We start from the raw sequence: 127,213 nt of genomic DNA on the forward strand, positions 1-127,213 counted from the left end.
TTTACTTTGTAATATTTTCAATTATTTTGAGTTGTAATTTCTCAAAATAAATATTTTGTAATATCTCGATCGTGTATCCGGTTATAACAGCAAGTTTTGTGTATAGATTGGCGATCTGTTCAACTTTCTCAGCGCCATATTCTTCGGCATTCACACGCTCCGAACAGAGCAAATATCGAGGACAACTGGAAACGAGAAGATAGCGGCGCTTCTTGGATACGAGGTGTCTGTGGTGGCTGCTCTCTCGACGGTTTGGTGTTTGGTGGGATCCAAAGATGGGATATCTTTGTCGTCCGATTGGATGTTTGCATTTCCGTGGATTCCGGCTCTCTACACCGGTGTCTTCTCCACCGGCTTGTGCTTGTGGGGAGAGGTAAAATAGGATCCCGCATTGTTATAGTGGTTAATGTCTGAGGCCAAATATGCTTTAATTAAACAAGATGTTTGATTTGATGCAGATTGCTGCGTTGCGCGACGTCTCAGCGACGGAAACAGCTGTGATTTATGGTCTGGAGCCGCTGTGGGGAGCTGGCTTTGCGTGGTTCATGCTAGGTGAAAGGTGGGGTGTTGCTGGATGGATCGGCGCTGCTCTCATTTTGGGTATCTTTTTCTATGCTTTCTCATTATACATAAACATCATATAAATTGGATATCAGATCAACATATCTAATTAATCAGGTTACGAAGTTTGAGAAAAATGTTAATTCATGTACATTTTTATTGATCATCTTATATCCGTAAAAAATAAATATACACAAAAATGAGTGTCATAAAAAAACTCATGGGGTGGTTTATGGATTTGCAGGTGGAAGTGTAACCGTGCAGATATTTGGAAGTTCGGGCGGCGAGAGTGTGAAGGAGAAGAATAAGATGAAGACGAAGAAGACGACGTTGTCTGCTTCACCGGTGATGGTCAGATCTTCGTCACTAGATAATGTGATGGATGTATATAAGAAGAAATAACATCAAATGCTAGTTTTGGTACATATATATATTTTTTCACTTTATAGGATCTCAAGCTGTTGCATGTATATAGTTAGAAATAAAAAATATACGACAATGAGATTATGCCTGAGTTGTGAAATTATAGTCCATATATTTTGATATTGGAATATTAGATGTAGTTCTTGACACTTGCCAGACGCATCCACTTCGCCAATGTCCAAGGAAATGGACACTTTTACTTATTCCATCCTAATTATTGCATAAAAAGCTGAGAAGAAAAGCAAAGAATTACACTCTCACTGTCCCAGTAGTAATGTCCTAATTACTATATTGGGACGTCTCACTAATAATGTTTTATATTATTTTTATTAAAAAATAATCATTTAAAATATTATTAAGAAAGTCAAACTCATTTTATATACTAACTCACTTAAAATAATCCTTAAATATCTTCCATCAATTTACTTTATACACTAATTATATTTTTCTTAATACCTGCTCAAAAGTAATGAGACTTTATTAATAAGACAAAAAGAGTATTATAATGTGATTGTGGGTGGACGAATGCAACGACGCGAGTATGAAAAATATCCATAATTGACAAAACTCGTATACCAAGAAAGTAAATAATTTCATACTTACCTTGATTATTATATGAAAACTTATTAAAGTAAAGAATCTTCATTGACAATATGGGTGCGTTCTCCTTGGTGCAAAATGATGAAAAACATATATTTTCATTATTGTTTTTACTATTTTCATATGTTATGTAGGAAAGATAATTTTCTTTGGACAGGATGGGAAAAAAAAAATTCAAGTAGCCCCTTTTTTCTCCTTTTTCATTCCAATTAATTATAATATTATCATGCCAGATTGATGTGATAATATTTTACTTGAAGTATTGATGTGATAAATTATGTTTTCCACCTTAAAGAACATAAGATGATAAAGATGAGATGGATAAAATTTTCTCATATTTTATTATCCATCTTTTTTTCATGATAAATTTACAATTAAAGAGAACACACAACCTAATAGAAATTAAAAATTTAGCATTATTTTACTATAAAATTTTGAAATAAAATACTTATTCATGGTCAATAGTCATTTGTAAATAGAACACTTATTCAAAGGCTGTTTCAAAAAAAAGAAGTGTGCGCAATTTATGTCATACAACTACTCAGACAACGAGGCACCTTAGCTGCATACTACTTCCTCATGAGCCTGTCGTGGGTTCTTGATTACATGCAAAACTAGTGTTTAGCTTGCTTCATGTTACAAGGCATTATATGAAAATATTTCAAAAGCAACAGAAACAAAGTAAATATCTAGAAACTGTCGGATTAAATAGCTGTTGGCATCAACATAAACAGATACAACACACTAAAAGGCATCTCCTACCACAACACTATTTTATTGAAGACCATGCCTATTATTGAACTAAAACACCCAAACAGATAGGTGGTACGAGGGAGGCATGGCAAAACATGCAGGGTTTTCACTCTTTCTTGCCAATAAACAGACCCCACCTCTGCTCACCCGACGAGCTTCTCATCAGCTTAGCATTCCAACCTCCGACTATGTCGTTGTAGTCCTCCTACATAGACGTAACATGGAGTGCAGCATTATTCAGTCATGAGTAGTTTTGAGTATAACAAATGGTTAATCATAGTTTGTCTCCCCAACTCTCTACGTTTTCTAAAAAATGTCTCCAACTTATGTTTTCACTTTAAAAACCCCTCAATTTTGGGAAAAGTTTGATTTACGTCTTATCTTATAGACTCCGGTCACTGAAGGATGAGTGACCTCACCGGATTCTTAAGGTAGGGTTTCTTTCTGAAATTTCACATTATCCAATGAAGATTTTGGCAAGGTGACTCATTATTCCGTTGCCAGATTGTTTAAGGTGGGTTATAAATCAAATTATTTCCAAAGTTGAGATTTTTTGAAGTGAAAATGAAAGTTGGAGACATGTTTTGGAAAACGCTTAAAGTTTGTGACAAACTATAATTAACTATAATTAACTCTTAACCCAAATGAAGTCTTACCTCAGAGAAGTCTCTTATAAATGTTTCCTTATCCTTCTCCACTGCATCCAATTCCTTCTTGAGAACTTTCATGAACTGAGCAAGAAACCACAAGCCATTAGCTATGCCCTTTGGGGGAGTTTACTATTAAGGATTAGCCTAGATAGATAAAAATAGTATTGAAATGATAGGAATGGAGAAATCCTAGTATTTAAGATAAAAAATACTCAATCATGTACATTATAAAACAAAAAAAGTAAACGCCCGCTTAGTGTAATTTGGTAGGACGGTAGTTTAGGGCAAAAAGTACCTGATCAGTACGATCCTCAGCAATGACATCAACGAAGCCAGCATCACGAAGCATCTGTAAGCACGAAGATGGGGAGAAAAACTCAGTAAGGATAGGGGTTCAGCTGCAGCGGTGGTGTAATATTGACTGTGATTGCAGATGTTACCTGGCCATAAGCCTTAACATCATGTAGATCGTATCCCCTTTGCTTGATGTACTCTGCAAATTCAGCAGACGGGGTCCCAGAGTTTCTGCAGTAATCACTGATGAGGACTTTGCCTCCCGGCTTCAGCCACTTGTAGAACGATCTGAACAATGCGGGCTTGTCCTGAAAATAATACCACGGTTTGCAAATTAGACAACGTTGAATGACTAAATGAATTAACAATTCCCGTGATGCCTTTCACATATGTTGGAGAGAAAGACATTAAGATCAGTACTTACTTGAATGTGAAGGATTGTGTCGCGACTGTAGATCACATCAAATGCGCCATCAGGATATTCTTTCTTGGTACAATCGGCAACTTCAAATTCAACAGCACAATTGAGGCCAATGGCGCGCTCAAGAGCAAAAGAGATCATATTGATGGAGAGGTCTATGCCAACAACATGGACGTCGTACTTTTCTGCCATGTAGAAATCACCTCCACCAATGCCGCACCCCACATCTAGGACCTTCTGGCCGGGCTGAAGGTCCAGTTTGGCCACAAATTCTTTAGTGGTATCTGTCCATAATCAGAAGATGAGTGCATAAAAGATATTACCTTCTAAATTCTTATGAAAAGAAAGCTTCACGGAAAGTTTAGAATAACAGCTGATACAAGTTTAGCAAGAGCTTCCCATTCTCCATGATTAAATGGTTAATTTCAACTCGAATTCCAAGCAAAGTTTGCCGACAACATTTTCTCAATGTTAGATGAGTCATGGTAATTCAGTGCTCGAGATATACTTTTCCGGTAACCTGAAAAGCTTAGAAGACATACCTAGTCCTCCGGTGCTAACATATCCCTGTCCAAAGACGCGCTCATAGCGCAATATTCCACTACATTTATATTGGACAGTGTCCAAGAACTTCTGGAATTTCCTGTCATCATCTGAAGTAACCTTTTGCCAAAGCCAGCAAATCTGCACCAATACAACAGATATGAAGAAAATATTACAGTATGTTTCTACTAATATTTCGACAAATTGAGGATAAAGATGATAAAAGTAAAAAAGACAAGATATCAAATGCCAAACCTCTCCATTATTTTGCAAATGGATCAATCCATTTATACCGTTTTCTTCTGGGATTAGCTATGAGAGGCTTGGGTTTTACATACAAGGGATTATAGTCTAAATTCAACAACTAAAAACTTCAATCCTTATCAAAAAAAAAAAAAAAAATTGTTCCGCCGTGCTTCTAACTAAAATTACACTCCAAGAAACATCTTCATGAGTTGTTTGATATCTTAAGGTTTCATATCTTTTTGCTTCTAGTAAGCTAGATGACAAATTTATGACAGGTAGAACATATTGATCGAAGTCAAACAACGTTACCTGATTCTGATTCTTCTTGTTTTTCACATAAGCTCCAATGCACTTGCAGCCAATAAGAGCAAGTTCAAATGAATTTCCAGAATTATCGGCAGCATGGCATTCTTTAAATATCTGCAACAGACGAAGTAGTTGTTAACCGAGTCAAAGTCCAAAAAGGTTCAGAATTCAGCACATAACATTCCCCGATTTTCATTAATTAGTTTTTGGTCCAGAGGCAAATTGAATTATGAAATGATATAAATTGGTTTCCTGGTCCCTTATCTCAATATTAGGTTGAGTTAATGATATAATCCCCGTAGAGACAAAGTCTCTTTCCATCTTTGCAAGCTCTTATCAGTTCCAGAAACAACAACTAGAAAAGGACATAAAAAGGCTCAAACCTTGGTATAGAAACTTGGTTCACGGTAATGAGTGGGATTAGACTTTCGCTTGTGATCGCCGGACTGATGGAAACATGATTCTCTGAAGAATATATAGCCACCAACTTTCAACCATTTGACCATTCTCTTCACGAGGTCCTGAACCTGAAACAAAATAGACAAGTGGTCATCATGTAGTAATGAGCAGAATCGAGAGAAAACACGAAGAATTAAGGATCTAAAGTATATTCACAGGAACAAGAAAGGGAGGCTAGGAACTTTACCTCTTTGTCCGAGAGATACATCAATAGCCAGTTTGAGAATATGACATCCAGAGACCCTTCAGAGAAGTTCAAATCTGGGGATGTCACATCAGCGCAAATAAATTTGACGTTTTGATGGTGCCCGTTGAGAGTTTCATTCTGCAAAAAAATGAATTTTGGGTTTTGGATTCTGGAGTTCCAGGCAAAGTACGCACTCAAACAATAGATGATGTCTCAGATAACTTTGATCTACCTTCTTTATCACACTTTCAATAAAGTCGAGAGCTATGACTTGACCAGCCTTTTTAGCCAATTCACCGGTGAAGCGGCCAATGCCAGCTCCAAGTTCCAGAACTGACTTTCCATCAAAGGGTGGGAGCAGGGATATCACCTAAGAAGATTTAGTAGAAGACATTAATTAAACTAAATACTATTAAAAAACAAAATGAAATAAATATGGCACATTAATATGTATAAGGTAATGAGTATAATACATTCACAGAAACTAAACAACACAATAAAGGCTCAAAGCATATATGCCAAAACTACGCAAAGAAATAAGAAAAATTATATTTTCTAGCAGTTAGTTTGAAAAAAGCATAGCAATGAACTCCAATAATAGCTACCTCCAGAAAATACAAAGTTCAGCTGTAAGCTATAAAATTGCACGAATCTCTTTTTCATATATTAGATAGTTAGCCATAGTGAAATATTAAGTCACACACAAAATGGCCTCGAAGTGAAGATTATTCAAGAGCCACTTTTTAGCAAATTAGAAGTCTGACATATATGCTAAGATAATTAAGGAGACCTGATATTTCTCAAACTCTCCATAAAAGGTTGTTCCGGTCTTCACCTTAATCAATTACACTGGTGTTTAGGTCCAAAAACCAAATCAATAGAGTTAAAGGCTATTCTTTTGATGTTGGGCAAAAAAAGCTCCAAATCATGATTTTAGAATCATCAAAGCTGAATGTTCTTCAGTTCAGTTGTTCACAGTTCACACGTACACACCGGATTACCATTTCTCAGGATACAATACAATCAAACATCATTTCACATCATAGGTATGACATAACAAATAGTTGGAACAAATTTTATTTTATTCTTGTAACAAGAATCGTCATGAAGTAATAATGAGATGATAGGAGCTTGCATAATCACCAATTATTGGGTCACTTAAGCGCAGAATTTCAAATTAAACACATCCACTAGATGCAAAGAAAATGACAGAGAAGCCAAAATATGCAAAGCATAACCAAATTAATCCTATTTCACACATCCCCTCTCTTTATTCGTGCATAAGTGAAATAGCTATCACCAATAACTCTATGCTGAAAGCAAAAAACCACATCAAGATCCCCCCCCCCCCCAAAAAAAAAAAAAAAAAAAAACTTCAAAATCAAGAACAACCCATCTTAATGCATTAAATACAAAATATATACCCAAATTTATTTTTAACCAACACTATTTTCTCAGTCAGAAAATAAATTAACTTTTAGTTTTTCGGAATTTGGCCCACGCTTAATCCAACATGGAAGCCAGAACTTCCTTTAAAGAACTGATATGTTCGTAAGAACTGATCTCACAGAAAAGAAATGATCTACTCGACAAAACTGATGTCACGAAATAATTAATTTCCTCCTTGCAATTAGGATTACGTGCTCAGAATTTTAAATAGAACGATTCCAAAAAAATAAAAATTATAATAATGCCATACGTATTCCCAAAAAAATACTCAAAGAGAGAGAGAGAGAGAGAGAGATTATACCTCAGGCCTCTCTTCTTTGTCAAGATCAGCCGCCTTGGAATCAAGCATCATGGCTTCCAACGTCAGGCCCGCAGAATGCTCCATCCAGTAACTCTTCTGAATCTCACGCTCTTGCTCTGCAAATTAGAATTACATCAAACGCAATAAGACAATGCTCAGATAAATTTATTCAGAAAAGACACGAGGATCATGAATTCACTCAACCATGAAGGGCAGCCATGGTGAGAAGCGAGAAGCAGCTGATTTCGGCTGTGTGGGCTGGTGAGAGATAAAAAGGGGTTTTAGAGAGAAAATGGGGGCTAAATTCCAGAAAATCTAACAACCCTCAATGGCAATGCGAGATCTTGAAAATGTCCTGGATCTTCGATCGCAAGATTTACCCTTTTGCTGCATTAGCTGTGGGTTAGGAGGTGAAGATGGTTGGGTATTTATAGCGGAAAATCGGAGATATTGAGGAAATGGTGTTAAAAAAGTGAATTGGGTGGTGGTGGGCTTGCCAATTTTGCCATGTACGAAGAAGAAGGCGCTGGTAATAAGGTGAGGGATGCGGGGAGGCGAGGCGGAGAGTAGGTGGAAGGGGGAGGGGAGGGTGGGGGGTGGGGTACTGAATCACGAGTATGATTGCACGGCCAAATGGACCACTCCCACGTGAACGTACCCAAGATTCTCTGCCGTTCCACAAATAATCATTATATAAATGTGATTAAAGATTCCTACGCTCACACTAATTTTCTCTTCCACATCGAATTATTTGAAAAAAAAAATTCAAATTTTTTCACCCAATCTCATTTCTATTCTATTCTTATTTTTCTCACATCTCTTAATTAACACCACTTTCATAATTATTTTTGTACTATTAATTTAATTTAGATAATTAATTAATTAAATATGTTTTGATTGAGAAGTTTAATCTAATTAATATTAGTTTTTCCAATTATTAAGTTTGTCAAATAATGATGAATTCATATTCTTGTAACCACCTTTTTGTCTTATTTTCATCACATGTCATACCTCATAACTCATCTATACAATATATAAAAAGGCAGTTTAACGATTATTTTTTTCCACCAAGTTTTAAAAATCAATTTTTTTAACTGCTTCCTATTTTTCAGCAAGTATGCAAAAATTACGTGTTCCACTCATTTTTCTTTCTACTCCACCTTTTTCTTTTATGTTTTGATCTATTTTATTTTCTACATCTTTCTAATCTTTCGCTTTTATTTAATTAGCTTTATTTTAATTTTATTTTTGATTTTAATTTCTTTTGTTCATAGCAAATATATGACATCAATTTATATCTATATTTATATAATATACAAAATGATAATTTTAACGGATACTTTTTAGTGTAATTTTTTTAAAATAATTTTTTTAATACTCCATAATACCTATTTTTTTCACAATTCACACTCAATCCTGCATGTTTTTTTTTTCTTTTTCTCTTTTTTCGTTTCAATTGTAATATAATTTGATTAATGTTAAATATTTAATATACATATCAAATTAAAGATTATGAAAATAGCTTTAATTTGATATTTAAAAAATGGCTTTTTCCCTCCATTTATTCCCTCTCTTATTTTTCTCTCTTCTCCCACCATTTTTTCACTATTTTTTTATATTTTAATTCTTTTCTAAACATGATCACATTATTTTATTTTAAAAAAAAATATGCACATTTTAAATTTAATATAGTAAAAAAAATCATGAAAAATGAAGTTAAAACGATTAATTTATGAAATAAATTAAAAGTTAAAATATTTTATTTAAAATAAATTATTTTATCTCTTTGTTAAAATTTTATAATTTTATATATATGTTTGTGTATGAAAATACTTATTTATTTATTATGACGTATATACTACTCGATGATAATAATGCCTAATGCTAATTGTTATTATTGATTTTTTTTCATTTATTTTAATAACTTTAACTATCATTACGCTTTATACAAAGTTGAAATTTTATATTTTTAAATTTAGGATTTTATTAAATAATTAACGGGTGTGGATTGTTTTAGTTTATTTATATTAAAAATATATTTTATATTTATATATTTTAATTTTATTTAATATTTATATTTATTTATTTAAATATGTTGTTTAGTTTCAATGTTCATCGTGCATCGCACGAATGATAATACTAGTTTTTTATTTAAAAGTCACTCGCTGAACAATCTATATATACTTGAAATCAATGTATATTTTTTCATCTCGCAATTATTTTGCTTCACCAATTTAATTTGATTAATTAATTAATTTGTTAATTAAATAAGTAATTCTTTCGATCAATATAAGCAGGCTAATACTACTTATAAGTTATTTCAATAATTAAGTTTGTCAAATAATATTGTAAAAAAAAATTACTTTTTTATATTTGTTTCTAAAAACGATGTCGACATATAATAAGTAAAAGATTCAACAATCCACTTAAAAAATTATATTTATGTCCCCACTGTATATATCATAATAAGAGGACAAAAATGAATAATTCGGACCAATAGCATATCGCGACATAAAAGGCACTGAACCCCACGAAAGTATTGAGGGTTTTGTAAATAATTTTAGAACTCACTCTTGTATAAATAATCATAATTTTTTTCTGGGTGTCCAAAAAAATAGTCCTAATTTATTTATAAACATTATTCTACAATTGATTATTCTTTATATATTAACTTATTTATTTATTCTACCACATGATGGATCCTCTCTTCACTCACAATATAATTAATTATTATTAACACTATTTTTATAGTAGAACCATCTCTCCACTAATAATATACTTAATTACTTTTATTAAAACTTGTATCGCTCCATTCTATAACTATTTTTACGGGATTAAGGAAGTATATAAGTAAATACAAACACAAATCACGATAAAAAGAATTAAATTATCCACAACATAATCTCAATAAAAAAACATGAATATGAAAATATTCGAATTTTCAATTTTTGAAATAGAAATTAATTGATTTAATTGATAATATGTATAAATATATAAATCATCAAATATCAAAAGCAAGTATAAATGATAATGAGTGTTATTGTAGATCATATAATATTCTAAGATGTACTACAAAACTATTTATTTACATATAATTTTTGAATACATATTTACGCAATCATTTTGTTTAAATAAAAATTTTAAAGTAAAGTTCTTATCAACGTCCAAAATTTGATTTTCCAGAAAATACATGATCTGTTTTGATAAATAAAATTGGCCAATTTATTAAGTTTAATTTTATAATATAGACAATGATATTCCATTATTTTAGGTGGGCTTCGATTTTAATTAAAAAAAATAAAAAAAATGGTTCTATCGGTGAGTCATAAGTGTATACATGTCGTGCAGTAACAAATCTAGGAATTTAATCATGGCCGGGGCGAGATTTCATCAAAATTTTATGATCGGACGAATTTATATATATATATTTTTAAAAATCATCACATAAATATATATGTTGGGAACCTTGTGGAATATCATAATCCTTGTTTTGATGATACCAAAATTCATAGGTCTTAATTGTAATATACTAGAACAGTTTTGAACTCAAGTGTTAGAGTTCGTTTCTAGTTTAGTATGCGGTTCTGAAGACTGAAGACTGAAGACTGAAGACTGAAGGACGAAGGACTGAAGACTGAAGATACCAATTGAAGTATCAGTTGAAGAATCAGTTCGGAACTGATTACTTAATGCGTGCCACGTGGACTCAGCGGACTGATACTAAAGTCAAGTATCAGTTGAACATTCTTCCTCGGACTGATCTTCCAACGTTCAAAGGAAGCCACGTACTGACAAAAGTACAGCCGCATTAAATGCAGAGATCTCAGGATCTTATCTCTACAGAGGTCATTCCTATTTGGTGGTTACTTTATCAGAGACGTTACATCTCCTGTCCCTCAAGAGAGTCGTTTCCACCTAACAAAGAACCTCGAAGATTGAAGCCTCAGCCTAAATTCGAATTGCTCTCCAACGGAAGAAATCTTGAGGACGTTCTACGCCAACGGATCAATTCAAGAGTTCTCCTACAAATAGCGCTCGAGGATCACTTCAACCTTCACCGATTCAACGACATAAGCTAAAGCTCTGCCAAAATCGCTACTCAGCCTAAAGCTTAACCTCCCCAAAGCTTGAATCGAAGAAGAGAATTCCAAAGCCAAAATCAGTCACTGCTGATTACATACATTATCTTAGACCTTAGGCAAACCTCTGTTTACCCAGAAGCCAAGGTCAAACTTGCTACAAAGAACTTGTTCTTTGCAGTATAGTTGGCACTCGTTCAAACCTCCTTTCCGAAAGAAAGATTTGAGTGTTTGAGTGATTCGAAGTTCAGAAAGGTACTCTGACTCTGAGAGTCTTAGCGCGGGTTGTGCTAAGCAAGAGAAATCCGACACGAGTGAAGTGTGGGTACTGAAGAAGGGTTCTTCAGTGGTATGGTTGTGTGCACCCGGCAAGCACACGGTTTGGTTTGCAGTGCACCTGTTAAGCACTTGCGGAGTGGATTGTTGGTCTGATCAACCGACCGTGGATGTAGGAAAGGGTTTTTCTGAACCACGTAAAAGTCTCTGTGTTGTTTACAGCTTTCAGTTTTACTTTCCTACTTGTGTTATTTCAATTGATAAACTGAATACTGAATAACTATAAAGAGAAACCTAAGACCAACAACGTGCTCAACCAAGGCTATTGCGAAACTACGTTTAATTTCCGCTGCGTATGATATCAGTCTGACTGATCTATCTTTTGATAGTCAGGAAGAGTGTTATCATCTCTGTTTTAGCAAACTCGACTGAAGCCCATAAGTGCATCAGTTAAGTTCCAGCAACTTAACTGATAACTCCTTACTGAAAGCTTTCAGTATCAGTCGTCAACCCTGTTTGGTCAAAACTGTTTTCAGTCAACAGACGTCACTGTTTGCATGTAAAGTTTCGTTTAGATCTCTATCTTGAGATCCCTCACTTCGAGGAAAAGAAAAATAGCCCATAGGTGTATTCCCCCCCCATACACCTATTCGAGACCCCCGGGACCTAACAATTGGTATCAGAGCAGGTTGTTCGCAAGAACATTTTGTATCTGATTAGGTTCTAATTGATCTAGATCCTTTTTCTCAAAGGTCTCGAAAAAGTTTTCTCTTTCTTTTTGTGCTTGCTGTTTGCTCTATCTGCTGTTATATGTTTTTTTTATGGAGACTAACCACAGCAGATTATCTTCTCTACCTATGTTTAGTATTGAAAAATACGACATTTTAAGTGGGCTCGATCGATGTGTCCTATAAGACAATTTAGTTATTTGACATCAAATGTTGTTGAAGTTTTTAATGCCCGATTGTTGTGGCAAGACATCTTCATATTTTGCTCGATGATAGAGGTAATCAAGCTTGTTATTGAGAAATAGTTTAACGAGCGACTTGCAGCTGCACAATAAAGTGAGGAACATTTGATTGATGAGGCTACATTGAAAAAAATATAATAAAATAAATAGCTACATTGAAGAAAATATAATAAAATAACATTTTACTTTACCAAATCTTAAAATAAACGGTTGACTTCATTTTAAATAACAAACGAATAAATAAAATTATTCTATCAAATCTTAAGAAAAAACGGATGACTTCATCTTGAAAAAATGTGGACAATTTTTAATTTATATCAATTAAAAGTACTGTTTTTTTTTTATCAAGCGGGGTCGTGGCCGTCCAAAGGGCACGGGAAAAGGCATGGGAAGGGAGCCTGTACAAGCAGCTCTGGAAGACAACATAAAAAGTCGCCTCAGGAATGCAGAGGAAATGGGTTACAAGCCGAGGGACTTTGTGGTTGATCTTAGCAATAGTGCTAGTATGCGTGCAATGAATAATATAGTCCATGGACGTTGGTCGGATGAAATGGACGACTATCCTATTTGGTAGATGCGTAGATGTCCTCTGCGTTTGCTAGAGCCTTTGATTAGGTTTCTTTCTGCTTAACATTTTTTTTCGTGTTTCGTGCCCTTAGTCTGCGTTCATGTGCTTTCAAGGGATACTATCTTTTCTTTTTCTTTTATATTAAGCCTCAATTTCATCAGTACTGTTTTTTTATTGGAATGCACAAAAAGGTGTAAGATGTGTAAGAAATTATAATGAATTAAATTTGACAGTGACATTTTAAGGGTAATTTTGTAATTTATGGCATAAATGTATATATTTAAAAATTATGGTACTTTTTATATTTAACTTAAAGAATAAGACATTTTAAATTTTCTTCGTCATTCATCAGTGTTCATTGGTGGCCTCCTTGTGCCCCATGGATCAAAGTCAACATAGATGGATTTGCTCGGGGTGCTCCGGGTGTAATTGCGGCTGGCGGTATGTTTAGAGTCAATTGGGCTTGGGCGAGAGGATGTTTTCATTACAAGGGAAGCATCGGTTACGCTTTCGAGGCAGAATTGTTGGCTCTTATTCAAATCTCTCATGCTCGCGATTAGTTTCATCTTTGGGTGGAATCTGATTCCACTTATATCGTCAATCTCCTGGAAATACATTCTATGTTGGTCCCTTGGCGCTTCTATACTTCTTGGCAGCGGGTTTTAACTCTTCTTTCGGATTTCATTTTGCAGGTTTCGTATATCTTTCGTGAGGGTAACCACGTTGTTGATATTATGGCTAGTCCGTCTATGGAGGAGGGTTGGTGGCCTTATGAAGTAGAAGCTATTAAAAAGGCTATCAGACTTGATATAGCTTCTCATAGCCATATCCGTGTTTGATAGTAAGTATGAGTCGTTTTCTCTTTTGGGCCAGGTTGTGGCTGCTTGTGGCATATGTCGCTCTGATCGACCACCATATACAATGGGTCGCTGTCGGATTTGGAATTACAAATCTGATGCTTGATCTCCATAAGTGGTAAATCGAGATCACTTCTTTTGACAACCTCTTATACATTTAATCGAACACTTGGCGTGGGTGTCGCACTACAACAAAAAACATATATTGAGACACTTATTTAGAGGCATTTTTTATTAAGTGCCTCTAAATTATTTTTTGAGGCAATTGTTAAATAGTAATTATATATAGGGACATATAATATTTCAATTTCCCTAATTAATTAAAATCTTTTTGGAGGACGTGCCTATTTTGATGGATTTTCTTCCTCCCTTAACCCAAACACTTCCAATTTTCCTATCATTCATTCTTCTCTTTCGTGAATTCACTCAAACTCTTCTCAATTTCGATACTCCCAGTTCTGGCGAGGGATCGTTGCCCCGTCCTTCTCCCTGGATCAGCCGTCTCACTCTCTCTCTCTCTCGTTCTCACTTTATCTTCCAAATTCTCCTTTCAATTTCCTGATTTGGGTTGAATGCTCACGCACAAGGTCGAGACCTAGCTCTTACTCTCAGAGAGTCGCGCCGCCGCTACCGAGACAAGTTCTGGTGAACGGTTGCTACTCCCTTCTCCTCCGGCGACTTTGGGCCCACGCTCTTGTCTCTCTGTTTTCTCTCGTTTCAGTATGTGCCGCCTACTGGTAGTCCCCTCTCTGATTCACTTTTCTCCAACAACTAATTCAAGCCCTAGCTTTTTTTTCATCAGAAAATTCCGCCGCCTTCATTGGGGATTTCGGCGAGCCCTAGTCTCTCCCAAAAGAAAGATGCTGGCTGTCTATCTCTTCGCCTGGGTTCGCGATTTCCATCTCCTAGCCTTCACCCGCCGTCGACTTCTCCCACTGCTGGACGGAGCGGAGCAGCCCGCTATTGCCAGCGCCGTCTCCTGAAGCTGCGTCGCTATTTGCCACACACCCGGCTCCAACATCGCAGTCGCTCCACCGCCTCACTTCCAAGGGAGTCACCACCGTTGCCATGGGCGGCATCCTCCGATTAAACGTCGTTCCTCTTCCTCCGGTCATCTGTGGCTGGACGTTGGAGCAGGACAGCGTCACCCATTTGCGGTTCTCACAAGCTCAAGGGGAGTCTCTCACAAACAGGTAAGCTGTCTAAGTAGAATGTTAATCTACAGCCCTTAGCTAAACTCTTCTTTCCCTAATCGAAGAATCCTAGATTTTTATTGAAGTAGGTGAACAAGGGAATCAAAATTCTAAACAAGATTCATCTCGTTGCTATGCAATTCTAGGTATATATCCATATAAATTATTTCTTAATTTTCGATTTTCAGTAGCTTATTATGTTTTTGGTATTTTAAATTACTTGTGGCAGTGTTTTCTTGTTTGTATTATTGTTTAGCAGCTCCTTGATTTGATATCTTTATTTGTTGAATACTTTTCAGGGGAGATCGGGTCAATTTGGTTAGAGCTGGTAAACACCAGGTTAATGTCTCCCTTAGAAGAGGACTTCATGAAGTTGCATTGATTTATTTATTGTGTCTTCCAAGAAACATTTTAGAAACGCAGTTTGATAGCTTATCTGAACTAGAGGAATAAGCTGGTAATGTAGATTGAATCTCTTCTTTCATAAATTCATATCAACTGATGGGAGATTTTATATATCAGGTTGTTTTTCTTGTGAAATGACCAAATTTACTTGGTCTGCATAAGTTGCACAGAAGAACCTTATGAATCATTGAAGGGTCAGCTGGAGTTACTGTATGGTCAGGTACCTTGCCCCATATACACAGAAACTCTTGATGTTTCTTGAACGAAATGGATTTCCAATGTTAGTCAATTACTTCTATGTTGGTCCCTTTTCTCATATATTAATTTGTGCATGCAGATGATACTAATTCTGCCACTTTTCATGCCTACTCGTGTCTTTCCCTTGCTTATGCTACTTGTCAAGCTGTGGCTTCCATCTTACAAGATGTTGCTGGCTCAGGAGTCTTATTTGCACTATTGAATCATTGATGTGCAAACACAAGGTTACTGTTATATCTTTGCCTTTCTTTAGGGTGGTCTTGTTGCACAAAATAGGGCAACTGCATATGGGATATTTTAGATGATGGTGTTGATGATTTGTTTCCCTGAACCTCACTTGCATATTACCTAACAGATATCAGGCTTCAGTATGTTGTCTCTATTTGTTCAATTACTTGTCCTAAGACAAGACCCGTGGCATAACTTCGTAGTCTTTTATAAGTAGTGTTTTTTTCCCTAGGCAGTGAAGACGTGCAATATAAGTTGTGTATTCTTTTGGCTGTAACGTTACAGAAATACTGCCATCACAGATTGAAATGCAATGCAGGTCATTAGTCTTGTTAACGCCCAAAAAGCATCTCTTCATCCTGATGATATACTGTTGCTCTCAACTTTATCATGTCCTCTGAATCTTTCAGGTATGTTTGCTTCTGTAATCCATGAATCTAGATGTAGAAATGTGATTGATTAGGTTTATTTAATTATATCACAAGTACACACATGTGCACTTGGGAAACTGTTTATTGAGTCTGCATGAAAGGCATGGGCTGTAATGGTTGAAAGTCTGCTTGTGTTTACAGACTCAACGTGATGAGTTGGAGGCAAAAAATTTTGAGGAGAGAGCAGCACTTGAAGACAAATACCAGAAGGCAATTTTTTTTGAGGAGAAAGCAGCACTTGAAGCCAAATACCAGAAATTGTATCAGCCTCTTGTAGAGTGACATTATTTCTCTTATGTACACGTTGGTTGGTTGATTTATTCACTTGTTGGAATAGAGGAGTGGTTTTGTATGCGACATATTCTTCGTTTTTGGATGCTTTGTTTTCTCGTTACATCAACTGTGTACTTGTTTCAGTATTTTCATTGTAACCTTTAATTTATTTTGAATGTTAGAATAAGTGTTCCATATGTTCATTTTAAGACACACATAAGTGTCCCATAATATTAATCTCGAGACATAAAAATGAATTTTGAGCGTACATGTTTTATGTCCCGATATTTAAGCAAAAGACACAAATAAGTGCCCCATAATATTAATTTGGGGACATAAAATAAATTTTGAAGGCACAAATAAGTGCCCCATAACATTAATTTGGGGACATAAAACGAATTTTAAGATACACATTTTTTGTCCCAATATTTAAGTAAAGGACACAAATAAGTGCCCCAATATACAAATAAGTGCCCCAATATTTCTTTTGAAGGCACAAATAAATATCCCTATAAACTTAACAATAGGATTCGAAATATTTTATAGGGCACTTTTATGTGCCTCTAGATATCAATTTCGGGGCATAAAAAATTGTCTTGTAATCTATTGATATCGAGGCACATAAAAAGTGTCCCCAACCCTATTGGGACACGATACCTGGAGGCACATGTACTAAGTGCCCCGAAAATAAAAAGTGCCCCAATAAAGCATATATTGGGGCACTTTTTGGTGTCTGGAAATCCATTTTTTGTTGTAGTATCGGTCTTGGCGTATGGTTGGCTTCTACAGAGTAGGTAGGTTGTTCGAGCGTCGACAAGATCTTTTTTACAACCTTTGGGTGTGCTCGGGGCTAGGGTCTTAGCGGTCGGGCCTAAGTGGTTGCTCCGTGATGAGGCGCTTCGACGCTCATTGGCGTCGAGATATTTCTTGTAGCTCAACTGTCCATGTCGTTGTTGAGTTGAGCTGTGCCTTTTTGGGGCCGTTTTGCGTACAAGGCTGCTTGTTCCTTGCTTCTTGATTGTCGCGTTCCTGGTTTGGCTCTTTTGATTATTTTCTTGATTGTTTGGCTCAGCACGGGTGGGCTGGGGATGGTTGCTCCGGCGTTTTTTGGGCGTCGCCTCGACCTTTTTCACAGTCCTTGGGTGTGCTTGGGACTGGAGTCTTAGCGGTCGGGCTTGAATGGGTGCTCCGCGATGTGGTACTCTGGCGCTCATCGGCGTCAAGATATATCTTCTAGCTCGACTGTTCATGTCGTTGTTGGGTTGAGCTGTGGCCCTTTGTGGTCTTATTTTGCGTACCAGGATGCTTGGAACCTATCATCGCCTTTAGATGGCCGGGTTCCAGGATGGCTTCTTTTTGTTTCATTTTCGACCGGTTTGCTCAAGCTTATTCATTTGCTCTATTTTGGTTGTGAGTTTTGGTTCGCTGGTAGGGGGTTGCATAGTTGTGTTGTGGGGCGGTGGTCAGGCTGGAGCTCTGCGTACAATTATGTATATCCTATGCCGTTGACTGGAGCTTTACTCTCTGGGCGATGGTTAGTCCGAAGTTCAGGGTTTTCAGCGTCATTTTCTTGTCTTATTTTTGGTCTGTTTGTTTGTTTGTTGTAGACGAGCACTCTTTTTCTCTTCAAAGGTTTTTTCCTTGCAAGTTTTTTCTTTGAGGAGGTTTTAATGAGGTTCGCCCCTTAGTTTGCTCCTTTGTGCTCTTAATGATTCTTTTAGGTTTTTCTTTTCATTTTTTAATAAAATTCCCATTTAATGAATACAAAAATTGTAGTGCATTTAATTGTTTTCAAATATTTTGTCGTATGTGTTAGACTGTCTAATAATTTATTTCATATTAATTGTATTTGAAATATGAAATTGTAATAATATACAATTGAGTTTATATGTTTCAAATTCAACTAATGTGTAGGAAATTGTATCAGTTTATTTTAGAATATATGTAATATCCAACTAATTGTAATACTCCCTCCCTCCCCAAAATAAGTTTCTCTTTGGGGACGGCACGAATTTTAAGGAAAAATGATAAAGTGTATTGATAGTGGAGTATTGGGAGTGGTGAAAAGGTGAAAAAGTGTTATAATTAGTATTGTGAGTGGTGAAAAAGTGAAAAGTAAGAATAAATAAAGTATTATTAGTGGTGGGGTAGTTGTCCAAAAATGGAAAGAAAGAAAGATGAACTTATTTGAGGGACGTCCCAAAAAGGAAAAAGAGGAACTTATTTCATGGACGGAGGAAGTATTTTTTATACACGTAATTTTTATAAATAATGATATTTTGATAATTTTATAAGAGTAAAATTTTGAAGTAGCCAAAATGAATCATAAAACACAATTTATGGTCACACATTGAAAAAATATAAAATTTGGCCATTTTTATTGATTTGGACGTTTTTACCCTTAATGAGGCGGACTAAGTAGGATCAAGCACGCGGGTCGCGTGCCGGGTCGGGTTAGGCACTTATGGCACTATTAGTGCCATAAGTGCCAAGATTTTGCTTTGGTTTTATTTTGAATTTCTGTTGGCACTTATGGCACTAATAGTGTCAAAAGTGCCAACGGAAATCCAAAATAAAACCAAGTAAAATGGTCCTTTTGGCACTAATAGTGTCATACGTGCAACAGAAACAACAATAATATAATCAAGAAATCATAAATGAATAATCTAAACCCTAAATGGATAATTTAAATCCTAAATGAAACATCTAAACCCTAAATGGAACATCTAAACCCTACGAGGAAGTGTTTAAAATGGTCCTTTTGGCACTTATGGCACTAATAGTGCCGTAAGTGCCAACGAAAATTCAAAATAAAACCAAGTAATAAAATGATGCGTATGACACTTATGGCATTATTAGTGCCATACGCGCAGCGGGCGCTGGCTTTTCCCTGCGAGCGTGCAACTCACTCATAAGCTTCCAGCGACCGTGCAATCATCCCAACGGCCGAGCAATCACCCCAGCGGCTGAGTAAAAAGGGCAAATTAGGCATACCACCTAATTAATGGCCATATTTTAATGTTTTAAGATTATGGGCCAAAAAATAATTTTCAATCTTCATTATGACCATTTGATTACATTATTTCATTTTATAAGTATAATTTAATTTTTAAAATTTTAAATTTATTATAGCCCCTCGAACGGGAGTGCGTATTAATTTATGTTAACAAAGTATAGGTCGTGGGACTGCGGAATCCTGATTGATCACATGATTGGCTTTAAATTATTCAATTTTGTCGGGTTGATGGCCGTGGATTCAGTGAGGGAAATATATAGTATAATACTCCCTCCGTCCCCAAAATAAGTTCCTCTTTGGGGACGGCCCGGGTTTTAAAGAAAAATGGTAAAGTGTATTGATAGTGAAAAAAATATGTTATAATTAGTATTGGGAATGGTGAAAAGGTGAAAAAGTATTATAATTAGTATTGAGAGTGGTGAAAAAGTGAAAAGTAAGAATAAATAAAGTATTATTAGTGGTGGGGTAGTTGTCCAAAAATGAAAAGAAAGAAAGAGGAACTTATTTGAGGGACGTCCCAAAAAGAAAAAAGAAAAACTTATTTCAGGGACGGAGGGAGTATTAATAGATTTTTATTGTACTACTACTAGTACTATCTTTCACAACAAACCACAATCGCCAAAAAATTTATATCTCTAATTTGAATTGTGGTTCATTTTCATGGGACCCTCGGACTTTACCAAATTGAAAGGAAGGAGTATATTATTTTGGAAACGTTTTCAAGGTATTACTTTTATTTGGTAAAGTTTTGATAGTATTTCTATAAATAAATTCATCATTTTTTTAGAATTAAATTCATCATTTTGACATAACCTAATTTAATGTTTTTTTATATAATATAAACCAAACTTTAAAAAATATCAACTTAATATCGTGCTTCTATAACTTGTAAGTTTCACATCCAACATCGGAGATCAAAATCAAGTAAGGTGAAAAATTAAAAGGAGAAATTCATATATAGGCAAAAAGATTAGATATAATTCTTATATAACCTCACTTATAAAAGTTTTACATAAGTAACCATTTTTAAGTAAAATGACATAAATGTCCCATTGATGGGGTTAAAGCAAAGAAAAAAGAAAATGGAGAGGAGAGAGAAAGCTTTTTGGCTGCCACATAAGATAGGAGAGAAAATGTTTTTATTTTATTTTATTTAAATTGATTGTTAATTAACAAAAGGGGAAAAATTGCTTTAATTTCATTTTTCGATTTCTTTCATTAAATTTCTTATTTCATTTATTCTTTTAAAGTTTGGTTTATAAACATTAATTAAAATTTGATATATCTCCAATTAAGATATGTACACATTCATTCATGATTTTAAATTAAAAAAAAAATATTGGGAGTTAGAATTTCATGTCCAAAGAACTTCGTGTCCTACTATAACTGAAATAAATGTGTGATTCCTATTTCCTATGCTTGCATCTAGTAACAAGAAATCTACCAAAAAATTAGTATATGGCATAAAAACCGCATTCATGTACAATATCATGTATATATAATATTGTGTACTAAAAAAATATACATTTTTTAAATTTAATTTGCATACCTTAACCAAAATGAAGTTGATTCTTTCAAAATAAAAAATATTGGGTTAAGTATCAGATTGCCCCTTATCGATGGTGTCCTTATGACTTTTAGCCTCCTAAAGTTAGATGGGAGAGCTGCCCACTACCTTTACGTGAATTTTTGGCACCAATTTGCCCCCCTCCCCTCCAGCCTTTCGATGGAGGCAGTTCTCCCCCCTGACTTTAGGGGGCTAAACGCGAGGGGGACCCCTATCGATAGGGGGAAATTGGTGCCAAAAAGCCACGTTGAGGTAGTGGGCAGCTCTACCCCCTGACTTTAGGGGGCTAAAAGCCATAGGGATGCCATCGATAGGGGGCAATTTGATACTTAACCCAAAAATATTCTCAAACTCTAGCTCCCAATTTTCTTTTCAAAAAATTTCTCCCTTCATTTTTTTTTAAATAATAAATTACAAATGAACATATACATATTTTAATCCAAGTAATATACCAGATTTTAATTTAATTTTGCATGCCAACTTTTAAAAGAATAAATAAAAAAGGGAATTTAATACAATTTTTTTAGAAGAGAAAAAACTAAAATGTTGATGGTAACATTAATATCAGCCATTTATTATTGTTCCAAAATAAACAATAAAAAAATATGAAAAAATAATAACATAACTTTAATATCAGCAAAAGTACAAGAAAATGAGGTTTATTTTGTTTTTATATTTTCTTTTAATAAGAGATTACTATATGTCAACATCATAAGGGTACATTGGTATTTTCATGCAAAATTGGCTACTTTTATTATAGTTTTATGGATGAAGCTTTATAAGTTTTGGTAGTTATTTTTTTGGCTATACATGTATATTAATACAAAATTATACTCTATTCGACTCACAAAAGCGTGCATCACTTTTGGTGGCACGAACTTTAATAAAATGTTAGATGAGTGTATTGGGAGTTGAAAAAATGATTCACTCTATTATAAAATAAGAGTAAGAAATAAAGAGTTAATGGTGAGATAATGTCCAAAAAATAACAAATACACACTCTCGTGGGACATCCCAAAATAGAAATAAGGGCACACTCTTGTGGGGACGGAGGGAGTATTATATTTTCTTTTTTGAGCCCCTAAACAAATTGTATTATATTTTTTGTCGTAATCTGATATGAGAATTTTTTTTAGACTAATCTTATGTGAGATTTTAAACACTATAATTCTGAACAACGTCATTTCTATAATTAACAACGTTCTAGTTTTGATTTTGAAATTTATTTTATTTTAATTTTCCAATGTCATGCAAGTTTTCTGTGATTAATAATTTCGTCACTGCGTATTATTTTTTCAATTGTCGATTTTTGAAAATTTGTATTAGTTAGATTAATAAATTTCTATTTTAGAAAGTGAGTGTATATTTTTACAGCAAAGTATAAATCATAGAAGTTATTGACGCTCATTCATAAGAATATAAGTTTTTTATACCAAAATAAATAAAAAGACTAAAATACCCCTAAAGGTATATGTTGAGTTATTCTTTCTTATTTTCTTTAATTTTTTCTCCATAATTAACATCAAAATTAAAAAAACAAATAAAAAATCAGTTGCTTTCAATTTTGGAGGCAGCTACGTTCTTCATTGATTTGGTGTAAAAGAGGTTGTTGCATCTCATTAACCACTCATCAATAAAAACATGTCAAACAAATTCAGAGATAATACATTAGAGAGATAGTGGATAGAAAGACGAGAGACGGAAATGAGTCTCTCTATATCCTTGTAAAAATTACGTGATTATTTGATAAGAGCCGTTGAAGTGCAAATAAGACGGTTGTGTCATGTTTCTTGGTTCATAAAGAAGGTATGATCCTCCGGCCCAAAAGAAATACTCGGCTCTCTTGCAGCGTTGCAGACACTCATGACTTGATTAGGAAAAGTTCCAGCCCTGCATGAACGAATGTTCTGCTTCCGCGCCCTGTTAGATATGGGCCCATTTTCCTCACCAATAATCATGTGTACTTGCCTCTTTTCCTCGCAGGGCGGAGGGGCAGCCCTGCGGTCCTCTCCTGGGTTCCCTTGCTCTCTCCCAACTCTAGGATTATAGTTATTGTCTTGCAAATGTGGGGGTGGTGTTTATTTTACGAAGTGATCCAGTCGTCCCTGCCTAACCAAAATTTCTAACTGATGGCGAAGGTGCCCACAATACTCTCTGGGATGTCCGTAATGATTGTGATAATGGTAGAGCAGACCATTCGGCCCAGGCTTAGGGGCCCCCGCAACAAAGTCTCGCGGAGCCCTGAACCATGGTTCATTTTTAATCAAATGAAAGATCTCTTCTTGAGGTTTGTTCAGAGGGGTCTGATCGGTAAGCCGGTTAACATTATGCACTCCTTTAAATGTTTGCTCATTTCGGGCGGGCTGGTATGTTGGTTGCGCTTCTCCTGGCAGCACTCGGGGTGGCAGTCCTCTATACGGTGCCTTCCATTGATAACGGGTTTCTGAAGATTCAGTTATGTTCTCCACTTTTTTGGGTTTGTTACCACTGTATTATGTCTTCTGAGCAGTTCTGGCTTCCTCCAGCTGTATATACCCTGGAAGTCGGGCTAAAATGTCATCAAAGTCTCATATCTGTTTTACTTGTAAATTATCAAAGAAAGCCCCGGGTCGTAAACCACGCACAAAGGCATAACCCTTAATCTGAGATTCAGCCTTGGGCACCTCCAGCGATGCCTTGGTGAAACGCACGGAAAACTTCTTTAGAGTCTTGGTAGGTTCTTGTTTTAAGTCCATCAATGACATAGCAGTCTTCGCAGTGCGCTTAGAGCTCGCGAACTGGCACATGAAAGCTTCATGTAATTGCTCAAAAGAATGAATGGAATCGGGCTCCAGAGCTCGGAACCACTGCTGAGCCATCCCAGTCAACGTAGTAGAGAAGATAGAGAAGATTCTACACTTAATCCCTTCTGTGTACTGATGTAACGTAATCATGGTCTCAAATCTAGCCATATGTACCTCCGGGTCATCGGATCCATCATACTCCATGCTAATGGGTTTATAGTGATAGGGTAACGGATCTGCCAAGATGTACTCTGAAAATGGACTTGACCCCATCCTAGAAGCAGTTTTAGGATAGTACTGATGACGACGACTTTCTCCATTTCCTTCACCCAGGAAGCACTGACGGGTATGTTTGCGCTTACTTTTTCCAGCTCTGCTTGCATGCTTATTTTTCTCCTTCAAGTTTTCATGTCGATCCCGATGACTCTCAACCCTGGAATGGGTAGAGTCTTCATATCGTCCCATTTTCTGTGAGACAGCTTTGCTTCTTTCTTTCTATTTTTCCTCAATTACTTCCTCCAATTCCTGGAGGTGTCGCTGCATAGCAGAAACCCTCTCCTGCAGCTGGGCAGGGTCTTCCAGCGCTGCCGCTTTCTCTCGATGTTCTATAATAGGTCTAGTGTGACTAGAGGTGTCCTCGACATCCTCGATACCCTCCATATCTCCAGGGAACAAAGGTCCCTGCTGACGCATGTCCCTAACTTTCTCAGCCCTAGGCTCCCCAGCTCCTTTCGAATGAACGACGATACTACTTTTCATCAAGGGTGGTGGATTTTCAGTTGGTAATACACCTGGAGCAGTCTGGGTTGGCAGCCCTGCAATTGCTGGCAACCCCAAGTTTAGTGATGGAGCTGATGTTCTCAACACCTGTCTCATGCAGGCCTAGCTCAGAAAAGGTAGCATTTGTTTCGTGATGGTGACATTAACCAATCCCGTTCTTTGTGCCGTAGATCCATGTTCAGTTGGTGTCACTTGCAGCCCTGAAAGTACAGGCCTAAGGGGGCCAGTAGGTGTGAAGTCCTCAACGCGAACTCCCTCGTTAGTTACGGTAGCAGCTGTAGTAGGAACATGAGCCCTGCCCTCTCCCGCAAAATCTCCCATCAGATTTTTGATGACGTTTGTGTCCTCCATGACCTGTAGAAACAATCAAACAAAGTTAGAAATCCCCCAAAAAATAATACTCCCTCCGTCCCTGAAATGGCTTCCTCTTTGGGGACGGCACGGGTTTTAATGAAAAGTTGTAAAGTGTATTGATAGTGGAGAAAAAATGATATAATTATTATTGGAAGTTGTGAAAAGTGTTATAATTAGTATTGGGAGTGGTGAAAAGTGAAAAGTAAGAATAAATAAAATATTATTAGTGGTGGGGTAGGTGTCCAAAAATGGAAAGAAAAAAAGAGGAAGTTATTTGGGGGACGTCCCAAAATGGAAAAAGAGGAAGTTATTTTAGGGACGAAGGGAGTATAAGGTAAATTCCCCAAATGATACGTGTTTTTATCCGCAGAGATAGTAGTTCATAATTCCCATGAAGAACTCCCACAAGAAGACCAATTCCCACTCGATACAAAGATCATGCAGGAAATTCCCAAGAAATTCGACGGATCTGGTGGATCCCTGCCGCAAATAAAGTGACAGAAAACCAATTCCCAAAAATTCCATAGATCTGCGAACAAGAAACTTCCAACACCACAAGAAACATGAATCCAAACGAAAATCAGCGGAAGAAACAACATAAAAACACGACAGATACGTCAAATCTAAAATCATCTAAGATGCATGTAAAATTGGGAAGACCCAGGCAAATACCCCACCACGAAACCGATCAAAACACCAGAGAACACCAGCAAACAAACGTATACGCCGCTCAAACCCGAATTCCCGACAAAGATATACGACTTTTGCCAAGAAATTCAGGCGAGCATAGTTCATGCACAGATTTCTTCACGTCTTAAACTCGATCCGCGTTTCCCACAGACGCCGCCAGTTGATGAGTCCGATAATTTCACCCTTTAATTATAGAGAGAATGATTCACCTGTAGTGCGTAGCGAATTGAGAAAGAGTGATGAAAACTGCTAAAAAGAAGAGAAAAGTATTGTATTGAGTGTTTAGAATAGCATGTCTTTATAATGACAGGCACGTCTCATATTTATAGGCATTTAAAGTAGGGGTAAATTGGTAATTACACGTTTGATAGCGACCCCGGTAGTTAGGAAGAATCTTCGAGTTTGATAGCAACCCTGATAGCCAGCTCTGAAGCTTTCTTCCTGGATACGCCAGCCCTGCCCGAGTCCTCGAGTTACTTCTTTGTCGCTTTATTTCAGATCTGACTCTCTGGTTCGCTTTCCTCTTCTCTGACCACGTCAGCCCTGACACCCTTAGTGTTAGAAGCCTCTCGAAATGACCCAGAAGCTTTTGCCCTTCATGCTTTCCCCTAAAAACATTATTCCAGCCCTTTGCTTCCTTTCTGTTTCCAGCGTTGATTCCTCCGATGCTGCCAGGTTTACCTTACACATATTTTACTCCTCATCAAAATGAAATCATACAACTAACGTATATAAGAATAGTGAAAAATACCAAAATAATAGTATAAAATTAGCGTATACAAGAATGAAAAATACCCCTTTAAAAAAATGAAAAATACCTGCGAAATTCATCTTGTTCAATAAAATTATAATAGTGACGTGCGTCGAAATAAAAAGGAGTTAGTATATAAAAGTGTCCACTTTTATATTGTAAAATTAAAATATAGCCTATAAAATAAATATATTAAAAAATAGCAGTTTTTGCGCAAAAGTACAAAATTACCCTTCACATTAAAATATAAAAATTTAGCCACTCATCCTAAAGCTAAAAAAAAAAATACTGCCCCCTACCCTGCCCCCCCCCCCCACATCTGACCCCACCACCCACGCCTAAGCCATTTTTTTTTACTTACCCCCAAGCCATTTTTTTTATTACTTCCTCACCCCTATGAAATTATTAATGTTTTTTTTAATTCACAATTTTATCTATGAATTCATAATTTAATGTTCTTGAATTCACAATCAGATCTATGAATTCACAACTTAATGTTCTTGAATTCACAACCAGATCTATGAATTCACAACCAAAATACATTCTAGTTTTAGTTGTGAATTCGAACTTTAAAAACTCAAATTCACAACTACTTGAATTCACAACTAAAATAAATTATGATTGTGAATTCGACTGGTTGTGAATTCATAACCAAAAAATTCTGGTTGTGAATTTGACTGGTTGTGAATTCACAACAAAAAAATTTGAATTAAATTCTGGTTGTGAATTCACGACCAAAAAAATTTAGTTGTGAATTCACAACAAAAAAATTTTGGTTGTGAATTCGATTGGTTGTGAAATGCGCGAATTTTTAAAGGGGTGATGTTTAAAGGGTAAAATGGTAACAATGGCCATTTTTTATTTATCTTAGTGGACAATTTTAAATTTTTACTAAAGAAAATAGGCTATTTTCAAAATCCACTCAGTAAAAAGAATGAACGTAAACTAAAACGGTTTAATGAATTAACCTTCTTTAATTTAATGTCTTTTCCTAAAAATTGTTCTTCTATCATTATCAGAGATGGAATAGTTCAGTCTAACTCATCTTATTAGGGCTGATAACTTTTGACAAGTAAACACATACTTCTGTCGTCCCAATTTAATAAGCCTCATTTTTTTATTTGGACGTCTCATAATTAATAGATCACTTTGTAAAATGAAAAGTCAATACTTACTAAGTACTCCCTCCGTCCCAGCTGAAATGTCTTGTTTCTTTTCGACACAGAGATTAAGAAATGTGTATAAAGTAGATAAAGTGGGTTGGTGGAAATTATTTAAATATTAAGTACAGAGAGAGAGTGTATTGCCAAAAAAGGAAACATGACATTTCAAGTGGGACAACCCAAAAAGAAAAACAGGACATTTCAGCTGGGATGGAGGGAGTAATAAATAACTCCACATAACTCGTTATTTACAACATATATCATTGTTGTTCACATACATAATTATCTCTCTTCTTATTTAAAGAAGAATATCTCCATTTATCTCTCCTACTTTTTTGATAAAATATCCTTTAAAAAATTACTTTATCTTTCTTGTTTTATTATAAATGATTCGTTTATTAATATTTGTGCCCAGACCTATTTTTTTTTTTTGAGAAAGGGACATTCATTGATTAAGAAAGCTCAAAAGAGTTCAGAACATGAGGAAATACATCAGTGGAACAAGGTAAAACACAAGAAAATAAGGCAAACTTTGCAAGACAGTCGGCAATGGCATTCCCTTCCCTCGGCGTCCAGCTGAAAGCACACCATCTGAAGCTCTTAGAGAGAGATAAAATCTGTTCCGTGGTATCACCAATGTAAGAGAGATCAGATTGTCGATTATGTAAACGCCAAAACAAAGACTGGCAATCCGTCTCTACAATAATATCAGAGACACCACGTTCCTTGATAAGCTGAATACCCTCCAGGATAGCTACCGCTTCACCTTTCTCTGCCGAGACGTCCCCAGGAAAGAAACCGTAGCGACATCCCAGAAAAACTCCATCCCGATCAGTTAGAACCACACCAAAACCCATTCCGGACCCCGCCTTTACCGCTGCATCACAGGACACTTTAACTTGATCAGCTCGGCTGCACTGAATCCTAACCGGAGAAGTCTGGCTTTGTGTATGTAACCGTGGCTTACTCCAGATCGCACGTTGGGCAGTGGAAAAAACATCAAGGTGGGTTAGCTCTCTTTGCTGAAACAGAAATTGGTTTCTCGTATACCAAATTGCCCACGCAATTGAAGCAAAAGTCTGGTGAACTTCATGACAAGGATTCTGGCGAATTCTATCAAACCACTCGGCTAAGGAGCAAACTTCATTAACAGAGACAGGTTGTAACCAAAGAGGAGAAACTGCCCAACAAAAGGAAGCCCAGTGGCAGTCCCGAAGAACATGCTCAACGGTTTCGATCTTATCACCACATCTTGGACACAAAGCGTCAATATTCATGGACCTTCCCACCAAAGCTTCACCCGTCGGAAGCGCTCCTGCCAAGCACCTCCACATAAAGAGCTTGACTTTTGGCAGAACCTCTAAGCCCCAAACCCATTTCCACAGTAGATCCGAGGATGAGGAAGAGGACGCCTCATGCCTCGTCTTAATAGAAGCAGCCAACAGATACCCCGACTTCACCGTATAAGAGTTGAACTTACCAGCAGGCCATAAGGGGCGATCCGCTTCACCGCAAGGGCGCATCTGAGCTAAAACTTTCCATCTGTCTCTTGCAGGTAAAATGGTTTCCAACTTCTCCACATCCCAAGCCCACGTATCGTCCATCACCACTTCCTGCAGTTTAGTACCCTTCCACTCATTCGACACACCTGCCACACTAAACTTTCCATCACCATTAGGTAACCACGGATCCAGGCCCATACGTGTTCTACTCCCGTTACCCAGTTTCCACGCTACACCTTCCAAGAGAAGATTTCGCCCCACTAATAAACTTTTCCAAGCAAAGGATGGGTTATGAGGTTTATTAGCTAGGAGGAGATCATCTCGTGGGAAGTAATGAGCTTTCAGAGAACGAGCCAGCAGAGACTCACTATTATTCAAGATTCGCCAAGCTTGTTTAGTGAGCATCGCTTGGTTGAACAAACTAATATCTCTAAAGCCAAGTCCACCCACCTGCTTTGGTTGGCAAAGAGAAGACCACCGTTTCCAATGAATTCGTTTCTCATCTTTTTTCTGACCCCAAAAGAAACTCGCTGCAACACTGTTTAGTCTTTGGCATATTTGATTAGGTAATTCAAAGCAACTCATAAGGTAAGTCGGTATGGATTGGATGACAGATTTGATAAGAACCATTTTGCCCGCCCCCGAGAGAAACCGCCACTTCCAGTCCTTAGACTTCTTCCTAGTTCTATCAACTAACATCTGGAAGATCTCTGTCTTGGATCTACCCACAATGCTAGGAATACCGAGATAATTCCCATGCTGCGTAACACAAGGAACACCAAGCCGACTAGCAAGAGCATTCTTTAAATCCACCGAAATGCCACCACTGAAATTAATAGCAGATTTCTCAAGATTCACTTTTTGCCCGGACACCCCTTCATAACGCCACAGAATATCCCTCACCATATCGATTTCTCCAGGATTAGCTCTCCCAAAAATAATGCAGTCATCAGCAAATAATAAGTGGCTGATCCTTGGCGCAGATCGGCATAAACGAGCCCCATGAATCAACCCCCTGGTCTCAGCTTGGCAAAGTAGACTAGAGAGCGCCTCAGCACAGAAAAAGAATAAGAACGGAGACAAAGGATCACCTTGTCTTAAACCACGACTGGGAGTAAAAGTATCACCTGGAAAACCATTCACAAGAACACGAAAGGAGACAGTAGTAACACATCTCATGATAAGGTTAACCACTGACAAGTTAAAACCAAGCTTGCACAACATAGTCTCAAGAAAACACCATTCCACTCTATCATACGCTTTGGCCATATCTGACTTAAAAGCAAAAGTACCATGAGCACACGCTTTATTTAACTTCATCATATGAAAATTTTCAAAAGCGAGTTAAGCGTTATCGATAATTTGACGACCAGGGACTGATCACTAGTTTCTTAGCAACAAATATCGCAACTAACACGATGCAATTGTAGCAAATAATTAGTAACCGAGTATCGTATCCACAGGGACTATTATAACGAATCACTCTAAGTAATCCTAATTAAACTCTAGTAATGTTCAGGCAAACGAAAGTAGGAAGGTTTAATTAACACTAAACTCAAATAGTAGTAAATAAAAGCACGTAGAAGAATCAACTATAAAAGACAACTGATCCTAGGGTAGTAAATTCATTAACTAAATCTATGCAATAAATCTATTAATCCTATGTACCAATTTAATCCAACCCTGATGAGAGATCACAAAACTATTCACAAGCTTCTCTAACGAACACCTATGAAAGTAGATTAATTTACCCCACTTCACATTCAAGATTCCAAGGAATAAATTAACTCCCAAGCGTACACAAAGAATAGCTCCCTATAGTTTCACCTATCCCATTCAAGTGTCAAGGCTACTACTATAACATGCATTCCTGAATCGGCTGAACAATTATCGCATTCAAGACTCAAACTGAACAGCTAGACATGTAAATTATTGGCCAAATAATTCACAAGAAATTAAGCACCAGGAATCATGAATCACAAGTTGGAAGGCACAAAGGTATTAACAAATAAATCACATAAATTCAATCAACTATTTACAAACCCTAGAATCAGCTAAAGGAAACTAGCCAGACATAGCAAAATAAAACTTAAACATAATTAAAAAGAACGCAATTGTAAAAACTGAATTGTATAAAATCCGAATGAAAAAACTGAAGTAGCGACTTGAATCTTCAATCTTGATCCAAGCCTTGAAAACTAGAAAGCTATAAAATTCTAATGCTATAAAACTAAAAATATGAATGCTAAGGTTCTGGGGTTCCTTTAATAGGTCAAAGGAAGGCATATTTATAAGCTTCAGATTTCCTTCGGATCACCATGAAAGTTGCCATGCAAAGTAAAATTCTAATGGTAATAGAATCGTGTGAATTAAGGCAACTCTCCAGCTAGATGCGCACTCCGAAGAAAATACTCCCACTCTTGCCAATTTCGCAGCTCTCGCCAGAGGAACGGCTGTCTCAGGAAACGGGTCGCGTCAGAGAAATGATGATTTCTCTGCTATCGCCAGAGGAATGGTATCGCCAGAGGAATGGGTGATATCTCTGGTACTTCGTCAGCGGAATGGCGACTCCTCTGGAATTGAGGACTTGACTTCTCTGGCAGCGGGGACTCGATCCCGCTGCGCTGGACTCCGCTCTGATGCTTTCTCCACTCTGATGCTGGCGCTTCTTGGCAGATGAATAGGTGATTCCTCTACTCTGGCTTTTGACTTCGTTGATCTGGGCTTTGATTTCTCTGGCGCTGGCGCTTTGATTACGCTGATTCCAGAGGAATGGTGATTCCTCTGCTCTGAAGACCAAAACACCTAAAAATCGTGAAAATCATCCAAAATTGCATTCTTTCATCTCGAAAGCCTAAATCTCCTGCAAAGCATAAAATACACCATAAACGCACCAATTTCCAGAAGATTAACTTAAGATATGCACAAACAAACCCCTTAAAAATCGTGTAAATTAAGCATAAATCAACTCCCCCACACTTAGCCTTTTGCTTGTCCTCAAGCAAAATCTATATGAATCCTAGGAAAAGATTGATTTCAACAATGTAAATTTCCATCCATACATTCACAAAGTCAATTCAAAATTTTACCTTCAACACACATCTCTCGATCATGCAAGTAACTCAAAGTTTTAGAAGCAACAAAATAGTAATGCAAGTAATTCGATCAGACCCAATTCTCCGCTAGAAGTGAATTCCCTAATGTGATCGCCTTTATAATCAATATCACCAATTTTCACACTTTGTGTGCTTTGAGATTTCGACAGTTGAGCCATAATTCATGAAATAAAACCATTTGGATGTAATCCAAAGTCTTTTCACGTGGTTTCCCATGCTCATAGTTAGACTAGAGGAGCAGAGACTCAGAGCTATCGCATTTCAGAACAGGCCAGATGTTTCAGAGCTGGCAATTTTGAAGTTGGCAATTCGTCCAACATTTTTCACATTTCTCAGATAAGATACGATCGTAGGCAGTCACAATGACAACACTCCTTCTAGCATCTACCGGACAAATCACGTTTTACTTACTTACAAAAGTGTTGCAACAAAACTCATAATTCTTTGCACAAACAAGAAACATATATCAAAAGTAAAACAAGAATATCCTCCATTCATTCCTAAACCCGAAATTCACATCGAAAACCATCTTCTCTTCCACAAATTCATAAAAATTAGCCAGATTCGAGACCAAAAACTAAGCATAGGAAAATAAATTTCGGCCAATTTTGAAAAATATAAGTAACAAAACACCCCCCCACACTTAAAGCATGCCATGTCCTCAGGGCATAAAAGAAATACAAAGAGTACAGAAAACATCCCTGATTATCGGCAATGAAACACTGAACCATCGTGGGTGGCGGTGAAAAGGTGGGTTTTGCGGCCTTGGTCAGAGTAGAGAGTGGCTGCACTGGACAGAGCAGCGAAGTGAGTGTATCGCTGGCAGAGCAGCGCGGATAAGTATATCGCTGGCAGAGCAGCGCTTAACGGGGCAACGAATTGAGTGGCTCCGCTGGATATGTGCAGCGTGGAAAAGTGCAGTGAGGAAAAAGGCCGTGCTGAAACATGAAAACCACCAGAAATCTGGCAGAGAACACCTGCCCCCAAACTAAACAAAGAAACAAAAGGAGACAAAAAGAAACAAAACTAAACAGAAAGAAAGGAAAACAAAACAAAGAAAAACAATTGGGTTACCTCCCAACAAGTGCTTAATTTAACGTCTAGAGCTCGACGATACCTTAAATCACGGATCAACGAAGTTGACCACTTCCACGTTGCGGTCCAACTCTGCTTTGAAGTATGGTTTGAGGCGATGGCCATTAACAGTGAAAGTAGACCCATTCGACGCAAGCAACTCATAGGTCCCATTCCAATTGCTCTTGTGAACCACGTAAGGACCTCTCCATCTAGACTGCAGCTTGCCAGGAAAAAGTCGAAGCTTAGAATCATACAAGAGTACCTCATGTCCCGGCTTAAATTCCTTTGTGCGAATGTTCAAATCATGGAACTTCTTCGCCCTTTCCTTGTAGATCCGGGAACTCTCGTAAGCTTCATTCCTCCACTCATCTAACTCCGTCAGCATATCTCGTCTTGTATGACCGGCCTCCTTGAACTCCAAATTGATTCTCCTCGTCGCCCAATATGCCTTGTGCTCTATCTCAACAGGTAAATGACATGACTTGCCAAAGACAAGTTGGTAGGGAGACATACCAATCGGAGTTTTGTAGGCAGTGCGATATGCCCAAAGAGCATCATCTAAGTGCTTCGCCCAATCCTTCTTGTTGGCGATGCTCTTCTCCAGAATTTGCTTGATCTCTCGATTCGCTAACTCTGCTTGTCCATTAGCTTGAGGATGATATGGAGTCGTCACCTTGTGCTTTACTCCATATTTCGCCAACACACTTGCTAGTAACTTGTTGTTGAAGTGCGACCCCCCATCGCTAAGCAACGCTCTCGGTGCTCCGAACCGAGTCAAAATATTCTTTTGCAAGAATTTAATGACTACCTTGGAATCATTGGTGGTAGTTGGGATCGCCTCCACCCATCGAGACACATACTCCACAGCAAGCAATATGTAGGAAAAACCGCAAGAAGCAGGGAAAGGGCCCATGAAGTCAATTCCCCAAACATCAAACAGCTCCACCTCAACAATGATATTCTGCGGCATCTCATCCTTCTTGGTGATATTGCCCATGCGTTGACATCGATCACAAGACTTTACAAAAGCATGGCAATCTGCAAAAATTGAAGGCCAATAGAATCCACTATGATTTACCTTCATGGCAGTGCGGTTGGCAGCAAAGTGGCCTCCACTAGGTGAGCTATGGCACTCTTCAATGATCTTTGGCCATTCATGCTCTCTAACGCATCGCCGAATAAAGCCATCGGCGCACCTCCGGTATAGGTAAGGATCCTCCCAATAATAAAACTTGACATCATGGAGGAACCTCTTCTTTTGATAGTGCGACAACCCCTCGGGAAGAGCTCCAATAACCAAGTAATTACTATACTTTGCATACCAAGGATCCTTAAATAGCATCGCCCAAATCTGCTCATCTGGGAAAGACTCATTGATGGCCATCTTCGGATCATCTCCTTCGATCGGATTCTCCAATCTAGACAAGTGGTCGGCTACCACATTCTCACACCCCTTTCGATCACGAATCTCCATATCAAATTCTTGAAGCAACAAGATCCATCGAATCAATCGGGGCTTGGAGTCCTTCTTTGTGAACAAGTAGCGGATGGCGGCATGATCAGTGTAGACAATTGAATGAGTTCCAATCAAATAAGAACGGAACTTATCAAATGCATACACCACAGCTAGCAGCTCCTTCTCCATGGTTGTGTAATTCCTCTGAGCAGAATCCAAAGTTTTACTAGTGTAGTAAATTACCTTGAATAACTTGTCTCTCTTTTGCCCCAACACAGCTCCCACGGCCCAATCGCTAGCATCGCACATCAACTCAAATGGAGCACTCCAATCCGGCATGATCAACACTGGCGTAGAGATCAGCGCAGCTTTCAATTTTTCAAAAGAAGTGCGGCATTCATCGGTGAAGTCAAACTTCACATCCTTCTCTAGTAAAGCACAGAGTGGCTTGGACAGTTTGGAGAAGTCTTTGATGAAGCGCCTATAAAATCCTGCATGCCCAAGAAAGCTTCGCACTGATTTCACAGAAGTAGGCGGCGGCAACTTTTCAATGGCCACGATCTTAGCACGATCCACCTCCAATCCTTGGGCAGAGACCCTATGCCCCAAAACAATGCCCTCACGAACCATGAAGTGACACTTCTCCCAATTTAGCACGAGTGCTGTCTCCTCACAACGCTGCAACATTTGAGCAAGATTGTCCAAGCAATTATCAAAGGAGGATCCAAAGACAAAGAAATCGTCCATAAATACCTCCATGATATTTTCAATCAATCCATGGAAAATCGCCATCATGCAGCGCTGGAAAGTGGCAGGAGCATTGCAAAGACCAAAATAGATTCTCCTAAAAGCAAAAATGCCATAGGGACAAGTAAACGCGGTCTTATGCTGATCCTCCGGGCTATCATGATTTGATTGTAGCCCGAGTACCCATCCAAAAAATAGTAATACTCGTATCCTGCCAATCGGTCAAGCATCTGATCAATAAACGGCAAAGGAAAGTGATCCTTACGTGTGGCTACATTCAAAGCTCGGTAATCAATGCACACGCGCCATCCTGTGACCAGCCTCGTTGCTATGAGCTCGTTTCTCTCATCCTTAATCATAGTCATGCCTCCCTTCTTAGAGACAACTTGCGTCGGGCTCACCCACTCGCTATCAGAGATGGCATAAATAATGCCGGCATCCAACCACTTGAGCACCTCCTTCCTCACAACTTCTTGCATCGCCGGATTTAGTCGTCGCTGGGGCTGCACCTTTGGCTTGTATTCTTGCTCCAATAGAATACGATGCATGCAAATAGAAGGATTAATTCCTCTGATGTCAGAAATAGACCATCCTATAGCTGACTTGTATTTCCTTAAAACTCGCATCAACTTCTCCAACTCCAACGGAGATAGATAGGCAGATACAATAACCGGAAAAGTTTCATTCTCACCCAAGAATTGGTATCTCAAGTGCTCGGGAAGCGGTTTCAGCTCAAGTTTGGGTGCGGATGCTGCTCTGGTTGATTCCGTTGGCGTAGGTGATTTCTCTGGCTTGGCTGACTCCTCTGGCTTGGGGAATTCTTTTTCCACCAACTTCCTTCCCCCATCAACAGGTTTGTGAATATCCATGTAAGGTACAGGATCGATGGGATGTTTCTCTACAGCCTCCAGCTCAGCAATGTACTCCAAAATCTCATCACATGCATCATCAAGCTCAGAGTATGGATATAAGGACCGTGTGATGCACTCCTCCAAGGGATCGTCTACAGCTACAGGAAAATCTACCACAGATTCAATCATGTTGCACTCATTCGGCTGCGGCTCCGCTGGTTTTCTCATAGCGTTATAGATAGATAAGTCAATTTTTCATCATTGACTCTAAATGTGAGATCTCCATCCTGAACATCAATAAGAGCACGACCGGTAGCTAGGAATGGACGCCCCAAAATCAATGGAGTATTCTTGTCTTCCGGCATGTCTAAGACAACAAAATCTGCAGGGAAAATAAACTGCTCCACCTGCACCAGAACATCCTCCACCACTCCCTTGGGATATGTGATGGAACGATCTGCCATTTGCAATGCAATTGAGGTAGGTTTGATATCTCCAATCTCCAACCGGTTGAAAATAGAGAGAGGCATCAAATTGATGCTTGCCCCTAAGTCACAAAGAACGCGGGAGAAGTTCTGCCCTCCAATCACACAAGCTATTGTAAAGCTGCCGGGGTCCTTTTGCTTCAATGGTAGTTTCCTTTGTAGCACTGCACTGCATTCCTCGGAAAGATTGATCGTCTCATATTTCCCCAACTTCCGCTTGTTGGAGACTGCATCCTTGAGGAACTTGGCATAGCGTGGCATATCTCTCAAAGCATCAAGTAAAGGAATGTTGATGTGAAGCTTTGAAAACATCTCCATGAACTTGGCTAATTTCTGATCCATCTTCGGCTTTGCCAGGCTATTCGGGAAGGGTGCTACAGGTTTATACTCTGGCCTGGGAAACGAAGGAGTAAGATTAGGCTTCTTAGCATCAGAGGTTTTCGACGATGCCTTAGAAGTTGACGGTGACTCGCGCACAATCGTCTCCAAGTCATCCTCCTCAACAATCTCGACATTTGTCTCCTTTCCATTCTTGCCGTCCCGCTGCTCTGCAGAGGAATGGTGATTCCTCTGTTCTGGCTGATTCCTCTGCTCTGGCCGATCCCTCTGCTCTGGTTGATCCCGCTGCTCCGGATGATTCTGATACTGGGTCCCGCTTCTCAAGTGAATTGCATTACACTGATTTTTGGGATTAATTTCAGTGTTGCTGGGAAAGTGGCCCGGCTTGTGCTGTGCAGCTGCTTGGTTAGCCATTTGACCAACTTGATTCTCTAACATCTGCACCTGTTTAGAAAGTGCTCACACATTTTGCTCCATGCTGAACATTTTGGTTCCCAAGTTTACCGAGTTTGTCTCCATCCCGGTGACCTTCACCAATACTTGCTTCATCATTTCCTCCATTGAATCTTTCTTTGGCTCATTGATGACTCCCCCACTAGAAACAGAAAATCCAGGTGGAGGTTGCAAAGCATTGTTGGGATTTGAATAGGAAAAATTTGGATGATTCCTATTATTTGGATGATACGGTGGATTTCCGCCCTGATGTCCTTGATAGTTTGGTCTATTGAATTGGTACTGCCGCTGGACATAATTAGCATCTTCAAACTGCGACACATCAGGTAAACTCGGCTGCTGAGGAATTTTAGCTAGCAGTGCTTTTCTCTCCAACTCATACTGCTTTTGAAGAGCTTCATATTTCTCCTTAAAATCATCTCTCTCCTCATTCACAGCTGCAATTCTTCTCGTGGAATTTCTGTCATTCGGCCATTGATAACTGTTGGAGGCCATCTCTTCTATCACACGATAAGCCTCCTTTGTATTTCTATGGAGAAGACATCCACCTGCAGTAGCATCCACCATACTTTTTGTCAGACCAGTCAAACCATTATAAAAGTGAATGATTTGCTGATCCTCTGTGAAACCATGTTGTGGGCATTTCCTGAGCAGCTCACGAAATCTTTCCCAGGCATCATGAATGGTCTCATCTCCTAGCTGGGAAAAGTGAGAAATCTCTGCAATGATTTTCTGAGCTTTAGAAGCAGGGAAGTATTTTGCCAGGAAGCTCTACACAAATCCTCCCATCCAGTAATAGCACCTCTGTCCAAACTCTTGAACCACTCCTTTGCTCTGTCTCTGAGAGAGAATCCAAACATCTTCATTCTGATGGCATCCGGTGGCACTCCATTCTGCTTAATAGTGTCGCAGATATCTAGAAACTGAGTGATATGAACATGCGGATTTTCATCAGCCATTCCACTAAACTGTTCAGCTTGCACCATGTTTATCAATCCTGGCTTCAGCTCGAACGTGTTAGCCTGCACAGTTGGTCCCCATCTACCTCCTTGAAATTGATCAACCCGAGGCTGATACATGTGATTCAGTGGTGGCTCTGGTGGAGGAGCCCGGTTGCGCTCTCTCTCTTCGTCTAGCTACCTCTGAAGGTGTGTCACGGCTCGCACAAGAGTTTCAAGGTCCATGTTATTCTGTTGCTCTGCCATTGCTTGCTTCTTCTTTTCGCGGTTGTCTCTTTTGTATTGCTTTTCGATTTCCAAGTTCAAAGGTACTAGATGTTCATTTCCTTTGGATCTCGTGATCATACACGCCTGAGACAACAAACAAGAACAGAAATTTAAAAACTAAAAATAAAATAAAATAAAAACTTATAACGCCTGAAATAATGCTTAAGTCTAATCAGAAATATTAAAGTCAATTCTAAATAGATCCCCGGCAACGGCGCCAAAAAGTTTATCACTAGTTTCTTAGCAACAAATATTGCAACTAACACGATGCAATTGTAGCAAATAATTAGTAACCGAGTATCGTATCCACAGGGACTATTATAACGAATCACTCTAAGTAATCCTAATTAAACTCTAGTAATGTTCAGGCAAACGAAAGTAGGAAGGTTTAATTAACACTAAACTCAAATAGTAGTAAATAAAAGCACGTAGAAGAATCAACTATAAAAGACAACTGATCCTAAGGTAGTAAATTCATTAACTAAATCTATGCAATAAATCTATTAATCCTATGTACCAATTTAATCCAACCCTGATGAGAGATCACAAAACTATTCACAAGCTTCTCTAACGAACACCTATGAAAGTAGATTAATTTACCCCCCTTCACATTCAAGACTCCAAGGAATAAATTAACTCCCAAGCGTACACAAAGAATAGCTCCCTATAGTTTCACCTATCCCATTCAAGTGTCAAGGCTACTACTATAACATGCATTCCTGAATCGGCTGAACAATTATCGCATTCAAGATTCAAACTGAACAGCTAGACATGTAAATTATTGGCCAAATAATTCACAAGAAATTAAGCACCAGGAATCATGAATCACAAGTTGGAAGGCACAAAGGTATTAACAAATAAATCACATAAATTCAATCAACTATTTACAAACCCTAGAATCAGCTAAAGGAAACTAGCCAGACATAGCAAAATAAAACTTAAACATAATTAAAAAGAACGCAATTGTAAAAACTGAATTGTATAAAAACCGAATGAAAAAACTGAAGTAGCGACTTGAATCTTCAATCTTGATCCAAGCCTTGAAAACTAGAAAGCTATAAAATTCTAATGCTATAAAACTAAAAATATGAATGCTAAGGTTCTGGGGTTCCTTTAATAGGTCAAAGGAAGGCATATTTATAATAAGCTTCAGATTTCCTTCGGATCACCATGAAAGTTGCCATGCAAAGTAAAATTCTAATGGTAATAGAATCGTGTGAATTAAGGCAACTCTCCAGCTAGATGCGCACTCTGAAGAAAATACTCCCACTCTTGCCAATTTCGCAGCTCTCGCCAGAGGAACGGCTGTCTCAGGAAACGGGCCGCGTCAGAGAAATGATGATTTCTCTGCTATCGCCAGAGGAATGGTATCGCCAGAGGAATGGGTGATATCTCTGGTACTTCGTCAGCGGAATGGCGACTCCTCTGGAATTGAGGACTTGACTTCTCTGGCAGCGGAGACTCGATCCCGCTGCGCTGGACTCCGCTCTGATGCTTTCTCCACTCTGATGTTGGCGCTTCTTGGCAGAGGAATAGGTGATTCCTCTACTCTGGCTTTTGACTTCGCTGATCTGGGCTTTGATTTCTCTGGCGCTGGCGCTGGCGCTTTGATTACGCTGATTCCAGAGGAATGGTGATTCCTCTGCTCTGAAGACCAAAACACCTAAAAATCGTGAAAATCATCCAAAATTGCATTCTTCCATCTCGAAAGCCTAAATCTCCTGCAAAGCATAAAATACACCATAAACGCACCAATTTCCAGAAGATTAACTTAAGATATGCACAAACAAACCCCTTAAAAATCGTGTAAATTAAGCATAAATCAGGGACGAAAGCAGACTGACTCTCATGGATAATACTAGGAAGGATAGACTTCAACCTATTTGTGATAACTTTAGAGATAAGCTTATAAACCACATTGCAAAGGCTGATAGGACGGAAATCAACAGGAGCAGAACACTTCTTTTTCTTAGGAATTAAGCAAATAAAAGTGGAGTTAATGGCCGCAGGAGAGGCCCCATTGTTAAGAATACTAAGGACCAAAGGAATGACATCATGCTTGGCCGAAGCCCAACAAGAGGTATAAAAAATAACAGGCATACCGTCCGGCCCAGGGGCTTTGAGAGGGGCCATTTGTTTGAGCGCTTGAGTAACCTCTTCCTGAGTGTAAGGGTCGGTAAGAGAGTTGTTCATGTCATCCGTGACCACAGGAGTAATGGAGCTGAGAATATCTTCAGAATTCTGGGTAGCTCCAGCCGTGAAAAGCGTACTAACAAAGGATCTGAAAATCTCATCCATTTCCTTGGGATTGCGAGTAATAGAGCCATCAGCACGCTTAATCTCCTTTATAAAGTTCCTACGTTTCCTGCCCTCAGCAACTTTATGAAAGAAACCTGTATTCCGATCCCCCTCCGCCAACCAATCGGCTCGCGATCTCTGTTTCCACATGATTTCTTCTTGCTGAAGAAGACCATCGAGCTCAATTTCAACACTTCATTGCCGCTCCTTAGTAAAAGGATCCCGATGATAGTTTTGGAGGGCCGCTAGTTCCTCACGCAACTTCTCACATTTTTTCCGGACCTGCCCGAAAACACTCCTTTCCCAGATTTTCAGTTTGTGACCCATAGCCGCCATTTTCTTATTAAAATCATCTGCTATATTAGTGTTGCTCCCCGAATCCCACAGCTGTTGACAAAGCTCCTTACATCTCCCATCTTTCAACCACATGGCCTCAAAACGGAAGGGCTTTGGTCTGGGTTGTATGTTTTCCACCTCTTTGGAAAGGGTTAACAAAATAGGACAATGATCGCTGGACTTTCTCAACAAATGAATCACTTCGAATCCGGGAAAGAAATCCATCCACGCATCATTACCGAAAACCCGATCAAGCCGCTCCATGATGTTATCCGCTCCTGACTGATTGTTTGTCCAAGTATAAGGCTCCCCTGAGTATCCCAGATCGGTAATTTCACAAAAAGCAGCTACCTCCCTAAAAGCCGAAATTCTGCTGTCCACCTTGGCGTTGCCTCCTCGGTTTTCAAAATGATACATTGTTTCGTTGAAGTCCCCACCACAAACCCATTTATCAGCCACTTGAGAATGTAGAGACCGCAAGAGATCCCAAGTCTTATGATGATCTGATGTATTACTCCATCTATATATACCAGCAAAATCCCACGGAGGATTACCATTTTCATTAATCTCTGCCAAGATATGATGTGGCGAAGAAGACTTCACGTGAACATCAACATTTTCCGACCATAAGAGACATAAACCTCCTCTTCTCCCAACAGCCAAGTGATCACACTCTACCACAAACGAATTTTCCAAACCCACAGAAACTAAAATAGAATTCCATTCTTCCATAAAAAGCTTGGTTTCCATAAGGAAAACCAAGTCGGGTCTCTTTTGTTTGACAAGCCAAACAAGTTGCCGAATTGTCGATTGGTTCTCAAGCCCTCGACAATTCCACAGTAAACAATTCATTGTGCCCGGCGGGATTGCTCCTTGTGCCCAGACCTATTGAATTGGGACGAATGGAGCATAAAATTAATTTACAAGTTTATAGTCTTATCACATTCGGGTCATTATCATATTAATTTGATAAATATACAATGATTTTAGTTATGTTAATATCGGATTCATGTCGTGTTCATATAACGGATTGTGTATTATTATTATTATTATTATTATTATTATTATTATTATTATTATTATTATTATTATTATTATTATTATTATTATTATTATTATTATTATTATTATTATTATTATTATTATTATTATTATTGTATTGTCACCATAACGATTTGACATGCACGAATGTTCGTCAGCCATATATAATAACCCCTCCTCATACCCAAAAGACATTACAATTAACTATGAAATGAAATTGAATTTCGTTACCAAAAATAGCTTGTCGTCGGCTTCACAAACTAGTTCTTTTTATTCTGGCTGATTGTTAAAGTTGTATTTGTCGATTATGTTAAGAACATTTTGGCCGAGTCCGCGAGCTCCTCTTTCTACCATATTAAAAGATAGCTATCAACAAATATAAATTTTCTTTTAAATCACAATGAGATTCTAATTAATATTTTTTCTTAAAAAAGATTCTATAAACTTCCCTGTCATTATGAAATTTAACGTCTTGTTTTATATACGCAATTTGAAATTGTCTATACAGTATACGTGTATGTACACCAACTCTCGTGGTAAGGATATTTATGACTTGATAACAACATTAAATTATCAATATTCATATATATAAAAGAAGAATCGATATAATTCTTTTTTCTCCTAAATTAATCCTGTCCATATGGAAATCATTTAAGTAGGATTAAAACTTGTGTATGTACAGGTCGCATTCATTCTAATAAAATTCTAATTACTATTAATTCTAATTACAAATTAGTGAACCGTGCACAGAAGTGTGCCTTGAGAAAATGACTTAAGGAATTCACCTAATACAATACTCCATTCATCCCAAAAAAGAATCTTATAAGTTGACGACATAAGTTTTAATAAAAACGTGATTGAGTTGTGTGAGTGCAAAAAACGTTTTACCTAAAGGGCAATATTAATAATGATAATTAAGTATATTGTGAGTGAAAAAATGAATCCAACATATGATAGAATGAATAATAAGTTGATATATTGAAAATAATATATACTGTGTTGTAGACAATTAAATTTGTCGTCGAATTAAATCGTGCCACGTGTAAATTCATGAATTAAATATTCAATTATATTTTCTATTTTATTAAATGGGATTTTATTCCTAATTTAAATAGATATATAATTAATATTTAACATAAATAAATTAATGGGCTTATGGACACCTAAAGCCCTAAAGCCCATGCACGAAGGCCCAAAGCCCATAAAGCCCACGAAGCCCATCTCTAAAATCTATAAATAGAGGTGTTGGGGTGCTCATTATCACAACTCGAAGGAGTGGAAGATCGAAGAGCACAAAGAATTCTCTCTAGTATCACAAGTAGAAGAGGCGGAGAATTGGAGAGCTCAAGTATTCTTTCAAGTATTCAAGTATCTTGAAGAATTCTATCTAACGTTCAAGTCTCCTTCAAATCTTCAATCGTTTGAGTATTCAAATCTTCAAGTATCCTTCGAATCTTCAAGTATTTGAGCATTCAAATCTTCAAGTATCCTTCAAAATCTTCAAGTATTCAAGGATCTTCAAATCTTCGAGTATTTCTTCAAATGTTCAAGTATTCCTGCGAATCTTTGAAGTGATCTTCAAGAATCCAAAGAAATCAAGTTCAAAAGCTTCAAGGCATTCTTACAAATTCTAAGAATGTTCTCAAATCAAATCAAGTTCAACGTTCAATCCAAAATCATGACTTGAGTCCCTTGGATTGGCGTCATCAAATCAAGTATTTCAAGAACCTTCGAACTTGTTCAAGAATCAAATAGAAGAAAAGAATCAGAGGATTAACTAGAGATTGCAACCCGCATAAATCTATCTTCAAATCTATCAAATTATTTTTGTAACGCATTTTGTATTTTATCAAATTGAAATACAAAAATTTGTGTTTACAAATTTTGGCACGCCCAGTGGGACATCTCTACCTCTCATCTCTACTCTTCACCAAAAATCTTGAACAATGTCCATTCAACCAAATGCAACTGCTCCAGCTTCATCTAAAGGTTCTTCGGAAAGCATCGGTGTGATCACGCGAAGCAAAGCAAAATTGATGCAAGAGGTGTCAAAGTCGACCTCCCGTCTTCCATCTATCCATGAAGAAGATGACAACTTTGAGAGAAGTTTCACATTCCCCACTGAAAATTATCAACTCCATGCAAGTGTATGATGACAAACACTTCCACCATGGAGGAACAACTCTTGAACTTGACAAAGATGGTTGAATCTCTAACCAAGCACATCCAAGAGCAAGATGCCCAGATTGCAAAGCTTAAAGGAGAAAAATGAGATTCAAGCCACGCCAACAACGATAGGGAAGGCGAAGAAAGCGAAGAAGATGGAGAGAATAACGATGAAGAAATCTCCAAAGACAAATCAAAGAGTGATGGAAAAAGGCCTTCAGGAAAAGACATTCTCTTCTCGTCTGGTGGCCTCATTCCCATTGACCAACTCAAAGAGTTCATTGAAGCAACAATGAAGAATAACTCCGATGGAAGCTCCAAGTCATCGTTAACTTACTCCAAGCCATATACTCGGCGAATTGACAGTATGAGGATGCCTCTTGGCTATCAACCACCAAAATTTCAACAGTTTGATGGCAAAGGAAATCCAAGACAACATGTGGCTCATTTCATTGAAACATGCAACAACGCTGGTACTTATGGAGATCATTTGGTCAAACAGTTTGTTCGCTCATTGAAAGGTAATGCCTTTGATTGGTACACCGACTTAGAATCAAACTCAATTGATAGTTGGGAACAACTGGAGCATGAGTTCCTCAACCGCTTCTATAGCACTAGAAGAACTGTCAGCATGGTGGAGCTCACAAGTTCACGTCAATTCAAAGAAGAGCCAGTCATTGACTACATCAACCGATGGAGAAACCTTTGTCTCAACTGCAAGGACCGATTGTCTGAATCATCTGCCATCGAAATGTGTATTCAAGGGATGCATTGGGGCTTGCAATACATCTTGCGAGGAATCCAGCCAAGAACATTCGAAGAACTAGCCACTAGAGCTCATGATATGGAGTTGAGCATGATGGCAAGCGGGATCGAAGAACCACCCATCCGAGAACCTCGCAAATTCATGCCAGAATTCAAGAAAGGAAGCAAACCATCCGATGAAACACCAAAGAGAGAATCCATGGCGATTAAGGCAACTTCGGTGAAATTCTTAAAGAGAGAAGCTGGACAAGAAGGCAACCAGAACACTTCACGAGACAATCAGAACTCTTCCCGAGACGTGGGGCAAAGAAGACCTACCTTGAAAGAAATGCAACAAAAACAATATCCATTCTTAGACTCTGATGTTTCAGGAATTTTTGATGACCTGATCAAAGAAAAGCTTATCGAGTTGCCAGAAATGAAGCGACCAAATGAAGCAGGGAGGACAGACGATCCAAGTTACTGCAAATACCATCGTCTGGTTGGGCACCCCATACATGATTGCTTCATCTTCAAAGACAGGGTCATGCGGTTAGCTCGAGAAGGGAAAATATCTCTTGAAGAAGATGATACTGCTGTAAATATGGTCTCCACCGACTTGAATGACATAATAGAAGGTATTGGAGCTCTGTATGATACATCCAATCAAGTAGATGAAGAACCCGAGCTAAATACGGATGAAGACGATGATGCATTGGCAATCACATTCTCCAATGAAGACTTGCAGCTTGGATCTGAACCTCATAACAAGCCATTGTTCGTGAGTTGTTATACACAGGAGCAGAAGGTCAATCGAATTCTCATCGATGGAGGCTCGGCGGTCAATATTTTGCCACTAAGGACTTTGAAGCAATTGGGAATTCAAGTAGATGAGCTGTCAAACAGTCGATTGATGATCCAAGGTTTCAATCATGAAGGGCAAAGAGCTCTTGGAACTATAAGGTTGCGATTGCTGATGCAGGACATGGATTCGACAGCGTTGCTTCATGTTATCGATGCCAAGACATCCTATAATATGCTTCTGGGTCGACCATGGCTTCATGAAAATGGTGTTGTTCCTTCTACATTGCACCAATGCTTCAAGTACTATCAAAATGGTGCCATAAGAAAAGTGGTTGGTGATCAAAAGCCGTTTACGGAAGCAGAATCACATTTTGCTGATGCTAAGTTCTATTTGGAAAGAACCAAAGTCTCAATGGTGAAAGATGATACATCACATGACGAGTTGAGATCTTGCCAGGAGAAAAAGAAAGAAGAATCTTTTCTGAAGATGGAAGGATTCACCATGCCTTTAACGAAGATTGATGCCAAGAAGCCAATTCACCAACCATTTGAAGGGTTTGTCCGACCAAAGCAAAGTAGCATCACAGAGCATGAAGATCTCTCAAACAAAGAACTCTCAAAGCACTTTGGTCCGAAGGCATATAGACTCCTCGTGAATGCTGGATACAATCCTCAAGAAAGCTCTATGTCAAGGTCTCATTTGGAAAAGACTGATAACGCAGGCCAAAACTCCAAAGCAGGTTTGGGATATACAGTGCAAAGCCCCATTCGAATTGCCATCAAGAGAGCCACTGCTAACTATGCTAGCACCAAGCAAATCCTGGAATCTTCAAGCAATCGGAGAACCCAAAGGGTTTCTATTTTCAATAGGATGGGTAGAAGAGAAGCTCAACGAGTATCTGTCTTTAAAAGACTTGGCAAAGGCAAACTATGGAAACGAAGCAAGACAAAAGGGAGTGATGAACTGCACATAACAGAGAAATGGAGAAGTTTGATCCCTCCTCGAATGAAAAGATACACCACTTTGATTATGTCGTGTGGGAAAAAAATGAAAGCTCAAATGAAGACCACCATCTTCACACGAGATGCCATAGATCAAGAAGATAGAGAAAGTGTGGCTTCCTCTTACTACACTACTAATAGTGCTAGTAATCCAGTTCCTCTTCCTCATACTACTCAAAGTCAAGTGCATCGTGAAATTGCAAGTCTCTTTAGAAGTGGCGTTATCACAACAAGCGTTGCAGAGAATATAGCCTTCATACGCCAGAGAAATGAAAGCATAAAGACGTGTTTTGATTGCAAAGATCCTCGCCGAAAAGACGAAGACGTTGTCACAGCAAACCATATCACCTCCTGCGAGAAAATGGTCGTTGGAGAAGAGAATTCGCACTTGAGCCCCGAAGAACTGGAAACTCTGGATGAAGAGAGACTAGAAGTCCAGCAAAAATTGGAATACTATCAAGCTCTTCCTTCAAGATCCTTCAACAAAGCAGTGCGAGCGCCCTCTTTTCAAATTGGAGACATGGCCCTCGCTGCAAGGAGGCCAATTGTTATCACTCTCAACGGAAAGTTCTTGAAGTACTACTATCCTTGAAGGGTGGTAGAAGTTGAAGCATGTATATATGTATATAGTTCCAAAAAAAAAATAAATATAGAAAAGCCAAAAAAAAATGGAAAGCATAAAAAGCCAAAAAAAAATAGAAAAGCAGAAAAGCCAAAAATGAGTCAGATGAAGAAAAGCAACAAAATTGAGTGTATGAAGACAGCTCCTTGACGCACGAGCCTAAACTGCATGTTACTCCTGGCCCGCATGAGTATAAACTGTGCACGGCACCCAATCTCAAACACTTGTTGATCCTATGAACTACGTTTTGACTTGATCCCTTTCAAAAGGGTACGTAGGCAGCTTAGATAATTTCTAAGTTCAGTCATAAGTTGTGTTTGACTCTTTTCAATTTATATCATCAAGTTATGATTTAAGTTGATTATGTGAAGCCGAATATGTCTCAAATTGGGAAGAAAATCAAGCCATCAAAAGAAGCACAAGCATTTGGAGAAGATGTCAAAATATCCATCACAAACCAAATAAGAATCATCAAGAGAGAAATGATAGAAACTGCGGTTTGCACCAATACTAAGCAAATGGGTCTTGATCCTCCAAAGTTCTCTGAGCAGAGATCAAAAGTGACTCTGAAGTCTTCAAAATTCCGCAGCATTTCCTCATCAACATGTGCAACTTTATGTTTGTCAAAATCTCTTTTGAATTCTGGGATTGCACCTCGGACAATATGAAAGGAGACACTATCTTGCTTGAAGGACAACGTCATCTCTGTCTTCCACCTCTCTATCATAGCAAGCACTTCCTTGATCAAAGCAATTCGGACGATGGCTTCATTCTCCTTGGCTTAAGCATCAAGAAGAAAATACTCAATCTTCTCGAGCCGTTGTGCAGAATTCTCCCAACTACGTGAGATGCCAAACATAACAACAACCTCACTCTAACCAGATTCAAACAATCCCAGGCCTGAGCGCACCCAAGACCTGTCAAAGAATTGAGTTATCTGGCATTGAGGTCGGCTATGCATCGACAAATTCACTTCTCTCCAAGCTAAAGTTGAATGCGCTCGTGGAGTTGAAACACATGTTCGCCAAACATAATAGAACACCATTGAGTCATCTAGCCTGCTCGAATGCGCGCAAAGAGAAAATGTAACCAGCAATCTTCAAAGGTTGGACTCACAATGGCCCAGACCCGAGCGCACCCGAAATCTGATTAAAAGCCAATTGAGCCACCTGAAGTGCAAAGTAAACATCACTCAAATAAAGTCTTAGATGGGCTGCTGCCAGATTTTTGGATGAACTCTCTGAGGATGGTCTTTAATCGGGCTGATGGAGATGTCAAGACTGAAAGAAATAATGACAATAGACTCCGAACTTTGCAAATACTCAAAGCATCTCGTTTGGGGCAAAATCTTCCATGAAGTTGGTTAATTCGCCAATCTTGTACATAATATTCCGAACTTTGCAAATACTCAAAGCATCTCGTTTGGGGCAAAATTGTCACAGCCCGCAATCCCTAAGGATGGTTTAACCGGGGTTATGACTCGGGAAGGGGATTAAGAAGCGGGGAAAGAAAGGGGCATTTACTTAACAATCAAACATTTTACGAAAAGAGACATTTATTATATAACACTAGGATCATAACTGATCACTTGGGCAAATACAAGACGTTTGTTCGGGAAGGCCCGTCGAAGTGGATTACCCAACAAAAGAGTATCATACTTAAAATAAAACATTAGCATAATCAGAGTATCTTGCAGCGGAAATACGTGTGAGTTATACATATGAAGATGTATACTCAAGGTTACATTATTGTTCTATGTCAAAAGGTACATTATTATTTTATGTCAAAAGGTACATTATTATTTTATGTCAAAAGGTACATCCGCTCAACTCCACTCCATTCCATCACCCGCTCAACCTGCACATTAGGGAAAACAACATGCAGGGCTGAGTAATAATACTCAGTGAACATATGCCGGAAACATAACATTTTATATCATTTATTGTACTGCCAACAGTAACACACAGGGTTTTACTTGAAGGACCTGTGCTTACTAAACATTTTCTTTCATTTCATAAAGTTGGATGGCCATCCCATTTTCGGTCTATATGATCCATATCTGTTCCTTTTACACGCCGGGAAGGAGGCCTCCTTCCACGGACGCTAAGACCGGTCGCAAGCGACACACAGTCTCCATGAGTGTACACGTTAACCCTTACTAGCAAACCTTCGTCTAGCGTAGGGTCCGAATTCGATTTCCTTTATAGTTGGCGAACCAACACAGATAGAATACATATATAAAACATAAATATTTTTGGCAGACAATCATTCATAAACATTTCATTTCCTTTCATAAGAACCATTCATCATTTAATCATTTCCATAAACATTTCATTTCATAAAAACCATTCACCATTTGAAATAATACAGTCATATCATGTCATTCATTTCATTTCGTATAAGAGGCCTGTATGCAGGGGATCTCTATATACGTGTTTTAAGAAAGCCCACCTTATTCGTTCCCACTAGGGGCGTAGAGTTACCTCCTTCTTTAGCTTTCACTTCCCGTCTGGACCTTTATTGACGAAGAGTCGATAAGTTCGAGAAGAAAGTCGTGTAAGAAAGGAAGATAGGTCTCTAAACTAAACTATCTCCTTTAATGATTTTAGGGTTCTAGCATCCATATTAATCTTGTCTCGTTCAAAACCTTAAACTCAAAACATCTATCACATAACTAACATTTAGGTTCGAAACCGTTTATTTGAACATCATCATGCGCATCAATCATAACTCGTTCTACTCACGCCATCAAGTTAAATATTCCGTCATTTAAAAATAAATCATAGGATATCACATAGACAAATTATATCATCATAGATCATGCTTTCTCATATTTAAAATCATTTAATCATTTTCAAATAATCCATATTAATAAGTCATTTGAAAAGAATTAATTTAAATAAGAGTTTAACTCAAAATATTTTCTTTTAAAATCCATTTATAAATACTTGAAATAAAGAACTCCATTTAAATAATTAATTTAAAGGTCAATATATAATTAAATTAATCAAGCTCAATTTAAATTAATAATTAAGAGCTCAAATAATTTAAATAGATATAAGCCCAAATTAATTAGATAAATTAAGTCTATCATGTTTTTCTTTGAATAAGGCCCAAACAATTAAATTAAAGAAGCCCAAATCCTATAAATAAAAGAAGCCCATCAGATTTTTATTTAAAAGGGCCGAGCCCAACAGATATTGAAGCCCAAACATTTAAAATCTAAGCCCATCAATTAATTAAATAAGGGCCCAAACACTTAATAAAATCGGCCCAAGTCTCGGCCCAACAATTAATAAATTCGGCCCAATTCTTAACCTAAATATACACACACAATTACACACTCAAACACACACATTCAGCCTCACCCTCTCATCTCTCTCTCTCTCGGACTCCCTCTGTCCGCCTGCCGTTCAACGCGGCCGCCACCGCCGCCGCCGCCGCCGGCGAGCGGCGCGGCTGCTGCCTCTCGCTCCTCCCCTGAACTCTCGTCCTCTCTCACCCTCTCGCCTCTATCTATCTATCTGCCGTACACAGGACGCACGCCGCTGTCAAAGCGGTGCGCCGCCGCCGGTGCCTCCGTCGTCCTCGCGGCAGATCCGCTACCGCGTCAAGACCACGGCCACCGCCTTTCCTCCCCTCCCTCTATCTCTCTCTCTCTCCCGTCTCAATTCTTTCCCTGGAAACAGACGCACGGACACAGCCCCTGATGTGCCGCCGCCTCCTTTCCTTCGCCGGTGGGCTCACGGCCAGGAGCCGTCGATCGCCGACAGCCAGGTAAACCCTAACTTCTTTCATTTTCCCCTTCTTTCCTTTTTAGATTAAAACTGAAAACTCCTCTCTCTCTCTTTTGATTTGGCTGAATCGGAGCAACGGCGACGTCACGGCTGTCACGTTACCGCCGCCGCCGCCGACGACGAGCCACCATGGCTCCGCCGCTGACCGCCGTCTGAAAACAGGTAACTCTAATTTCCTTTCTCTCCTTTTCTTTTTCCTTCCCTCATCCTTTCCCTTTTCTAAATTAAAATCTGAAAACTTATCTCCCTTCCCCCTCTTTGGCAGATCGGAAGCCACCGCGGCTCCGTCGCCGTCCGTTGACCGCCGGCAACGACGAGTCACCAAGGCTGCCGCCTCCCTCTGATCTCGACTCACACACACAAGGCAGGGTCAGCCCCCCCCTTCAAAGGTTTCAAGCCTCAAATTCAGTCGAACACTTAGCACATAGGATTTGAGCAAAAATCAAATACTGTAAATTTCAGTTCATACGTTAATACATGTAAATTTTTCTTTTGGATCATTCTCGTTTGGTGGTTCTCTGATATATTGGATAAAAGGGGAATACCTTGAATAGGTGTGGTGGAAGATATTTATTTCTGCAGATTTTGTTTATCACTAAGATTAGAAACGTCAGTTGTGAAAAAAATAAATTGAAAGAGATGAATATCCTCATTCTATTACCTTAACTTGCTGTGTGAAATTGAGACTGCAGAATTTAGAAATGGTGAAGTGTTGAGGTTTGGGTGAAGAATGGTGTAGGTTATAAAAGAAAAATGGGGTGGCTTGGATGGATGAGGATCGTGGACTTCTTCAGCTGACAAGTATGAACACTTCAGCTAGCTTTGTATGACTGAAGAATTTCTTCAGCATGCGTAGTAAATTCTTCAGCATGCTTAGGATTATTCAATTTTAATCATTAAAATATCTAAGAGATTAATATATTAATTATATGGTTCCAAACTCATTTAAATACATTAAGACATATAAGCCTAATTCTTATTGAAGCATAAAATCCATTTGAGCTTGCTTCTAACATAAATTAAATTACTCATGGGCTTAAGTAAACAATCGATAAAAGATTCATATTTAACACTTCAGTGTTAAATTCTCCACAATAAATTAATGGACTTAAAATATATTTTGAGTGCATCATCTAAAAAAAATAAATCATCACATATATAAATTATCAAATTCATATAAGTTCGTATTTTATTAATGGATGCTGAACCCTAATTACCATAATCAATCCTTAAATCAGTAATTAAAAGTATATAATCCTTAATAAAAAGTCGGGTCATTACATACTATCCCCCTTAAAAGAAATTTCGTCCCGAAATTTGTACCTCAGAAAATAACTCTGAGTACTTCACTTTCCTGTTAGACCGTAGTCTATTTTTTTTTTTGACCATGATATATTCATAGGTCCCTTACTATCGGTATCGACTTAGTCCTTAGTACCTGAACTTCCCGATCTAAGATAGATTCGGATCTTCCTTCGTAACTCAAATATTGACTAATAACAATGTTGTTCTCATGGATCATATGCTTTGAATCGTAAACATACTTCCTTATTCGCGGCACATGGGATACATTACGCATATTCTCAAAGCTTAGCGCTAACGCCAAACAGTAAGTTATTGGGCTCATCCTTTCTACAATCTCGTATGAGCCTATAAAACGGGGTTTAGGTTTACTCTTCACATTGAGTCCAATGATTTCTCTTGATGGAGAAACTTTTATGGAAATTATCTCTCCACTTTCACATCATAGGTCAATTCGTCATTTGTCAACATATGACTCTGTCAATCATGGCCCTCTTTTATTCACTATCAAATTTTGACGGATGATTTCAATCGTCTAGCCATTTCATCCCAACAAAGTGGTGATCTATATTTCCTCACGTATAACGCCTCATTTGCTAACCTATTGATAGTCGATTGATAACTGGTATTATATGTCTCACAAAGAGTGGCAAAAACATGTTCTCAGCTTTCACCCCGGTTTAGCTCGGTCGTCTTCAACATACCTTATTAGTAATTTCTATGTCGTTTAAGCGGAACTATAATGACTAATATCTCTAAAGCATTCTTAAGGCAACTTAAACAGTTTGTAAGGAGACCAACCATTTCGAGCATGTAGGCAGTCAGCCTAAAACGCCGTTATAAACTTTTATTCATTCATCGATGGAATCTCGAGTCATGTGGGCATTCACTGCCCCCCCTTTCGTGACAACCTTTGCTTAAGTCTGAAGGGTTCGAAAAATCCATCTCAACAAAGAAATCCATTGGTTCGTTAAGGGCTCGGTTTGTCCCAAACACGACATTAAGCTTGACTTTATGAGCTCGAAGACTCAAAGTAACAATATGATATGTTGTAAAACCTTCACTTGCTAGCATGCAAGACATATTTCAACAAATGAGGTTACATCTCGTTTTATTCCTCCTAACTAGATTTTTTTTTTTTTTTGATCTTAATACATCTTAGTACTTCTTGGTGATAGTATAAGAGTGTCGTGGCTTTATCTTATTCTTAAGTTCATTGTTATGGAGATGCATATCTTCCCTTCAAAGAAGATAGCATTATTTGATTCCTCGTGGTAATTCTTGAAACTTCTTATCCTTATTCTTACTCTTAACTTCTCATCATTCCTTCGTGCTCCTACCACAATTTTCCTCAAGCTGGGTGGTTTAATCACTTCTATCATCATCTTATCATATCTTAGACGAAGCCTTCCGGCTCGCTGTATCATCTACTACATTGGTCTTGTCCATGTGATGGTTAATACCAAAATCATAATCCTTTACGGGTTCAACCCATCCTCTTTGTCTCATCAGCTACTACAAATTCCTTATCAGGTTTTAGAATCTCTAGCACTACAATTCAAAATCATCAAAACTCTTTATCAGTAAACTATCATTTATACTCGACACCAATTGTTCGAGTGTCAGATACCAACATTTATGTGCGTTATTCATAACTCTCACACTCACTCCATTTAGACACATAATCGATATCAAACTCAAATAATAAATTATATCTTAACAATTTATCATGCTCATAGTTCTCGATTAAATCTCGGACTTTGTAATTAAATACTAAATTCCAACTATAATTAATTAACATGCTTCTCTAATTTATTTATCTCATTTAAACTAATAAATCTAATCCATGCTAATTTATCATACTTAGCCATTTTATATGCATTTCTCATGCAATTCAAAAAGCTCAATAATTTACTAATCATGCTCATCTCATAAATACTCAAATAATTCATATAGTCTTACTAACATAGCATTAACTCATATGCACTGCTAGTTCACTTACATGACTTCACATACTCCACATATCTCAACTTAATAAATCATCGAATAGTTAGAAAATTCGTATTTAATGGAAATAAATTCCAAAAATTTAAATACAAATATTTTTAATTATTCTAAACACATTGGCATGCTCAAAATAACTCAATTAAAATCGAGCATCGCTCGTCTCTGGCCTTATGACTCACGGCCTTCATCAAATTTGAACCTTGGTGTTCAAATTAATCTAAGTAAATTATACGTGCAATATTTAATAAATATAAACACATATATAAACTCAAATCATTCAATATGTTCCAGAAAATGCCACTTCCTTGAGCAAAACTCACACCTACTGATTTGGCATAAATTCGTTCACCCAATAGTACTTGTGTACATGGTCCCTAAATGTTCCTTATGTTCATCTTCATTCTTGGAGTCACTAAGACGAACTTATCCAGGTGAAGGTAGAATACTCTATCAATGATGCCCATGAATATATCTGGGCATTTGTTAGCCTGAATGGCACAACTACAAACTTGTAGTGGTCATAACCCATTCTAAAATTTGTCTTGAGTATACTTTCTTGTATGACTTTTAGCTAATGATACTCGATTCTAAAAATCGATCTTGGAAAACACACTTGCATCCTTGAGTTGGTCGAACAATTCATCTACCCTCGGTAAAGGCTATTCATTCTTGAGTATTAGTTTGTTCATCGCTCTATTGTCTGTGCGCCTTTTCAAAGTGCCATGTTTCTTCATAACATACAAAATGTGCGCTCCCCGATGGAAATACACTAGACATGATCAAACTTACGTCTAATAGTTTCTGCAATTAGATCTTTAGGTTCTCCAATTCCTTTGGAGTCATCTTGTTCGATGCTTTTGATACATGTGTCGATCCTGGTACTAGGTCGATGGTAAATTCTACTTATCTATTGGGTGGCAGTCTTGGTAAGTTCTCCGGATAATCATAATGGAATTCACGTATAACTTTTACGTCCTCGACTGTCCTTTCTGTTCTAGCTCCTCCGTTTAGGTATACAAGGAAAACTTGGTAATGCTTCTTATCTATAACCTTCCTGGCTTGTAGGTTTGAAAAACTGGTATAATACTCTTTATACTTATCTCATGAAGTACCCTAAATTGTCTATTCTTAGGGTTTGTAGGAGGTTTCCCTTCTTTGCATAAATCGTGACATAGTTCTCAGTTAACCAGTCCATTCCTAGGATTATATCTACGTTCCATATTGATATAACATCAAGTTATTCGCTACCACCTTAAGTGATCCTGCATTCGATTACAGGTTCATATAACTACGTGTTACTATCGTCGTTCCTTCTATGGGTGAAAAGTTTTTTTTCATGTTTTGATCACTTTGTTCAGTTTGAATTTGTGACGGGTGATCCCCGGGCATAACTACCTTAGCGTCTAGAGTTTTGCTGAGCAATTCAAAGTACGTAAACTCATCGTGGTTGGCGAGTGCCATTCTTATCTCATATTTTGGGCCAAGGCGAAACTTCTTCGGGAGTTTTTTTTTTTCATTGGTGTCCACCTATTGTGGGGCATAATGGACATGCCACAACAAATGTGGTCATACTCGGTCATAGATATCCTGTTTTGCTTTAGATTGAACATTTTCGTTTCTCTCCTCCTATCGCAGATATTAAAAAAAAATATATGTAATATGTGTCCGTCTTAAAGTCTTTCTAAGACAAGTTTGCTAACCACATTCTTGAGTCATTGCTTTTCTTTTGGCCTCCCACCAAAATCTGTAGATCTAGTCAACTGGAACGCAACACATGAAGTCTTTCTTGTGCGGTACAAAGAAAATCAAAGGTTTTCTTCATCGTCTTAAGTTTACCCTCAACTGGATTCTTGGTTTCATAGCTATAACAAGCTTTACTCGAGAAAAAGTTCATCCATCTTTCGTAATGGTTTATTTTTGTCCTCATCTCGTTTCTAGCTTCTCATCTACCAGACATTCTATTTTTCAAAAAAAAAACGATCATCAATACATTCCTTTTCTCATATCACATGTGTAACATTTTTTTCCATGATTCCATCGTGAAATCAGCATAGACAAAATAACTCAAGTCCTTATTCTCAAACCTTACGGTTTGTATTATAAATTGTTAACAAAAGGAGTGGTCGATAATAATCAGAGGAGAAATACTAATCTCAACTAATTTAGACACAACTGAAGTCAATTAACCATGCTATAGTTTGGGTGACTTACTAAGTCAATATACTAACGCTTCTTAGTCGTATACATCAAAAGAATCTACTAGAACAACTCAAAAGTTGCAAAGGCTCAAATCTCGAATGATATCAAAATAAAGTGTTGCAGAAAATTTGTTCAAGAGACTCAAATAAATAACCAGAGGGTAGAAAGGAGTAACTACCAAGTCGAACAAAATGACCTAGAGTGAGAACCCATCTGATTTTTTTTTTTTAAACTGAAGTTGAAATACAGGGGTTTATAAACCCAAAAGACGTCTACTGAGATTTGGATCATGTGGACTGGCCAGGTCCAACATAATCACTTCCCAGTTACACGGGAAACATCATCCCGAACTTGGTAATTCTGGGTCTTCTAAATTCTCATCATACTATACATAACAAAACTTAAGTTCGTAACAGTAAGCTAATAGCTGAAGCATAGGGTCCTATCTCTTAGACTTATATTCCGAACGTTCAACATTCTTCCATAAGTAGATATATTAGAACATAGTAATGTAACAGTCCAACCATATTCTTTCTATAACTCATCATGAAACAAAGTTAATTCGATGTTCCGTCATGTGTGAACTATCGAACGTAGAGACTATGCTTAAAAACCTTCGTGGTGTAACGTCCATCTTGAAGTTGTCTCATGTCACCTTTCGTTGACTTACTTTCAACGTGGCACGTATCCTTTCAGTCTATCTTTGAGTTTCAAAGAAACTACAGTCTCCCGAAGGAAACCAAAACATTCGTGATGTTTAGTCATTTTCTGATTCGTCATTCTCAAGCATCTAGGTTATAGGGATACCCTATAAATCCATCAATCTATGTTCTTTTGCAAATGTGATCATAAAACTTATAACAATCTACATTCCTTGAAAACGTGTTCAGTATCATTCATTTCTCGAATCGTATCAACATAATATACACAAATTGTGCCATAAAAAGGTAAAGCATCAACATTTCATTCATAACCTGCATTTCACAATCACATCCTTGCAACTGTTTAAAACCATAACATAATTAAACATTGTAACTCCAGTTACCTTTTTCTTGATTGAGCGTGATGCAATGGAGCGTTGAGCGGTGTCATAAGATTCATTTAAGTCAAATGACTCGATCTAGACTTGGCTTTTGAAGGAAAATTCTTGGGCCAGAGCAAACGAACTGCTCTGATACCACTCTGTCACAGCCCGCAATCCCTAAGGATGGTTTTAACCGGGGTTATGACTCGGGAAGGGGATTAAGAAGCGGGGAAAGAAAGGGGCATTTACTTAACAATCAAACATTTTACGAAAAGAGACATTTATTATATAACACTAGGATCATAACTGATCACTTGGGCAAATACAAGACGTTTGTTCGGGAAGGCCCGTCGAAGTGGATTACCCAACAAAAGAGTATCATACTTAAAATAAAACATTAGCATAATCAGAGTATCTTGCAGCGGAAATACGTGTGAGTTATACATATGAAGATGTATACTCAAGGTTACATTATTGTTCTATGTCAAAAGGTACATTATTATTTATGTCAAAAGGTACATTATTATTTTATGTCAAAAGGTACATCCGCTCAACTCCACTCCATTCCATCACCCGCTCAACCTGCACATTAGGGAAAACAACATGCAGGGCTGAGTAATAATACTCAGTGAACATATGCCGGAAACATAACATTTTATATCATTTATTGTACTGCCAACAGTAACACACAGGGTTTTACTTGAAGGACCTGTGCTTACTAAACATTTCTTTCATTCATAAAGTTGGATGGCCATCCCATTTTCGGTCTATATGATCCATATCTGTTCCTTTTACACGCCGGGAAGGAGGCCTCCTTCCACGGACGCTAAGACCGGTCGCAAGCGACACACAGTCTCCATGAGTGTACACGTTAACCCTTACTAGCAAACCTTCGTCTAGCGTAGGGTCCGAATTCGATTTCCTTTATAGTTGGCGAACCAACACAGATAGAATACATATATAAAACATAAATATTTTTGGCAGACAATCATTCATAAACATTTCCTTTCCTTTCATAAGAACCATTCATCATTTAATCATTTCCATAAACATTTCATTTCATAAAAACCATTCACCATTTGAAATAATACAGTCATATCATGTCATTCATTTCATTTCGTATAAGAGGCCTGTATGCAGGGGATCTCTATATACGTGTTTTAAGAAAGCCCACCTTATTCGTTCCCACTAGGGGCGTAGAGTTACCTCCTTCTTTAGCTTTCACTTCCCGTCTGGACCTTTATTGACGAAGAGTCGATAAGTTCGAGAAGAAAGTCGTGTAAGAAAGGAAGATAGGTCTCTAAACTAAACTATCTCCTTTAATGATTTTAGGGTTCTAGCATCCATATTAATCTTGTCTCGTTCAAAACCTTAAACTCAAAACATCTATCACATAACTAACATTTAGGTTCGAAACCGTTTATTTGAACATCATCATGCGCATCAATCATAACTCGTTCTACTCACGCCATCAAGTTAAATATTCCGTCATTTAAAAATAAATCATAGGATATCACATAGACAAATTATATCATCATAGATCATGCTTTCTCATATTTAAAATCATTTAATCATTTTCAAATAATCCATATTAATAAGTCATTTGAAAAGAATTAATTTAAATAAGAGTTTAACTCAAAATATTTTCTTTTAAAATCCATTTATAAATACTTGAAATAAAGAACTCCATTTAAATAATTAATTTAAAGGTCAATATATAATTAAATTAATCAAGCTCAATTTAAATTAATAATTAAGAGCTCAAATAATTTAAATAGATATAAGCCCAAATTAATTAGATAAATTAAGTCTATCATGTTTTTCTTTGAATAAGGCCCAAACAATTAAATTAAAGAAGCCCCAAATCCTATAAATAAAAGAAGCCCATCAGATTTTTATTTAAAAGGGCCGAGCCCAACAGATATTGAAGCCCAAACATTTAAAATCTAAGCCCATCAATAATTAAATAAGGGCCCAAACACTTAATAAAATCGGCCCAAGTCTCGGCCCAACAATTAATAAATTCGGCCCAATTCTTAACCTAAATATACACACACAATTACACACTCAAACACACACATTCAGCCTCACCCTCTCATCTCTCTCTCTCTCGGACTCCCTCTGTCCGCCTGCCGTTCAACGCGGCCGCCACCGCCGCCGCCGCCGCCGGCGAGCGGCGCGGCTGCTGCCTCTCGCTCCTCCCCTGAACTCTCGTCCTCTCTCACCCTCTCGCCTCTATCTATCTATCTGCCGTACACAGGACGCACGCCGCTGTCAAAGCGGTGCGCCGCCGCCGGTGCCTCCGTCGTCCTCGCGGCAGATCCGCTACCGCGTCAAGACCACGGCCACCGCCTTTCCTCCCCTCCCTCTATCTCTCTCTCTCTCCCGTCTCAATTCTTTCCCTGGAAACAGACGCACGGACACAGCCCCTGATGTGCCGCCGCCTCCTTTCCTTCGCCGGTGGGCTCACGGCCAGGAGCCGTCGATCGCCGACAGCCAGGTAAACCCTAACTTCTTTCATTTTCCCCTTCTTTCCTTTTTAGATTAAAACTGAAAACTCCTCTCTCTCTCTTTTGATTTGGCTGAATCGGAGCAACGGCGACGTCACGGCTGTCACGTTACCGCCGCCGCCGCCGACGACGAGCCACCATGGCTCCGCCGCTGACCGCCGTCTGAAAACAGGTAACTCTAATTTCCTTTCTCTCCTTTTCTTTTTCCTTCCCTCATCCTTTCCCTTTTCTAAATTAAAATCTGAAAACTTATCTCCCTTCCCCCTCTTTGGCAGATCGGAAGCCACCGCGGCTCCGTCGCCGTCCGTTGACCGCCGGCAACGACGAGTCACCAAGGCTGCCGCCTCCCTCTGATCTCGACTCACACACACAAGGCAGGGTCAGCCCCCCCCTTCAAAGGTTTCAAGCCTCAAATTCAGTCGAACACTTAGCACATAGGATTTGAGCAAAAATCAAATACTGTAAATTTCAGTTCATACGTTAATACATGTAAATTTTTCTTTTGGATCATTCTCGTTTGGTGGTTCTCTGATATATTGGATAAAAGGGGAATACCTTGAATAGGTGTGGTGGAAGATATTTATTTCTGCAGATTTTGTTTATCACTAAGATTAGAAACGTCAGTTGTGAAAAAAATAAATTGAAAGAGATGAATATCCTCATTCTATTACCTTAACTTGCTGTGTGAAATTGAGACTGCAGAATTTAGAAATGGTGAAGTGTTGAGGTTTGGGTGAAGAATGGTGTAGGTTATAAAAGAAAAATGGGGTGGCTTGGATGGATGAGGATCGTGGACTTCTTCAGCTGACAAGTATGAACACTTCAGCTAGCTTTGTATGACTGAAGAATTTCTTCAGCATGCGTAGTAAATTCTTCAGCATGCTTAGGATTATTCAATTTTAATCATTAAAATATCTAAGAGATTAATATATTAATTATATGGTTCCAAACTCATTTAAATACATTAAGACATATAAGCCTAATTCTTATTGAAGCATAAAATCCATTTGAGCTTGCTTCTAACATAAATTAAATTACTCATGGGCTTAAGTAAACAATCGATAAAAGATTCATATTTAACACTTCAGTGTTAAATTCTCCACAATAAATTAATGGACTTAAAATATATTTTGAGTGCATCATCTAAAAAAAATAAATCATCACATATATAAATTATCAAATTCATATAAGTTCGTATTTTATTAATGGATGCTGAACCCTAATTACCATAATCAATCCTTAAATCAGTAATTAAAAGTATATAATCCTTAATAAAAAGTCGGGTCATTACATACTATCCCCCTTAAAAGAAATTTCGTCCCGAAATTTGTACCTCAGAAAATAACTCTGAGTACTTCACTTTCCTGTTAGACCGTAGTCTATTTTTTTTTTTGACCATGATATATTCATAGGTCCCTTACTATCGGTATCGACTTAGTCCTTAGTACCTGAACTTCCCGATCTAAGATAGATTCGGATCTTCCTTCGTAACTCAAATATTGACTAATAACAATGTTGTTCTCATGGATCATATGCTTTGAATCGTAAACATACTTCCTTATTCGCGGCACATGGGATACATTACGCATATTCTCAAAGCTTAGCGCTAACGCCAAACAGTAAGTTATTGGGCTCATCCTTTCTACAATCTCGTATGAGCCTATAAAACGGGGTTTAGGTTTACTCTTCACATTGAGTCCAATGATTTCTCTTGATGGAGAAACTTTTATGGAAATTATCTCTCCACTTTCACATCATAGGTCAATTCGTCATTTGTCAACATATGACTCTGTCAATCATGGCCCTCTTTTATTCACTATCAAATTTTGACGGATGATTTCAATCGTCTAGCCATTTCATCCCAACAAAGTGGTGATCTATATTTCCTCACGTATAACGCCTCATTTGCTAACCTATTGATAGTCGATTGATAACTGGTATTATATGTCTCACAAAGAGTGGCAAAAACATGTTCTCAGCTTTCACCCCGGTTTAGCTCGGTCGTCTTCAACATACCTTATTAGTAATTTCTATGTCGTTTAAGCGGAACTATAATGACTAATATCTCTAAAGCATTCTTAAGGCAACTTAAACAGTTTGTAAGGAGACCAACCATTTCGAGCATGTAGGCAGTCAGCCTAAAACGCCGTTATAAACTTTTATTCATTCATCGATGGAATCTCGAGTCATGTGGGCATTCACTGCCCCCCCTTTCGTGACAACCTTTGCTTAAGTCTGAAGGGTTCGAAAAATCCATCTCAACAAAGAAATCCATTGGTTCGTTAAGGGCTCGGTTTGTCCCAAACACGACATTAAGCTTGACTTTATGAGCTCGAAGACTCAAAGTAACAATATGATATGTTGTAAAACCTTCACTTGCTAGCATGCAAGACATATTTCAACAAATGAGGTTACATCTCGTTTTATTCCTCCTAACTAGATTTTTTTTTTTTTTTGATCTTAATACATCTTAGTACTTCTTGGTGATAGTATAAGAGTGTCGTGGCTTTATCTTATTCTTAAGTTCATTGTTATGGAGATGCATATCTTCCCTTCAAAGAAGATAGCATTATTTGATTCCTCGTGGTAATTCTTGAAACTTCTTATCCTTATTCTTACTCTTAACTTCTCATCATTCCTTCGTGCTCCTACCACAATTTTCCTCAAGCTGGGTGGTTTAATCACTTCTATCATCATCTTATCATATCTTAGACGAAGCCTTCCGGCTCGCTGTATCATCTACTACATTGGTCTTGTCCATGTGATGGTTAATACCAAAATCATAATCCTTTACGGGTTCAACCCATCCTCTTTGTCTCATCAGCTACTACAAATTCCTTATCAGGTTTTAGAATCTCTAGCACTACAATTCAAAATCATCAAAACTCTTTATCAGTAAACTATCATTTATACTCGACACCAATTGTTCGAGTGTCAGATACCAACATTTATGTGCGTTATTCATAACTCTCACACTCACTCCATTTAGACACATAATCGATATCAAACTCAAATAATAAATTATATCTTAACAATTTATCATGCTCATAGTTCTCGATTAAATCTCGGACTTTGTAATTAAATACTAAATTCCAACTATAATTAATTAACATGCTTCTCTAATTTATTTATCTCATTTAAACTAATAAATCTAATCCATGCTAATTTATCATACTTAGCCATTTTATATGCATTTCTCATGCAATTCAAAAAGCTCAATAATTTACTAATCATGCTCATCTCATAAATACTCAAATAATTCATATAGTCTTACTAACATAGCATTAACTCATATGCACTGCTAGTTCACTTACATGACTTCACATACTCCACATATCTCAACTTAATAAATCATCGAATAGTTAGAAAATTCGTATTTAATGGAAATAAATTCCAAAAATTTAAATACAAATATTTTTAATTATTCTAAACACATTGGCATGCTCAAAATAACTCAATTAAAATCGAGCATCGCTCGTCTCTGGCCTTATGACTCACGGCCTTCATCAAATTTGAACCTTGGTGTTCAAATTAATCTAAGTAAATTATACGTGCAATATTTAATAAATATAAACACATATATAAACTCAAATCATTCAATATGTTCCAGAAAATGCCACTTCCTTGAGCAAAACTCACACCTACTGATTTGGCATAAATTCGTTCACCCAATAGTACTTGTGTACATGGTCCCTAAATGTTCCTTATGTTCATCTTCATTCTTGGAGTCACTAAGACGAACTTATCCAGGTGAAGGTAGAATACTCTATCAATGATGCCCATGAATATATCTGGGCATTTGTTAGCCTGAATGGCACAACTACAAACTTGTAGTGGTCATAACCCATTCTAAAATTTGTCTTGAGTATACTTTCTTGTATGACTTTTAGCTAATGATACTCGATTCTAAAAATCGATCTTGGAAAACACACTTGCATCCTTGAGTTGGTCGAACAATTCATCTACCCTCGGTAAAGGCTATTCATTCTTGAGTATTAGTTTGTTCATCGCTCTATTGTCTGTGCGCCTTTTCAAAGTGCCATGTTTCTTCATAACATACAAAATGTGCGCTCCCGATGGAAATACACTAGACATGATCAAACTTACGTCTAATAGTTTCTGCAATTAGATCTTTAGGTTCTCCAATTCCTTTGGAGTCATCTTGTTCGATGCTTTTGATACATGTGTCGATCCTGGTACTAGGTCGATGGTAAATTCTACTTATCTATTGGGTGGCAGTCTTGGTAAGTTCTCCGGATAATCATAATGGAATTCACGTATAACTTTTACGTCCTCGACTGTCCTTTCTGTTCTAGCTCCTCCGTTTAGGTATACAAGGAAAACTTGGTAATGCTTCTTATCTATAACCTTCCTGGCTTGTAGGTTTGAAAAACTGGTATAATACTCTTTATACTTATCTCATGAAGTACCCTAAATTGTCTATTCTTAGGGTTTGTAGGAGGTTTCCCTTCTTTGCATAAATCGTGACATAGTTCTCAGTTAACCAGTCCATTCCTAGGATTATATCTACGTTCCATATTGATATAACATCAAGTTATTCGCTACCACCTTAAGTGATCCTGCATTCGATTACAGGTTCATATAACTACGTGTTACTATCGTCGTTCCTTCTATGGGTGAAAAGTTTTTTTTCATGTTTTGATCACTTTGTTCAGTTTGAATTTGTGACGGGTGATCCCCGGGCATAACTACCTTAGCGTCTAGAGTTTTGCTGAGCAATTCAAAGTACGTAAACTCATCGTGGTTGGCGAGTGCCATTCTTATCTCATATTTTGGGCCAAGGCGAAACTTCTTCGGGAGTTTTTTTTTTTTCATTGGTGTCCACCTATTGTGGGGCATAATGGACATGCCACAACAAATGTGGTCATACTCGGTCATAGATATCCTGTTTTGCTTTAGATTGAACATTTTCGTTTCTCTCCTCCTATCGCAGATATTAAAAAAAATATATGTAATATGTGTCCGTCTTAAAGTCTTTCTAAGACAAGTTTGCTAACCACATTCTTGAGTCATTGCTTTTCTTTTGGCCTCCCACCAAAATCTGTAGATCTAGTCAACTGGAACGCAACACATGAAGTCTTTCTTGTGCGGTACAAAGAAAATCAAAGGTTTTCTTCATCGTCTTAAGTTTACCCTCAACTGGATTCTTGGTTTCATAGCTATAACAAGCTTTACTCGAGAAAAAGTTCATCCATCTTTCGTAATGGTTTATTTTTGTCCTCATCTCGTTTCTAGCTTCTCATCTACCAGACATTCTATTTTTCAAAAAAAAAACGATCATCAATACATTCCTTTTCTCATATCACATGTGTAACATTTTTTTCCATGATTCCATCGTGAAATCAGCATAGACAAAATAACTCAAGTCCTTATTCTCAAACCTTACGGTTTGTATTATAAATTGTTAACAAAAGGAGTGGTCGATAATAATCAGAGGAGAAATACTAATCTCAACTAATTTAGACACAACTGAAGTCAATTAACCATGCTATAGTTTGGGTGACTTACTAAGTCAATATACTAACGCTTCTTAGTCGTATACATCAAAAGAATCTACTAGAACAACTCAAAAGTTGCAAAGGCTCAAATCTCGAATGATATCAAAATAAAGTGTTGCAGAAAATTTGTTCAAGAGACTCAAATAAATAACCAGAGGGTAGAAAGGAGTAACTACCAAGTCGAACAAAATGACCTAGAGTGAGAACCCATCTGATTTTTTTTTTTTAAACTGAAGTTGAAATACAGGGGTTTATAAACCCAAAAGACGTCTACTGAGATTTGGATCATGTGGACTGGCCAGGTCCAACATAATCACTTCCCAGTTACACGGGAAACATCATCCCGAACTTGGTAATTCTGGGTCTTCTAAATTCTCATCATACTATACATAACAAAACTTAAGTTCGTAACAGTAAGCTAATAGCTGAAGCATAGGGTCCTATCTCTTAGACTTATATTCCGAACGTTCAACATTCTTCCATAAGTAGATATATTAGAACATAGTAATGTAACAGTCCAACCATATTCTTTCTATAACTCATCATGAAACAAAGTTAATTCGATGTTCCGTCATGTGTGAACTATCGAACGTAGAGACTATGCTTAAAAACCTTCGTGGTGTAACGTCCATCTTGAAGTTGTCTCATGTCACCTTTCGTTGACTTACTTTCAACGTGGCACGTATCCTTTCAGTCTATCTTTGAGTTTCAAAGAAACTACAGTCTCCCGAAGGAAACCAAAACATTCGTGATGTTTAGTCATTTTCTGATTCGTCATTCTCAAGCATCTAGGTTATAGGGATACCCTATAAATCCATCAATCTATGTTCTTTTGCAAATGTGATCATAAAACTTATAACAATCTACATTCCTTGAAAACGTGTTCAGTATCATTCATTTCTCGAATCGTATCAACATAATATACACAAATTGTGCCATAAAAAGGTAAAGCATCAACATTTCATTCATAACCTGCATTTCACAATCACATCCTTGCAACTGTTTAAAACCATAACATAATTAAACATTGTAACTCCAGTTACCTTTTTCTTGATTGAGCGTGATGCAATGGAGCGTTGAGCGGTGTCATAAGATTCATTTAAGTCAAATGACTCGATCTAGACTTGGCTTTTGAAGGAAAATTCTTGGGCCAGAGCAAACGAACTGCTCTGATACCACTCTGTCACAGCCCGCAATCCCTAAGGATGGTTTAACCGGGGTTATGACTCGGGAAGGGGATTAAGAAGCGGGGAAAGAAAGGGGCATTTACTTAACAATCAAACATTTTACGAAAAGAGACATTTATTATATAACACTAGGATCATAACTGATCACTTGGGCAAATACAAGACGTTTGTTCGGGAAGGCCCGTCGAAGTGGATTACCCAACAAAAGAGTATCATACTTAAAATAAAACATTAGCATAATCAGAGTATCTTGCAGCGGAAATACGTGTGAGTTATACATATGAAGATGTATACTCAAGGTTACATTATTGTTCTATGTCAAAAGGTACATTATTATTTTATGTCAAAAGGTACATTATTATTTTATGTCAAAAGGTACATCCGCTCAACTCCACTCCATTCCATCACCCGCTCAACCTGCACATTAGGGAAAACAACATGCAGGGCTGAGTAATAATACTCAGTGAACATATGCCGGAAACATAACATTTTATATCATTTATTGTACTGCCAACAGTAACACACAGGGTTTTACTTGAAGGACCTGTGCTTACTAAACATTTTCTTTCATTTCATAAAGTTGGATGGCCATCCCATTTTCGGTCTATATGATCCATATCTGTTCCTTTTACACGCCGGGAAGGAGGCCTCCTTCCACGGACGCTAAGACCGGTCGCAAGCGACACACAGTCTCCATGAGTGTACACGTTAACCCTTACTAGCAAACCTTCGTCTAGCGTAGGGTCCGAATTCGATTTCCTTTATAGTTGGCGAACCAACACAGATAGAATACATATATAAAACATAAATATTTTGGCAGACAATCATTCATAAACATTTCCTTTCCTTTCATAAGAACCATTCATCATTTAATCATTTCCATAAACATTTCATTTCATAAAAACCATTCACCATTTGAAATAATACAGTCATATCATGTCATTCATTTCATTTCGTATAAGAGGCCTGTATGCAGGGGATCTCTATATACGTGTTTTAAGAAAGCCCACCTTATTCGTTCCCACTAGGGGCGTAGAGTTACCTCCTTCTTTAGCTTTCACTTCCCGTCTGGACCTTTATTGACGAAGAGTCGATAAGTTCGAGAAGAAAGTCGTGTAAGAAAGGAAGATAGGTCTCTAAACTAAACTATCTCCTTTAATGATTTTAGGGTTCTAGCATCCATATTAATCTTGTCTCGTTCAAAACCTTAAACTCAAAACATCTATCACATAACTAACATTTAGGTTCGAAACCGTTTATTTGAACATCATCATGCGCATCAATCATAACTCGTTCTACTCACGCCATCAAGTTAAATATTCCGTCATTTAAAAATAAATCATAGGATATCACATAGACAAATTATATCATCATAGATCATGCTTTCTCATATTTAAAATCATTTAATCATTTTCAAATAATCCATATTAATAAGTCATTTGAAAAGAATTAATTTAAATAAGAGTTTAACTCAAAATATTTTCTTTTAAAATCCATTTATAAATACTTGAAATAAAGAACTCCATTTAAATAATTAATTTAAAGGTCAATATATAATTAAATTAATCAAGCTCAATTTAAATTAATAATTAAGAGCTCAAATAATTTAAATAGATATAAGCCCAAATTAATTAGATAAATTAAGTCTATCATGTTTTTCTTTGAATAAGGCCCAAACAATTAAATTAAAGAAGCCCAAATCCTATAATAAAAGAAGCCCATCAGATTTTTATTTAAAAGGGCCGAGCCCAACAGATATTGAAGCCCAAACATTTAAAATCTAAGCCCATCAATTAATTAAATAAGGGCCCAAACACTTAATAAAATCGGCCCAAGTCTCGGCCCAACAATTAATAAATTCGGCCCAATTCTTAACCTAAATATACACACACAATTACACACTCAAACACACACATTCAGCCTCACCCTCTCATCTCTCTCTCTCTCGGACTCCCTCTGTCCGCCTGCCGTTCAACGCGGCCGCCACCGCCGCCGCCGCCGCCGGCGAGCGGCGCGGCTGCTGCCTCTCGCTCCTCCCCTGAACTCTCGTCCTCTCTCACCCTCTCGCCTCTATCTATCTATCTGCCGTACACAGGACGCACGCCGCTGTCAAAGCGGTGCGCCGCCGCCGGTGCCTCCGTCGTCCTCGCGGCAGATCCGCTACCGCGTCAAGACCACGGCCACCGCCTTTCCTCCCCTCCCTCTATCTCTCTCTCTCTCCCGTCTCAATTCTTTCCCTGGAAACAGACGCACGGACACAGCCCCTGATGTGCCGCCGCCTCCTTTCCTTCGCCGGTGGGCTCACGGCCAGGAGCCGTCGATCGCCGACAGCCAGGTAAACCCTAACTTCTTTCATTTTCCCCTTCTTTCCTTTTTAGATTAAAACTGAAAACTCCTCTCTCTCTCTTTTGATTTGGCTGAATCGGAGCAACGGCGACGTCACGGCTGTCACGTTACCGCCGCCGCCGCCGACGACGAGCCACCATGGCTCCGCCGCTGACCGCCGTCTGAAAACAGGTAACTCTAATTTCCTTTCTCTCCTTTTCTTTTTCCTTCCCTCATCCTTTCCCTTTTCTAAATTAAAATCTGAAAACTTATCTCCCTTCCCCCTCTTTGGCAGATCGGAAGCCACCGCGGCTCCGTCGCCGTCCGTTGACCGCCGGGCAACGACGAGTCACCAAGGCTGCCGCCTCCCTCTGATCTCGACTCACACACACAAGGCAGGGTCAGCCCCCCCCCTTCAAAGGTTTCAAGCCTCAAATTCAGTCGAACACTTAGCACATAGGATTTGAGCAAAAATCAAATACTGTAAATTTCAGTTCATACGTTAATACATGTAAATTTTTCTTTTGGATCATTCTCGTTTGGTGGTTCTCTGATATATTGGATAAAAGGGGAATACCTTGAATAGGTGTGGTGGAAGATATTTATTTCTGCAGATTTTGTTTATCACTAAGATTAGAAACGTCAGTTGTGAAAAAAATAAATTGAAAGAGATGAATATCCTCATTCTATTACCTTAACTTGCTGTGTGAAATTGAGACTGCAGAATTTAGAAATGGTGAAGTGTTGAGGTTTGGGTGAAGAATGGTGTAGGTTATAAAAGAAAAATGGGGTGGCTTGGATGGATGAGGATCGTGGACTTCTTCAGCTGACAAGTATGAACACTTCAGCTAGCTTTGTATGACTGAAGAATTTCTTCAGCATGCGTAGTAAATTCTTCAGCATGCTTAGGATTATTCAATTTTAATCATTAAAATATCTAAGAGATTAATATATTAATTATATGGTTCCAAACTCATTTAAATACATTAAGACATATAAGCCTAATTCTTATTGAAGCATAAAATCCATTTGAGCTTGCTTCTAACATAAATTAAATTACTCATGGGCTTAAGTAAACAATCGATAAAAGATTCATATTTAACACTTCAGTGTTAAATTCTCCACAATAAATTAATGGACTTAAAATATATTTTGAGTGCATCATCTAAAAAAAATAAATCATCACATATATAAATTATCAAATTCATATAAGTTCGTATTTTATTAATGGATGCTGAACCCTAATTACCATAATCAATCCTTAAATCAGTAATTAAAAGTATATAATCCTTAATAAAAAGTCGGGTCATTACATACTATCCCCCTTAAAAGAAATTTCGTCCCGAAATTTGTACCTCAGAAAATAACTCTGAGTACTTCACTTTCCTGTTAGACCGTAGTCTATTTTTTTTTTTTGACCATGATATATTCATAGGTCCCTTACTATCGGTATCGACTTAGTCCTTAGTACCTGAACTTCCCGATCTAAGATAGATTCGGATCTTCCTTCGTAACTCAAATATTGACTAATAACAATGTTGTTCTCATGGATCATATGCTTTGAATCGTAAACATACTTCCTTATTCGCGGCACATGGGATACATTACGCATATTCTCAAAGCTTAGCGCTAACGCCAAACAGTAAGTTATTGGGCTCATCCTTTCTACAATCTCGTATGAGCCTATAAAACGGGGTTTAGGTTTACTCTTCACATTGAGTCCAATGATTTCTCTTGATGGAGAAACTTTTATGGAAATTATCTCTCCACTTTCACATCATAGGTCAATTCGTCATTTGTCAACATATGACTCTGTCAATCATGGCCCTCTTTTATTCACTATCAAATTTTGACGGATGATTTCAATCGTCTAGCCATTTCATCCCAACAAAGTGGTGATCTATATTTCCTCACGTATAACGCCTCATTTGCTAACCTATTGATAGTCGATTGATAACTGGTATTATATGTCTCACAAAGAGTGGCAAAAACATGTTCTCAGCTTTCACCCCGGTTTAGCTCGGTCGTCTTCAACATACCTTATTAGTAATTTCTATGTCGTTTAAGCGGAACTATAATGACTAATATCTCTAAAGCATTCTTAAGGCAACTTAAACAGTTTGTAAGGAGACCAACCATTTCGAGCATGTAGGCAGTCAGCCTAAAACGCCGTTATAAACTTTTATTCATTCATCGATGGAATCTCGAGTCATGTGGGCATTCACTGCCCCCCCTTTCGTGACAACCTTTGCTTAAGTCTGAAGGGTTCGAAAAATCCATCTCAACAAAGAAATCCATTGGTTCGTTAAGGGCTCGGTTTGTCCCAAACACGACATTAAGCTTGACTTTATGAGCTCGAAGACTCAAGTAACAATATGATATGTTGTAAAACCTTCACTTGCTAGCACGCAAGACATATTTCAACAAATGAGGTTACATCTCGTTTTATTCCTCCTAACTAGATTTTTTTTTTTTTTGATCTTAATACATCTTAGTACTTCTTGGTGATAGTATAAGAGTGTCGTGGCTTTATCTTATTCTTAAGTTCATTGTTATGGAGATGCATATCTTCCCTTCAAAGAAGATAGCATTATTTGATTCCTCGTGGTAATTCTTGAAACTTCTTATCCTTATTCTTACTCTTAACTTCTCATCATTCCTTCGTGCTCCTACCACAATTTTCCTCAAGCTGGGTGGTTTAATCACTTCTATCATCATCTTATCATATCTTAGACGAAGCCTTCCGGCTCGCTGTATCATCTACTACATTGGTCTTGTCCATGTGATGGTTAATACCAAAATCATAATCCTTTACGGGTTCAACCCATCCTCTTTGTCTCATCAGCTACTACAAATTCCTTATCAGGTTTTAGAATCTCTAGCACTACAATTCAAAATCATCAAAACTCTTTATCAGTAAACTATCATTTATACTCGACACCAATTGTTCGAGTGTCAGATACCAACATTTATGTGCGTTATTCATAACTCTCACACTCACTCCATTTAGACACATAATCGATATCAAACTCAAATAATAAATTATATCTTAACAATTTATCATGCTCATAGTTCTCGATTAAATCTCGGACTTTGTAATTAAATACTAAATTCCAACTATAATTAATTAACATGCTTCTCTAATTTATTTATCTCATTTAAACTAATAAATCTAATCCATGCTAATTTATCATACTTAGCCATTTTATATGCATTTCTCATGCAATTCAAAAAGCTCAATAATTTACTAATCATGCTCATCTCATAAATACTCAAATAATTCATATAGTCTTACTAACATAGCATTAACTCATATGCACTGCTAGTTCACTTACATGACTTCACATACTCCACATATCTCAACTTAATAAATCATCGAATAGTTAGAAAATTCGTATTTAATGGAAATAAATTCCAAAAATTTAAATACAAATATTTTTAATTATTCTAAACACATTGGCATGCTCAAAATAACTCAATTAAAATCGAGCATCGCTCGTCTCTGGCCTTATGACTCACGGCCTTCATCAAATTTGAACCTTGGTGTTCAAATTAATCTAAGTAAATTATACGTGCAATATTTAATAAATATAAACACATATATAAACTCAAATCATTCAATATGTTCCAGAAAATGCCACTTCCTTGAGCAAAACTCACACCTACTGATTTGGCATAAATTCGTTCACCCAATAGTACTTGTGTACATGGTCCCTAAATGTTCCTTATGTTCATCTTCATTCTTGGAGTCACTAAGACGAACTTATCCAGGTGAAGGTAGAATACTCTATCAATGATGCCCATGAATATATCTGGGCATTTGTTAGCCTGAATGGCACAACTACAAACTTGTAGTGGTCATAACCCATTCTAAAATTTGTCTTGAGTATACTTTCTTGTATGACTTTTAGCTAATGATACTCGATTCTAAAATCGATCTTGGAAAACACACTTGCATCCTTGAGTTGGTCGAAACAATTCATCTACCCTCGAAGTAAAGGCTATTCATTCTTGAGTATTAGTTTGTTCATCGCTTCTATTGTCTGTGCGCCTTTTTCAAAGTGCCATGTTTCTTCATAACATACAAAATGTGCGCTCCCGATGGAAATGCACTAGACATGATCTAAACTTACGTCTAATAGTTTCGTGCAATTAGATCTTTAGGTTCTCCAATTCCTTTGGAGTCATCTTGTTCGATGCTTTTGATACATGTCGATCCTGGTACTAGGTCGATGGTAACTTCTACTTATCTATTGGGTGGCAGTCTTGGTAAGTTCTCCGGATAATCATAATGGAATTCACGTATAACTTTTACGTCCTCGACTGTCCTTTCTGTTCTAGCTCCTCCGTTTAGGTATACAAGGAAAACTTGGTAATGCTTCTTATCTATAACCTTTCCTGGCTTGTAGGTCTTGAAAAACTGAGTATAATACTCTTTATACTTATCTCATGAAGTACCCTAAATTGTCTATTCTTAGGGTTTGTAGGAGGTTTCCCTTCTTTGCATAAATCGTGACATAGTTCTCAGTTAACCAGTCCATTCCTAGGATTATATCTACGTTCCATATTGATATAACATCAAGTTATTCGCTACCACCTTAAGTGATCCTGCATTCGATTACAGGTTCATATAACTACGTGTTACTATCGTCGTTCCTTCTATGGGTGAAAAGTTTTTTTTTCATGTTTTGATCACTTTGTTCAGTTTGAATTTGTGACGGGTGATCCCCGGGCATAACTACCTTAGCGTCTAGAGTTTTGCTGAGCAATTCAAAGTACGTAAACTCATCGTGGTTGGCGAGTGCCATTCTTATCTCATATTTGGGGCCAAGGCGAAACTTCTTCGGGAGTTTTTTTTTTTCATTGGTGTCCACCTATTGTGGGGCATAATGGACATGCCACAACAAATGTGGTCATACTCGGTCATAGATATCCTGTTTTGCTTTAGATTGAACATTTTCGTTTCTCTCCTCCTATCGCAGATATTAAAAAAAAATATATGTAATATGTGTCCTGTCTTAAAGTCTTTCTAAGACAAGTTTGCTAACCACATTCTTGAGTCATTGCTTTTTCTTTTGGCCTCCCACCAAAATCTGTAGATCTAGTCAACTGGAACGCAACACATGAAGTCTTTCTTGTGCGGTACAAAGAAAAATCAAAGGTTTTCTTCATCGTCTCTTAAGTTTACCCTCAACTGGATTCTTGGTTTCATAGCTATAACAAGCTTTACTCGAGAAAAAGTTCATCCATCTTTCGTAATGGTTATTTTTGTCCTCATCTCGTTTCTAGCTTCTCATCTACCAGACATTCTATTTTCAAAAAAAAAAAACGATCATCAATACATTCCTTTTTCTCATATCACATGTGTAACATTTTTTCCATGATTCCATCGTGAAATCAGCATAGACAAAATAACTCAAGTCCTTATTCTCAACCTTACGGTTTGTATTATAAATTGTTAACAAAAGGAGTGGTCGATAATAATCAGAGGAGAAATACTAATCTCAACTAATTTAGACACAACTGAAGTCAATTAACCATGCTATAGTTTGGGTGACTTACTAAGTCAATATACTAACGCTTCTTAGTCGTATACATCAAAAGAATCTACTAGAACAACTCAAAAGTTGCAAAGGCTCAAATCTCGAATGATATCAAAATAAAGTGTTGCAGAAAATTTGTTCAAGAGACTCAAATAAATAACCAGAGGGTAGAAAGGAGTAACTACCAAGTCGAACAAAATGACCTAGAGTGAGAACCCATCTGATTTTTTTTTTTTAAACTGAAGTTGAAATACAGGGGTTTATAAACCCAAAAGACGTCTACTGAGATTTGGATCATGTGGACTGGCCAGGTCCAACATAATCACTTCCCAGTTACACGGGAAACATCATCCCGAACTTGGTAATTCTGGGTCTTCTAAATTCTCATCATACTATACATAACAAAACTTAAGTTCGTAACAGTAAGCTAATAGCTGAAGCATAGGGTCCTATCTCTTAGACTTATATTCCGAACGTTCAACATTCTTCCATAAGTAGATATATTAGAACATAGTAATGTAACAGTCCAACCATATTCTTTCTATAACTCATCATGAAACAAAGTTAATTCGATGTTCCGTCATGTGTGAACTATCGAACGTAGAGACTATGCTTAAAAACCTTCGTGGTGTAACGTCCATCTTGAAGTTGTCTCATGTCACCTTTCGTTGACTTACTTTCAACGTGGCACGTATCCTTTCAGTCTATCTTTGAGTTTCAAAGAAACTACAGTCTCCCGAAGGAAACCAAAACATTCGTGATGTTTAGTCATTTTCTGATTCGTCATTCTCAAGCATCTAGGTTATAGGGATACCCTATAAATCCATCAATCTATGTTCTTTTGCAAATGTGATCATAAAACTTATAACAATCTACATTCCTTGAAAACGTGTTCAGTATCATTCATTTCTCGAATCGTATCAACATAATATACACAAATTGTGCCATAAAAAGGTAAAGCATCAACATTTCATTCATAACCTGCATTTCACAATCACATCCTTGCAACTGTTTAAAACCATAACATAATTAAACATTGTAACTCCAGTTACCTTTTTCTTGATTGAGCGTGATGCAATGGAGCGTTGAGCGGTGTCATAAGATTCATTTAAGTCAAATGACTCGATCTAGACTTGGCTTTTGAAGGAAATTCTTGGGCCAGAGCAAACGAACTGCTCTGATACCACTCTGTCACAGCCCGCAATCCCTAAGGATGGTTTACCGGGGTTATGACTCGGGAAGGGGATTAAGAAGCGGGGAAAGAAAGGGGCATTTACTTAACAATCAAACATTTTACGAAAAGAGACATTTATTATATAACACTAGGATCATAACTGATCACTTGGGCAAATACAAGACGTTTGTTCGGGAAGGCCCGTCGAAGTGGATTACCCAACAAAAGAGTATCATACTTAAAATAAAACATTAGCATAATCAGAGTATCTTGCAGCGGAAATACGTGTGAGTTATACATATGAAGATGTATACTCAAGGTTACATTATTGTTCTATGTCAAAAGGTACATTATTATTTTATGTCAAAAGGTACATTATTATTTTATGTCAAAAGGTACATCCGCTCAACTCCACTCCATTCCATCACCCGCTCAACCTGCACATTAGGGAAAACAACATGCAGGGCTGAGTAATAATACTCAGTGAACATATGCCGGAAACATAACATTTTATATCATTTATTGTACTGCCAACAGTAACACACAGGGTTTTACTTGAAGGACCTGTGCTTACTAAACATTTTCTTTCATTTCATAAAGTTGGATGGCCATCCCATTTTCGGTCTATATGATCCATATCTGTTCCTTTTACACGCCGGGAAGGAGGCCTCCTTCCACGGACGCTAAGACCGGTCGCAAGCGACACACAGTCTCCATGAGTGTACACGTTAACCCTTACTAGCAAACCTTCGTCTAGCGTAGGGTCCGAATTCGATTTCCTTTATAGTTGGCGAACCAACACAGATAGAATACATATATAAAACATAAATATTTTTGGCAGACAATCATTCATAAACATTTCCTTTCCTTTCATAAGAACCATTCATCATTTAATCATTTCCATAAACATTTCATTTCATAAAAACCATTCACCATTTGAAATAATACAGTCATATCATGTCATTCATTTCATTTCGTATAAGAGGCCTGTATGCAGGGGATCTCTATATACGTGTTTTAAGAAAGCCCACCTTATTCGTTCCCACTAGGGGCGTAGAGTTACCTCCTTCTTTAGCTTTCACTTCCCGTCTGGACCTTTATTGACGAAGAGTCGATAAGTTCGAGAAGAAAGTCGTGTAAGAAAGGAAGATAGGTCTCTAAACTAAACTATCTCCTTTAATGATTTTAGGGTTCTAGCATCCATATTAATCTTGTCTCGTTCAAAACCTTAAACTCAAAACATCTATCACATAACTAACATTTAGGTTCGAAACCGTTTATTTGAACATCATCATGCGCATCAATCATAACTCGTTCTACTCACGCCATCAAGTTAAATATTCCGTCATTTAAAATAAATCATAGGATATCACATAGACAAATTATATCATCATAGATCATGCTTTCTCATATTTAAAATCATTTAATCATTTTCAAATAATCCATATTAATAAGTCATTTGAAAAGAATTAATTTAAATAAGAGTTTAACTCAAAATATTTTCTTTTAAAATCCATTTATAAATACTTGAAATAAAGAACTCCATTTAAATAATTAATTTAAAGGTCAATATATAATTAAATTAATCAAGCTCAATTTAAATTAATAATTAAGAGCTCAAATAATTTAAATAGATATAAGCCCAAATTAATTAGATAAATTAAGTCTATCATGTTTTTCTTTGAATAAGGCCCAAACAATTAAATTAAAGAAGCCCAAATCCTATAAATAAAAGAAGCCCATCAGATTTTTATTTAAAAGGGCCGAGCCCAACAGATATTGAAGCCCAAACATTTAAAATCTAAGCCCATCAATTAATTAAATAAGGGCCCAAACACTTAATAAAATCGGCCCAAGTCTCGGCCCAACAATTAATAAATTCGGCCCAATTCTTAACCTAAATATACACACACAATTACACACTCAAACACACACATTCAGCCTCACCCTCTCATCTCTCTCTCTCTCGGACTCCCTCTGTCCGCCTGCCGTTCAACGCGGCCGCCACCGCCGCCGCCGCCGCCGGCGAGCGGCGCGGCTGCTGCCTCTCGCTCCTCCCCTGAACTCTCGTCCTCTCTCACCCTCTCGCCTCTATCTATCTATCTGCCGTACACAGGACGCACGCCGCTGTCAAAGCGGTGCGCCGCCGCCGGTGCCTCCGTCGTCCTCGCGGCAGATCCGCTACCGCGTCAAGACCACGGCCACCGCCTTTCCTCCCCTCCCTCTATCTCTCTCTCTCTCCCGTCTCAATTCTTTCCCTGGAAACAGACGCACGGACACAGCCCCTGATGTGCCGCCGCCTCCTTTCCTTCGCCGGTGGGCTCACGGCCAGGAGCCGTCGATCGCCGACAGCCAGGTAAACCCTAACTTCTTTCATTTTCCCCTTCTTTCCTTTTTAGATTAAAACTGAAAACTCCTCTCTCTCTCTTTTGATTTGGCTGAATCGGAGCAACGGCGACGTCACGGCTGTCACGTTACCGCCGCCGCCGCCGACGACGAGCCACCATGGCTCCGCCGCTGACCGCCGTCTGAAAACAGGTAACTCTAATTTCCTTTCTCTCCTTTTCTTTTTCCTTCCCTCATCCTTTCCCTTTTCTAAATTAAAATCTGAAAACTTATCTCCCTTCCCCCTCTTTGGCAGATCGGAAGCCACCGCGGCTCCGTCGCCGTCCGTTGACCGCCGGCAACGACGAGTCACCAAGGCTGCCGCCTCCCTCTGATCTCGACTCACACACACAAGGCAGGGTCAGCCCCCCCCCTTCAAAGGTTTCAAGCCTCAAATTCAGTCGAACACTTAGCACATAGGATTTGAGCAAAAATCAAATACTGTAAATTTCAGTTCATACGTTAATACATGTAAATTTTTCTTTTGGATCATTCTCGTTTGGTGGTTCTCTGATATATTGGATAAAAGGGGAATACCTTGAATAGGTGTGGTGGAAGATATTTATTTCTGCAGATTTTGTTTATCACTAAGATTAGAAACGTCAGTTGTGAAAAAAATAAATTGAAAGAGATGAATATCCTCATTCTATTACCTTAACTTGCTGTGTGAAATTGAGACTGCAGAATTTAGAAATGGTGAAGTGTTGAGGTTTGGGTGAAGAATGGTGTAGGTTATAAAAGAAAAATGGGGTGGCTTGGATGGATGAGGATCGTGGACTTCTTCAGCTGACAAGTATGAACACTTCAGCTAGCTTTGTATGACTGAAGAATTTCTTCAGCATGCGTAGTAAATTCTTCAGCATGCTTAGGATTATTCAATTTTAATCATTAAAATATCTAAGAGATTAATATATTAATTATATGGTTCCAAACTCATTTAAATACATTAAGACATATAAGCCTAATTCTTATTGAAGCATAAAATCCATTTGAGCTTGCTTCTAACATAAATTAAATTACTCATGGGCTTAAGTAAACAATCGATAAAAGATTCATATTTAACACTTCAGTGTTAAATTCTCCACAATAAATTAATGGACTTAAAATATATTTTGAGTGCATCATCTAAAAAAAATAAATCATCACATATATAAATTATCAAATTCATATAAGTTCGTATTTTATTAATGGATGCTGAACCCTAATTACCATAATCAATCCTTAAATCAGTAATTAAAAGTATATAATCCTTAATAAAAAGTCGGGTCATTACATACTATCCCCCTTAAAAGAAATTTCGTCCCGAAATTTGTACCTCAGAAAATAACTCTGAGTACTTCACTTTCCTGTTAGACCGTAGTCTATTTTTTTTTTTTTGACCATGATATATTCATAGGTCCCTTACTATCGGTATCGACTTAGTCCTTAGTACCTGAACTTCCCGATCTAAGATAGATTCGGATCTTCCTTCGTAACTCAAATATTGACTAATAACAATGTTGTTCTCATGGATCATATGCTTTGAATCGTAAACATACTTCCTTATTCGCGGCACATGGGATACATTACGCATATTCTCAAAGCTTAGCGCTAACGCCAAACAGTAAGTTATTGGGCTCATCCTTTCTACAATCTCGTATGAGCCTATAAAACGGGGTTTAGGTTTACTCTTCACATTGAGTCCAATGATTTCTCTTGATGGAGAAACTTTTATGGAAATTATCTCTCCACTTTCACATCATAGGTCAATTCGTCATTTGTCAACATATGACTCTGTCAATCATGGCCCTCTTTTATTCACTATCAAATTTTGACGGATGATTTCAATCGTCTAGCCATTTCATCCCAACAAAGTGGTGATCTATATTTCCTCACGTATAACGCCTCATTTGCTAACCTATTGATAGTCGATTGATAACTGGTATTATATGTCTCACAAAGAGTGGCAAAAACATGTTCTCAGCTTTCACCCCGGTTTAGCTCGGTCGTCTTCAACATACCTTATTAGTAATTTCTATGTCGTTTAAGCGGAACTATAATGACTAATATCTCTAAAGCATTCTTAAGGCAACTTAAACAGTTTGTAAGGAGACCAACCATTTCGAGCATGTAGGCAGTCAGCCTAAAACGCCGTTATAAACTTTTATTCATTCATCGATGGAATCTCGAGTCATGTGGGCATTCACTGCCCCCCCTTTCGTGACAACCTTTGCTTAAGTCTGAAGGGTTCGAAAAATCCATCTCAACAAAGAAATCCATTGGTTCGTTAAGGGCTCGGTTTGTCCCAAACACGACATTAAGCTTGACTTTATGAGCTCGAAGACTCAAAGTAACAATATGATATGTTGTAAAACCTTCACTTGCTAGCACGCAAGACATATTTCAACAAATGAGGTTACATCTCGTTTTATTCCTCCTAACTAGATTTTTTTTTTTTTTTGATCTTAATACATCTTAGTACTTCTTGGTGATAGTATAAGAGTGTCGTGGCTTTAACTTATTCTTAAGTTCATTGTTATGGAGATGCATATCTTCCCTTCAAAGAAGATAGCATTATTTGATTCCTCGTGGTAATTCTTGAAACTTCTTATCCTTATTCTTACTCTTAACTTCTCATCATTCCTTCGTGCTCCTACCACAATTTTCCTCAAGCTGGGTGGTTTAATCACTTCTATCATCATCTTATCATATCTTAGACGAAGCCTTCCGGCTCGCTGTATCATCTACTACATTGGTCTTGTCCATGTGATGGTTAATACCAAAATCATAATCCTTTACGGGTTCAACCCATCCTCTTTGTCTCATCAGCTACTACAAATTCCTTATCAGGTTTTAGAATCTCTAGCACTACAATTCAAAATCATCAAAACTCTTTATCAGTAAACTATCATTTATACTCGACACCAATTGTTCGAGTGTCAGATACCAACATTTATGTGCGTTATTCATAACTCTCACACTCACTCCATTTAGACACATAATCGATATCAAACTCAAATAATAAATTATATCTTAACAATTTATCATGCTCATAGTTCTCGATTAAATCTCGGACTTTGTAATTAAATACTAAATTCCAACTATAATTAATTAACATGCTTCTCTAATTTATTTATCTCATTTAAACTAATAAATCTAATCCATGCTAATTTATCATACTTAGCCATTTTATATGCATTTCTCATGCAATTCAAAAAGCTCAATAATTTACTAATCATGCTCATCTCATAAATACTCAAATAATTCATATAGTCTTACTAACATAGCATTAACTCATATGCACTGCTAGTTCACTTACATGACTTCACATACTCCACATATCTCAACTTAATAAATCATCGAATAGTTAGAAAATTCGTATTTAATGGAAATAAATTCCAAAAATTTAAATACAAATATTTTTAATTATTCTAAACACATTGGCATGCTCAAAATAACTCAATTAAAATCGAGCATCGCTCGTCTCTGGCCTTATGACTCACGGCCTTCATCAAATTTGAACCTTGGTGTTCAAATTAATCTAAGTAAATTATACGTGCAATATTTAATAAATATAAACACATATATAAACTCAAATCATTCAATATGTTCCAGAAAATGCCACTTCCTTGAGCAAAACTCACACCTACTGATTTGGCATAAATTCGTTCACCCAATAGTACTTGTGTACATGGTCCCTAAATGTTCCTTATGTTCATCTTCATTCTTGGAGTCACTAAGACGAACTTATCCAGGTGAAGGTAGAATACTCTATCAATGATGCCCATGAATATATCTGGGCATTTGTTAGCCTGAATGGCACAACTACAAACTTGTAGTGGTCATAACCCATTCTAAAATTTGTCTTGAGTATACTTTCTTGTATGACTTTTAGCTAATGATACTCGATTCTAAAAATCGATCTTGGAAAACACACTTGCATCCTTGAGTTGGTCGAACAATTCATCTACCCTCGGTAAAGGCTATTCATTCTTGAGTATTAGTTTGTTCATCGTTCTATTGTCTGTGCGCCTTTTCAAAGTGCCATGTTTCTTCATAACATACAAAATGTGCGCTCCCGATGGAAATGCACTAGACATGATCAAACTTACGTCTAATAGTTTGTGCAATTAGATCTTTAGGTTCTCCAATTCCTTTGGAGTCATCTTGTTCGATGCTTTTGATACATGTGTCGATCCTGGTACTAGGTCGATGGTAAATTCTACTTATCTATTGGGTGGCAGTCTTGGTAAGTTCTCCGGATAATCATAATGGAATTCACGTATAACTTTTACGTCCTCGACTGTCCTTTCTGTTCTAGCTCCTCCGTTTAGGTATACAAGGAAAACTTGGTAATGCTTCTTATCTATAACCTTCCTGGCTTGTAGGTTTGAAAAACTGGTATAATACTCTTTATACTTATCTCATGAAGTACCCTAAATTGTCTATTCTTAGGGTTTGTAGGAGGTTTCCCTTCTTTGCATAAATCGTGACATAGTTCTCAGTTAACCAGTCCATTCCTAGGATTATATCTACGTTCCATATTGATATAACATCAAGTTATTCGCTACCACCTTAAGTGATCCTGCATTCGATTACAGGTTCATATAACTACGTGTTACTATCGTCGTTCCTTCTATGGGTGAAAAGTTTTTTTTCATGTTTTGATCACTTTGTTCAGTTTGAATTTGTGACGGGTGATCCCCGGGCATAACTACCTTAGCGTCTAGAGTTTTGCTGAGCAATTCAAAGTACGTAAACTCATCGTGGTTGGCGAGTGCCATTCTTATCTCATATTTTGGGCCAAGGCGAAACTTCTTCGGGAGTTTTTTTTTTTTCATTGGTGTCCACCTATTGTGGGGCATAATGGACATGCCACAACAAATGTGGTCATACTCGGTCATAGATATCCTGTTTTGCTTTAGATTGAACATTTTCGTTTCTCTCCTCCTATCGCCGATATTAAAAAAAATATATGTAATATGTGTCTGTCTTAAAGTCTTTCTAAGACAAGTTTGCTAACCACATTCTTGAGTCATTGCTTTTCTTTTGGCCTCCCACCAAAATCTGTAGATCTAGTCAACTGGAACGCAACACATGAAGTCTTTCTTGTGCGGTACAAAGAAAATCAAAGGTTTTCTTCATCGTCTTAAGTTTACCCTCAACTGGATTCTTGGTTTCATAGCTATAACAAGCTTTACTCGAGAAAAAGTTCATCCATCTTTCGTAATGGTTTATTTTTGTCCTCATCTCGTTTCTAGCTTCTCATCTACCAGACATTCTATTTTTCAAAAAAAAAAAACGATCATCAATACATTCCTTTTCTCATATCACATGTGTAACATTTTTTTCCATGATTCCATCGTGAAATCAGCATAGACAAAATAACTCAAGTCCTTATTCTCAAACCTTACAGTTTGTATTATAAATTGTTAACAAAAGGAGTGGTCGATAATAATCAGAGGAGAAATACTAATCTCAACTAATTTAGACACAACTGAAGTCAATTAACCATGCTATAGTTTGGGTGACTTACTAAGTCAATATACTAACGCTTCTTAGTCGTATACATCAAAAGAATCTACTAGAACAACTCAAAAGTTGCAAAGGCTCAAATCTCGAATGATATCAAAATAAAGTGTTGCAGAAAATTTGTTCAAGAGACTCAAATAAATAACCAGAGGGTAGAAAGGAGTAACTACCAAGTCGAACAAAATGACCTAGAGTGAGAACCCATCTGATTTTTTTTTTAAACTGAAGTTGAAATACAGGGGTTTATAAACCCAAAAGACGTCTACTGAGATTTGGATCATGTGGACTGGCCAGGTCCAACATAATCACTTCCCAGTTACACGGGAAACATCATCCCGAACTTGGTAATTCTGGGTCTTCTAAATTCTCATCATACTATACATAACAAAACTTAAGTTCGTAACAGTAAGCTAATAGCTGAAGCATAGGGTCCTATCTCTTAGACTTATATTCCGAACGTTCAACATTCTTCCATAAGTAGATATATTAGAACATAGTAATGTAACAGTCCAACCATATTCTTTCTATAACTCATCATGAAACAAAGTTAATTCGATGTTCCGTCATGTGTGAACTATCGAACGTAGAGACTATGCTTAAAAACCTTCGTGGTGTAACGTCCATCTTGAAGTTGTCTCATGTCACCTTTCGTTGACTTACTTTCAACGTGGCACGTATCCTTTCAGTCTATCTTTGAGTTTCAAAGAAACTACAGTCTCCCGAAGGAAACCAAAACATTCGTGATGTTTAGTCATTTTCTGATTCGTCATTCTCAAGCATCTAGGTTATAGGGATACCCTATAAATCCATCAATCTATGTTCTTTTGCAAATGTGATCATAAAACTTATAACAATCTACATTCCTTGAAAACGTGTTCAGTATCATTCATTTCTCGAATCGTATCAACATAATATACACAAATTGTGCCATAAAAAGGTAAAGCATCAACATTTCATTCATAACCTGCATTTCACAATCACATCCTTGCAACTGTTTAAAACCATAACATAATTAAACATTGTAACTCCAGTTACCTTTTTCTTGATTGAGCGTGATGCAATGGAGCGTTGAGCGGTGTCATAAGATTCATTTAAGTCAAATGACTCGATCTAGACTTGGCTTTTGAAGGAAAATTCTTGGGCCAGAGCAAACGAACTGCTCTGATACCACTCTGTCACAGCCCGCAATCCCTAAGGATGGTTTAACCGGGGTTATGACTCGGGAAGGGGATTAAGAAGCGGGGAAAGAAAGGGGCATTTACTTAACAATCAAACATTTTACGAAAAGAGACATTTATTATATAACACTAGGATCATAACTGATCACTTGGGCAAATACAAGACGTTTGTTCGGGAAGGCCCGTCGAAGTGGATTACCCAACAAAAGAGTATCATACTTAAAATAAAACATTAGCATAATCAGAGTATCTTGCAGCGGAAATACGTGTGAGTTATACATATGAAGATGTATACTCAAGGTTACATTATTGTTCTATGTCAAAAGGTACATTATTATTTTATGTCAAAAGGTACATTATTATTCTATGTCAAAAGGTACATCCGCTCAACTCCACTCCATTCCATCACCCGCTCAACCTGCACATTAGGGAAAACAACATGCAGGGCTGAGTAATAATACTCAGTGAACATATGCCGGAAACATAACATTTTATATCATTTATTGTACTGCCAACAGTAACACACAGGGTTTTACTTGAAGGACCTGTGCTTACTAAACATTTTCTTTCATTTCATAAAGTTGGATGGCCATCCCATTTTCGGTCTATATGATCCATATCTGTTCCTTTTACACGCCGGGAAGGAGGCCTCCTTCCACGGACGCTAAGACCGGTCGCAAGCGACACACAGTCTCTATGAGTGTACACGTTAACCCTTACTAGCAAACCTTCGTCTAGCGTAGGGTCCGAATTCGATTTCCTTTATAGTTGGCGAACCAACACAGATAGAATACATATATAAAACATAAATATTTTTGGCAGACAATCATTCATAAACATTTCCTTTCCTTTCATAAGAACCATTCATCATTTAATCATTTCCATAAACATTTCATTTCATAAAAACCATTCACCATTTGAAATAATACAGTCATATCATGTCATTCATTTCATTTCGTATAAGAGGCTTGTATGCAGGGGATCTCTATATACGTGTTTTAAGAAAGCCCACCTTATTCGTTCCCACTAGGGGCGTAGAGTTACCTCCTTCTTTAGCTTTCACTTCCCGTCTGGACCTTTATTGACGAAGAGTCGATAAGTTCGAGAAGAAAGTCGTGTAAGAAAGGAAGATAGGTCTCTAAACTAAACTATCTCCTTTAATGATTTTAGGGTTCTAGCATCCATATTAATCTTGTCTCGTTCAAAACCTTAAACTCAAAACATCTATCACATAACTAACATTTAGGTTCGAAACCGTTTATTTGAACATCATCATGCGCATCAATCATAACTCGTTCTACTCACGCCATCAAGTTAAATATTCCGTCATTTAAAAATAAATCATAGGATATCACATAGACAAATTATATCATCATAGATCATGCTTTCTCATATTTAAAATCATTTAATCATTTTCAAATAATCCATATTAATAAGTCATTTGAAAAGAATTAATTTAAATAAGAGTTTAACTCAAAATATTTTCTTTTAAAATCCATTTATAAATACTTGAAATAAAGAACTCCATTTAAATAATTAATTTAAAGGTCAATATATAATTAAATTAATCAAGCTCAATTTAAATTAATAATTAAGAGCTCAAATAATTTAAATAGATATAAGCCCAAATTAATTAGATAAATTAAGTCTATCATGTTTTTCTTTGAATAAGGCCCAAACAATTAAATTAAAGAAGCCCAAATCCTATAAATAAAAGAAGCCCATCAGATTTTTATTTAAAAGGGCCGAGCCCAACAGATATTGAAGCCCAAACATTTAAAATCTAAGCCCATCAATTAATTAAATAAGGGCCCAAACACTTAATAAAATCGGCCCAAGTCTCGGCCCAACAATTAATAAATTCGGCCCAATTCTTAACCTAAATATACACACACAATTACACACTCAAACACACACATTCAGCCTCACCCTCTCATCTCTCTCTCTCTCAGACTCCCTCTGTCCGCCTGCCGTTCAACGCGGCCGCCACCGCCGCCGCCGCCGCCGGCGAGCGGCGCGGCTGCTGCCTCTCGCTCCTCCCCTGAACTCTCGTCCTCTCTCACCCTCTCGCCTCTATCTATCTATCTGCCGTACACAGGACGCACGCCGCTGTCAAAGCGGTGCGCCGCCGCCGGTGCCTCCGTCGTCCTCGCGGCAGATCCGCTACCGCGTCAAGACCACGGCCACCGCCTTTCCTCCCCTCCCTCTATCTCTCTCTCTCTCCCGTCTCAATTCTTTCCCTGGAAACAGACGCACGGACACAGCCCCTGCTGTGCCGCCGCCTCCTCTCCTTCGCCGGTGGGCTCACGGCCAGGAGCCGTCGATCGCCGACAGCCAGGTAAACCCTAACTTCTTTCATTTTCCCCTTCTTTCCTTTTTAGATTAAAACTGAAAACTCCTCTCTCTCTCTTTTGATTTGGCTGAATCGGAGCAACGGCGACGTCACGGCTGTCACGTTACCGCCGCCGCCGACGACGACGAGCCACCATGGCTCCGCCGCTGACCGCCGTCTGAAAACAGGTAACTCTAATTTCCTTTCTCTCCTTTTCTTTTTCCTTCCCTCATCCTTTCCCTTTTCTAAATTAAAATCTGAAAACTTATCTCCCTTCCCCCTCTTTGGCAGATCGGAAGCCACCGCGGCTCCGTCGCCGTCCGTTGACCGCCGGCAACGACGAGTCACCAAGGCTGCCGCCTCCTTCTGATCTCGACTCACACACACAAGGCAGGGTCAGCCCCCCCTTCAAAGGTTTCAAGCCTCAAATTCAGTCGAACACTTAGCACATAGGATTTGAGCAAAAATCAAATACTGTAAATTTCAGTTCATACGTTAATACATGTAAATTTTTCTTTTGGATCATTCTCGTTTGGTGGTTCTCTGATATATTGGATAAAAGGGGAATACCTTGAATAGGTGTGGTGGAAGATATTTATTTCTGCAGATTTTGTTTATCACTAAGATTAGAAACGTCAGTTGTGAAAAAAATAAATTGAAAGAGATGAATATCCTCATTCTATTACCTTAACTTGCTGTGTGAAATTGAGACTGCAGAATTTAGAAATGGTGAAGTGTTAAGGTTTGGGTGAAGAATGGTGTAGGTTATAAAAGAAAAATGGGGTGGCTTGGATGGATGAGGATCGTGGACTTCTTCAGCTGACAAGTATGAACACTTCAGCTAGCTTTGTATGACTGAAGAATTTCTTCAGCATGCGTAGTAAATTCTTCAGCATGCTTAGGATTATTCAATTTTAATCATTAAAATATCTAAGAGATTAATATATTAATTATATGGTTCCAAACTCATTTAAATACATTAAGACATATAAGCCTAATTCTTATTGAAGCATAAAATCCATTTGAGCTTGCTTCTAACATAAATTAAATTACTCATGGGCTTAAGTAAACAATCGATAAAAGATTCATATTTAACACTTCAGTGTTAAATTCTCCACAATAAATTAATGGACTTAAAATATATTTTGAGTGCATCATCTAAAAAAAATAAATCATCACATATATAAATTATCAAATTCATATAAGTTCGTATTTTATTAATGGATGCTGAACCCTAATTACCATAATCAATCCTTAAATCAGTAATTAAAAGTATATAATCCTTAATAAAAAGTCGGGTCATTACAAAAATCTTCCATGAAGTTGGTTAATGAGACTACGCCAGTCTTGAACATGACCCCCCAAGATTGTCATCGCCAAACTCTCATCGCTATTAACTGCAAGGAAAACACAAGCAATATTCAAAACTTGGGAATTTACTTGCATAATAAATAAATAAAAAAAAAAGAGAAAATTGGGCCTGACTGATGTTGGACCTAATTATAAGGAAAATGGGCCAAACAAAGAATTTGGGCTTAAGTAGTAGCTAAAGTGTTAACCTAAATAAAGGCCCATCAGCCTCCATCTCTCTCTTCTCTTCACTTGGTTTCCGCCATCTTCTCCACAAGTCCGGCGGATCACCTCTCAACTCCGTTCCCTCTGTTCCCCAAGCCGGTTCCGACTGCTGCTACGCCAGCTAATAAGAAGCCGGAGACTGCTACTGCCCCCTTTCACAAAATCGCACACCCCTTCTTCTCCAACAAATCTGCCCGTCTCTCTCTCTAAAAAGAAATCCGCTCTCGCTCTCTCTCGGTTCACACAGGGACAGCCGCCGACCTTCTTCCCCGGTGGAAACAGCCGCCGGAGGGCCGCCTCCTCCGTTCCCGTCACCCTCGTAGATGCAATTCTCCCACTCAAAAATAAAATCACCGCTGCTACTGCCTTGGCTAACCGCCGCGCAGACGCCTTGGTTCACTGTTGGTGCTGGAGTTTTCATGCCGCCATGCCGTCGAATCCGGCTTTACGACTCGCCGTGGCTACTCAGAAAATCATCATGGTTCAATCGCCGCTCGATGCCGCCCTTCTATCCCCAAAATTCTGCTGCTGCCCGTTGAATGAGCGCCGCCGCCGTTGACTTCCTTCGTCGACAGCAAGAGCTTCAGCAACAGCCTTTCTCTCCTCTGTTCGAGAACTGCTGCTGCCGCTCCGAAGACTTCGATCTTAAAACGCCAGCAGCAGATTCCTAAATCCATTGAGCAGGAAACCCCCTTCGATATATGCTTGCGGGGAGCGAACTATTCTCGCCGAGACTGTCGAAGGTGGCTCGTTTTAGCCTTGGGGTGCTGGTTCATCTCTTTATAATTCTGTTTATCAGACCTCTGTGGAGTCGTTTCTCTCGATGGAAAGCTTCGCTGTAGAGCGGGTGTGACGGCAGATTGACTTCCAAGCCCAACCCCTTGCTCTCCTTCCTCAACCGCTGCTAGAACGGAACCACGCAAATGAGAGTGGCTTTGGTGAAAAGAGCTGCACATCATAGAAAAAAAAAAGGGGTTGTAAGTGTATTGCCGATGATATCTCGGCATAGAAGTTACGGAGAAGAAAAAGGAAATTACCGATGCTGCCAAGCTCTTTGCCGCACTTCCGGCTGCCCTCGACTCCCTTCGGCATTCCTCTCGGCTCATAGGAGAATGGAGCATTTCGACGCCGCCACAGCCGCCAAAATTTGCTCCGATTTTCTGCAAAAATCTTGGCCGGAGCTCCGCTGCACTCAATGAAGGAAGAAGTAAGATACAAACGAATTGGTGAATGAGGAAGAGTGGCAACATTGTCTCTATTTATAGGCAAACTTCTCACCAAAAATCCTAGCTACCAAATCTCTAAACATAGCTGCCAGTGTACGAAGAGTGGAGTTCCAGCTATTCTTCCAGCTATGAAAGGCCCTTCAAAACAAGCTGTTAAAGTTTAAAAGGGATGTGGTCCTAAGATTCATTTAATACGTTTGGAGGAACACAGCAAAAATGAGCAATGTCATTCGAAAAAGGGAGTCCTCATTTGCTGCTGTTTCAATACAGGGAGCCTAAATGGGCCATGCAAAAGAAAGAAAGAAAGTCACATGAGCTTAAATAAATTAAGAGTATTGGGCTTGAAGTTATATCTAATCCCATTCATTGGAGGAAGTGGGCCGAAGATTACCTATTTGGTTAAATTAAGAAAAATGTGTGGAGTTGGGCTTGTAATTAATTGCTTTGACTATTTAAAGTTGGAGAATAATTAAGCTCAGACTTCTCTTGATCGGCCCATAAATTGAAGTTCGTTTAAAGGGGCACGAATTAAGAGTATTCGACCACCTTGGATTAAAAAAAAAAAAGGGTTTCAAGTCAAGCACTCCTAAATACGAGTATAAACTATTTGCAAATTCAAAGAAATTCAAAAACTCCTAAATACGAGTATAAACTATTTAAAATTTCAAAATCAAATGAAGAACTCCTAAATACGAGTATAAACTATTTAAAATTTCAAAATCAAATGAAGAACTCCTAAATACGAGTATAAACTATTTACAAATTCAAATTCAAAATGAAAAACTCCTAAATACGAGTATAAACTATTTATAAATTCAAAGAAATTCAAGAACTCCTAAATACGAGTATAAACTATTTATAAATTCAAAGAAATTCAAGAACTCCTAAATACGAGTATAAACTATTTAAAATTCCAAAATCAAATGAAGAACTCCTAAATACGAGTATAAACTATTTACAAAATTCAAATCATGCAAGAACTCCTCGATAAGAGTTTAAACTATCAAAATAAATTTCGAGACTCGTCTATTACCAAAGGCATTTCGTCTATAAACAAGTCTCGATGGGGCAATTTGTAGACAATTAAATTTGTCGTCGAATTAAATCGTGCCACGTGTAAATTCATGAATTAAATATTCAATTATATTTTCTATTTTATTAAATGGGATTTTATTCCTAATTTAAATAGATATATAATTAATATTTAACATAAATAAATTAATGGGCTTATGGACACCTAAAGCCCTAAAGCCCATGCACGAAGGCCCAAAGCCCATAAAGCCCACGAAGCCCATCTCTAAAATCTATAAATAGAGGTGTTGGGGTGCTCATTATCACAACTCGAAGGAGTGGAAGATCGAAGAGCACAAAGAATTCTCTCTAGTATCACAAGTAGAAGAGGCGGAGAATTGGAGAGCTCAAGTATTCTTTCAAGTATTCAAGTATCTTGAAGAATTCTATCTAACGTTCAAGTCTCCTTCAAATCTTCAATCGTTTGAGTATTCAAATCTTCAAGTATCCTTCGAATCTTCAAGTATTTGAGCATTCAAATCTTCAAGTATCCTTCAAAATCTTCAAGTATTCAAGGATCTTCAAATCTTCGAGTATTTCTTCAAATGTTCAAGTATTCCTGCGAATCTTTGAAGTGATCTTCAAGAATCCAAAGAAATCAAGTTCAAAAGCTTCAAGGCATTCTTACAAATTCTAAGAATGTTCTCAAATCAAATCAAGTTCAACGTTCAATCCAAAATCATGACTTGAGTCCCTTGGATTGGCGTCATCAAATCAAGTATTTCAAGAACCTTCGAACTTGTTCAAGAATCAAATAGTAGAAGAAAAGAATCAGAGGATTAACTAGAGATTGCAACCCGCATAAATCTATCTTCAAATCTATCAAATTATTTTTGTAACGCATTTTGTATTTTATCAAATTGAAATACAAAAATTTGTGTTTACATGTGTAAAGTAGTATCTATAAATAGGAAAAAATGATTAATTTTTATGGAATACTGAAATAGCAAAAAAAAAAAAAAAAAAAAAAAAATTCAGAGACGTTGAGAGTATTATTTCATATACTATATAATTGGATTCCTTATTCACGTGGAAAGCGGTCCTCCCACGCCAGTTTTTTTTACCAACAAAAACATTTAAACGTGTATATTTTACCACAAACTAAAAAATTCGATCATTATTGAATAGTATTTTAGAAGTTACGTATAAAATCAAAATTCACTCAAAAATGTTGAATTCTTTGGCAATCAAACAACTTATAATTTGCAAACGTTGAATTCCTTTGGCAAATTTGCTTAGATTGCAGTTCAACATTACCGTTATATCGAAGGGATTCAGTCCAATTTTATAAATAGTAAATGAAAGGCATAAATTATTTTTAACCAAAAGAGATGATTATTTTTGTGAAGAGGCCTTTTGGGGAAAATAGATATGGGCTTCCCAATAAGGGAAAAGGGTGAGAGGAAAGAGGGCGTTCAGTGTTGACAATACACTATTTATAACCACGTACCTCACCAACATCATCATCATTACTTTCCACATTTCTTGAATGGTGGAACGCCTGATAAGGACATTCTACTAGCGAAATCTTAACGGCCATTATTTCTTCTTCAATTATTGCACATCTTGAAAGTGATTACTTTCTGATTTCTTATCTTTTGTTCACTTGGGGTTTTGATTAGCTCCAGAAAAAATTGTATAAGTATGGCTGTGTTTGTACGATCATACAGAGTGGAAAAAGAAATGGAATGATAAAATTAGACCGTAAATGAACAGAGCTATTCGTAAATTATTTGAGATTCGGTTTAAAAAAAGTTTGTTCGTAGCTCAATATGATAGTAAATGAGCCGAGCTCAACTCGATACGACAATGCTCGGCTCATTGAGCTCGCGAACATATTCGAATTCGTTTGTTCGTGAATATATATGCGAGCCTGTTTACAAACTTTCAATCAAGTTAATTCACGAGCCTTAAACGAGTCGAGTTTGAGCTCGAGCTTGAGTAACATATTGATTAACATCATTAGCACAATTTGAACATTTGTCAATCCTTTTATGATTTTTAACGATTTCGAACTCTAATATCATTTTACATGAACATCTTACGACTCGAGCTCGAGCTCAAACTTGAATTCGACATTATTGAGTATCACACAAATCGAGCTAAAGCTCGATAAATGATGACAAGTTGAGCTCGACCAACAAGACAAAAGCTCAAGTTGAACTCTAGTTGAGTTCAAACAGCCGAATATTTAAATGAGTCGAACTATGTCTACTAATATTAGGTTCGATTCGACTCGTTTATAACTCTAGATAAAATAATTGAATGCATTTACTCCCGCGACAAAAACGCTACACCCTCCATTCACAAAAAGATTGCCACTTCCATTTATAGCGGTAGGTCCACACAACTCCACAACATTAAAAATGAGGCTCTTACTCCACTAATAACTTTACTCATATTTTACTAAAATTTGTGCCGATTGCAATGTGACTAATATTTTATGGATGAGGGGAGTAACAAATAAGGATATGTACAATCTTTCATTGTAATTGTACAAAACTGGTATCATAAAAAGGCGTTGTCATTGATTTTAATTAATTAAAAATTGCTGTTGTAGAAATTTTCACTAAACATGCCAATGAGGCCTAGCTCAAGTGGCAAAGTTGAGGCACCTAAAGACTCTCCTTTGTGAGAGGTCTTTGGTTAAATCCTGCCTGCGTGCGGGTAGTTTTCTCACTTTTATGTGGGTAGTGCTCCCACCTTTGTGTGGGTAGTGGTCCCGTCTGCGTGCGATTATTTTTCCATCTTTGTGGTGTAGAAGTCATGCTTACGTGTAGGGTTGGAAAAATATATCGAAAATTCGGTATACCGGCCATACCGTACCGTAAAATACCGAAAAATACCGAATTTAAGGTATACCGATTTTTTTGGTAAGATATGATACCGTACCGAAGATTTACGGTAAGGTAAAGGTATGAATTTTCCAAATACCGGGGTATACCGGTGTATACCGATACCGCGGTATATACCGAAAAAATCAATAAATACCCTATTAAAGGTATATACCGGAACACGGTATGATACCGTATTACTGGTATACCGAATATTACTGTATATACCGGTGATGCGGTATCATACATTATTCTAGTATACTTTAATATTCGGTATATACCGGTAATAAGGTACAATACCTTATTCTGATATATCAAAATCTATAGTTTTAAAATATATAATATATATTTTTATGTTTATATTTTTAAAAATATTTATAAACTTTATAAAATGATGTCTATATTATGTGAATATATACAATTGTACATGAATTTATAAATATCATCAAATGATACAAAAACAAATAAAATATAGTGTAATGCCCCGCTCTTTTAAATACATATTAGATTAAATATGTGCATTAGTTATAAAATTCTTTTAATTATTTATGGTGATTATTTTGTTCAGATAATATTATTTCAGCAAAAGTCTGTATAAGAGATACAGAGCTGCGATTTAATATTCAGTCATGAATGAAACCAATAATTAAATTTATTGGTTTAACTATACGTTTGAGACTTTGTTTTACCAGTTTATTGATTTAATCAATATTATTAGAAAATTTAGATTTATAACCGATTTTATAAATCGTGTTATTTAAATCAAATTGCTAGAATTATAACTTGAGATCATATGCATAATAATTTTATTATTTCGCGTTATATGTGTTAAGGTATTAAGTCGCGAATTAATTCCGACTTTCACGTATTAAATCTCAAGATTGAGGATTTAATTTATATAAATACGACAAGTATTTAATTAGCAGGAATTGGAAAATTATTACAGAAACGAATAAGAACTAGGAGAAACTAGATCACGGAAAATCAAAATCCTACTACACGTATGTCTCGATTTTTCATCCAACACATCAATTCCTACACTATTCCACCTTCTCCTTCAACGCAACATCATACTGCAACAAGTTTTTCAAGGTCTCAATATCTTCCATGCAATCCAAAAAGCCAAGATATGAGGAAAAGAAGATCACGAAAGAAACAAAATTTTCAAAGATGGCATGCTCAACCTTCCCCTCCAATTCAAGATTTCTGACTTCAAAGATTTGCAGATTTCTAGCAAATCTTATTTTTTTCAAAAGTGTAGATTTGCAGCTGACTTTCCTTCCAACTCCCTACGCCAAAAATTCCATTATCATTACCCCAATTGTCGCATAAATTCATCTATAAATTCACTCGATTGATTCAGCTGCAAATCAATAAACTTCAATTATCATTTCAGTACTCATCACTCCCGCAAAAGCATTGTAGTGAAAACCTTAATTTCTTCATTGCAAGAGCTCAAGTGAGCTCCCTTCGCCGGACCGTTTATTCGCCGACCGGTCACTAGGCTCTGAACCGAGAACGTGTACTCGTTCCTCCATCTTCAGGTTACCAAACCCAACAATCGAAAGGCCGAAACCTTCTCTATATTTTCCCGACCAAAGGCCACAATATCCTTCGGAGGCCAACGTCGAATTCCCGACTTAGCCATCGGCCAACTTACGGCCTTCGTTTCTCACTATCCTTACGACGAAAAAGGATCAAGAAACCACCGTTGTGTAGCCTGATCTATCTCGGACGAGGAAAACTAAGTCGTAGACCTTCGCGGCTAAACCCCATCGCGGAACGACGACCAGAAAAACCCCCGGCGAACAACTTCCATTAGTGCTCACTTGGACAAGGGTAAGTTGACGCCCTTATTTCGATGCATTCCCGTTTCTATTATATTATGGGAAATTTCTGGGGTATAGATGGGAGTGTGGTAAATATTCGTACAAAGTTTCATATCATTTGAACTTCGTTTACTACCCTTTTAAAATTCGAGAAGTCTACTGCCGTATCTGCTAAAACTGTCGTGAGGCAGATGATTAGGTTAATTATTTCAGTAACCATATGTTGATATTTAGCTCTCAAATTTTTATTCTATGAAGATATATGTGTTAGCTATCTACATATAAAATTTGAGCTCATTCAGGTAACGTTTGCTATTTTTTCAAAAATCTGGACTTTCAGTTGGCAGAAACTGCCGAATCTGGTAGGCGATGGGAAAATCGCTATATCTCTTAAACTACTTGGAGTTTTTCAACATACTTTTTTTTTTCAATTAAACTAGACTCAAAGAGGTTTCTATTGATATAAAATTCGACTCCATACGAGTTCGGAGTAAAAGCAGTTTATTAGTTGAAGTTGAATCTATACAGTTTTGTTGAGATGGAAATGATTCAAAATAATTCCTATTAAGGATTTTAAAGTTTTATTGTTGATAAAATATCACTTTTAGTTTATAAATGAGCTATTGATGTGTATATATATATATTGGTGATTGGCATTATTAAATGGGGAAAAGGAAAACGTTTTATGTTTATAGAATTATTCTTTATTTATAATAGATAAATAAATTAATAATATAAAATGGAATTTCCTACATCCTCAAAGGTACATGAAGTATTTTGATAAAGGAAGAACGATTGTATATGAGTTAGATATAGTCGTTTAAGGAAATATGGGTAGTTAGAGAAATGAGTGAATAGTGATTCACTGCATTTGTTGTTATCTTTTCTATTATTCACTCGAACACATGTTTTCGTGTTATTAAAGGTTCAAATAAACAAAAGCGTCTGAGTAACCTATCGCGCTAAGGAAAGAGAATCATTGTCTTAAGTAGCAAAACACTGCAATCAGGTGGGCATTACTTTTACTATACGTATATAGAGATCCCCTACGTATCGTAGGCCTCTTATACGAATGAATGCATGAGATGATCTAACTGTTAATTTCAGTTTCATATATATCAAATGAGTTTAAATGATACATTCAAGCAAGTTATTTCATGACAAAATCATTGAACTGAAAATTATTTCAACTGTTGTCTTGCCATAAATGTTTCAATGTTTGGTATGATATCTATCTGATGTGGCTTTGCCAGTTATTATGAAATCGAATTCGGGTCCTGAGCAGTTGATAGCTATCCTGCCAGGGCTAGTGTACACTAGTGACCGTGAGTCATCTAGCGGGTTGGCCGGTCAAGTGACCGTGAGAGGTGGCCACCTCTCCGGCACAAAGTTCCAGATATGATAGATTACAAGAGAACTTAGTCTGCAGACGAACTTTAAGAATCACAAATGAACTTAGTAAGCTTGGGCCTTTTTAGCGAAAAACTCCCTTGCTGTACTGTTTATGATGGCATGACAATTTACAGTTTTGAAGCATGTATTTTTATACCTAGGCATACGTGCCCACTGAGTGCTTTTGTACTCAGCCCTGCATATGTTTTCTAAATGTGCAGGTTGAGCTGATGTGATGATGGTGCTGCAATGAGCGGAGTCTCCAGGGTTGTTAATAAATAGTTAACCTGTATAGAATATGTCTTCATACATATGTCTAGCTACTTTCCGCTGCAAGATGTTGTTGATGTTATAGTATGTTATGTCATACTATGAGTCTTAAGAGAATGGTTTCATATGATGTATAACTTGATTAATGATATTAATTAAGTTTTATGCTGTCTTTCATAGACTATTTTCAATTGAGTATTCATGAATAAAAATGACGAGTTTTATTAAGATGAGTAAGTGTTACGGCTATAAATGACGCCCCTTTTCTTCCCCTTCTTCTTTAACCCCATCCCTAGTCGTAGATCACTCGGCTTAACTATCCTTAGTTAGGGCGGGCTGTGACAAAGTGGTATCAGAGCGAAGGAAAGCTCTGAATTATAAGTCTTGAGTTTAGTCTAGAATGAGTCACTAGACTAATAGTTATTAACAACCGTGAGCTCAGCGCACCATCACACCAGACTCAATGAGGTATGTAAAATTTCAAAGTTTATTTGACATTAAATTTTGAAGAGCATGATGTTGAGGTTATATGATGAGTTATGATGTTACACTTTGAAGGTGCATAGTTTGAGTTTGAGGATGACAACATGATTAATAATGAGTTATTATGTTGTAAGAGCATATGTTGACGTTACATGATGAATCATGAGAGCGTTTATATCATATGATGTTATATGATTGAGGATGCATAATTATGAGTTATGATGTGATGTATTTGAGATGTTTTGTGATGAGAATTGTTTGAGCAATTGTGATAAGTCACGATGATTTAGATGAAGGAATCTAATGTCATTGTTAAGAGAGATTTTTTTTCTAAGTAGAAGGATGAAATGAGAACTTAGAGCTAAAGCTTGAGAGAATTAGCAATTGCTTTAAGTACTTGTTGGTTTGAGTTATGAGTTTGAGTTATGAGCTTGAATATAATAGCATGATTAATGATGAGTTATTAGCATGTTGCAATGAGATATTGTACGATATGTTGAGTTGTTTTGTGACGCGAGTTTTGCTCACGCAACCTTAATGGTACTTGAGGAGGTATCATGAGCCATAGTCTTTGGAGATGGCTTTGAGAGAAAATTGTTGAGTTGTCTTACTGAGTCACGATGATTTAGATTAAGGGATCTAATATCATTGTTTAGAGAGATTCCCTACTGAGTAAAGATGGGACGAGATGAGAATTTAGATGTTTTGAGCTTGAGTTTTAAGATAACAGTACTACTTAGTAGGAGTTTTGCTAAGTTATGTTTTGTTTATTTCTGTTGCTGGAGCCAAGTAGAGTTAGTTCCTAGAGTCACCTTTAAGTTCTCCTTATAGGTTGGCCAGGACTGTTGGCACTGCACGAAAGTGGACTGTTGTGAGATCGAACTCAGGGAAGATCGGATACGAGGACGAGGCGTACAGTATGTGGTACAGAGATACCCTAGCAGATTTTCAAACACATGTTCATAGACTATGAAAGGATGAGAAAGAGCCAAGGAAGGCTAGGGTTGAAAGGATGAGAAGTAGCCAAGGAGGGCTAGAGTTGATGAGAATGAGAAGAGAAGCCGATGTAGGCTAGAGCTAAGGATGATCTTGAGAGTATGAGCAGTACACCCTTGTTTTTGATTAGTTTCAATTATATTGCGATGTATATAACTTACTTAGGAGATATTGATACTTGAGCTTTTGACATGCTGATAGATAAGCATGCGAATATAGTACCCTACTGATGTTAAATAGATGGATGTTCCTAGTGTGCTAAAGTAGCAACTAGATGAGTTAACTGGTAACAATTACCGTAGGAAGTCCAAACCGAGACATAGCACCATTAATGGTGTCGGTTTAGAAGGGACATTACGATAGATACTATGGTTTTTGTAGGGTTTATATAACCCCTTTATGTAAGTCCTCTAAAAAGAGGCATTCTACTGATGGATATATATTAGGTTGACCAGAGTGGTCTTTTTGTTAGCATTTCGTGAGTGCTTATTGCCTTACAGATGAATGTTAAGGTGACCGTGAAGGTTTCCTTAAAGTTGAGTTAGTAAATTGAACTTGAGTTTCGAGGATGCTTAGAGCGTTGGTCGAGTTGAGTTTTCCTTTTGTGATTTCAAAAAAATGCCTCAAAGATATCATCAAGAGTGTGATGTGAAGGATAGGCGGGATAATACTCCGCCACCACCACCGCAACATGAGAGGAGAGTCGAAAAATATTGAACTTTCGAAACAAGAGTCTAGAACATAGGACCCTGAGTTTAAGCTTTTAGCTTGCTGGTATCAACTTAAGTTTTGTTATGTATAGTATTATGAGGGTTTAGAAGACACAAAATTTCCAAGTTCGGGATAGTATATCCCGTGTGACTGGGGAGTGATTATGTTGGACCTGGCCAGTCCGCATGATCCAAATCTCAGTAGACGTGTTTTGGGTTTATAAACCCATGTGTTTCAACTTTCGGTTGAAAAGCCAGATGGGTTCTTACTCTAGGTCATTTTTGTTCGACCTGGTAGTTACTTCATTCTACCCTCTGGTCATTCATTTGAGTCTCTTGAAACAATTTGTTTTGATGTCATTCTAGGGTTGAACTCTTACAACTTTTGAGTTATCCTAGTAGATTCTCTTGATGTATAAGACTAGTGAGAGGCACGTCAGAGGACTTTAACACCCGAGCAACTGGTAAACTACACCTGAGAACAATTCAAGGCTACTCTTGAGAAATATGTACCGAGGAGTACAGTAAGCAGCGAGAGACTTATTATCGAAGTTTGATTCAAGGAAAGAAATCGATTGTAGAGTATAATTGAGAACTCTGTGAGCTATCACGTTCGCTCATCAGAAGATGGATACTGATGAAGAGATGTTTGAGTTTTAAGTGCTGGTTTAAGGCAGGACTTTAAGGTAGTATGGGCAAGATATTGGATGCACCAGTTAGAATCCTGTTTAATACAGGAGCCTTGCATTCTTTAAGTGTTTGAAGCATGTTACCTTCAAACTCGAACCAAAACGAGCTAGTCCCAAGTTGAGAGTAATCACTCCTGTAGGAAGAGCTACTACAGTTTCTCACATGATTTCTAAATTAGAATTTGAGTTAGGACCACTAAAGATGAAAACAAGAACCTTGCACTTAATGCCTATGTGGAACGTAGACATTATTCTAAGGATGGAGTAAATTGAGTATATGATGTCAATTGATGATTTTGATATGAGTTAGTTTAATAAAATTAGGGATATGTGTATCTATGCTCTAATTTGTAAATTGATGGGTTATATGTGAGATTAATTGGCTAAGATTGATAGATCTATGAATGGATTAAAGTATCATGTGTGTTTATTAAATTTCAAAGAGTTTACTTTAATAAAAATCAGGACTTTTTGCCTATGTGTTATTTAAGTGATTTTGGCTTAAGATATATGTATTTGAGCATGATATTAGTGTATAATTATGTTTGAGTAAGTCTTTTGTTGGCTAAGAAATTTTTGACTTAGTTTAGTTTGTATGAGTTTTTGAGTTTTCATATTTTGAGAAGTCGATGATTGATAAAATGAGGTCTAATTGCTTTATGACCATTATGTGAAAGTTTGTCATGTTTTATTAAGAGTTTTATGATGATACATGAAGTTTCATTAGAGTTTAGTTTACATGATAAAAGGGAATCTATATGTGTATAATGATTTATATGATGAATGAGATCATGTTTGAGTATTTGAGTAATTTTGAGCACGAAAATGAGAAGAGAATTTTAATGATGCGTTCGTTGAAATGTTTTACTTGAGATTTGAGGTTATGATGTAAGAAGAGAGTCAAGATTGAGTATGATGAGTATTATAATGTGCTTGAATGTTTTCAAGTGCTATATGTGTTTAAAATGAGCTTTGATTGGTTTTCTTTGAAGGGATGTTGAGTTGAGCATTTAAGAGTTTGAGATGAGATTTTGGTGAATTTCGTAGGCCTACGGACCTACTGTTATCGACGGTTTTTAGATGTCTAATAGCTTTGAAAATTTTATAGCAAATCCCTACATGAGTCTTAAGCACACCGGTAAAATTTCAAATCATTTGGACTTCGTTTACTATTTTTTATAAAATACAAAACCTAAACTGCACATTACTACCGAGAATTTCAGAGAACAGAAGAAAGAGTCATTCATTTCAGTAGCTTCCTGTGTGATCTAGATTTCAAAATTTTTATGGTATTAACCTTATAGTGTTAGCTAGATATCCACCAAAGTTGAGCCCAGTTTGACAACGTTTACTATTTTTTTCAAAAATCCAAGTTTTCGATTGCTCAAAACTACCGAATATGGTAGACTGTAGTAAAACAGTCATATCTCCTACAATACTTGGAGTTTTTGACTCTACTTTTTTTATATGAAACTAGACTCGAAGATCTTTCTTTTGGTATGAGTCTCGAGTCCAGGAGGTGTCGGAGTCAGAACAGGTTAGATTTTGAAGTTGAGTCAATGTAAAAACAAAGCATGTTTTGATAATGTTTGATTGTGTTTTTCTTATGGGCCTTAGGTGATTGTGTTGTCTATGTGTTTGAATGAGATTAGACGAGCCTTATATGAGAGACAAATCGAGACTTGGAACCATGATTTTCTTGAAACCTATCCTTGAACTTAAGGATTTGAGATGAGTGGAGAGTTTATATAGAGTTGAGTAAGGAGATAGAATATGAGATAGAGCATAAGTTTCCTTTCATGTCTCTGATAATCATAAGTTTTGATGTCGAGTCTAGAATAGTATCTCTAGACTTCTAAGAATGTCAGTAACCCTCAGCTTGCCGTCACACTGCCGCAACAAAGGTACGATAATAGTTTCAAAAATATACATATATGTATTTCAGATGTTATGAAAGTTTTTCAAGAAAATGTGCGCCTTATGTTTACGATGCTATGTGAATGCTTTTTGTCGTGTTTGGGACTACCCGAACCCATAACGACTCAATGAATGTATTTCGTGTTTGGGACAACCCGAGCCCTTAACGAATCAATGTATGTATGTATGTATGGTCGAGTTAGATTCCTTGAATCTTTCCGGCATAAGCAAAGTTTTCATGAAAGGGACATTAAATGTCCATATATGTTAAGGTTTCAAAAGAAACAGAAGTATGTATGTATGAATGAATGAAAAAGCTTTATGTTGTCGTTTTAGGCTAGCTGCCTATACGATTAGAATAATGGGTCCTCTTACAAACCGTTTGAGTACCACCCAAGAATGCTTTGAGAATGTTAACCGTGATAGCACCGCTTGATCGATTTAAGTAAAGACTGGTAAGATAGAAATGTTTAACATAGAGATGTTACAACATAGAGGCAATGCTTTAAGACTAAGGATTCACTTGAGCTATTTCAATAGCGGTGAGATTAAGTTTTTCACATAAGAACTTATGTTGCTTATGATTATGATGTTAGTCATGATAGCTTGGCTAGAACAACATAGAATGGACTTTCATGGTATCAATAACTTATGATGAAACACTTATTAGTAAGTGCTTTAAGTTAGAAGTTGACTTAGAGCTTTATAAGAGATAAGAAGTTGACATGATTGGGGGCGAAGCTCCCATTTGACTGAGTGATTCATTGTGCTGGGTCTGGTCAGCCCATATAACTAAGATCTCGGTGATTGTCAATTAGGATTTTGACCTTGAGTAGGGCGTCATCCCAATGTATAGACTCACACTATGTAGTTGTCACAATAAGATCTTATTTTACCACGATAAGCACAGTAATGACTAGAATGACTTAGTTTGCTGTCAGTTCTCGAAGTACTAGAAGGTGATATTCTCACAGTTAGAAAGATACACTAAGCATCAACCTATCTTTTGACCGATAGTCGGTAGAAACAAAGCAACTTCTGGAATCCCAAGTGGAGAACCAGGACAGATAACTAGTATGATAGAGTTTTCAACAAAATTTCAGGACGTGCTCCAAATGTGGTGGACACTTATGAGAAACGCGTGAAGGAGTTCGCAAACGAATGGCGTCATGAGATATTCAATTCCCCTACCAAGCCAAAGAAATATTACGTAGGAGCAACCAACGAGCAAGACTCTCACCATCGAATCACTGCTACCAAGGGAGAATGGGAAGACTCCGACACAATCTGGATATACACCACCTCAAGATGTGGTGAAGGAAAGAAAATGGAATGAAGAAAACAACAGAAAAATTCGAGAATAGAAAAAGAACTTTAGAATAAGACTTAAGATCCAACCCAACCTCAAAGCCAACAACCTCACACTAGAAGGGTGATTGTTTCGGCTAAAGTGTCAAAAGCTCCATCAATAGGAAGCAAGTATTTGTTTTAAACTTCAGAGAACTTGAGCACTATGTCTCATTAGCCCCAAAGTTGAATTACTTGACTTATGACTTAGAACTCGTTGTGGTTGTGCACGTGTTGGAAATTTGGAGATACTATCTCTACGGAGTTAAGTGTGAGGTCCTTATAGCTGACAAGAATTTGAAGTGCTTTTTCGAGCAAAGAGATTTCAATGTAAGACAACAGAGACGATTCGAATTAGTGAAGATTTATGATGGTACCATCAATTGGAAATTAAGATAAGATGTTTCACCACTAAATATGAAGTACTGATTGGTGATTGCCTTATTCGGTTTAGTAATTGTTCACCATCCGGAGACAATATCAAGCTGTGTAGTTGCATCAAGAGTTAAGTGTGAATTGCAAGAAAGGATTATGAAAGCACGAAATGAAAATGGATATTGGTGAGAAAATGTGTCTCGCCTCAAGAATAAGAAAAACGAAAGGATTCATGAAAGTCAGGAATAGTGCACTAATGGTTAGTGGAGGATTGTGGATGTATACACTGAATATTAAGTCTCGCAGTTAAGAAAGTATGTGATTAAGAAATATGAGATAGTCCAAGCTCAAGGCGTAAGTTATGAAGAGAAATCAGTTTAGTGACTAGATTGTAAGGTTCAAGTGTTACGAGGCAATAATGCTGTTCTCGTCATGTAGTGGAACCATCACAGGATGGAAAAGGCTACAAAAGAGATGAATGAAACGAATGACTAGTATCACAAGCTAGAATACCAGGTGTGCAAATTTCGGGACGAAATTTATTTTAAGGGGGGTAGTATGTAATGCCCCGCTCTTTTAAATACATATTAGATTAAATATGTGCATTAGTTATAAAATTCTTTTAATTATTTATGGTGATTATTTTGTTCAGATAATATTATTTCAGCAAAAGTCTGTATAAGAGATACAGAGCTGCGATTTAATATTCAGTCATGAATGAAACCAATAATTAAATTTATTGGTTTAACTATACGTTTGAGACTTTGTTTTACCAGTTTATTGATTTAATCAATATTATTAGAAAATTTAGATTTATAACCGATTTTATAAATCGTGTTATTTAAATCAAATTGCTAGAATTATAACTTGAGATCATATGCATAATAATTTTATTATTTCGCGTTATATGTGTTAAGGTATTAAGTCGCGAATTAATTCCGACTTTCACTTATTAAATCTCAAGATTGAGGATTTAATTTATATAAATACGACAAGTATTTAATTAGCAGGAATTGGAAAATTATTACAGAAACGAATAAGAACTAGGAGAAACTAGATCACGGAAAATCAAAATCCTACTACACGTATGTCTCGATTTTTCATCCAACACATCAATTCCTACACTATTCCACCTTCTCCTTCAACGCAACATCATACTGCAACAAGTTTTTCAAGGTCTCAATATCTTCCATGCAATCCAAAAAGCCAAGATATGAGGAAAAGAAGATCACGAAAGAAACAAAATTTTCAAAGATGGCATGCTCAACCTTCCCCTCCAATTCAAGATTTCTGACTTCAAAGATTTGCAGATTTCTAGCAAATCTTATTTTTTTCAAAAGTGTAGATTTGCAGCTGACTTTCCTTCCAACTCCCTACGCCAAAAATTCCATTATCATTACCCCAATTGTCGCATAAATTCATCTATAAATTCACTCGATTGATTCAGCTGCAAATCAATAAACTTCAATTATCATTTCAGTACTCATCACTCCCGCAAAAGCATTGTAGTGAAAACCTTAATTTCTTCATTGCAAGAGCTCAAGTGAGCTCCCTTCGCCGGACCGTTTATTCGCCGACCGGTCACTAGGCTCTGAACCGAGAACGTGTACTCGTTCCTCCATCTTCAGGTTACCAAACCCAACAATCGAAAGGCCGAAACCTTCTCTATATTTTCCCGACCAAAGGCCACAATATCCTTCGGAGGCCAACGTCGAATTCCCGACTTAGCCATCGGCCAACTTACGGCCTTCGTTTCTCACTATCCTTACGACGAAAAAGGATCAAGAAACCACCGTTGTGTAGCCTGATCTATCTCGCACAAGGAAAACTAAGTCGTAGACCTTCGCGGCTAAACCCCATCGCGGAACGACTACCAGAAAAACCCCCGGCGAACAACTTCCATTAGTGCTCACTTGGACAAGGGTAAGTTGACGCCCTTATTTCGATGCATTCCCGTTTCTATTATATTATGGGAAATTTCTGGGGTATAGATGGGAGTGTGGTAAATATTCGTACAAAGTTTCATATCATTTGAACTTCGTTTACTACCCTTTTAAAATTCGAGAAGTCTACTGCCGTATCTGCTAAAACTGTCGTGAGGCAGATGATTAGGTTAATTATTTCAGTAACCATATGTTGATATTTAGCTCTCAAATTTTTATTCTATGAAGATATATGTGTTAGCTATCTACATATAAAATTTGAGCTCATTCAGGTAACGTTTGCTATTTTTTCAAAAATCTGGACTTTCAGTTGGCAGAAACTGCCGAATCTGGTAGGCGATGGGAAAATCGCTATATCTCTTAAACTACTTGGAGTTTTTCAACATACTTTTTTTTTTCAATTAAACTAGACTCAAAGAGGTTTCTATTGATATAAAATTCGACTCCATACGAGTTCGGAGTAAAAGCAGTTTATTAGTTGAAGTTGAATCTATACAGTTTTGTTGAGATGGAAATGATTCAAAATAATTCCTATTAAGGATTTTAAAGTTTTATTGTTGATAAAATATCACTTTTAGTTTATAAATGAGCTATTGATGTGTATATATATATATTGGTGATTGGCATTATTAAATGGGGAAAAGGAAAACGTTTTATGTTTATAGAATTATTCTTTATTTATAATAGATAAATAAATTAATAATATAAAATGGAATTTCCTACATCCTCAAAGGTACATGAAGTATTTTGATAAAGGAAGAACGATTGTATATGAGTTAGATATAGTCGTTTAAGGAAATATGGGTAGTTAGAGAAATGAGTGAATAGTGATTCACTGCATTTGTTGTTATCTTTTCTATTATTCACTCGAACACATGTTTTCGTGTTATTAAAGGTTCAAATAAACAAAAGCGTCTGAGTAACCTATCGCGCTAAGGAAAGAGAATCATTGTCTTAAGTAGCAAAACACTGCAATCAGGTGGGCATTACTTTTACTATACGTATATAGAGATCCCCTACGTATCGTAGGCCTCTTATACGAATGAATGCATGAGATGATCTAACTGTTAATTTCAGTTTCATATATATCAAATGAGTTTAAATGATACATTCAAGCAAGTTATTTCATGACAAAATCATTGAACTGAAAATTATTTCAACTGTTGTCTTGCCATAAATGTTTCAATGTTTGGTATGATATCTATCTGATGTGGCTTTGCCAGTTATTATGAAATCGAATTCGGGTCCTGAGCAGTTGATAGCTATCCTGCCAGGGCTAGTGTACACTAGTGACCGTGAGTCATCTAGCGGGTTGGCCGGTCAAGTGACCGTGAGAGGTGGCCACCTCTCCGGCACAAAGTTCCAGATATGATAGATTACAAGAGAACTTAGTCTGCAGACGAACTTTAAGAATCACAAATGAACTTAGTAAGCTTGGGCCTTTTTAGCGAAAAACTCCCTTGCTGTACTGTTTATGATGGCATGACAATTTACAGTTTTGAAGCATGTATTTTTATACCTAGGCATACGTGCCCACTGAGTGCTTTTGTACTCAGCCCTGCATATGTTTTCTAAATGTGCAGGTTGAGCTGATGTGATGATGGTGCTGCAATGAGCGGAGTCTCCAGGGTTGTTAATAAATAGTTAACCTGTATAGAATATGTCTTCATACATATGTCTAGCTACTTTCCGCTGCAAGATGTTGTTGATGTTATAGTATGTTATGTCATACTATGAGTCTTAAGAGAATGGTTTCATATGATATATAACTTGATTAATGATATTAATTAAGTTTTATGCTGTCTTTCATAGACTATTTTCAATTGAGTATTCATGAATAAAAATGACGAGTTTTATTAAGATGAGTAAGTGTTACGGCTATAAATGACGCCCCTTTTCTTCCCCTTCTTCTTTAACCCCATCCCTAGTCGTAGATCACTCGGCTTAACTATCCTTAGTTAGGGCGGGCTGTGACATATAGTATATAGTATAAGTCATACAATAAAATAAAATTGTTTATTTGATATTATAGTATAGTTATAATATATAACTAAAATTATTGTTTTACAATAGATTATACATCTAACTTATATTAGTTACATATATAATAGCATAGTTATAATATTAGTATTATATTAATTATAAATAATATTACATCTAATATATAAATTATATATAACTTATAACATCTATATAATTTACTATATATTATATGAATGCATACAAGTATGCGAATATAAATATCATCAAATGATATAAAAGTGAATAAAATATAATATAGTATGTAAGTTATATAATTTGATATAACTGAATTATTTATATTGATATCATAACACAGTTATAATATAATATTCTATATTATATAACTAAGATTATTTTACAGTTATAATATAATATTCTATATTATATAACTAAGATTATTGTACTACAATCAATTATACATCTAACGTGTAACATCTATGTATATAATAGCATAGTTATAATTAATATTGATATTATATTATAACTTAGATTACATCTAACTTATAAGTCTCATATAACTTTACATTGATATCATTAATAATAAATGTATTACTTTTTGTTCATTTGTGATATATTTTAATTATTATGTCATTATTATATTTGTTAAATATTATTCATTATCTAAACATGTTTTAAATAAATAAGTTATCAATTTTTTATCGTATTGAATTTTTTCGATTTCGGTAATATCGATTATTTTGGTATACCGTTAAAGTGCGGTATACCGTGAAAGTACGGTATACCGAAATTCGGTAAGGTATACCGAACTAAAGGTACGGTAAAGGTTTTGTGTATTCTCCATACCGTACTTAAGGTATACCGAACTAAGGTATACCGTAGGTAAAGGTAAGGTAAATGTATGAATTTTCTCCATACCGGAGGTAAAGGTAAGGTATAAGGTATGGTCGATTTAATAAGGTATACCGTACCGTGCCACCCCTACTTACGTGTGGATTGCTTATTTGATTATATATTAGATATCTCTTGTAATTCTAAAAAAAATCACTAAATATATAAACAAATTAAAAACAATTGAATGCCTTTGAGGGTGTTTGGCTAAATTTATTTTAAAGAGCTTATAAGTTCCAAATGTAAATTTTTAGGAGCTTATAAGTTGTCAAAGTATTTGAATAATTGAGCTTATAAGCTAGAAAGAGAATCTTTTTTGCAAGAACGAGAAAATATTTTTTAGAGAGAGAAAATCGAAGATAAATGAAGTTTAAATGGCATATAATGAAAATATAAATTATAATTAAAAAATATTTATAAAATGACTATTTCATATAAAATTATGAAAAAATAAATTGGAGTGGATAAACTTATTTTTGGGAGATCTTATAAGTTTTTGAAACATATTTTTAAAGTTTATAAACTATTTAAGAGCTTATTTTTTCAAACACTTTGAGGGAGTTTATAAGCTCTTTTAAAGACCTTATAAGCTCACCCAAACACCCTCTTCATCTTGGTTATTCTTTAAAAAAAAAAAAAAAATCACTCGGAGGGTGAAGAGTTAGGCAGAACCTCAACCTGTAAATAAATAATATCTCATACATGACGCTGCTCAAAAGTGACTACGCTCAACAGAAACCACAGAGAAAAACATAAAACAGACAAATCAGAACAATACATAGATATAACCCAAAAGTGACTACAGTTCAGAGAAAAAAGGAACAAAATCAAAAGGGAACAAAATAAAAACAAATTAACTATCAACATGATACCTGAAATGAAAGTTAGGATAACCAAGCTGATTACTCTTAGTTATTCTTAGCTTTGCATTTGATCATTTTCCAACAATTTAGGGGTTGATAACGTTATTAGGAGGAGTCCCGAATTAAATAATATCATTGAGACAATTATAAGGAAGAATGTGCATTTGTCACAAACAACGCCTTGAATATTGATATATGAGATTTTCTCCAATTATAAAGCTCTTTAAGTGTTTAGAACTCTCATTGAGCTAAATATAGTACCAATATTGAGCTTTTTCGACCATATATAGCTGTAGGGAGAATTAATTTATGAAGTTTAGGATCACGTTGTGCGATATTTATTGGCTTCTATTGATTGTTGAACTTTTTATGTGTAGATATGACAGGTGACAGCTTCTCATTGGTCTAATATCCACATATTGAAATGTTTCATCTGTCCTTGAAATATATTTTCTTTACTTCTCTTTTTCGTTTGTCCTTAAAATACTTTTTTAATTTATTTTTAAAAATAATTTCACTAACTATTACCTTTATAATTTCACTAATTTGTGAAATTTTTTCCTCACTCATTAAATACATAACTAACTTTAATTAAAACTCGTACTGTATCCTCTTAAAAACACATTTCAAAGACGAAGAAAATAATAACTATGACTAAATATAAATTATTGTACCAACTAGGGGTGGTATTCGGTCCGGTTCGATTATAATCGAACTGGAAAATCGGTTAATCGAAATTGAATTGTGAAGTTTTTCCTAACCGATAATCGAACTGGTTTTTGGTTCGGTTAACCGATCCGGTTAACTGGACCGGTTTATCGGTTAATCGAAAATAACCGATTTTTCAATTAAAAAAATGTACTTCAATTCCTCAAAATTTCTTGACACTGTGTTACAACGTAATGCATTCCATCTACATGTGATTGGTGGAACAGTTAATGAAAATGGGTATATACGTGTTGAGGCCACTCATGTTGGTTCGAAAACAACACTTTCACAAATTGTTGTACTAGTTGAAGCTGCTCAACGAAAGCACATGTTCAGAAATTGGCTGATCAGATAGCCAAGGTTTTTGTTCCCATCGTAAGTGCTTCCATTTATTCCCATAATTTTTTCTCTCTTTCAAATGTTCTAATATCTAGAGGTCATTACTAAGGATGGAGCATGTTTAGGCATTGTGTTACTGTTGATGCATGCTCCATATTTTTCTTAATTAAGAAATGTCATGAATAATCTTAATTTGTTTACATGTCCTAACTGGCTAGCTCTAAACATTTCTTAAAACATGTCATAATTTAGCAAAATGCGACAAGAAACTACATACGGAATATTTTCTTTAATATATCATTTAATTTCTGTACAAGAACAATCTTTAATATATCATTTAATTTGTGTAGCCATAAACCGGTTAATTCGATTTAACCGGTCTGTTACCGGTTAAACCGAATAACCAGTATACTTATAATTTGATAACCGATAATCGAATCGAACCGGCCAATTTCGGTTATCGGTTAATCGATTAACCAAAATTTCGGTTCGGTTACGGTTATAACCAAATAACCGAACCCGATTTACCATCCCTAGTCCCAACATATGTGTGAATTGATGAAATGTCCAAACGTAAGTATAATTGCAAAAAAAGTATACAACGTTTCAAAAAAATCATGTTTGTGTCCCAAATATTATTTTCAATGCCAAAAATATTATGATGTGGAAAATCTTATTAAAAATGACACGTTTCATTGGAGTGTGCGTGTGATATCTGACATGCCTAAATATTATTATGTGGGAGTCTTATAATTTTAAAAAAAGTAAGAAATTAAATAAAATAATTTAAGCTCTAAAAAAATACATATTTTTCGTCATTTTGGGACGTTGACAAAAATTAGTTAATTTCTAATTTTGAAAACTTTTTACCACAGAAGCCAATTTCTCCACTAACAATATAATTAATTATCATTATTAACACTATCCTTTAAATAAGATCCCTTTTTCACTTACAATTAACCATGTTTATTAAAATTTGTATAATTTCGTATTAGATTTTTTTTTTGTAAACGGAGAGAATATAAAAAAATAAGAAAAATTAAATTCACAAATCTACCTCATGGCATATGTGTGCTCCGATAAGATATGTCAATTTCTTGGAATTGAAAATACTGCCGAAATAGAAATTTTATTAAAAAATAGAAGAAAACCTAAACCCAAGAGAGCACAGACGCAACTGAGGGCCGGACCTCATTAAAATCTCTTTCGGGTAAACGCAAGCAGGGGACCCTGAAAGAGGAAAAGAGTGCCCGTCTAGAAAGTAGCAGAAACAGAAAAAAGCTGGCGGTGAGCGGGGAGAGTCCCCTCAGAAGCTCCGGCCGAACCATTGCCCCTAGGAGACCCGGTCCACAAACTAGAAACAAGAACAACGGCAGCAAACCAAACCAACCTTACATGGAAAGAGAAGAGCAACCCCCGCAAGAAGCACGCCTCGGACCAGTCTGCAGCCCCCTGCAACCACAAAACCCAAAAGAGTAGACAGAGAAATAATAAAAACAAAAACTGAACCTGAAAAAAATAAGAGAAGAGAGGAAAGACCCCAAAGGTAAAACCGAAGGCAGGAACTCAAGCCGCATCCACAACCAGCGGAGGCGGAACACTAGCGAAACCACCGTCCAGACCAACACAATCCATCCCAGTCCCACCCGAATATACATATTCCAGAGTGTGCGCATAGCTAAGGCTTCAAGGAGCAACAACAAACTGATGCAACTCCGAACGCTCAGACCCAATTCTCCGTTATGGGTGAGTTTCCTAATGTTTATGCCTTTATGATCCATATCAACCAAACTTAACACATCAGCCAACCATCAATTCAGCAAGATCAACTTCACGAGATGAGCACTTTTGGTGGTAATCCAAAATGTTCCCGCGTGGTTTCTCATGCTCATGATGGGGATATAACCATCAGAGGAGCAGAGATCCAAAAGAATCACAAGACAAACAATCTTTCCAAACCAAAGACGGATACTAGGCAAAGCAATAAAAACACTTCCTATATCATCAACTAGACAAATCACGGAAAGAAATTGCTCACTAAGTTGTTGCACCCAAAATATTAAACTAATAGCACAACCGAAACAGCATAAAACAGGACAAGGAGAACAACCAAAACCAAACACAAAGCCAGAATCAACCAGTTTTCCACCTCTAACCGGAGTGAAGTACCCAAAATCCTACCAACAGTCAAGCTAGGAGAGCCAGGCGCCCCCTGCCACAACCAAACAAGCAAACATCCAAAATCAAAAGACCAAAGAAGAACAAGAAAGAAAACCTTCCCTTAAAAGAAGAGCTCCCACACCAACCCAGGACTCCTAAGGCACGATCCGAACATAAGAAAGACCACGCTTGTCATCACGAACAACCTACAGAATATCAGGAATGGCAAAATGCCAAAAGCCCTCCTCAGACGCAGAGGACGCAAGGAGATTAGCCGCCCGGTTTCCCTAACAAAAAATATGCAAGATCGTGATATGTAAACCGGCAATATCCTGAAGAATCTTCGTTCACCTGCTGAAGAACCTCCATGGGACCATAGTAGAACAAGCCCAGAAAAGATCCACCAAGTAAGTGCAATCGGTCTCCACCCAAATGAAATCCCACCCCTGAGAAACAACCTGCTCGAGAGCAATGATTAGAGCGAGGAGCTCGGCTTCTAAAGCCCAACCCCGACCCCCAGTGAAATGAAAGCACCCAATAACCGAGCTAGAGTCCCGAATGATGCCACCAACATGAATGCAAGAAGGAGACCCGCAGACCGAACCGTCAATATTGATTTTGAGCCACGGCGGCGGAGGAGGCATCCATAGCACATAATTAAATATAAGTAACCGGCCGGCAGGGCTGACCCGGCACCCCCAAACCATGAAGGATAAGTAGCTCCTCCACCGAATTAGCCATCTCCCCAAGATTAAAACAAGAAGCCTCCATAATAAACGCCTTAATCTGCACAGACAAGGCCATCGCAGAGATATGAGCATCTTCAAAAATAACCTTATTCAGATGATGCCAGATGCCCCAAATGGCAGTCATAACCCAACCCTCCAAAGATTCGAGATCTACAGACTGGCCTGAACGTGCATAGCCCACATGATAAAGCTCCCCATATCCAGATTCAAGGTACCATCTAATCTGAACCAAGCAAAAATCGAACCCCAAACCTATTTATGTTGGATTTATATACTGAAAGCAAGAACTTTTATGCTTGTATATAATGATTCTTGTGTTCACTGTTTTCAATCTCCTATCTGATTGTGTTCATGATTGCATATGTATGTTCTTTATCTCTATATAAGTAGATTATACGGTTATACGGTGTATCACAGAAGATCGTATAATTGGAATAACCTTAAGAGATATAATATGATCACAGCCGAAATAACTCTAGGACAAGTTATTGGTTTAGGCTGCAGTATAGATGGAAGTAGTTTGTTTTGACTACTTGTCTATACTGGTACGTCATTACGTATTGATAGGACCAACGGTGAGATGTATTCTTCTATCTGACTTAAGTGAAGAATAAAGATCTCGGTGACTTAACAGAATCTTAATACTAATAAGTATTCAGGTATATATATTAATTCGTATATCACTTTGACTTACTATGGGTGAAAGTTATATACTAACTCGAGTACTCTGTATCTTGGGTGATAGCGGTTAATATATGATATTTGTTTATCTGTATTAGTACCCGTATCCAGTATAGGATAATGGCATCCCCTTAAGGAGCTCAATAAGGTTTATTGCGTTAAACCCTGCAGGTTGATTAAGTTCAGGCGCAATAATAAGGTTTGAGTGGTACTGCTTTAGGATTATAAAGAGATTAATTAATTTAAGCTGTCAGAGCTCTAATTAATTAGTGGATGTCGGATATTTTAAATACAGAGATTTAATAAGTCTAAATACAAGCCCCCCCCGACTCATCACCGGCAATAAAGGGGTAAGTCAGTATCGGTTCTCTAGTGGAATGAACTGATATTTATAAATTAATTATGGTCTGGGCTGACCATAGATAAATTAATTTATTTGAGGCCCATCTTTATTCCTTGTATTTGGTCCCTGGACTGGCCCAAAGTCTCCTAGCCCTAGAAGGAGCAGAAGTCGTTCCCTACTTCTAATCTGGCGCCCTATTATTTGTAGTTAATTATTTAAATACAGCTGTAAGCTCTCAGGAAAATACACTGATAAAAATTAGGGTTTTTGAGAGATCAGAGGGGCGCAGGAAACGTGTAGGAGCAATTCTGCCTTGGGAACTTCCATAGTTCGTTGTCCATCCAACGTTGGAAGCTGAGCGGGATACAGTCGAGAAGATCAGAGCTGGAGTATTTCGACACGATCATCAACGACCTATGCATCCGCTTTACAAGTAAGTAATTCCTAACACCTATGTGCAGCTGTTAAATTCATAGGAGCATGTTAAGATTAATCGTTGTATGGTAAATTAATAATAACCAAGAAACGATCATCGGACAAACGGAACGTTAATTCAATTTAATATTCCTTCAATTGGTATCAGAGCCCAGGATTATTTTCTTGGCTCTATTATTAATTTATGTACGATTAATAATGTGCGTTGTTTTTACTGCTGTTGTTCTTCGTGGTTCGTTGATTCGTGGGATACGTCGTTTGACGTTGTAATCGTTTTTCACCACGAGAAAATCCGTGGTTAGATTAGGTTTTCAAATTGTATTTTTTTTCCGTTGTAAATCTGTAAAATTGAGAACGAGACGAGGACGACGACGAATCAACAACGATGAACGGAGTAAGGAGGAGACGCACGGGACCGGGCACGAGGGGCTGCGGGCGCCGTTGGGCAGCGTGCGCGCGGGTGCAAGCACGCCGTGCGCAGCGCGCCCAGGCAGGCGCCGCGCGGCCGCTGCTGCTCTCGGTCCTGGACGTGCGCTGCAGGCGAGGCGAGGCGAGCTGCTGCTGTGCGGGTCGGGCGAGGAAGAAGGCTGCAGCCGGCAGGGGCTGTGTGCGCCCAGCGGGCGGCGCACTACCGCTGCTGCTGTCCACGCCGAGGGGCCTGCTGTCGCCGTGCACCGAGGGCTGCTTCTGCTGCTGCTGCTGCTGGTGGCGCCGAGCGCTGCCGACCGGGCGGCTGCTCACGCTGGAGGCTGGTGCCGGGCTGCTGCGGCGCCGGGCTGCTGCCGAGCGTGGGGGCGGCAGCTTTGGGAGGAGGCGGCGGCAGCTAGGGTTCCAAACCTTAGCTGCGATTGTTTCTCAATCCTAGGGGGCCCAAACCCTATTTTCCAAAGACGGGCATGTTTTGAAGTTTTGGGCCAAGTTTTCGTTTTTGGGCTTTCTTTTCTGTTTTAAATGTAATAGAATAGATGTTGGGATTCCACGAATGAGTCACGAAGAATTTTAATTTTTTTTTATTGTTCTTTGCATGTCGTGGTGTTAATCCCTTATGCTCTTTATCTGCTTTTGTTCGTCTCTGCTTGTTAATATGTTTTATTAACTGCGCTTAGACAAGCATGATAGTAGGTTTATCGTTTTCTTAAGCATGTTTTAGAATTCTGTGAGCATGTTTTACATGTTGCGTTCTAGAAGAGCATGTTTAGGATTATGTGCTTGAGCATGATCAAACATTTTGAAAGAAAAAGACTAAACTGTTTTAATAATTTTTATAGTATTTAAAAATTATTTTAGACCTCCACATGCGGCCTCAAGACAAAGTGATTGAAAGTATGAGTAAACGTCCACACGATCGTGGCTTACTTCATATTGGATTTCACAAGTTTGTTAAGTTGAGGTTTCTATCAAGAAAATATTTAAATCCATTTAAGTAGTGGGAGTTATGCGGTAAACGTCCACACGATCGTGGCTTACTCGTATAATTTTCACAAGTACTTTAAAGGATGGATTCTAAATAAGATAACCAAGAGGTTAAATTGAAAGCGGTATGGTCCTAGTGAGTATGCTAATTTCGAGAATTTAATTTTCAAGGTTAAATTGTGGTCACTGTTTAGATATCATTTCAAGTACAATGTACAACTCCCCATCGGAGTCCCTTCTTGAATATGATATGGTCTAGTTAAGATCCAACTATTAATTTCCTTTGTCAAAAGGTTAAGTTGACATGGATGGAAATTAAATGACTAGGTAAAATAGTCTGGTTGAGGGGTTCATGTGTAAACGTCCACACGATCGTGGCTTACTCGTGAGATTCCTTGGGCAGTTGGAGGTTTCATTAATATTGTTTTATCAAAAGGTTACAATATTATTGTTACGAATTATGTGCTTCATGTTCTTACATGTTTATTTGTTTACTTTCAGATATGTCTATGTCTCCGATTATTAACATTCTAGCAAACAATCCTCTCATCGGTCTAAATTACACCGAATGGAAACGCCATATTATGTATATTCTTGACGCTGATGAGCACAGTTTTGTGCTTACTACTCCACGTCCCGCACCCTTAACTGATGAGTCGACTGATGCGGAACGAGAGGCGCATAAAAGGTGGCACAAGTCGAATAATATGGCCAAGTGCTATATTATGATGACTATGTCACAAACTTTGCAACTCCAGCATCAGGTCATGAATGACGCGGCTTAAATCATGTTAAACCTCAAGGAGGTTTATGGGGAGTCCGAGAGGTCTGCTCGTTTTAACTTGATGAGAGAAATCTTAGCTTGTAAAATGAGCGAGGGCAGCTCGGTGCACGATCATGTCATGCATATGACAAATTTGTTTGACAGGCTTGATCTGCTAGGAGGGGGTATCGAAGGCGAAGCCAAGGTTGATATCATCCTCAACACTCTCCCCAAAACCTATGAGAACTTCCGACTCAATGTCGTTATGAGCAAGGTCAACTACACTCTTAATGAGTTGTTGAATGCTCTAGTTGCGGCGGAGGGAGTTATGGGCCGTGGGAAAGAGGTCCTTGTTGCTGCCAAGGGATCTGCTTCTTCGTCGAAAGGCGGGAAAAAGAAGTGGAAAAGTCCAAAGGGCAAGCATGACCATGAGGCTAGTGGGAGCGGTAAAGCCAAAGTAGATGGCCCTACCGGCGGCGTGAAGAAGCCAACGGCCAAGGGAAAGTGCTTCAAGTGCGGCAAGGTTGGGCATTGGAAGAAAGATTGTCCAGTGCTCAAGGCAAAGGGACAAGGTACGTCACAAGTTTTAGTAACTGAAACATGTTTAGCTTCATTTTCTACTCATTCATGGGTAGTGGATACGGGGGCAACTGACCATGTTTGTTACACCTTGCAGGGCTTCATGCCGACAAGGGAACTGGCAAGTGATGAGATCACCATCTCCATGGGCAACACGTCGAAGGTCGCAGCTGTTGCAATTGGAGATTTATCTTTATGTTTTGGTGATGACATTTTAGTTTTGAGGGATATTTTGTATGTACCGGAGTTTCGGCGGAACATAATTTCTGTTTCAAAATTGTTTTTGAATGAATATTCTGTTACTTTTGATAGGGGTGTCTCTATCATGAGAGATAACAAGACTATTTGTTCTGGAATTTTGAACAACTCTCTCTATACTATTACATGTCCAATTAACAACTCTGTCCATGTTGCATCTACATCACAAATCCTTCCAAATCCGAATAAGAGGAAGTATTATTCTCATGAACAATATACTCATGCGTGGCACCTAAGGTTAGGCCACATCAATCTAAATAGGATCCAAAGGCTCGTTTCAAATGGAATCTTGAAAGACTTTCAAGCGGTTCCATTTAGAACCTGCGAATCCTGTATAGAGGGAAAGATGACGGCAAGGCCTTTTAAGGCAAAGGGGAATAGGGCCTCGAATGTGTTAGAATTGATTCACTCTGACTTGTGTGGACCGATGTCCACTAGAGCTCGTGGAGGGTATGAGTATTTCGTCACTTTCATTGACGATTACTCAAGATATGGGTATATTTACCTACTTCAACGCAAGTCTGAATGCTTTGAGAAATTCAAAGAATTCAAGGCGGAAGTGGAGAAGAGAACGGGTAAATCTATCAAGTCATTGCGGTCTGATCGCGGTGGCGAATACCTCGGGAACGAGTTTTTGCAATACTTGTCAGATTCTGGGATTACATCCCAATTGACTGCACCAGGTACTCCCCAACAGAATGGTGTAGCAGAGAGAAGAAACATGACTCTTTTGGAAATGGTACGATCAATGATGAGTTATGCATCGTTGCCTATTTCGTTTTGGGGATATGCCTTGCAAACAACGGCTTACTTGCTGAATCTAGTACCATCCAAGTCTGTGCCTAAGACTCCCACTGAATTATGGTCAGGGCGTAAGCCCAGCTTGAATCATATAAAGATATGGGGTTGTCCTGCATATGTGCTTGACAAAGAGGCAAGGAAATTGGACCCTAGATGCGAAGTAATGTTGTTCATAGGATATCCAAGAGAAACGAAAGGTGGATATTTCTATAATCCTAAGGATCAGAAAGTGAATGTTAGCACCAACGCACGATTCTTGGAAGAGGATTATATGAATAACCACAAGTCTAAGTCCGAGATTGCCTTTCAAGAAATCGAAGGCAATGGACAGGCGATTCCATCACCCCAGCCAAGTGTGCAAGTGAATGCACCGCAGGATACTGCACAAACCATTGTCACAGCTGTACCACCACCGCTTCGTCGTAGTGGGAGGGTTATAGTCCAACCCGATCGATTTATGTTCTTGGGAGAATCTTCGGATCTTCTCCCTGTTGATGAACAAAAGGATATCGACCCTGATAACTTCAGACAAGCGATGAAAGATCAAGATGCAGATTCTTGGTACGAAGCTATGGTTTCTGAAATAGAATCCATGAGTGCTATGGATGTATACGAGAAAACCGAATTACCAGACGACTTTTTAGCTATAGGTAGTAGGTGGGTATACAAGAGAAAGAGAGATTCGGATGGCGAAGTCGCAGCTTTTAAAGCTAGACTGGTGGCGAAAGGTTATACCCAGGAATAGGGTATAGATTATGATGAGACCTTTTCGCCGGTTGCCATGCTCAAGTCTATCCGAATACTCCTTGCCATAGCAGCCCACATGAACCTTGAGGTTTGGCAAATGGATGTCAAAACCGCTTTTCTAAACGGTTTCCTTGAAGAAGGAAGGGACATTTATATGCAGCAACCGAAGGTTTTGTGAAAAAGGGCGAAGAGCATCTTGTGTGGAAGCTCAAGAAGTCCATTTATGGACTTAAGCAAGCTTCGAGGTCATGGAACAAGCGTTTCGACGAGGTCATTAAATCCTATGGATTTACTCGTTGTGAAAATGAAAGTTGCGTGTACCGTTTAGATGCCAATGGCGATGTGGTTTTCCTTGCACTTTATGTAGATGATATCCTCCTCATTAGCAACAATGTTGAGCTATTATCAGACATAAAGAAGTGGTTATCCGAACAGTTTCAAATGAAAGACTTAGGAGATGCAGCGTACATCCTGGGGATCAAGGTCGTTCGTGATCGCCAGAAAAAGGATGTTGAGCTTATCTCAAGCGTCTTACATTGATACTGTGATTGCTCGTTTTAGCATGCAAAATGCCAAGAAAGGCTTGCTACCTTTTAGACATGGCATTCCTCTGTCTAAGGACATGTGTCCTAAGACGCCTAGTGAGGTTGAGGAGATGAGGAAGATACCCTATGCTTCCGCCGTAGGTAGCCTCATGTATGCGATGCTATGCACGAGACCTGATATTTGCTATGTCGTTGGCATGGTTGCAAGATATCAGTCGAACCCTGGACCAGGACACTGGACTGCGGTAAAATATATTCTCAAGTACCTAAAACGGACTCGAGATTATAGGCTAGTTTACCAATCAGACAATCTATTTCCTTTGGGTTACACCGATTCAGATTTCCAGGCTGACCGGGATGAGAAGAGATCTACCTCTGGTTATGTGTTTACCTTGGGAGGTGGAGCCGTATCATGGCGGAGTGCAAAGCAGAAGTGCATTGCAGACTTCACCATGGAAGCCGAGTATGTAGCTGCTTCGGAAGCTGCTAAGGAGGCTGTATGGTTCCGGAACTACCTCTTGGATCTAGGAGTGGTCCCTAATTTGCCTAAGAGTATCATAATTTATTGTGATAACTCGGGTGCAGTGGCAAATTCTAAGGAACCCAGGAGCCACAAGGCGTCCAAACACATAGAGAGAAAGTACCACATCATACGAGAAATCGTAAGCAGAGGAGATGTGCTAGTTGAGAAGATTGATACATTGGAGAACCTGGCTGACCCTTTCACGAAGAGCTTACCGCAAAAGGCCTACGAGAAGCATGCTCGAGGGATGGGTTTGCGGTTGATGCCACCCACTTAGAGAAAAACTTTCAGTATAAGTGGGATAGATGAAGTGAAGTGTGTTTGTTGTAATAGCTAGTATTTAGACACATTGTATACTAAAAGTTTTGCTTTAGTATAAGTGGGAGATTGTTGGATTTATATACTGAAAGCAAGAACTTTTATGCTTGTATATAATGATTCCTGTGTTCACTGTTTTCAATCTCCTATCTGATTGTGTTCATGATTGCATATGTATGTTCTTTATCTCTATATAAGTACATTATACGGTTATACGGTGTATCACAGAAGATCGTATAATTGGAATAACCTTAAGAGATATAATATGATCGCAGCCGAAATAACTCTAGGACAAGTTATAGGTTTAGGCTGCAGTATAGATGGAAGTAGTTTGTCTTGACTACTTGTCTATACTGGTACGTCATTACGTATTGATAGGACCAACGGTGAGATGTATTCTTCTATCTGACTTAAGTGAAGAATAAAGATCTCGGTGACTTAACAGAATCTTAATACTAATAAGTATTCAGGTATATATATTAATTCGTATATCACTTTGACTTACTATGGGTGAAAGTTATATACTAACTCGAGTACTCTGTATCTTGGGTGATAGCGGTTAATATATGATATTTGTTTATCTGTATTAGTACCCGTATCCAGTATAGGATAATGACATCCCCTTAAGGAGCTCAATAAGGTTTATTGCGTTAAACCCTGCAGGTTGATTAAGTTCAGGCGCAATAATAAGGTTTGAGTGGTACTGCTTAAGGATTATAAAGAGATTAATTAATTTAAGCTGTCAGAGCTCTAATTAATTAGTGGATGTCGGATATTTTAAATACGGAGATTTAATAAGTCTAAATACAAGCCCCCCCGACTCATCACCGGCAATAAAGGGGTAAGTTAGTATCGGTTCTCTAGTGGAATGAACTGATATTTATAAATTAATTATGGTCTGGGCTGACCATAGATAAATTAATTTATTTGAGGCCCATCTTTATTCCTTGTATTTGGTCCCTGGACTGGCCCAAAGTCTCCTAGCCCTAGAAGGAGCAGAAGTCGTTCCCTACATCTAATCTGGCGCCCCATACATGTATTTAATTATTTAAATACAGCTGTAAGCTCTCAGGAAAATACACTGATAAAAATTAGGGTTTTTGAGAGAGCAGAGGGGCGCAGGAAACGTGTAGGAGCAATTCTGCCTTGGGAACTTCCATAGTTCGTTGTCCATCCAACGTTGGAAGCTGAGCGGGATACAGTCGAGAAGATTAGAGCTGGAGTCTTTCGACACGATCATCAACGACCTGTGTATCCGCTTTACAAGTAAGTAATTCCTAACACCTATGTGCAGCTGTTAAATTCATAGGAGCATGTTAAGATTAATCGTTGTATGGTAAATTAATAATAACCAAGAAATGATCATCGGGCAAACGGAACGTTAATTCAATTTAATATTCCTTCAATTTAGCCACTGGGCAATCCCAAAAAAGATGATCAATGTCCTCCTCAGCCGCCCTACAAAGAGAACACCAACCGTGACCTTGAAAACCCTGACGCCGAAGGAGATTGGCCGTCGGAAGACGACCTAGAATGACCCGCCAAGTAACAATAAATCGGCGGACAGGAATGAAAGGAGCCCAAATCCACTTGCCCCAGTCTACCTTAGGAAAGCTAGACCGCAAATAATCCGAGGCCAAAGAAGACGTAACCTCCCCAAAATGGGAGTGTGTCCACGCACGCCGATCTCCCTCCCCCGAAGAGGAAACGGAAATGATGTCGAAAGCAATGTCCAGGAAAGCCACCAAGAAATCCACAGTGAAATGCCAAGCTCCCTCATAAAAATAATCAGAGATCGATTACTGGAGATTGAAAATACTTTTGCGACATAAAAGTGATGTTTTTTGAAACTTCAAACTTTGAATACCTTGTTGCATTTATGTTTATGTTGAAACATTTTTTGACACAATATTTTGACACAGTAACTAATATTTACCCTACATATATATATTAAATATCAAAATTAGCCTAGATATGTAACATATCCTTAGACACTGATGCAGTTTGAAAAAAGTGGGATAACTGAGCGATGTTGCCATGTCTGATCTCCAAAGTCCAAAGTATTGGATTTGAGTACTCAATTCGGACACCATCGTATCTCGGAACCGCATCTCATGTCTTAGAACTACAAAAAACATAGAAATTACCGATGGTAAAATGCCGTCGGTAATCCACGAATGCCGCCGGTATTTCGCTCGTCGGTGACATCATCACCAACGACAAAAGACCGTCGCTGGTACTTAACAACGGCGGCAGTGCCAAAATAAATCGTCGGCAAGCGGCGGTATTTTGTCGAAACTTTACCGGCGGCAGCCGCCGTCGATGATCACCGGCAGCGTTCCTATTGTCAGTAATGTTGACCGGATGACGGTAGCCCTCTCGCCAGACGTCAGAGACGGCGCCCCGCCGCTGTCAGTATTTTTTTAAGAAAATTTTTATTTATTTATTTATACCCACGAGTATTTTCGTATTTATACTGTATTTTTAACTTAATTGCATACGTTAGGCGTATTTCCCAGTAGGTCACCCATCTTAGTTGTGCTCTAAGTTAAGCACGCTTAACCTTGAAGTTCCTTTCGAGTGGTCACCAGTACAGAACACTCGTATTATTGATATATCTGGTACCTATTAATTCATTTAAACTCTATTTTAATATACAATATCACGACGACTAGCTCAGATACTCTATTGCTGATAGAATTAACATCCCTTGCTTTATGAGGTCTCGGCTTAAGTAAATGGTAGCGGACTATCTTTATAATGGAGCCTGGCATTCTGCCCAGGAGTTTGCGAATGCTTTTCCGGACATTGTCTGCGACATTCTTCTACTGCCGATTGGAAACGATGATGATGTTCGTTTATGGAAACCCTTGGTTCATGGGGAGGTGACTTCTACTCTTGCTTTTGCCTCTTGCTGCCATCGTTTTCCACGTATTTCTTTGGTTCTCTGGATTTGGGAGAAGCATATCCCGATTCGTCATTCCATCACTTATTGGCGGGTCATTCTTTGTCGCTTGCCCACTCTTGACAAAATCATTAAGCAGGGGTTGATCTCGCCTAATTATTGGACCATGTTTTCTGGTCCTGTGGGAAGGTACGTCAGATTTGGCTTATTTTTTTGAGTTGGTTTGGTATGGAGGAGGGGCTCCACTGCAATAATATTTATGATTTTCTGGTTTTCACTCGGATGGTTAATTTGAGTTCGCAAATTAAAAGTTTCTGGACGTTGGGGGTCATCACTTTAATCTGGGCAATTTGGACTGCCAGAAATAAGTGCCACTTCAATGGGATTGTGTTCAGTTCTCAAGCGATCTTAGCTTTCCTCAAAGCTACCTTCTTGGAAGTGGACAACGCTTCTCATAATTTGGGCTACATGGAGAATCGTTGGAGGAATTATGTGATTATTAGACAGCTTGGTGTTCAGCTTAGACCGCAGCCGCTCCCGAAGTTATCTTCTGTTTACTGGTTGCCTCCGACTTATTTATGGTTGAAAGCCAACACTAATGGTTCTGCGATGGGAGCCCCTGGTCGTATTTGTGCTGGTGGCATTTTTTGCGATTGACGAGGCGTGGTTAGGGGTTGCTTCCACATTGAAGGAGGTAACGGTTTTGCTTTTGAAGCAGAACTTCTTGGGGTGATTTCTGTAATCCAATTTGCTCATGGTTGCGGGTGGAATAAAATCTGGTTCGAGGCGGACTCGTCCTATGTGGTTCACATTCTCTCTTCTAAGTCCACTCATGTTCCTTGGAGGTTTAAAGCGATTTGGATTAATTCTCTCCATCTTTTAGATAGTATGGATTATTGCATTACCCACATTTTTAGAGAAGGGAATGTTCCGGCAGATATTATGGCCAGCCCACACACTCTTGAAGGCTGCTGGACTTATGGCGTGGAGCTGATCAAAGACGCGGTGGTGCGTGTCTTGGTTGTGCATAGCCATGTTCGTTGTAAGTTCTAGTACTCCTGTCTTCGGAGCTATTTTGAGGCTGTCTGGGTCGGGGTTTTTCACTTACACCTGGGGGGTACGTCTGCTACTGGCTTTGTGGGGGTGGTTCGTGGGTGTTTTTTGGTTTGATGGAGCTCACCGCTGGAGGAGGGGGGCCGTTGGTCGGCTTTTGCGGCTGTACCCGACATTGCTGGGCGGGTGGATATAGGGCGTGTTGGATTTGTATACAGAAAGCAAGAACGTTTTATGCTTGTATACAATGTTTCCTAAGTTCACTATCTAATCTCCTATCTGATTGTGTTCATGATTGCATATGTATGTTCTTTATCTCTATATAAGTAGATTATATGGTGTGTTGTAGATCACAGAAGACCATATAATTGGAATAACCTTAAGAGATATAATATGATCACAGCCGAAATAACTCTAGGACAAGTTATTGGTTTAGGCTGCAGTATAGATGGAAGTAGTTTGTCTTGGCTACTTGTCTATACTGGTACGTCATTACGTATTGATAGGACCACAGTTTGAGATGTATTCTTCTATCTGACTTAAGTGAAGAATCAAGATCTCGGTGACTTATAAATCTTAATACTAATAAGTATTCAGATATATATATTAATTTGTATATCACTTTGACTTACTATGGGTGAAAGTTATATACTAACTCGAGTACTCTGTATCTTGGGTGATAGCGGTTAATATATGATATTTGATTATCTGTATTAGTACCCGTATCCGGTATAGGATAATGACATCCCCTTAAGGAGCTCAATAAGGTTTATTACGCTAAACCCTGCAGGTTGATTAAGTTCAGACGTAATAATAAAGTTTGAGTGGTACTGCTTAAGGAATTATTAAGAGATTAATTAATTTAAGCTGTCAGAGCTCTAATTAATTAATGGATGTCGGATATTTTAAATACGGAGATTTAATAAGTCTAAATACAAGCCCTGACTCATCACCGGCAATAAAGGGGTAAGTCAGTATCGGTTCTCTAGTGGAATGAACTGATATTTATAAATTAATTATGGTCTGGGCTGACCATAGATAAATTAATTTATTTGAGGCCCATCATTATTCCTTGTATCTAGTCCCTGGGCTGGCCCAATGTCTCCTAGCCCAAGTAGGGCAGATTTTCGGCCCTCACCTAGAAACTGGCGCCTCCTCTCAGTTTTCTGTATTTTTAAATACAGCTGTCAGCTCTCAGGAAAACACACTGATAAAAATTAGGGTTTTTGAGAGCAGAGAGAGGCGCAGGAAAACGTGAGGTGATTTCTGTCTTGGGAATTTCCATTGCTCGTTGTCCATCCAACGTTGGGAATTGAGCGGGATACAGTCGAGAAGAGCAGAGCTGGAGTCAGATTTTCGTAGGAAACTAAGTTCTGGCAGTCTCCGTAAAACGGCCATAACTTCCTCCA

The 127,213-nt window shown here is 37.7% G+C and overlaps 3 protein-coding genes, 11 long non-coding RNA genes and 1 other non-coding gene across 19 annotated transcripts in view; 7 read left to right on the forward strand and 8 right to left on the reverse strand.

The window, feature by feature from the left end:
- Nucleotides 1–1,133, forward strand: part of LOC130990263 (uncharacterized) — a 3,948-nt gene extending 2,815 nt beyond the window's left edge. Inside the window, exons 4-6 of the mRNA XM_057914496.1 lie at nucleotides 107–373; nucleotides 459–600; nucleotides 806–1,133. Of these exons, the coding sequence (XP_057770479.1) occupies nucleotides 107–373; nucleotides 459–600; nucleotides 806–963 (567 nt within the window). The 3' untranslated portion in view covers nucleotides 964–1,133. The remainder of the gene's footprint in view (nucleotides 1–106; nucleotides 374–458; nucleotides 601–805) is intronic.
- Nucleotides 1,134–2,243: 1,110 nt separating this feature from the next.
- LOC130990262 (phosphoethanolamine N-methyltransferase 1-like) lies at nucleotides 2,244–7,863 on the reverse strand. The gene is made up of 12 exons (XM_057914495.1): nucleotides 7,398–7,863; nucleotides 7,194–7,309; nucleotides 5,676–5,813; nucleotides 5,444–5,581; nucleotides 5,181–5,324; nucleotides 4,801–4,911; nucleotides 4,245–4,386; nucleotides 3,706–3,986; nucleotides 3,428–3,589; nucleotides 3,283–3,336; nucleotides 2,994–3,068; nucleotides 2,244–2,542 (listed from the first exon to the last, which is right to left on the reverse strand). Exons 1-12 carry the CDS (start codon nucleotides 7,411–7,413, stop codon nucleotides 2,444–2,446), a joined length of 1,476 nt encoding a protein of 491 aa, XP_057770478.1. The 5' UTR covers nucleotides 7,414–7,863; the 3' UTR covers nucleotides 2,244–2,443.
- Nucleotides 7,864–14,299: 6,436 nt separating this feature from the next.
- On the forward strand, nucleotides 14,300–16,928 carry LOC130990271 (uncharacterized). Of its 5 annotated transcripts, none has more exons than XR_009090887.1 (8): nucleotides 14,300–14,663; nucleotides 14,746–15,136; nucleotides 15,210–15,282; nucleotides 15,436–15,593; nucleotides 15,659–15,761; nucleotides 15,879–16,023; nucleotides 16,347–16,437; nucleotides 16,600–16,928. It is a non-coding gene; the product is annotated as an uncharacterized LOC130990271 (long non-coding RNA). The 5 variants fall into 5 exon arrangements; XR_009090884.1 differs by having other exon boundaries at nucleotides 14,301–14,663; nucleotides 15,436–15,475; XR_009090886.1 differs by having other exon boundaries at nucleotides 14,301–14,663; nucleotides 15,226–15,282; nucleotides 15,436–15,475.
- Nucleotides 16,929–38,486: 21,558 nt separating this feature from the next.
- On the forward strand, nucleotides 38,487–38,593 carry LOC130991102 (small nucleolar RNA R71). The gene has a single exon (XR_009091065.1). It is a non-coding gene; the product is annotated as a small nucleolar RNA R71 (small nucleolar RNA).
- A 2,987-nt stretch (nucleotides 38,594–41,580) lies between these two features.
- LOC130990594 (uncharacterized) lies at nucleotides 41,581–42,573 on the reverse strand. Its single transcript, XM_057914817.1, has one exon. The coding sequence runs from the start codon at nucleotides 42,571–42,573 to the stop codon at nucleotides 41,581–41,583; it is 993 nt and encodes a 330-aa protein (XP_057770800.1).
- Nucleotides 42,574–49,891: 7,318 nt separating this feature from the next.
- Nucleotides 49,892–52,925, reverse strand: LOC130990279 (uncharacterized). Its single transcript, XR_009090899.1, has 4 exons — nucleotides 52,559–52,925; nucleotides 52,443–52,473; nucleotides 50,552–50,615; nucleotides 49,892–49,957 (listed from the first exon to the last, which is right to left on the reverse strand). It is a non-coding gene; the product is annotated as an uncharacterized LOC130990279 (long non-coding RNA).
- Nucleotides 51,041–52,492, forward strand: LOC130990275 (uncharacterized). Its single transcript, XR_009090892.1, has 2 exons — nucleotides 51,041–52,059; nucleotides 52,163–52,492. It is a non-coding gene; the product is annotated as an uncharacterized LOC130990275 (long non-coding RNA).
- Nucleotides 52,926–58,945: 6,020 nt separating the features above from the next.
- On the reverse strand, nucleotides 58,946–61,977 carry LOC130990280 (uncharacterized). Its single transcript, XR_009090900.1, has 4 exons — nucleotides 61,611–61,977; nucleotides 61,495–61,525; nucleotides 59,604–59,667; nucleotides 58,946–59,011 (listed from the first exon to the last, which is right to left on the reverse strand). It is a non-coding gene; the product is annotated as an uncharacterized LOC130990280 (long non-coding RNA).
- LOC130990276 (uncharacterized) lies at nucleotides 60,443–61,544 on the forward strand. Its single transcript, XR_009090893.1, has 2 exons — nucleotides 60,443–61,111; nucleotides 61,215–61,544. It is a non-coding gene; the product is annotated as an uncharacterized LOC130990276 (long non-coding RNA).
- A 6,019-nt stretch (nucleotides 61,978–67,996) lies between the features above and the next one.
- Nucleotides 67,997–71,030, reverse strand: LOC130990281 (uncharacterized). Its single transcript, XR_009090901.1, has 4 exons — nucleotides 70,664–71,030; nucleotides 70,548–70,578; nucleotides 68,656–68,719; nucleotides 67,997–68,062 (listed from the first exon to the last, which is right to left on the reverse strand). It is a non-coding gene; the product is annotated as an uncharacterized LOC130990281 (long non-coding RNA).
- A 6,028-nt stretch (nucleotides 71,031–77,058) lies between these two features.
- LOC130990282 (uncharacterized) lies at nucleotides 77,059–80,092 on the reverse strand. The gene is made up of 4 exons (XR_009090902.1): nucleotides 79,726–80,092; nucleotides 79,610–79,640; nucleotides 77,719–77,782; nucleotides 77,059–77,124 (listed from the first exon to the last, which is right to left on the reverse strand). It is a non-coding gene; the product is annotated as an uncharacterized LOC130990282 (long non-coding RNA).
- LOC130990277 (uncharacterized) lies at nucleotides 78,207–79,659 on the forward strand. The gene is made up of 2 exons (XR_009090894.1): nucleotides 78,207–79,225; nucleotides 79,329–79,659. It is a non-coding gene; the product is annotated as an uncharacterized LOC130990277 (long non-coding RNA).
- A 6,037-nt stretch (nucleotides 80,093–86,129) lies between the features above and the next one.
- LOC130990284 (uncharacterized) lies at nucleotides 86,130–88,822 on the reverse strand. Its single transcript, XR_009090904.1, has 4 exons — nucleotides 88,780–88,822; nucleotides 88,664–88,694; nucleotides 86,774–86,837; nucleotides 86,130–86,179 (listed from the first exon to the last, which is right to left on the reverse strand). It is a non-coding gene; the product is annotated as an uncharacterized LOC130990284 (long non-coding RNA).
- Nucleotides 87,674–88,671, forward strand: LOC130990273 (uncharacterized). Its single transcript, XR_009090890.1, has 2 exons — nucleotides 87,674–88,281; nucleotides 88,385–88,671. It is a non-coding gene; the product is annotated as an uncharacterized LOC130990273 (long non-coding RNA).
- A 578-nt stretch (nucleotides 88,823–89,400) lies between the features above and the next one.
- Nucleotides 89,401–90,877, reverse strand: LOC130990274 (uncharacterized). Its single transcript, XR_009090891.1, has 3 exons — nucleotides 90,706–90,877; nucleotides 89,653–90,616; nucleotides 89,401–89,490 (listed from the first exon to the last, which is right to left on the reverse strand). It is a non-coding gene; the product is annotated as an uncharacterized LOC130990274 (long non-coding RNA).
- Between the last annotated feature and the right edge of the window lie 36,336 nt (nucleotides 90,878–127,213).

Source organism: Salvia miltiorrhiza, chromosome 6 (genome assembly GCF_028751815.1).
Source record: "Salvia miltiorrhiza cultivar Shanhuang (shh) chromosome 6, IMPLAD_Smil_shh, whole genome shotgun sequence".
In the NCBI taxonomy this organism is placed as follows: domain Eukaryota; kingdom Viridiplantae; phylum Streptophyta; class Magnoliopsida; order Lamiales; family Lamiaceae; genus Salvia; species Salvia miltiorrhiza.

What these genes read in the sequence shown, in the direction of transcription:
- LOC130990262 (XM_057914495.1), bottom strand. An exon ending in TTGAAAGTGTGATAAAGAAG is followed by an intron (nt 5,582 to 5,675) that starts GTAGATCAAAGT and finishes ATTTTTTTGCAG; the next exon opens with AATGAAACTCTCAACGGGCA. An exon ending in CTGAGGATCGTACTGATCAG is followed by an intron (nt 3,069 to 3,282) that starts GTACTTTTTGCC and finishes TTTCTTGCTCAG; the next exon opens with TTCATGAAAGTTCTCAAGAA.
- LOC130990594 (XM_057914817.1), bottom strand. Translation starts at nt 42,573, where the DNA reads ATGAATTGTTTACTGTGGAATTGTCGAGGGCTTGAGAACCAATCGACA.